Here is a 139,681-nt window from a genome sequence, read left to right as displayed (position 1 = left end):
TCACACCTGCACCACAGAGCAGAGGATAGTTAATGCAGTCCAGAGGTAGTGGTGTGTGTGTGTGTGTGTGTGTGTGTGCGTGTGTGTGCACACTACATGACTGTAGCAGAAAGCCGTTGTTAAGCAATGACAAAAATTGCAATGGGTGTTTTATTACAATTGAAGGAATGTAATTTCATGTCATATGTTGAACCATCCTAGGATATGACTGTTGCTGAAACTGACACTAATGAACTGATCCTCTCTCAACAAGCTAAGAACGTACACAAGCTTTACACAGACTGCACAGATGCCATGTCAGAAACACTGGCACTGGCAATTCAGCTATCAAAGCTTTGGGGGTTTTTTTCTTTCTTTCTTTCCCTGAGATGGACTGGCGTGCGGTGAATTCCTGCCTCGCACCCAGTGTTCCCAGGGTGGGCTCTGAATCCACCATAATCCTGACCAGATTAAAGTGATTACTGAGGATGAAGGAATGTATTTTTCAATCTCTTGAGCCCAGCATTAAAGCTTTAAAACTTACCTGTTCGTTACAGACAGACTATATCACCACAGGACCCTTCCCATCTCTTTAAAATGCAAATTCCAGACTCTTTGAGGACACTTCTACTTAAGGCCCTTGTGTAGTCAGTTCCACTACTATTCTCAGTGACGTGGATTTTTGCACTTCTGAACGTGAGGTTGAATCCTGTTCATGCCATAGCCATCCATGGTCAGGAGTCCAAGAAAGCAAAATAGGCTGTGTTGTCTGGGGGGAGGGATAATCTTACTCTCTCTGCTGTCAATTAAATCTACACTCGCCAATCATAGGCATCTGTGAGCTCACGTATGTGGAAGAGAGCAGTTTCCTCCAAATGTTTTATGTCACTCTGTGACCACTGTTCCTTCTAAGCTGCATTTGTGTGGGGTTGTGCACTTCTGATGATGCTCCCATGCAGAAAAAACTAAAACCCACACAAAGCGCAGACACAAATACTTTTTTTTTTTTTTTTTTTTTAAAGTCCAGCAATTGGAGTAACTGACAAATGAATGCAGTTTGGACCGCAAGTACACTTGATTCTTATAATAGCACTGCATGTCAAAACAGCAACAGTCCCACTGCCACCAAAATTCAATACCAACCACAAACGACACTAGCTAGCTACATTAACTTTGAGCATTGCAAACCATGTATATAATGATCAACACCTCTGACGATCAACAATTAAATCTTAACATAGTGATGCTACCATGAGTTCCCAGACTAGACAGATAATATTAACCCGGGGCAAAGCAGCTTCAATCTGTGTGGCTCATGGGGTATTTCTGCTCAAATGACAGAAGGGTCTGCCTAATAGAAATTGCTCATCTAGGGGGAAAATTTTGAAGGAACATCAGATTAAGTATAAGCAGTCAAAAAGAGATGGTTGGATTAACATTTCTTGGAGAAAGCACTGCTGTTTCACCTCCAAGCAGTCATGTGATAGTGGAGAGCTGGCTGATGGGGATTATCAAGGAGAAAATGTGGTAAAATCCAAAAAACAAACAAATAAAAGGCTAAAATGAAAGATGGAACCAGTCCACACTGACAAACCAGGACTCACTGGTAAACCTCTGCCTTTTCAGAAAAAGTAACATCTAGCACCTAAAGAACTCTTTCATCATTGCTTGGGTTGAACCCTTAAAGGTCAATGAAATAACAATACAAAGAGGACTTCAATCAAGGGGCCCCTTTGTAAAATTAGAACCAATAACCATCCAAACTTAATTTCTAAGTGTGTATAGTTATACAGGAAACAAACTGTTTCTCTCTTAACTTAAACAGACTTGAAGCAGCAATAGTTGGAATGAACATGTGATGCATCACTCAATTTGTCCCCAGGCTGAAATGGGGTGTCCATTTCTTTAATAGTATTTTCATATTGCATTGAATATCGTCTTTGTCTTCAGTTGAAATTCAGCTCACTATCTGAGAAACATTCAAATGATTCAACCATATTTATTGTTAATTATTTATTGGTTTCTGAACTTGGGTACTGTCTGTGTGGAGTTTTGCATGTTCTTCCCATGTCTGTGAGAGTTTCCTCTAGGTTCTCTGGTTTACTCCCATGTCCCAAAAACATGCCAGTAGGTGGATTGGCCACTGTAAATTGCCCCTAGGTGTAAATGAGTGTGTCAATGTGTGCGTGGTGACCTGGGTTGGACTGGCATCCAATTCAAATTGTATTCCTTCCTCATGCCCTGTTTTCCTGGGATAGGCTCTGGATCCAACAACCCTGGATCACAACCCTTTCCAGGATGAAGTGATTACAGCAGGAAGAATGAACTGCTAGAATTACATCAAGGATGTTTCATAAGATGAGGAAGCAACTGGTTATGTGTGTATGACTTGTTCCTTCTTGTAGACTCTGTCTACTGTATGCCATGTATACATCGACTAACTCAGTATGTTTTAATTAAATTGTTCTTTATTTCTTAAAATAAATGAAAAAGGATGCACCTGAAAAACAGCATCTGAGTGTATCCTTCTCTCTCCCTTCTGTGTTTTATCTGTCTGATGAAAGATTCTGTCTTTATCTCTGTTTCTTTTTCTCTCACCTAGGCAGATGAATTATTCTTCAAAGAAAGGAAATAACTATAGACCATAGACAGACAGAACAAAAAGAACCAGTGGCACGCCTTTGACTATTCAGTGAGTAGGTGTACATTGTGTGTACTTTAGTATGAGTGTGTGTTTTCTGCCTTTGCACCAGTCTGTATATGAATGAGTGTTGTTACTTCTCTATCTGAGCAGAAAGTAGTGAGGAGAAGTAGGTGGACCTCTGCTTTTCATTTGATATACAATGAAGTTTCATCTTGAAAAAGAATGAGCAGTGGCTGCAGATGAAAAGAGATGCAGGGGAACAGAGTGGCCTTCCTGCTCCTACATAGCATATTAAGTGCTGTGGAAGCTTTTAAAGCTACCTGCACTTTACCTGTCATTGTAAAGCTTTCTGCCATTTCCACAATCAAACCTGCAGCATCTTCAGAGGCTTAGATAGAGAATCTTAGAATACTAAAATATTAGAAGTGAGAAGCCACTTAAATGTATTTCCAACAATAAAAGTTATGGTGTTTTATTTAAACTGTTGTCCATGTCAGAAAATACACGGACTATAATTTAGATGTCCTTAAAATCTATCTACATTCCTGTTACCATTGTACATAACCATGGGAGTTTTTAGTAAATCTCTATGAAGACAGCCCAAGCCAGCCATGAATTCAGTGTACCTATTACCTAACCCTAACCACTTTAGGTTCAGTAGGGTCATGTTTTATCTGTTACATCTGTCTTTTAAGAAGAACCCATGTAAAATACATGCTTTTTTCTTCTTTCTCTCTTTCTCACAGCAGTGTTGTGTAGTACCACTTCAAGCGCTTACATTCTGCTATACTCTCTATGATATTTTTTAATATGTATTATTCAACACCTCTGACTTAAAGAAATACACCAGAATTTTTAAGCTAATCTCCATTTTATTGCATCTGGAGTGTATTATTACCACTGACAATATATTTGACACCTATTGAGAAATACAGTTGCAATCAAAATGATTCAACCCCCATTGCAAATCAGGTTTATTGTCAAAATTTACAGACTTTAAGCTATTTGCAATGAACAAATCAAACAAAAGCAATTGAAATAGTTCAACACAATGAATGCTTCAAGTGTTTTCCACAAATTCAACTGAAAATGCTTATAATGACTTCTCCAGTTTGAAAATTATTCAGCCCCCTGAATAGAATCCCTCACAATAGGACAAATATGCAAAACAGGTGTTGTCTCAAGCACACCTGATGCAAATAATCAAGGGCTTCATTAGTTGCACCAGGTGTGCTTGAGCTGAAACACATGAAATCCCTGAACTGGTTAGGGGTAGAAAATTTATGAAATACCTGGATGGGGCAGAAAAAGGAAGATATCAATGGCTGCAACCAGATTTCTGAGAAGGCAGGTTGTGAAAAACCCTCGAGTGACTCCAAAAGACCTGCAGCAAGACTTGGTGGCAACAGGCACTGAGGTTTCAGTGAGCACAGTATGTCATGTACTAAACACAGAAGTTTTGGGATTCTGTTCTGTGGAGCGATGAAACAAAACTGGAACTTTTCGGCATGATGGATCAGCGGTATGTCTGGAGGAAGAAGAATGAAGAAAGAACACTCTGTCCACAGTCAAGCATGGTGTTGGCTTGGTGATGCTCTGGGGCTGCTTTGCATCCTCTGGCACTGGAAACTTGCAGCGTGTGGAAGGCAAGATGGATTCATTGAAGTATCAAGAAGTCCTAGGAGAAAACTTCATGCCGTCTGTGAGGAAGCTGAAGCTTGGGCATCATTGGACCTTCCAACAGGACAATGATCCCAAGCATACCTCAAATTCCACCAAGGCTTGTTTGCAGAAGAAGTCCTGGAAGATTCTACAGTCAACTGACGTGAACCCCATAGAAAATCTCTGGTGGGATTTCAAGAAGGCGGTTTCAGCACACAAACCCAAGAATATTACTGAACTGGCAGTCATTGCTCATGAGGAATAGGCTAAGATTCGTCAGGAGCGCTACCAGAAGCTGGTGTCTGGCTCTGCATCTCATTTGCAGCAGGTTAGAACAGCAAAAAGGTGCTCTACTAAGTACTAAAGATGCTTGCCAAGAAGGAGTTGAATAATTTTGAGACTGGAGAAGTCATTAGAAGTAGCATTTTCAGTTGAATTTGGGGAAACCACTTGAAGCATTCATTTTGTTGAACTATTTCAGTTGCTTTTGTTTGATTTGTTCATTGCAAACAGCTGAAAGTCTGTAAATTGTGACAGTCAATCTGATTTGCAATGGAGGTTGAATAATTTTGATTGCAACTGTACATTTCAAATACGTGTCAAAAACTTAGTTAAGGGCAGCTGTCAAGGCAGTCTGTAAAGATTTATGTGATACGTAATTTTGTAGTGTGCTTTCTTAAAAGGGTCAAAAATTTGACAAAATAAGCAAATTTGTGAGATGTACTGCTTTTCAGAGACTCAAAATTGTGGTTATTCATTAACAATGCAGTTATGTGGATCTGATTGCACCTCCATTTGTGTTATTTAATTGCCTATTTTTTTTAATGTTTATTCAGTTTAACAATTGCCTTTAGAAATTCAACTTAAGCACTTGTGCAGAACAAGTCCAAATTTTTAGAATTCTTTAGGGAACTATTAAGGGGGCACGGTGGCTTAGTGGTTAGAATGTTTGCCTCACACCTCATGGGTTGGGAGTTCAATTCCCACCTCCGCCCTGCATGTGTGGAGCTTGCCTGATTTTTTGAGCCGGATTGTCTTGTTTACTGTTAACAAATGGCTGATTTTTTTTTTATTTTTGTAAGTAACAATACACAGAATGGTGTGAAGTAGAGGCTGGGGCTGATTTCTTTCTAACTCAAACTGTTTATTCAATGCAACCTATCCTATCAAGTGATTACACTTGGTGAAACACCCTTAGATTTTATGTGAACCGGGTATAATTTATTTAAGCTTGCTTTGCTCTCACATCCATAGCACGCCAGCAGTGATTGAGAAGGTGCACTTGACATACAATAGTGGGTGTAATAAATAGGAATGAGGTGGATTACTTTCTCTATCGCTAATTTTTCATATGCGAAAATATGAAGGAGGCGAAACTAGAAGAAAATACACTAAGCAAACATTGTCTAATCAAAGTGCAAAGGGACAAACTATAGGCTTTGTATGGTGTGAATGAAAGATAATGTTTAGCACAGATTTTCTGTTTGCCATGCTTGCTAGTTGGCACTGGACTTGAACACTTGACTTAAAATATAGCAATCATAAATGGACTTGATTATGGACTTGAACACTTTAGTTAAAATACAGCAACCATAAATGGTGTTGCTGATTTCTGTTTCAATGAGTGTGTTCTGTGTTCCTGTGTGTGAGCAATAGTTGCATATGTATGATGAAAGCCCATGCTCTAAGGCTTAACCTTAATGCTTTCATAATAGTAACCCAAGGTACTGATAGGTCATAGTAGGTAGGTAATTTTAGCCACCTCATTCAATATCATGAACAGCCGTCAATGACTAGCCAACTCTGAATATGGCTGATATATATATATATATATATATATATATATATATATATATATATATATATATATATATATATATATATAAATATATATATACTCAGCAAAAAATGAAACTACCTCTTGCATTCAACTGCTTTTATTTCCAGCAAATTTCTTAAAATGTGCAAATATTTGTATTACCATAAAAATATTCAACAACTGTGACATAAACTTAACAAGAGTAATGGAATAATTGAAATAATGAGTCCCTGAACAAAGGGGGGGTCAATATCAAAAGTAACAGTTAGTATGTGGTGGCCACCAGCTGCTTTAAGAACTACAGTGCATCTCATCCTCATGGACTGCACCAGATTCGTCAGTTCTGTGCAATAATTGTTTATGGTTCATTGAACAAGCATGAAAAACATTATTTAAACCCTTTCCAATAAAGATTTGTAAAGCTTATTTGGATTTTACAAAATTATCTTTAAAAAATGGGTATAAATATGAGGTAACACATAGGCCAAATTTCCTTAGCCATTCATAACAATGGGTAAAAGCAAGGAATATAGCTGTGATTTGCGGCAAAAGGTTGTTGACCTTCACAAAATGTGAAGTGGCTATAAGAAAATATCAAAAGCATTGAAAATGCCCATTTCCACCATCAGGCAATAATTAAGAAATTCCAGTCAACTGGAAATGTTGTGAATCTATGGTTCAAGTGGCCAAAAAATCTCCAAGGATCACAGCTGGTGAATTGCAGAAATTAGTTGCGTCTTGGGGTCAGAAAGTCTCCAAAAATACAATCCGAAGTCAGCCTCTACTTTCATCCAGAAACAAACTTAAGCCTCTTCAGTTTGCCAGACACCACTGGAACTTCAAATGGGATTGGGTTCTATGGTCAGATGAAACCAAAATATAGCTTTCTGGCAAGAAACACTAGAGGTGGTTTTGGCACACAGAGAGGTAACCATATGAAAAGATACCTCATGACCACGGTTAAATATGGTGGTGGCTGTTTAATGTCAAAATTTTCAACAGAAAAATGGTTTACTGACCACAAAATCAAGGTCCTGCCGTGACCATCCCCGTACCCTGACTTGAAACCCATAGAAAACCTGTGGGGTGAATTGAAGAGGAGAGTCCACCAGCGTTTGAAGGATCTGGAGAGATCCCTTGCCATGTATTCTCCAACCTCATCAGGCATTATAGGAGAAGACTCAGAACTGTTATCTTGGCAAAGGTGCCAATAATTGTAGCACACCTATACTTAACAAAGATATTTTTTTATATAAACCTGTGTTTTGTTTTCAGTTGTTTGATATTCACGAAAGCAGAGTATTTTTGTGAATTTTTGTGAAACAATAAAGACAATTTTCAAAGTCTTCTTTGCTCATATTTTTTATTTATTTATTTTTTTTTTACCAAGGGTAAAATATTAGTGGAGGGCACTGTATGTCTTTTAAGCAGACATACCAAAGTTATGAATATAAATTAAGCACTAAATTTGTCTTTTTAGAAATGGGACAATTTCTGTGCATTAACAACTAAAGTATTCCTTTAAGTCACAGGTGTGGTAAAAAAAAAAAAAAAAAAAAAAATTACATTAGAGTAGGTTTAGTAAGACAGTCTCTCATTTCTGACTCATCCTTAGTTTTGTAAATGTTAATGTTCTGTAAAAGTAAATATTTATTGACAGAGTTCAGCAACTGCCCTTAGACTTTTAATTTTGGAGAATTTTGAATGAACAGGCTTTTTTTGTTGTTTGCTTAATACAGAAAAGCATCACAAGTACAGTGCTGTGAAAAAGTATTTGATTTCTTCTGGTTTTGTGTATCTCTCACTAAGTAGTTTTAGACCTTCAAACAAAATACAACATAAAACAAAGGCAACCTGAGTAAACATGCAATGCAGTTTTTTATTTAAGCAAAAAAAGTTATCCAACACCTATCACCCATGTGAAAAACGTATTGCCCCCTTAAACTTTAAATCTGGTTTTGCCACCTTTAGCAGCAATAACTGCAACCAAACACTTCAGATAACTGGAGATCAGTCTTTCACAGCACTGTGGTGGAGTTATGGCCCATTGTTCTTTGCAGAACTGCTTGAATTCCCTCAACACTGGAAGGTTTTCAAGCATGTCCTGCCACAGCATCATAGATTTGGGGAATTAGTAACTATGGGGCAAATACATTGTCACACAAGCCCATTTGGTATTGGATAACTACTTTGCATCAATAAATAACTTTTAAAAACTGTATTTTGTGTTTACTCAAGTTGCCTTTGTTTTATCTTAGATGTTGTTATCATTTCTGAAACAATTTAGTATGTGAGATACACAAAAACAGCACTGTATTATCCATGCTAAATGCCCATGTGCTACAAATGGATAGCGATCTGCTAGATTGTCATGAGACCGTGTCCCACATTTTTTTCATTTCCAATTTTTGACATTACAAGCTGTTACTATTCAAGTTGTTCCTTCACTGAAGTTCATTCAACTGCACTGGTTCCCAAATCACATAGGAAATTTCAGAGCAGTAGAGGTTTAGATGCACACCAAGCAAAGAAATTTCCCTCTTAGTACTGCTGCAACTGCTTTCATTCAGCTTAACAGGCAACAGTATAAGGAGCCCTCTGTTAGGTAGGTGTCAGAGCTGGGAATGACATTTGTTAGCAGTTCAGTGATGGTGTGCAATTGGGGTACTTAGCCTCCAGGGATGACTGCTACATTACTATTTTTTTTATTTTTTCTGTTTCAAACTCGCTCCCTCTCTATCCTCAAATCAATCTGTAGACCCCTGTAAAATGTTGATTACTGGCATCTAGCCAGTAATCACAACACCTGGTGTATCCTGTATTAATGGTGTGCATGGAATTACAGTTGATTACCCTTAAACAGACACAGGGACTGAGAGATGATGCTCATGTCCCTCTGCCATACCTCTGCCTTTTGCATGTTTCTTAACACATTATGAGTTCATTTCTAACACCTCATTCAGTCAGTTTAGTGATGGTAATTTAGCATTTTAGATTGAACCTGTATTGAAAAACTCTAAGACATGGAGCATGGAGATTTCATACCTGCATGAAAAATCACCTTAACAGTTATAAGCTGATGAAGAGGAGACTTCATTCTGAGACTGTTCCAGGCATCTTTTTATGAAAGTGTATTTCTGAACTTTCTTTTTTTCTTTCTTTTTTGTATGACTGAACTTTGCCAAACATACACGTTAACTGTTACACTAACAATTAACGGTTAATCAAGAAACCATAAATATGTCACACCAGCCCTGGACAGTTCACTGCCACACCACTAGAGGGCACCCTCCCCCAAATACTAGTGACACGTCCTATTTGGTCATGCTCATGTCCTGTTCTCAGACTATTTAAAGCATGTGGTTAATTGGTATCATTTTGAAGCCTTACCGATTGTTCACATTAAAGTAAGTTCTGAGCTGTTGTGTAGTATTTGCCTTATCGCGTTTGACCCTTGCTTTGCCTTCTGATTACCCTATGAATTTGTATTCTCGTTTGAGAAATGCCTTGTTCTCTGACCACTCTTTGGATTTGCACCTTTGCTCTGGAAAGTATTGTGATTTCTGTGCGTCACCCTGGCATGTTTATTCACTATATTCACAGTCCTGGACTGTTTATATCACTGTGAATAAACATCTTGAAGTTACTGAAGGTTGCTTACCTTCACTGACATACTTAAACTGAACACATGCAGTCATGTCTTTGTGTTGGGGTAAAGTGACCTATTAAACAAAACTAGCGTAGTTATATCATGAAACACATCCTACCTGACAAACTAACTCGAAGCACAAATCTAACTACAAATCAAATCGCAAAATTAATCTTCCTGAACTTTACATGATGTACCAAATATTAAGAACATTAGCTAAGAACTGAGAGTGAGTTTAAACAGTAAACTCTCATTAACCTCCTACCTTAACTCCTTAAAGTGTCTCATTACATAAAGACACACTCTCTGAATCTTCTCCTGTGAAAACTAATTCCTTGTTTGTTTGGGGTTTTTTTTGTTTTGTTTTTTTTGTTTGTTTGTTTTTTTTGTGTTTTTTTTTTGCTTTTGCTTTAAGGTGTCAATTCAGTTTGTGTGTGTGTGTGTGAGTGAGAGAGAGAGAGAGAGAGAATATATATAAATAAAACTACCATTTGGCATTTCCAATACCCCAAACCAAATAACAGGGTTAACCATTTTATTAGTTCTATTCATTTAAACAATCCTTTCACTCACTTGCTGTTAACTTAAGAATCCTAGTCCCTTGAGAAAAAGAGAAATCTCATGGACACACTGTTTGCACATAAGAACCAGAAGTGATTAACCCATGCACTGCCAAAGTTTCAGAATTCTTCCACAGACCTTCACGATAAACAAATTGCCCATGCCACTGGTAAGTTCATTTTTAATTTATGTTATGCCTCAGTGCCTGACAACACTTAGATTTATTCACATCATAACCCCTGAGTATGCATGCATAAGTCATGAGCAGGGGCATATTTGGAGAAGTGAACAGTCATTTACTGATAAGACTGAGGTTCTGGCGAGAATAACACTGGTGTGAGAAACAGAGAGGGAAATGTGAATACAGTTAGATAATGCATTTTCCTTTGTTACAAGAGCTGTCCTCACAGAACAAAAACATACTATTAAATGCTATGTGTGTGTGTGTGTGTGTGTGTGTGTGTGTGTGTGTGTGTGTGTGTAAAATGTCAGACTGAAAAGGAGTATTTGAATCATTTTGAATATTCTCAGTCCCCTCGATAAGGGAAGATGGCTCTAACCTTTTTAATAGGACTGTTTGACAGGTGATTATTCACATGCAAAACAGATGCATTTAGTTCCCTGACAATCTATTACACAGAGCCAATCATCCACTTCCCAGCAGGCCATTCATCCCAAAAGAGATCTCTTTGCTCAGCAGAGACCACCAATCAGACCTTAGAGAGAAGGAATTCATGAATTTTCTTTCTGTTTTTCTTTTTTCTTTTTCTTTTTTATTTTTGCTCTTGCTCTGACCTGTCAAATCATGGGTCTGTAGATATCGGTGGTTCAGATTGCTTATGCTGCCTCATTGCACCTGTTGGAAAGTCTATAACTGTGTGAGGGCACTCTGTCATATTCACAGCCCCCCCCCCCCCCCTTCTCTCTCTCTCTCATACATTTGTGACAAAATTGGACCTACTTTTCAGTCCAATTTTGCCATCATCTATATTGTGATAAAATGTGTATTTTATAATCAAAATTGCTTGCCCTGAATTGCCTCATGCCATCATCTAAAAGAAAAGCTCCATTACACAAATCTTCTTTTCTTACAGTTTTTAGTTTATAATGTTACGTTATGGATTATTTATTTATTATTAGTCATTCTGGTAGGTGGATTGGTGACTAAATTATCACTAGGTGTGAATGAATGTGTGTTTGTGTGTGTGTGTGTGTGTGTGTGTGTGTGTGTGTGTGTGTGTGTGTGATGATATCTTGATATTCAAGTTTCATGATTAGCTGTAAAGGGAAAATTAATGATAGAACTAATGTCCAGTAATGTATGTCACAATGTGCCCTATAAAGCAAAAAAGAGACTACATCTATTTAGACATTGCATGTCTTTAATACTGTATGCAATAACATTTATGTGGCCTAATATTTACATCAGCAGACGCTTTTATCCAAAGCGACTTACAAACAAGGAAATACAAGCAAAGCATGATATCAAGTGGAGAACAATACAAGTAGTGCTACTATACAAGATTTCAAGTTGAGTTCTAGAGAAGCAAAGTGCACAGAGTAGCAGTGTAACAGTAGCTGTTTACTTATTTACTTAATTATTTATTTAAATACGGCGGGGGGGGGGGGGGGGGGCGAGTTAGGGGTAGTTAAGTGTTCATGGATAGTGACAGTTTCTGCTGTCCAGATTGTGGTTGGAAGTTCATTCCACCACATTTTTTTCATATTTGATCCCCTGAACATAAAACCCATAGGTGGGCCTTCCCCAAATTGTTACCACAAAAAAAAGTCTACACTGTTTGTTTGCTATAACTTTAGTAATTCCCTTAACTGGAATTAAAAGGCCTAGCTCTAACACCTAACTAACTAAAACTAGGTTCTACATGTGAACAAGTCATCATTCATGCATCATCCACAGTAACCACTTTATCGTGGATCTGGAGCCTATTCTGGGAACAGTAGGCAAAACATACATTCCGAGTAATGTAGAGTAGCAAATCCACCTACCAACATGTTTTTGGGAGGTGGAAGGAAACTGGAGAACCCAGAGGAAACCTATGCATGGGGGTATATGCAAAACTCACACACAAGAACCTGAGCTCAGGATCAAATCAAAGGACCCTGAAGCAAGGATCATACAAGGATTAACAGTGTCATGATGTCTATACATTTATGAGAGAGAGAGAGAGAGAGAGAGAGAGAGAGAGAGAGAATGAACCTAATTACATTTTTCAATCAAGTGACCCTTGCCATGCAATCTCATAGCGGTATAGTCACTAACGAAACGTTGGTTAGGTTTTATTCTAAATAAATAGAGATATTGAACACTGTGTAAATGTGTGCACGTACACACACACACACACACACACACACACACACACACACACACACACACACACACACACACACATTCTGCTTTCCTTTGTCAAGCAGAGATTAATAATTGAACATATTCACTCTCGGTGAAGACTGTGATAACCCCTGTCACTCCTGGTGGGCCATGAGTCAGTACAGAGGCCAAGCAGAAAGAAGATTTCCAAGAGTAAGTAGGATCTAAAGAGCGCATTTGTCATTATGACTCTTTTTCACATAATCATAATGGATTAAAGGCCAACCTTTGGTTCAGGACATCAAAAGAACTCCTCCAAGAGTTCTCCATATGCTGAGGTTTGTGCACTTTGTTCATTCTGAAATGAAGCTCAGTGTGGGCATCACTGATACAGTGGGTGGACAAGAGAGAATTGTGATTGATTTTCCTGCAACTAAGATGCTGAGTTATGTTCATATTCACATTTATATTCATTTTGTGCTGCTTAATTGCATTAGGATGCATAATTTTTTTCTGAGGTTTCTCATATTTGTTTTCCCAGATACTCTTCAGAGAGCCTCAAAATGCAGCCTGTGCCATCTGAGATGAGAGCTACAGGTGCTGCTCACATAAATAAATGCTGTTTGTTCTTTCACTCTCTATTTCAAGTTGTCCTGGAAGAAAAAAATGACTTTATTTATATGCCAGTAAATGATGTTCCTTATAAACTGAAATCTGAGGTTCTGGTGTCATTTTAAATAGAAGTGCAGTCATAAATGATATCAGTGTGTGTCAACTATGCAAGATGTATTACTTTATACATAAAAATTGAAGAGTGTACATGTTTTACATCTGACTTTTATAGTCTCTTTCTTTTAAGACCTCTCTGATATGACACTTAGTGAAAGAAAAACCCTGGTGTAATGTCAGTTTTACTCAGTTTTGTCATTAATGTTTCACTCTTCTTAATTGAAAGACATCAGTGTTTTTTTTGTTTGTTTGTTTGTTTGTTTGTTTTGTTTTTGCTTAGAGGAAAAACGAGATATTTTTAGCATGTTGCCACCCACAGAATATATCTGTAGCATGTATGTACACTATTTGCCAAATGTATATGCAATATTACAAAGATTTGACCTTAGGTGTGAGTTCCAGCTTGCTGCTGAGTTTGTATTTACATTAATGTTACACTCCTGCTGCAGCTATTTAAGTATTCCTGTCTGCTAAGATTAAAAAACGTCCGTCCAAATATTTTTTCAAAGCATAGCATTGTCTTGGTTAAACAATTTAGTCTTTAAAAGAACAAATTACTTTGAGTATTTTAATTATTTAAAATAATGGTGAAGATAATGAAGGGGTAGGATAGCGATCATCATCATGTCATGGATGTTTTTGTATACCTTTGTTGGCTGTAACCTTTAGTATTAGTTGGTATTCAAAAGCAAAATGCCAGGAGGCCAGTCTTTAGTGCAGCTGAATACATAAACAGGTATGTGTGTGTTCATGAAAGCCACATTTGTGCATATTTTGGTGTGACTTTATCACTGATCTATAAAATCTCTGCAACAGAAAGCCATTTATTTTATATTCTTCTCTGCAGTGATTTTGCGTGAGTAAATTGCTTATTGCCCTACAGCTTGAAAATTTTTGTTATCTTTTCATAAATCAGCATAAAAAGGCTGCCTGCTTTAAAGTCCATCTGATCTAAACCATGATTTCCTTCCTTTGTTCTCTATACAATGTTTATCCATTAGAGGCCATTGGCTTAAATAGTGCCTGAAATGAATGTGGAAGGTTAGGAAATTTCCAAGAATTTAGGATTAGTGACTGGATTTATGCTGAATGAATGCAGTGTGAAGAGCAAAACATTACATAAAAATTAATTAGGCACAGATATTTAGAGAGACAGGTATGAAGCCGATCTCAGCATGCAGCCAACAAAAATGAGTTACACACACTCCCATCTACTGAAACTACACACTAGTGCTGTCATGTAGTAGAGTGCAGATTTAATCACCCATGATGAAACTCCCTTGAAGATGAGTCTGCTGTTTCAAATTATGCAATCCATTGTGAATGGTTGCAGGTCTTCTAAAATTTGGTGGAGCACAAATGTCATCAGTATTTTAAAAAAATATACGTATTGATTTGGTCAAAATGGGTTCAAATTTAATATCTACCTGTCATCATTAAAGCTTAAATGACCTCCAAAGCTGATTAACTGCTGAAAACAAAGCTAAAGTCTCCACCTTCTCCCTTCAGACCTCATTGAAAGTCCACTGTCCAAACTTATACACAAAAGCTCCCAAGCTGGTGTGTGTACATGAATGAGTATAAAGGAAACTCTTTTTTACTTATTTAAATTTCTTGTTTAACAAACCTAACACTGGTGTACTGGTGCCTCGTCGCTGTTGCTTAACCTTTTTTCTTTGTTTAACATGTAAAGATGTCTCTCTTATACCCCATCACCCTGGAGTTCTTTTGGCTGAAAGGGACAGTGATGATGGCTTATGACTCAATTATGAGTATCTAGCGAAGGAGAAAAACCTGAACACAGTGTGTGATGTTGTTGAGATCTCTTCTGAAACATAAGTGGAGATAGATGTGAGAGTGTTAGAGTATTTTTCTCAGGAGAAACATTTGAGAAGCAGGAGAATTAAGCAAATGTCTCCATCTGATGTTCATGTAACCCCATTTCTGGTTAGGAGACATATTTGAGATGTTAAAGAGAACTAATGTTTTTTCTTTCCTTTTGGTAGTCATTCATATAACCAGCAAATTTACAGAGATTGAATGTTGTTTTCTGGCAAAACATGATATTTTCTTATAACAGTTTTATATAAATAAATAAATAAATAAATAAATAAATAAATGTCATCAGTTTTTTTTTTAAAATTACTTTCTCCTTTTTAATGCAGTGGTGCTTGAAAATTTGAGGAAATTTGAGGAAACCCCCCAACGTCCCAGAGTTGAAGCTGTTCTGTACTTAGGAATGGGCTAAAGTTCCTCCAAGCCAGTGTGCAGGACTGATCAACAAAACATTTGGTTTCAGTTATTGCTGCACATTGTTGGTTCACATACTTTTGCCACTAACAAATATGTAATATTGGATCATTTTCCTAAATAAATTAATGACCAAGTATAATACATCCATCCATCCATCTTCTATACTGCTTAAAAATTTTCAGGGTCATGCGGAAACCTGGAGCCTATCCCAGGGAGCAACCAAGTATAATATTGTTCCCTATTTTGTTTAATTGGGATCTCTTTGCCTACTTTTAGGTGAAAATCTGATGATGTTTTAGGTCATATTCATGCAGATATATGGAAAATTCTAAAGGGTTCACAAACTTTCGACCACTGCAATTGGGTACATTTAAAAGTAGCATCTTTTTTTACTTTCACTTGAGACCTTTTTTTGGCTTGATACTTCCACTTTTAATTGAGTAAGATTTTTATACATTATCTATACTTTCTATTATTTAGCATGTATCAGTACTCTTTCCACCCCTGCATTTAACTATCCTGGCATACTGTTGTGGATGATAAATGCAACCAGAAATAACATTATTTTGAAGCATATCTAGTGCCACATCACTTTTCAAGATTTCATTTTTCTTTAGTGGCAAAATGCCTCAGGGAAAGTATCTACGAAGCTTCTCACAGTAGAATTTTGGCCTTAACTATTTAAAAAATGAAAGTAATCAAGAAAATTACTCTTGGGCATAAGCCTTAAGAAGGGGAGCCATGTCCAAAATTATTTAGCCTTAAGTGTACTCTTAAATGCACACATTCTTTCTATTTATCTTTTTTTTTTGGGGGGGGGGGGGTGTTAGTCATACACATCTATCTACTTAATAAACTAACTAAGCAGTGTATGCACTTGCCATCCACTTTAATAGGAACAACTGTACACCTGCTCATGTATGCAGTTATCCACTCAGCCAATCATGTGACAGCAGCACAATTCATAAAATCATGCAGATACAGGTCAAGAGCTTCAGTTATTGTTCATATCATTCTGCATCATTCTGTGAAAACTCTAGAGACAGTTGTGTGTGAAACTCCCAGGAGATCAGCAGTTTATGAAATTCTCAAACCAGCCCATCTGGCATCCACAGTTAAAGTCACAGAGATCACACTTTTTCTCCATTCTGATGTTTGATTTGAACATTAACCGATGCGCTTGACCTGTATCTGCATGAGTTTAGGCATTGTGTTGCTTCCACATGATTGTCGGATAACTTCATAAATGAGCAGGTGTACAGGTGTTCCTATTAAAGTGGACAGTGAGTGAACATCCTTGGTAGTGTTGTACACTGTTCTCAAAATAGTTTATATTTATTATAAGTGCAGGCATGAATATTATAAATATTGTATCATCATGCATACAGTACATATGCTTTGAGATCTGGTTTGAGTGGAGGCCTTGGAGCTTGTGTATCAGAGCACTTTCAATGTCACCTCAGCCTTTGAATGGCCGACCCAAGCTTTGAGATTCAAGTCGTTTGAAGGCTTTTGCATTAATATGTGTCATGTCTGCAGTAAACAAAGTGCGGGAGTTATTTACCAACTTTCAACAGCTGGATAACTTTCAGTAGTCTGCATAAGCGTACATGTATCTCTGATTGAAATTGTTGATGGTATATAAAGTACAAGCTTTTTATAGATTTTTATTTTATGACTACTACATTTTTGAGTCACTACAAAAACATTTTAGATTTCCTAACACTAGTTTTCCAGCACAAAATTAAATGTTACAGAAAAATTTTGTATGTCAGTAAAGAAAGCAGCATATTATGTAAGAGACCACTTTTCAGAGGAAAAACACACACACACACACACACACACACACACACACAATGATGGCTGCTGGGTTTTGCTGCAAAAATAAGAAGCAAGTGTGACAGTCAAAGTCTCCAGAAGAACTGTGGCTGGTTGTGCAAGATGCTCAATACAACTTACAGCTCATTTCCTTATAAAACTGCACAAATTAGTACCTGAGACTACAAATTTTTTAAGCAAAGGGTCATCCTACCAAATATTGACTTTGTTTCATTTATTACTGTTTATTGCATTTTATAGTATTTTTTTTTTAAATATAGAAACATTTAATTTAATTATTTTTGAAGGCATCTTTGCCCTACAGCATTTCTTTGTATGTGCCTGCTGCCAACTGTACCTTCACCCACACCGAACCTTTATGTTCACACACAATGTCTTTGTGAAGAATACACTCAGTTGACTAGTTCTATACCAAGCCTTGATATCGGGTTGTTTTTTTCTGGTTTTGACGTTGCTCTCGTTCTTTGACCTTGTCTCTTTGCCTAAGCTTGTTTTGGCTGTTTGGCTGATCGCTTGACCTCTGTTTACATAATAGTTGTGTTTTATATATATATATATATATATATATATATATATATATATATATATATATATATATACAGTATCTCACAAAAGTGAGTACACCCCTCATATTTTTGTAAATATTTGATTAAATCTTTTCATGTGACAACACTGAAGAAATGACACTTTGCTACAATGTAAAGTAGTGAGTGTACAGCTTGTGTAACAGTGTAAATTTGCTGTCCCCTCAAAATAAATCAACATACAGCCACTAATGTCTAAACTGCTGGCAACAAAAGTGAGTACACCCCTAAGTGAAAATGTCCAAATTGGGCCCAATTAGCCATTTTCACTCTCCGGTGTCATGTGACTTGTTACAAGGTCTCAGGTGTGAATGGGTAGCAGGTGTGTTCAATTTGGTGTCATCACTCTCACACTCCCTCATTCTGGTCACTGAAAGTTCAACATGGCACCTCATGGCAAAGAACTCTCTGAGGATCTGAAAAAAGAATTGTTGCTCTACATAAAGATGGCCTAGGATATAAGAAGATTGCCAAGACCCTGACACTGAGCTGCAGCACGTTGGCCAAGACCATACAGTGGTTTAAGAGGACAGGTTCCACTCAGAACAGGCCTTGCCATGGTCAACCAAAGAAGTTGAGTGCCCATGCTCAGCGTCATATCCAGAGGTTGTCTTTGGGAAATAGACATATGAGTGCTGCCAGCATTGCTGCAGAGGTTGAAGGGGAGGGGGGTCAGCCTGTCAGTGCTCAGACCATACGCCACACACTGCATCAAATTGATCTGCATGGCTTTCATCCCAGAAGGAAGCCTCTTCTAAAGATGATGCACAAGAAAGCCCGCAAACAGTTTGCTGAAGACAAGCAGACTAAGGGCATGGGTTACTGGAACCATGTCCTGTTGTCTGATGGGAATAAGATAAACTTATTTGGTTCAGATGGTGTCATGCGTGTGTGGCAGCAACCAGGTGAGAAGTACAAATACAAGTGTGTCTTGCCTACAGTCAAGCATGGTGGTGGGAGTATCATGGTCTGGGGCTGCATGCGTGCTGCCGGCACTGGGGAGCTACAGTTCATTGAGGGAACCATGAATGCCAACATGTACTGTGACATACTGAAGCAGAGCATGATCAGTATGCAGTATTCCAGCATGATAATGACCCCAAACACACCTCCAAGACGACCACTGCCTTGCTAAAGAAGCTGAGGGTGAAGGTGATAGACTGGCCAAGCATGTCTCCAGACCTAAACCATATTGAGCATCTGTGGGGCATCCTCAAACGGAAGGTGGAGAAGCACAAGGTCTCTAACATCCACCAGCTCCGTGATGTCGTCATGGAGGAGTGGAAGAAGACTCCAGTGGCAACCTGTGAAGCTCTGGTGAACTCCATGCCCAAGAGGGTTAAGGCAGTGCTGGAAAATAATAGTGGTCACACTAAATATTGACACTTTGGGCCCAATTTGGACATTTTCACTTAGGGGTGTGTTCACTTTTGTTGCCAGCGGTTTAGACATTAATGGCTGTGTGTTGAGTTATTTTGAGGGTACAGGAATTTTACACTGTTATACAAGCTGTACACTCACTTCTTTACATTGTACCAAAGTGTCATTTCTCCAGTGTTGTCACATGAAAAGATATAATCAAATATTTACAAAAATGTGAGGGGTGTACTCACTTTTGTGAGATACAGTATACATATATATATATATATATATATGTATGTATTGTCACGTCGCAGCAAACTTGCAACTACAGTTCCCAGAATGCAGTGCCAACTGCAAACATGGCCGGTGAGAACTACACTTCCCGGCCACGCACGCGCTCACGTTCGCCAGAGTACTGAGTGCAAACACCTGTACTTCATCATAGGTTATAAAAGGCCTTGTTAACTTCAGAGCCTCGCGAAGTAAACTCAGCAGTCTTACCTCTGTCGTTCACCAAGCCTTTGTCTGTGTTTCGGATTTCTACAGTTTTTGGATTTACCGCCTGTATTTGGATTACGTTTCCTTGCCTAGGCCAGTCTGGATTGTTGGCTCGCTCGCCTGACCTACTGCTGTTTTCCGTGTTTCGTCTTCCGCCTTATCCTCCCAGTCTTGTCCCTTTTGTCCACGCTTGCCTCCAACCAGGTATCGTAACAGATTACTTCACCTACTATGGAGGCAGCGGACACCCCAGAGTGGCAACGCCACATCCTGGAGCAGAATCGAGCAATAGCTGTTCAGCGGGACCAGATATCGCGATTAACCGAGCAAGTGTTGGGCCTGTGCCCTTCCACGCTTCTGGCCACGACACCGCCACCTCCGCCCGTGCCCATCCCACCTCTAGTGCCAGCGTATGCTCAACCAGCACCGGCTGCGCACATTCCAGCCATGCCGCCTGTGCACTTTCCGCCTCTACCTACACTGGAGAGGTATGCTGGAGAGCCGGAACGATGTAAGGGTTTCCTGCTACAGTGCTTGCTGTTTTTTGAGAGCTTCCCTGACATGCCGAAGTCCATAAAGTCACGCACTTCATGGAGCTCCTCACCGGATGCGGCCTGGCATGGGCTACGGCGGAGTGGGAGCGAGGGGGCGGTACCAGACCCTTGCTAGCAGACTTCCTCTCCCACTTCCAGCGTGCCTTTGCGTGATCCAGCCAGGAGCTCATGAAGATCACGCAAGGCTCTCGTGACAAGGTGGAGTATGCCTTGGAGTTCTGCACCAGTGCTGCATGGAGCGGGTGGAATGAGCCGGCTCTCAAGACCGCGATCTGTCAGGGGCTGAATCCTGAGTCGGTGAGAGAGTTGGCATGTCGGGGCGAACAGCTCACCCTCGATGCCCTCATTGACCTTGCAGTATGGCTGGACCATCTGTGCCAAACCAACTGCCCCACGCTGTGGGGTCCCCTGCCACCAGAGCCAGCACCCCCAGCCGAGCCCATGCAGTTCGGCCAGACCCGGATCCGCAAGGAGGAGAGGGAGAGGCAACGTCGTGAGTCTCGCTGCTTTTATAGCGGCGAGGGCACCCACCTCGTCCGTCAGTGCCCCCACAAGATGCCATGACCAGCCGAGGGGGGTGTCGACCGCCGACCTCGTCGCCAAACAGTGAGTTCAATCAGAACACACACTCCACATATATTCATGTTACCCATTAAAATAGAGCATTCAGGGCAGTCTTTTGTGCTTTCAGCGCTAATCGACTTAGGAGCAGCCAGGAACTTCATAGATCAGAAGACGGCGCAGAACCTCAGCCTCCCTGTACATCCCCTGCTCCAGCCACGTCAAATCCAGTCCATTGACGGGTCCCCCATGGGGGGGTATATCCCACTGCACACTGCCACTTAGACTGCAGGTTAGTGCCCTCCAACATGAAACCGTAGTCCTGTACATCATGGTCTCTGCCAGGCACCCCGTCATTCTAGGCCTACCTTGGCTGGAGCTTCACAACCCCCAGGGCTCTTGGACGGACAAGCAGGTTACCCAATGCTCCACATACTGCCTGAGCAACTGCCTAAATGCCCCTGCGGTCCCTTTGGCAGCTACGACATTGGAGAGCCCCATGTCTCGTATTCTAGTCATGGTCCCTCTCAAATATCGGGACCTCAGTGAGGTATTCAGCAAGGAGAAAGCAAGCAGTTTACCACCACACCGACCCTACGACTGCACCATTGACCTCCTTCCCAGAGCCAGTCCACCTCGGGGTCATGTATACCCTCTCTCCCAAGCTAAACACCGAGCCATGGAGGAACACATTCAGGAGGCCCTCCAATAGGGGTACATTAGACCCTCCATGTCCCCCGCGTCCGCCGGATTCTTCTTCGTGAAAAAGAAAGGAAGAGGCCTACGACCATGCATTGACTACCGGGGCATAAACCAAGTGACAGTCGAGTACCGGTATCCCCTGCCACTAGTTCCTGCAGCCCTTGAACAGTTAAGATCCGTGACCATTTTCACAAAGTTGGACTTGCGTAGCGCATACAACCTGGTCCGCATCCGGGAGGGGGATGAGTGGAAGACGCCGTTTAGCACCACCTCCGGGCACTACGAATACTCGGTCATGCCGTATGGTCTCGCTAACACCCCCTCAGTGTTCCAGAGCCTAATTAATGACATTCTGAGAGACATGTTGGGGAGGAGCATCATCACATACATCGATGACATCCTGGTGTATTCGGCGTCCCTGGAGGAGCATATCGGCCATGTCCGGCAGGTGTTGCGCCACCTGTTGCAACATGAGCTTTATGTAAAGGCCGAGAAGTGTGAGTTCCACCAACACACAATCTCCTTCCTAGGATACATCATCAGCCAGAAGGGGGTCACCATGGACCAGCACAAGATCCAAGTGGTGGTGGAATGGCCCATGCCCCGAACCGTCAGGGAGTTGCAACGGTTCCTTGGCTTCACAAACTTTTACCGACGGTTCATTCGAGACTTCAGTAAGATAGCACAACCCCTGACGTCCCTCTTGCATGGCAAGACCAGGTGGCTCCTTTGGACCCCAGCCACCTAGGAGGTGCTGCACAAGCTCCAGCGGGCCTTCACCACGGCCCCCATCCTTAGACACCCGGATCCCTCCAGACCCTTTGTCGTGGAGGTTGATGCCTCTGAGGCAGGGGTAGGGGTCATTCTCTCACAGAGGCTTGGAGATAAGCCCAAGCTGCACCCCCATAGCGTTCTTCTCCTGCAAGTTGTCGCCAGTGGGACGCAATTATGATGTGGGGAACTGAGAACTCCTGGCAGTTAAACTGGTCCTGGAGGAGTGGAGGCTCTGGTTGGAGGGTGCCACCCACCCATTCGTTATCTATACAGACCATAAAAACCTTGAGTACCTGAGGACGGCCAAACGTCTCATGCCCTGCCAGGCCCGCTGGTCCCTGTTCTTCTCCAGGTTCCAGTTTACCTTATCATATTGGCCAGGAGCAAAGAACACTAAGGCCGATGCTCTGTAGCAAATCCACTGCCCTGAGAGCCGAGCCGACCACTGAGATTATATCCTGCCCCCTCCTGTATTGTTACCGTCATAGAGTGGACTCTGCACAGGCCTTAGCACGCTTCCCCAGGTCACGAATTCCGGCAGCATGTCCTCCAGGCAAGCAATTTGTCCTGAAGCGATACCAACTGGAGCTCATCACCTGGGCCCACACGACACTAGCGACGGGCCACCTGGGAATACATCACACCCACCAACTTCTGGCCGAGAAATACTGGTGGCTCCACATGTCTAGGGAAGTAGAGCACGTTGTATTCTCATGCTCCACATGCGCCCAGGCTAAGGTACCGCTACTCTCCCAGCCAGTAAGCTGGTGCCCCTGCCTATCCCCGTACTCCAGTGGTCCCACTTGGCCCTAGACTTCATCACTGACTTGCCGGAGTCACAGGGGAACACTGCGATACTAGTGATCATCGATCGTTTTTCAAAGTCCCTGCGCCTCATTCCACTGCCCGCCATCCGGTCTGCCTTTGCCAGGACCAAACTGCTATTCAATATGTGTTCAGATACTTCTGTATCCCGGAAGAGATCGTGAGTGACACGGGGCCTCAGTTCACGTCTCGAGTCTGGGCCAGCTCCATGGAGAAGATGGATGTCACCGTTAATCTCACCTCCCGTTACCACCCCCACACCAATGGACAGGTAGAACGGGTTAACCAAGAAGTCGCTAGATTCCTCCGAACCTTTTGTGCCACCAACCCGGAGGACTGGAGCCAATTCCTCCTGTGGGCGGAGTACGCACAGAACTCCCTGCGACACTCCGCAGCACAGCTCACCCCCTTTCAGTGTGTCTTTCCTGTCTTTCCCTGGAACGCCAACCCCAGCGACTCACCAGCGGTGGATGAATGGTTCCACCGGAGTGAGCAGGTCTAGGAACACGCACATCAACATTTGATGCAGGCCTCACGCACCGCCAAACAAAAGGCAGACCATCACCGGAGGGATCGTCCCAACTACCAACCTGAGGACAGGGTGTGGCTTTCCATGAGAGACCTAAAACAACCACTCCCGGGCAGGAAACTTACCCCCAGGTATATTGGCCCCTTTCGAATCCAGAAACAAATTAACGAGGTCACGTACCGCCTGGACTTGCCCAAGCATAGCCGCATCGCCCCGTCATTCCATGTCTCTCTCCTTAAGCCAGTGATACCAGGTCCCTTGGCCACGGTGGTGCCAGGTGATTGCCCACTAGAACCGTTAGAGATTGAAGGCTGCCCAGCTTACCGCGTCTGCAACATCCTAAACTCCAGATGTAGGAGAGGTAAACTCGAGTATCTGGTGGACTGAGAGGGGTATGGCCCAGAGGAGCAGTGCTGGATCCCGTCCCAGGACATTCTGGACCCAAACCTGTGCAGGGACTTCCATGCCGCTCACCCAGCTAAACCGAGACCACAGAGGAGAGGGAGGCCTCGGAAGGATTTGGCTCCCGGAGTGAGCCCTTTGGGGGGGCCCTGTCACCTCACGGCAAATTCGCAACTACAGTTCCTAGAATGCAGTGCCAACTACAAACATGGCCGACAAGAACTACACTTCCCGGCCACACATGCGCTCACGTTCACCGGAGTACTGAGTGCGAACACCTGTACTTCATCTTAGGTTATAAAAGGCCTTGTTAACTTCAGAGCCCCGCAAAGTAAACGCTCAGCAGTCTTACCTCTGTTGTTCACCAAGCCTTTGTCTGGGTTTCGGATTTCTACGGTTTTTGGATTTACCGGCTGTATTTGGATTATGTTTCCCTGCCTAGCCCAGTCTGGATTGTTCGCCCAGTCGCCTGACCTACTGCTGTTTACCGTGTTTCGTCTACTGCCTGATCCTCGCAATTTAGTCCCGTTCGTCCACGCTTGCCTCCAACCAGGTATCGTAACATATATATATATATATATATATATATATATATATATATATATATATATATATATATATATATATATATATATATATATATATAGCTTCACAACATCCAGAGGTTAATTTAAAGCGTTTCCTAGCCTAGTGAATAGTCTGGGCCTGAATGCTCCCTGTGCCTCTGTGTCCGTGTTGCTCCACATCTCATTCCCTCTCCTCTCATTCACAATGGTCTGACATACCTGCCTGTTCGATATGCTGTCACCTAGCAACCTATTGTCTGCCCACAGCTGTCTATCATTATCAGGAATTGCTTCTCAACTCAAAGAGCCCAAATCCGACATGAGAATACAGAGACAGGCTTCTCTTCATTTTGCTCCTATGACAGAAACTACAGTCTCTCTGTGATTACAGCCTTGTGCTCATGCCGTCGACATTGTTAGACATTATTTCAGACAGTGAGGGTTACAAAGAGGTTTATAAAGGTTCAGCTGAGACAATCAGTGTCTTGACCAACTTTTTTTTGACATCTTGAAACTTCAAGCCCCCAATTACCTGGAAGTAATTATTTTGTCCAAAGAATGGCAGAGATGTGTTCATCTGCTTTTGATTTCTGAAGTAGAATAGAGTCCAAATGCTGAGGAGATGGCTTATGATATGTGAAAGGGTGTGTATAAGCTGCCAGTTTAAAGTTGTAAAAATGACTAACTGCACAACTAAACTGCATTTCCCTTCTGCATTTCTTGAATGTGTTTTTGTCTCTAACAGCTGAGCCACATAATGCCTTTGTTTACATGATCGTGACAGCTGCATTGCACAACTTGTTCACTTCTGGTAAAGTAACAATGATTTCACAAAAAAAGCCATTGTCAATAGGACTCAGAAACAGAATGTAGTAAATTAAGGTAGCTACAGTGCCCTCCACTAATATTGGCACCCTTGGTAAATATGAGCAAAGAAGGCTGTGAATTGTTTATTGTTTAAACTTTTGATCTTTTGTTTAAAAAAAATTGTTTGATGGCTCTGCTCTCATTAATATCAAAGAATTGCAAATACAACACAGGTTTATCCAAATATATATATCGTTGTTAAATGTATGTGTGCCACAATTATTGGCACCCCTATGAATTCATATGAGAAAAATATATTTGAAGTATATTCCCATTGATATTTGAACTTTTTTTTGTACACCTGGGTGACTAGGAACATCAGGCATTATAGGAGAAGACTCAGATCTTGGCAAAGGGAGGTAGCACAAAGTATTGACTAAAAGGATGCCAATAATTGTTGCACACATACATTTGACAAATTTTTTTTTTTTGATAAACCTGTGTTTTGTTTGCAATTTTTTGATATCCATGAGAGCATTTTTCCATTTATACAAGAGAGTATTTTTGTGAATATTTTTAACAAAAGATCAAAAGTTTATACAATAAAGACAATTTTTCACAGCCTTCTTTGCTCATAATTACCAAGAGTGCCAATATTAGTGGAGGACACTGTATATTTATATGAATAAAAGTTGACTTTTCATGAGAAACAAATAAAACGTATTTCTGTCAGTTAATTTGTCATCACCTGCATTGTTGAGATAATGAGGCAAAGCCAGGTCAATGTTTTGATTGTTGAAATATGGAGCATTTCATGTAAAATGATATTAAGTCATTCATCTTCCATAACCGCTTTCACCTGGTCAGGGTGAGTGGTCAGTCTGTCCTGGGAACACTGGACATGAGGCGAAAATACCCCATGGAAACGATGCCACCAGAGAGCGCAAACACACACACACACACACACACACACACACACACACACTCTCTCTCTCTCTCTCTCTTAAAAGGCGGTTCCACTACACTTTTCGTTCCATTGGCTTCCATTCATACACATGCGAATGCTGGAGATCAGAAACGCAAGCATCGTGCGAAGAATTTTCACATTTCACTGCGTTCCAAAGTTCAAGTTTGTTGAACTCAGAAAGATTATAGTGGTGTTGCACCATCCTGTTTTATGCCATTTTATACAACACAGCTTTAATAGAATATATAATCAACATCAAAAGAGAAATTGCCTAGATTGCTGCATACTGGAACAGATGGTATATTTTAACATTGGCATGTGATGTCATATCTGGTTGCTCATATCTGGATGGTATATTCACGGCAGTGTCCATAGGGGCACAGTGACTTTGTGATTAGCATGTTTGGCGTGCACCTCTGGGGTTGGGGGTTCGAAACCTGCCTCCACTTTGTGTGCACGGAGTTTGCTTCAGGGGTTTCCTCCGGGTACCCCAGTTTCCTCCCCCGGTCCAAAGACATGCATTGTAGGCTGACTGGCATTTCAAATTGTCTGTATTATGTGCAGTTGTGCCCTGTGATTGGTTGGCACCCTGTTCAAGGTGTCCCCCACCTTGTGCCCCAAGCTCCCTGTGATTGGCTCCAGGCTCCCCATGACCTTATGTAGGATAAACAGTATGGAAAATAGATGGATGGCTAATAATAATAATAATAATAATAATAATAATAATAATAATAACACAAAATGTAAGTTTTCTTTTCCTTGACCTATGCTATAATTTCTGCTGCTGAGTCAAAAACTTGTGGAATTTAGACATGTAGTTACACACATGTAAGTACATGTAATTATCATACTTATTAACATTTATTGATAAATTGTTATACCATATTTGTCTTATACTGTGATGAAGCAAAAACAAAGTGTTTCTTGTCAACCTAGATATTCTAATCAAAAATTGAAATGCCTACATTTAACTATGTAAGAATTTTTAATGTCAATTTGAGTACATTACTGTAATGGGTAGCAATGCTTAACATCCACAGTTTGCTTTAGCATGTATTAAAATATTAAAATATTTTGCTTAAATAAATGATATACTTTACTGCCACTTAGCAAAGGTCATGCCGAAACCAAATCAGAATAAATTAAGTCTGTGCTCAATCACAAAATAGATTATTCACAGCAATTGTGAACCAATTCACCTAATGTTCTTTCATAATAAATGACTTAATACCTCATCAAGCCATTGTGCTCTAAGTAAAGTTTATAGCAAAGCTTCTCCCCCTTCATATTTTCTCCCTCTTTCTGCATACTGGCATGTTGTCAGATGATGCAGTTCAGAGAAAATAAGGCTAGCACTGATGACACTGCAGCAGAAAGTTGGCTTTGCTGTTGTGTTGACTAATGACAGCAGCATTTTGATACTACATTGGCTGCCTCAGTTTATCTTCTTTGTTCAGTCCAGCTCAAATCAGTTTTTTTTTTCTTTATTGCTGTTCCAATGGCTTACTCCCATTTGGCAGCTGTTGAACGGCCAATCAGTCGGTACAGAAATATGAATATCATTTGTATAGAGGTAGCATTAGTGTGTAAATACAGCCCAGTAAATGGAGGGGAAGGAAACACAGCATACGCCGATCTGCCATAAAATTAAAACCACCTGCTTAATATTGTGCTGGTCCCCCCTGTGTCACCAAAACAGCTCTGACCCATCAGGACATGAACTTCACAAGACCTCTGAAGATGTGCTGTATCTGGCACCAAGATGTTAGCAGCAGATCCTTTATGTCCTGTAAGTTTCGAGGTGGGGCCTCCATTGATCGGACTTGTTTGTCCTACAGATGTTCGATCAGATTGAGATCTGGGGAATTTGGAGACCAAGTCAACATATTGATCTTTTTGTCATATTCCTCAAACCATTCCTGGACAATTTTTGCAGTGTGGCAAGGCACCATTCAGGAATACCATAGCCATGAAGAGGTGTACTTGGTCTGCAATGTTTAGGTAGGTTGTACGTGTTAAAGTAACAGCCACATAAATGCCAGGACCCAAGGTTTCCCAGCAGAACATTACCCAGAGCATCACACTGCTTCCGCTGACTTGCCTTCTTCTTATAGTGCATCCTGGTGCTATCTCTTCCCAGGCAACTGACACACATGCACTCCCCAAACCCCAAGGGAGAAACTAAAGTCTCAGAAATTAGGAAAATACACTTTTCCTCTAAGAAAACCTCTAAGATTTCCCAGAGAATGCAAAATACTTTTCTATGCTTTTGGCAAGATCATCATCACTCCACAAGGACTTTACTCTACAAGGAGTTTGTTTTCTTAGAGTTCTTAAAGCTCTGGGGTATGTAAAAGTTCCTCAAAGACAATTCTGAAAGCTACAGATTTATGGTTTATTGCTGGGTTTATTTATTGCGTGTGTTTGATAAAGAACCCAATCATCATATTGAGTAAAAATAAAGATAACGTTAAGGGAAATAATTAAAATAAAGGTTAAAGTAGCCATGTTTTCTAGTAGTCATGGAAAATGACTCAAGTAGAAGTACTTGACATTATATACTTAAATACCAAAAGTAGATCCCTGTGTTGTGTGAAATGTTTTATCTAAGGCCAAACAGCTTTCTTACCAAAACTTAACAATACAATACAGCATTCTAAGTCATACCATTTTCTTTTTGCCAAGCACCACTGTATTATATAGTATATAGTAGTCAATTATTAACAATTAAAACAATTACAAAAGCTTGTGGGTGGCACAGTGGCAGAGCTAAGTTACTGGTGGCACAGTGGCAGTTGTGTGTAGTTTAACATTTTCTCCGTGTCCATGTGTCCTCCAGTGTCCGTGTGTCCTCCATGTTTCCTCCAGATTGTCAAGGTTCCTCCCAACTCCCAAAAATATACCAGTAGGTGTGTCTGCTATGCCAAAATTTCCCCTAGGTGTGAATGTCTCTGTGCAAGTGAATGTGCATAGTACCCCACAATGATTAGGCATCCCACTCAGAGTGTATTCCCACATTGTGCCCAGTGATACAGATCTACCACAAGCATGAACAAGATATAATGACTAGTAAATGAATGAACAATATGCACTATATGTATTTGTATATGTATTTATATATAAAGGTTTGCCACAAGAGCATTAGTGAGGTCAGGCACTAATGTCAGACGAGAAGGTCTGGCACGTAGTCACCGTTTCAACCCTAAGGTGTTCAGTGTGGTTGAGGTTCTGTGTAGGCCACTCCAGTTCTTCTACTCCAAACTTGGCAAACCATGTCCTAATGGACCTCGCTTTGTGCACAGGGGCATTGTCATTTTGGAACAGGTTTGGGCCTTCATTGACGAGAAATTGTAATCATAATTGTAAAGTCCAAATACTTTTGTCCATACAATGTATCTGTGGAAGAAAAAAACACTTTGAAGATTTGTGTCTGAGTTCTTGTACTGCACTAGCAGTAGTTTTTTTCCTCAATATAATCTTTTCATATTCTTTTCTTTTTCTTCAAATGACTATGTTGACTTAATATTAGCACATACTGTATATCTATAACAATTGAAGAAAAGGCAACATTTTTCCCAATCTTTAACTGTCCAGATTCCTGTTCTTGGCTGATAGGAGTGGAACCCAAACTGGTGTTCTGCTGCTGTTGAAACCCCTTCTGCCTCAAGGTTCAATGTGTTGTGAGTTCTGAGATGCTTTTCTGCTCACCACGGTTATTTGAATGACTGCAGATAAAAACAGCAATGTCTGGAAAAATACTGTTTTCTTTAAAACAAATATAGTGAAGCTGAGAAGTATTCATACTCAAGTAAAAGAAAAACACACTTCAGTGCAGTAAGAAGCTAGTTCTGTTTTCATTACTATACAAGCATTTAGTTTCATTATCACATTAATGTGGTGTTACATATACTTACTACATGCAAAGAATGCAGTAAGTGCACCATCTTATAGCAACACAACATTAGTTGCTTATGACCAATGCACATTTCAGCTCTCACTTAATAAAATGAGCTCTCCCAAATATTCACTTTGTTCTTATGCAGCAAACGCACTCCTCCTTCTGGAAGCCAAAGAGATGCATTATGGGAATGCATCCATTCTCCTCACCTGCACTCTCATTCTGCTCACAAATTCAATTTTTGCTGGACCATTTCCAACTTATCCAGTGCAGTGGCACACAAATCTCTTTCAAGGGCGCACACACATTCACACTCACATCCCTCTCAGCCTGCCTTCCCGTCAAATGTTTTCATTAACACTTAATTTTATTACGACAACAAGAGGCAAATGAACTGCACAGCCGAACAGTTGACAGCATCCCACACTCATGCTCACACTGAGACATGCATTCACACATATGCTCTTGGGTTTGATGTATTTTTCCTGTTCAGGCACACATATTGTTTAGATTTTGACACATCTGCTTGCTTCCGACAGCTGGATTATTGGTGAAAACACTTCGGTGTGTTTTTTCTTCTGTGAAATAACATCTTCAGCAACAAAATCTTTTCTTCTAAAACCTTCATGCCTTTAGATAAGTAGCCCACTACTCGCGATCACTGAACCTAAATACTCTCCTAGTTAAAAGCAGATCAGGTAGAACTTAACTGCAAGTGTTGGAACTCTGTTTGTCAACATTATTTTCATATTAGTATGCCAGATCTGGCTTTGTGTTCATTAGTAGTATGAGCTTGTGCATATGCCAGCACATCTGCCAAGTTCATATTTTTGCACGGCTCCATCAAACAGTGACACCAAAGGATTTGCCGCAGAGCTGCCCCCAGCACGCCTGCACAACTGTCGGATTGGGCTCAGGAGACAGATAGACTTGCTGTTTGTTGTGGTTGCTTATAAGAAGGACATTACACGTTTCCCTCATTGGCTCTAAAATTACCTGCAAGAAATGTGAAAACACCATCAAGGTCTACAGAGGACCACATCTTTCAAATGAGCTAGACAGCATCCATGTTTCCTTAATGAATATGCAATTTGGTATGTTTCTACTAAAACACAGGACAGTCCTGCACTGTAAATAGACCAATTTAAGACCCACAATGTCATTTCCTGAGTATGCGTAATGGCATGAGTAAATTAACATGACCAAATAGAAGGTATTACATTTGCAGAAACCTGTCTCTGCAAGTTGACGACAAAATTATACTATTTATTAGGTTTTAATATTTAACAAGTTTATTAAGATTATGCCTCAGTGTCTCAAAATGATGAATAGATGAATGATGAAAGGTTAAGGTTGATGTACCTACTTTGCTTGCTATGTAAATCCAAAATCAGAGATTGTCTTTAGACACCTGTCCACAGGACGCATTGCTGCTTGACTCCATCATGGAAAAATGTTGCCAGTGGGGTGTTTTTTCCCCCCTAGTTGTACTGCGTTTTTTGGCTTTTAGTTTTTTCGAAGCACAGTGTGATAAAAAAAATAAAAAATTATAATTTCTGGGCGGTTGTAGATTTTAGACTTAGATGTGGGTGGAGTAAAGAGGCATTAGGGAGTGTCTATATAATGACTGATAAGAGGCCTATCCAAACACAGATACCTAATCTGGACCAAAAGACAGTTTTCCAAATGGGTTTTCTCAGCGATAAATAATAAACCTGTATTGAGGGCATGTCTTAAACCATTATTTTTCTTATCCTCTACATATATTCCTGGTTATTTATACTAGTAAGAAATTAAAACATTTTTGACTATTGCACCTTGCCAACAGCATTTATACTTGTGAAAAGGTTTTTATTCACAGATACCTTGTGGACAAAACACACACTACTTTATTTTGTGTGCATAATGTATTTTGAAGTTTTTTGAAGCATCTCACAGCCTTTAACTGGCATTATACTGGACACACAATTATGCAAGTATTGCACGGCTTACATTTAGTTTGACTCTTCCAGAAGTCACCTAAAGATCTGAAATAATCAGTGGTATTAAGATCAAATAGCACATGCAAAAGTCTTTTCAAGTATTGTTTTCACATTTGCACGTGACATAATTCACATAATTATTCTTTGTCGGTTATTCACAAGACACTAACTGCTCACACAATTAATACTCTTGCACATGCAAATTAGTATTTTTGATACTTCAGCAGTGAGCTGACAATACATATATGTAACACATAAGATCAATACATCAGAAATATTTGACAAATATTAATCCTTAAGAAAGATGACATAGATATTTCAGAGAGGGATTAAAACTTATGTTGCTGATTATCCATTATCCACAAGTCTAATAAATGGGATTGTATTCTTTTGGGAGATAAGGTATATATATGCTCCAGAATTGTTTTCTGCTCAAGGTAATTGTCTCAGAGTCAGTCTTCTATATGAAGTTATTTGCCTGAAGTCTTTATTGATGATGTTGTTGTTTACTGAGCAAGATTAATTCCATTAGGTTGAGATGGTGGGATGTCTCAGAGGCATGGTTTCATTATTAGGCCACTTTATCACTTCATCTTATGGTACCTGTTCAAATTGTATTTAAGCCAACCTTTTTCTGTACTGCTTATCCTCCACAGGGTTGTAGGGTAGTCTGGAGCCTATCCAAGGGGACTCAGGGCACAAGGTAGCGGACACCCTGAATGGGGTGCAGGGCACCATTGCACACACATTCATATGCTACAGACAATTTAGAGATGCCAAATCAGCCTACAATGCATGTCTTTGGACTGGGGGAGGACACTGGAGCACCTGGAGGAAACTCCCTAAGCAGGGGGAGAACATGCAAACTCCACGCACACAGGGAGGAGGCGGGACTCAAACCCCCAACGCTGGAGGTGTGAGGCAAACATGCTAAACTCTAAACCACCATGCCCCCCTTAAAAGGAATTACATACAATAAACATTACACACAGTAATTAACATTTTCCACTCAAACAGTTGGGAGAAACTACCTACCATTCCAGTAACAAAAAAAATTCTTTATTAAATAATACAGATTCATTGAAGATGATTAAAGGGGAGAAGAAATGTAAAGACAGAAACACTGGAGTATTTTTGTATATAAGTAGTCAACTTATTTTATATGTATCTTTATTGTTGCAAACAAAAAGCATGACATGCAATTTACAATCTTATAGTCATATTTATTTTTGATGTCCCATCTATGAGAACGGAAATCTGTAAGACAGCTTTTAGTCATTGCACCCCATCACCATTCAGACTTGCAGAAACATCTGAAATGAGTGAAATGGATCTCATTATCTGACTGTAAGCTGTTTATAAGGGAACTGTTTCATTATGAATGCCATTTCTCTCTCTAAAAAAAAAATGTGCCAAAACATATTAATATGAAGATTGACCAAATATAAGGTTGCACATGTAAAATCCATTTTGTCATCCAACACCACGGGTAAAAATAGATACATTTACAGATGGTTCTTCTTCTGCACAAATCAGGTAATGGTATAAAAAAAAAATACACAATCTGGATAGAGTCTGGATAATATCAGTAATCTTTACACAACACAGTGAGAATGAAAGTGAGGAAGAGAAAGTTTAGTGCACAATTTAGTTGATACTTTGGGTTGTCAAGTTTCAAAATTAGCTACATGCAACATCCATAACAACAAGCTGTTTGTACCTGTCACACACACAAAAAAGCTTTTCCTGAAAGCAAACCTAAAAATATAGCACAAGAACTTCACTAAGAGTCAGTAGCACTATAATTGAAATATTCTGTTGTGATCATAAGAGATTAAACTGGGGCTACTGTTTGGTTTTTTGTTTTTTTTAAGGGCCTGTATAGAAGAGTGCCTGATACCCTCACAGTAAATTATGGTGGTGGATCATTGATGCTTTGGGGGTGTTTTGTGGGTGGTGGTTCATGTGATTGAAGTACCAGGATATTTTATCTCCAAAAAACAGTATCCTCTAGCACAACTGGATATTTCAACAAGGTAAATACACTAAATGTATATTCACATCAACATAGAATTGTTTGCAGGAAGCTAAAATTTGGAATGGCCATTTCAGTCTCTGGATTTGATCCTGTGGTCTTAATTGAAGAAGGAGTTCCACATGAACAAACCTGAAAATATAACAGAGCTTAAAATCTTCTGTAGTGAAGAATGTCTAAAAATACCTCTCCAACCTTGTTAAACATCACAGGAAAAATCTCATTGCTGTTATTCTTTCCAGAGAAATTGTAGGGGTGCCTTTAATTTTGAGACCTGTTTTTTTCATAACATTAATTGCAGCTATGATTTTTTAAAATTTGTTTTAAAACAGAAATATGAAGAAAAAAAAACATTTAATAACACTGCAGTGACAGCATAATGATCATTGCACAGCATAATTAAATGAAGAAAAAAAATAATCAGTCACAGAAGGTAGAGGGATGAAGAAATGAGCTTTAGATGAGACCTGAAGGAATCTCAAGGATTCATACTTCAATGATCTGTGATATTATGTTATTAGTTAGCTAATATTCCAAAGCAATAGTTTTGCTTCAACCACAGAGAATAAATTCATTATCTTCATTGTGTGTATATATTTTTTTTCAATTTGCATTGAAAAGCATGACTATATATCGTCTAAGACAGAAATGTCATGGCACATTTTGTGCTGTAGCTGAAAAGCAAACTGTATGCATCTGCATCACAAAGCTCAGTAGATATGCCTTAAAATTTATGTCCAAGGCATTCACCATTATGCATTTTACTGTTTAGGGCTAGAGCCAGAACTATAGTTTTCTCTTTTTGTTATGTTAAACTGTAAATATGTCATATGAATTATCCCATCAATATATTAAAAATAGTATAAGAGTGACACAGAAAACCTCTAAAGAGGTTAGAACATACAGAGCACTATTATTGAGCTTACATACTTTATTCATACATATCTCTGGCATGGATTTGGATGTGTGCTACTTTCTGAAGGATGTTAGTTTAACAAGAATTAATACAGAAGTTTCATTTTTATGAGAAAAATGAGACCTTTCATTTCACTAATGCTGTAAGAAGGATTACAAAGAGAAAATTCTTACAGTATTAGGGAAAATAAATAAGGCATAGCAAAATCACTCAAAACTCAAAAGAACTGTGTCTATAGGATGAAAATGGGAGAGGGAAGTTAGTTTCCTTGTTTTCCATTAGTCCGCAATCTACCGATAGATTTCATGGCCAGAGTCTGTAAACCACTGAGAACACTCGAGCATTAACACATATAGGAAAATCCACACACAACTCTCAATCTTCTGAGTCTTACAAAAATCATGAGCCCTCATGGTGTGCTTTATTCACTGTGCAGTTGACAGATGGAAATTCTCCATGATGCTGTTCTTCTTCTCGTCAGTCTATTAAAGTGACACTAATTATGGTGGATTTGCATAACTGCGGGCCCAGCCATCAGAAGGCTCATAGGTCTGTATCTGTCATACAAGTCATCAGTACATCGAATGAAGTTACAGCACATAGTTCGGAGCTATTTTCTAAAAAATTGAAAGCTGTGCAAGCATTCACTGTGAAATAAGATGCTAGTTTTATGTGTAGTGACATTTACATGAATCATATGATGCAATATAATGAGTGCTTTAAAGGTGGAGTAAAAATGTGTTGTGGAAAATATACTGTTTGCATACTGTATTATCACTCTCTATTATGTTGTCAGTCCTGTTCAAACTGTATATACACTCACATCCACATTTATTGGCATCATTCCGGGTTAATGTGCATAAACTGCTATATAAAGAAAACATTACAGACAGAGAGAGAGATTCTCTCAACCACCTACCTTCCCTCCAACTACCTACCTTAAAATAATACCACTTTCTCTCGTTAAAAAATATGTGGCAAAGTATTAACACTCCTGAAGAACATTATTCAGAACATAAATGCAGACCGACATGCTTAAAAATATGATTAAAAGAAATGTCCTCAGGCTCCAGTCTGCTGCCTTTGACCAAGTATAAGGCTGCGCACATAAAATCCTTTTGTCATCCAGCACAAACGCAATCAATATTTAAAAATGATATTTAAAAGTGTTATTTAAAGTGATATTTAAAAGTGACACTACGAGTAGTCCACAGAGAGGAGGTAAGAATATTAGTACATCAACTGAAGTTGCAGCACAGCTATAATCTAAAATTTAAAGCTGTGCAAGCATTCACTGTAAAATAAGATGCTACTTTTAGATCTGGTGACATTTACTTTAACTATAATGCAACTTAATGATTATGTGCTTTAAAGGTAGAGAAAGGATGCTTAGCCATATGCAAAATATTACATTTTATGAAAAATCATACACTGGTCTTTGCATACTACATTTTAAGCTCAAGTATATACACAAGAGATGCATATTATGAGGAATTTAATAAAATATTAGGAATGAGCAAAATCCACACATTCAGATAAACAGTTACTTTAGTCCGAGCAGTTTGTGTTCAGTCTTAGTGATGGGAAAACTCAAATGAGGTTAGTCCAAATGATTTTTGGCTGTAGTCTGGAACACTGTATCTATATTTTACCCGATTGACCATTTTAACCAGCTCTCTACTTTTAAACCCTATCAGAACTGTATAGCAGAACTGTTAAATTTCCAACTGATAAATAAGCTATATTTGCTGTTTAACATATTTTCCTATAAGATATGTTTCTGCAAATCAAAGGGTGCATAATTATGACTTCAAAAGTTGATTCAACTCAATGTTTTAAATCCTTTAAATATTCCTGCATTATCACATAGAAAACATCGCATTGGTTTTCTTGTATGGGTGAATAACTTTGTTCTGATTGTGTGGCATTGTATAATGTTGGTGTCGACTACAGAAGCCTCAAAGTACAGTAGATCCTCTTTCTGAGAAGGGCCTAGTGTCATCTCTAATGGTTTAGGAAGTCTACAGTGAACGAACAATCAATTCTTCCTCTACTGAAGATGTGGTTTGTCGTTAATGTCTGGACTTTTTCCAGAAGCATCTTCTACCTGGCCATTCCACCAAGACAAATGGATCTGTACATAATGAGGAGCTTTTAGCAGAGATCAATTTGTGCTTTCCATCATGTTTTGGCCATATTTTTAAAGCTTGAGACAGGATGTATCTTTGCCCAGAGGAGAGAGAAAAGAAAGACTGTGTAGCATACAGACGCTGCATTGTGCTTTGTAAGCACTTAGTCATGATTGCTCACCAGGTCTCATGAATTAGTGTCCATTCTTAAAAGTGTGGGCAGCAGGCCCATGATCAGGTTACACTAGATCCTCTCATGTAATATAATCACTTAAAAGGCCAATACAGTATAGATGTTCTTGTCAAAATGATAGAAACCAAGGGCCATTATACCCTCAGGGACTTGAGAATATTCTTTATTACTTAATCATCTGATCAGCCATAAAAGAAAGCTTAACTGTTCCTGCCACATCAATTGATTTTTTCCCTGTCAGCATTATGAATGACATTAACGGGGTGATTATGAAGACTTGTCACTGTAAAACTGGGCAATCTCTCACACATTACACCTTCTCCTCTCTCAGACACTTTATCTATTTTCTCCCATCTAATTAAAGTTCTTTTAAGTTTGCCACAATATCAAACTTTCCAATTAACTTTTAATTTATATTCATCTCACTTAATTTCTTTCAGCTAATTTGTATAGTTCTGCTTGAAACAGTCCTGTCCTCCTCTCCTTATTTCATCTTTGGGTTCACAATTAACAAAAGTCCTGAAAAGAAATGTAGAGACTCCAGCTAGCATTGGACTCATCTGTGCAGTCTGTTCAGAAGAAGAGCATCTTCAAATTAAGAAAACCAACCATAGATAAAATGTTCCTGAGGAGCAACTTCAGGGTTTTATCACTATACAGAAAGACAGTGTTTTTCTCTCGCTCTCTCTCTCTCTCTCTCTCTCTCTCTCTCTCTGTGTGTGTGTGTCTTTGTACTTGAACTTCAACTAATCTGCAAGTTCAATGCATGACTTGACACGAGCATTCTTTCTTATATGTGCAACAATACACCTATATGCTCACTGTTTTAGAATCTTGGAAGAATATTTGGGATTGTTAGCTGCTGGTCCTTCAAATCCAATGGATCTAAAAGAGACACATACTTCCCATAAATCAAAGATGAAAACTGAAAAATGTCTAGATATACAAAATTGAATACTGCTCCTTTAGTAGATATTTATAGATGAATATGAAATGAGGTTTTCATACATGAATACTTCTTCAAAATACAGAAGGCAATTGCTTTACTGTCCTTTGGTAATTTTACAGTTTTTCCCATTTTTACAAGAATAAAAGCATATTCAGTAATACAAAATTCATTTATCACAATGGAAATATCATTCTCACTGTTCTTCAATGTCACATGATCAAAATGTCTAAGTTCTAAATTTAAACCTTTTGTCAGGCGAATGCCCAAAACAACAGTGAAGTTCCATGAAATCTGAAATATCTTCTTTTATTTTCATAAAAATATCCTACTACACATTCTGTTGTACATTAGCATATATTTATGTTGTTTAAACCATGCAACCTTTTTTAAGGTTAAACTATTTACTATTTTAAACAAATAATAATACACATAATATGCCACAGTAATATTATACCATTATTTAATTTAAAACCAGACCACAGATGGGTGAAAAACTAAAGGAAAAAACAACTGTCTTATGACATACTGTAAACTGTCAAGAGCCACCAGAAAAGATTTAATTCACCATGGCATTTATTCTGGAACTGTCTCTGGAAGTGTCTAGAACTGTACATTAACCTCATTTGGTTGATGTTCTTTGTCCAAAGAGATCCTCCTTCCTGTGGAGGCTGAAGAGAGCCATTATCTGCCCTCCCATCCTCACCACCTTCTACAGAGGAACAACAAACAGCATCCTGACCAGCTGTCTCACCGTACTGTAAGCGAACTGCACAGTCTCTGAGCACAAAACCCTACAGCAGATTGTAAGAACAGCTGAAAAGATCATTGAGGTCTCTCTACCAACAATCATTTCCTCATACGATAACCGCTACATCCGCAAAGCCACCAGCATTGCGGACGACCCTTCTCACCCATCTCATGTACTCTTCACCCTCCTGCCATCTGGCAGAAGGTACGGGAGCATCCTGCCACCATCAGCAGACTCCGCAACAGTGGGCTAGTCAAACACCTAACCCAGTAGGACTCAATATCACTGAACACCTGCATTTTACAAATCTGCAACAGACACTTGCCACACTGCTCAATAGTTTACAGTCCATGTTCTGTGTATTTATTGTTCTGTGCATTTATTGTCCTGCACTTATCTCACACTGTTGTGTGTTTGCACTTTATGTAGTCTTGTGTACTGCTATGTGTTGCACCATGGTCCTGGAGAAACATTTCGTTCTAACGTACACTCACTGTCCACTTTATTTGGAACATAAAGATACTACTGTACTGTATTTGTACTCCTGTACAAATGCTCATTTATGCAGTTACGTATCCAATCAGCCAATCATGTGACAACAGCAGAATGCAAAAATCATGCAGACACAGGTCAAGAGCTTCAGTTAATGGTCACATCAAACATCAGCATGGGGAAAAATGTGATCTCTGTGATTTTAATCATGGCATGGTTGTTGGTGCCAGATGGGATGGTTTGAGTTGAAGACTTTTTATCTTCAACTGTCTAGTTTGGGTGAGCCTGTGCCCATGATAGCCTCAGATTCTTGCTCTTGGCTGACAGAGGTGGAACCCCAATGTGACCTTCTGCTGTTGTAACCCATCCACCTCAAGGTTGAATGTTTTGTACATGCTGAGATGCTTTTCTGCTCACCACAGTTGTAAAGCGTGATTATATGAGTTACTATGTCCTTCCTGGCAGTTCAAACCAATCGACCCATTTTCCTTTGATCTCTCTTATCAAAAGGCAATTCTACTGACAGAACTGTCACTCTCTCAGTGTTTTTTGTTTTTTGTACTGTTCTCTGTAAACTCTAGAGATGGTGTGTGTGACAATACCAGGAGATCGGCAGTTTATGAAATACTCAAACCAGCTTATCTTGCTCCAACACAAGACAATAATTCCACAGTTAAAATCACAGAGATGATATTTTCCCCATTGTGATGTTTGATGTGACCATTAACTGAAGCTCTTGACCTGTATCTGCATGATGTTATGCCTTGTGCTGCTGCCACATGATTGGCTGATTGGATAACTGGATAAATGAGCAAGTGTACAGGTATTCTTATTAAAGTGGATGGTGAGTGTATATAAGCTATAGAGGAATAACAATAAAAACACACTTGATTTGACTTACAGTTGAGACAGGAAACAATGGAGCAGTTGAGGGTTAAAAGCTTTGCTCAATGGTTGGCGATGATGGGATGTGAACTCATTACCTTCCAATCAACTAGCCCAGTCACCCAATGCCTTAACTACAGGGGTAATACTGGCCAGCATTGGAGGAATGAATATGATTTTTCCTAAGCATATTCCCTCCGTCCCTCCCTCGCCCTCTCTTTAGATTAACTGTTCTATTGGGTTAAGAATGGTGATTGTGATGGGCAAAGTTACATGCTTTCTTCATAAACATACAGTGAACCCTTGTGCCCTGTGGATACAGTGTTGTCATCCTGGAAGAGACCACTATCATCAGGATAGAAATGTTTCATCATAGAAAAAAGATAGTCATTTAGAAGAATTTTGTGTTTGAAATTAACTTTTCCCTCCATGGACCAAGTGGACCTTCACTATGCCAGCAAAATCCCACAGCATAACAGAGCCACCAGTTTTTCCTTTAATTTGTCATGCATCTGTAGCTTTAAAAGCCCTCCTCACTGGAGCGGGACCACTGGAGAGAGACCAAACAAATGATAATGGAATGAAATGAAGCATGGAAAAGCTTATTTATAGGGTTTGGACGAGAAGAGTAATCACTTCATAAGGCCCAGCACTAAATCACCCACACATAATTGAATTGCAGAGGAACACCAAAGTCATAAAACTAAATTGAGCAAACATGTTTCATTAAAGCACTGATGGGAGCTAAATGAATTGAATCTCTTGGAATAAAAAAACACCTTCTCAATGTTGCCTCTGATAAGGAACCCAATCACAATGAAAGGCAAATACATTTTTTTCAACTGCTGCTGGTTTTCAGTATTTTACTTCATGACTCTGTGTGGTTTTTCAAGACAGCTCCTGAATTGTGTTACGTTAAAGAATTCGTAAACTTTATACTCTTTTTCCAGCTTTTCCAGCCCACATAAGCCACGCTCATTGCAGCCCCCACTAATGGATGCAATTTATTTCTTATTTTCTACCTCATTCCTTGCCAGAATTTCTCACTTTCTGCTTCTCCCTAGCTCTCTCAAGCCATCTCTTCAATGTTTCTCTGTGTCAGGTGACAGAATGCAGTAATCACAGTAGTAGAGTCGAGACCTTGGACAGCATCCAGGACTGTCTGTATCACGTTAGGTTCCATAGCAGAAAACCCCTCTGTCTGGCCTGGATTACAATCACACTCCTACAGACAACAAATAATGTGTCTCGTACCACTCTGAGAGGTAAAATCTAGAAAAAAAAATTGTTTGTGGGGATTTGGCTACTTCGTCATATGTACCTCAATAATAAAGCATTTCATACATGTAAATGGGTACCATCATGCACCAGAATACAGAGACAATATACAAGGAATTATATAAAATAACATTTAAGTACCCGCTTTGTCACAAAATGCAATCACATTAATGTGTGAGTATTTATTTATAAAATGATATATGTTTTATAACAGATGCCTGATCTCTGATGATACAGCAGTTGTTTCTAAAGTTATCAAATGTGGACTCTTGTAGTGAAAATATGCAAATGAAGAGACAAGCAAATTCATCTCAGGGTTTGACAGTGATATATTTAGGCCAATTAGCTACTTCCTGCAATTGGTGAGGTTATTTTGCTCATTAAAAGTATAATGAATTCGACTCAGTGATCTGCATGTTAGGTCTAACAAAGTAATCTCTTTGACATTTATTAAGCTGCTGAAAGCATGACTCTGAACCCCTATATGACTGTTACAGTGCAAAATATGTGACTGAATCATCTTCCATATGTTTGTTATAGTGGGAGACTTCATAGATCAACACCTATGGTTTTTCTAAATGAATAACTACATTCAACAACATTAACATTGGTATTTACAGGTGCAATCAAAATTATTCAACCCCCATTGCAAATCAGGTTTACTGTCAAGATTTACAGACTTTCAGCTGTTTGCAATGAACAAATCAAACAAAAGCAACTGAAATAATTCAACACAACGAATGCTTCAATAATTTTGAAACTGGAGAAGTCATTATAAGTTGCATTTTCAGTTGAATTTGGGGAAACCACTCGAAGCATTTGTTGTGTTCAACTATTTCAATTGCTTTTGTTTGATTTGTTCATTGCAAACAGTTGAAAGTCTGTAAATTTTGACAATAAACCTGATTTGCAATGGGGGTTGAATAATTTTGATTGCAACTGTAATTATATGAGCAAAAAAATCCCCAGGCATATACACACCAACAATAAAATCAAGCAAGCATTGTAAATTTCTGTCCTGCTGTCTTCTATAATAGATAATAGAAAACAGGAAGATAATTATAATAATGGCAACTGTATTCAATTTTGTTCAGATCCATTAGCTAAATTAAACCATTTTAAGAACATGCCATAAATGATTAGAAAGTCAACAAGACAGTCTTCTATTACACTTTCAGGAACATAGGCACATTCCAACATAGGCTCATTCACTTAGCTTACACGTGGCTTGTAACATTTAATCACTTTTGTCTAACCATCTACTACTCTGCGATGTTTAAATGTTTTACAGTTATCCACACATATAAAATAGAGTGGCTGCAATCACAGATTTCATTTACTGAATATTCAATGTTCAGAAACAGGTATTTTTTAAATAGTTCTCACAAAACCTCTAAGAAGTAGTTGTCAGTAGTTTTTGCTCTTTGGCCTTCACCCTCTAAGTTAACATTTTACTGTCAATAGGAAACTATTGGCACTAGAAGCCAAATGCCACACTACAATGCCTCTGCAATCCAAATTACACATGATAATGTGTCACTAAACAACATGATGAATTATATGTAGGTGAAGCTACTATCAAAATGCCACGATGTAGACAGCCAGTAATCCATCATACCTTGCTATGTATAATGCATGGAAACTTCAAGCTTGATCTTTGTCAATGACTTGAGCACATAAATTCAGTTTGGCAGCACTGATCTATTAACTTTTTTTTATTTGACCATTATTTTGCTCATATAATAATTGGTAGGCTATTTGCCCTTGCTGCAGCTGTTAATAGGTTTTTATTCATCCTTCAACTATCAGTGCCAATAGGAAAATGTGAATCAATATTAATTGCACTTCTAAGGTGTATTAAAACTGATGCAGGATGCTATTGTTTTCCATCCCTCCTGTTCTTCCCAAGCTCATCAGCACGCTTTTATACCCGCTGTTTATATAACCATTGAGGACTTGAAAGCAAGGTGATTTTGCATTTCAGTGTTTACAGAGAGAAGCACAACATACAGGTGTATAATAATATTATTCTATTTTAGAACTGCTGCAGCTTTCATTAGCCTTAATGTAGGCTGTAATTGCATCAAAGTATTGCATCGTGTTTTTCACTCTGTTCTGTGTCTCCAGTCTGCTTAGATACAAAAAAGAAACCCAGGTGCATTTCAAAGACCTGTTTGCTACTAGCCTATCACTCTAAAAAATGCTGGGTTGGGGCCATGTTTCTTCATGTATTTGGTGAATGTTTATGCTGGTTAAGTAGTGAAGACAGTCAGTGGCTAACAGAACTTAGCTAGCTCAGTAATGTCGAGGCCAAAAGTTCTTCACAAGGTTAAAGTGACTAAAAGAGTGGATGGGATTTAGGTTGTAATGCTTTCCACTATCTCTGTAATGTTAGTTGGCTTAATTAGGTTGTGCAAAAAAAAAAATGGCAGTGAGGTGGTAAAGGCTGGAAGATAAATATTTAGATAGCTTTTCCTGGTGAGTCTACAGCGCCACTTTGTTCATTAGGAGAGTGGAGGTCACATTTCCAAAATTACACAATTTAGGATTCTGTAACGCAATTTCTCAGTTAAAGCCCAATGGCATTTGTCCATATTTTACAGCTGCTCAAATGGAAGAGAGTGAGGACTCGCGTCTTCCTAGATGGCAGGGAGATTTGTAAGATGTGTCAATGCCAATTCTTACATCTGTCAAATGTTTTAATGATTTTAATAAATGTCAACTGAATTTCATGCAATTGTTTGTTTATTTTGTGCGCATTTTAGTAGAATGTTAGCATACAAACAAATTGCATTTTAGGATAATTGTTGGGGGAAAAGTATAAACAACAAATCTCTGTGTTTTTTGTGTGGAAATGTTTAACACACAGCATGTGTTAAATGTACTAACACTGTGTTAAAAGCAACACAAAATGTGCTGTCCTTAACTAGACACGCAGGTGAGTTAAAAACATAATGAGTTAAACACATTATGGAGTGAAGGTTCGTATCAATATATTTATCCATAAAACTATTACTGTACACTAGGAAAAGCAAAAATTTGCAATAACAGACCAGTTTACGTGACATTAAATGCACTGCTATCTTCGTTGACTTTGGCTTACTTGTTTGTAATGCCCACTGGATCGTAAGTTGGTTACTCAGTTTTTTGGATGTTTTAAACGTCTCCTTTGATCAAAATCTGACGTTTTCGTCTTAAATATTTGACTTATTTGAGTCATTTACATCAAAGTCTATATATAAACACCACTTTAACAGCTCTAGTAATACATTTCTGAACACCTTCTTGTGTATAAATAAAGGAGATACCATGTTGACATATTTGTTTATAATGTGCTATATTTGACATTTTCAAAGGGTAAAAATAACCCTGAAAATATTAACCCATTTATGAAATAAAATGAACCCAGCGTTTTTGTAAAAATGAAACCGTCCTTTGGGTTGAAACACAACACATTTGCTGGGTCAAAATTAACAACCCAACTTGATGGGTTAGTTTAACTCAAAATGTGTTCTGTCCTATATTTACCCAGATGTTGGGCTGCAAATAACCCAATGTGGGTTGTTTTTAACCTAGTGTTTTTTATAGTGTCATTACCTGTTAAAACAGTAGGCCAAAGAACCACAGAGGCACGCAGGCTACCATCTTTATATGATTCATTCCCAAAATAAGAGGTTTTTTTTGTTTGTTTGTTTGGCTTGATATCATTTGCATTAAATATCTACGACATAGAAATGTGAATACACTTTTTTATTCATGAGCCAAACGGAGGAAATATGACAACAAAACAACGGAATGACATCAACCAACTTACATGGGCATAAGATGTGCACAATCAGAGGTTTAAAACAAACGCCGTGTTGAAAAGTCATTAGGCCTTTAGATTTATGATCTGAATATATCTCTTACCATTTCAGTTCAGTTTTCCTTACAGCAGTTCACTGAGTGTATATAGCATGTACTTCCTTTCCCACTTCCCACGGAAAAAAGGGGAGCAATGCGTTAACACAATCAGCTTATTACTGTATTTAGCCGAGAAAAGACAGACGCTGACACGCGTGCGTCTGATGTCCAGGGCCAAATCGCCAGTGATTGTCACTGCATGTCAGAGAGGTGGGTTTGTAACTTTCTTTCTGTTTTAACACTCTAACGCTTTATTCCTCCTTTCTCCGGGAAATATGTCCTCGTAGGCCGGCGGTGAGTCGTTAGCGGGCGGGTAGGAGAAACCGTACACGTGCTGGAGCTCTTTTTGTTCAGGCGCGTAGCCCGGTAGTTCTATAGACGGATGGCCGCTTTTCCGCGCCTCCGCGCCGTCATCCCGCGCCTGGGAGCTGCACATCCCTAGACTAATATAAGAGACCGACCGGAAGTCAGCGGCCACGGTGAGCTCGCGCTCTTCGGCAAGCAAGACGGCGCGCGCGCTGCGCCTGTGCGCTCGGCGCCTCCGGTAAAACTGCGCCGCCTGGTAGCGCTTGATGACCACCAGGTTTACAAGCCCAATGAGGCACTCGAGCGCGTTAAGCACGGTGGATGCTACCAGGCCGCGCTGGTAATCCTTGAGACGACCGCACGCCGCAGGTACATCCACTGTGTCCAAGCAGTAGCGCGAGTACTTCCGCTCCACGAGCGACACGGCGTCGCCGTCCACCACTGCGCCCGAGAACGCCGTGAGCACGCCGAGTAGAAATACAAGAAGCCCGAAGAGGAATAAATTGCGACACGCCGATTTGCCCCTGCAGCAGATCAACGCCATGGCCAGTAGTGCCTGTCCAAGTCCGAGCAGGATCCCCGAGTAAAACGCGCCAGCAGCCGCGCTCAGTTGAAAGTGCGCCTTCACTTTGGCTCCCAGTGAGAGACACTCGAACCCGACCACCGCCGTGCTCACGGCGCACGCGAACAGCAGGCTGCTGGAGACCACGGCGCACGCTCCTTTCCCACTCAACTTCATTATAATCCTCCTCTGCCTCGTCCGGCCCGTCACCCTCCTTCATCCTCCTTGGTCCTCCTCGCCAGATCTTCTTGAAGTGCCCTCACACTGGGACATGACTCGCCGATGGCTGCTCGGAGAACGGAGGATGTGCGGAGCCACGTGCCGTGCCGCCGTTTCCCACCGCTTCCCCAACGGATGAATAATTGATGGGCAGGGCGCGCTCCTTCTGCGGTAACAGCCGCCCAAATCCAGCTTAAAGGTAGCGATTACCTTCATGACCTTCTCCCGCCATCCACTTCCGCAGGGCTTAGTCTTGAAGACCGAGAGGAAAGACGCTCCCTCCCCCTCTTACAGCCCTCCAGCGCGCGCCGCCGTCAGCGAGCGCACATCAGTGAGACTGGCTTTCAGTCTGAGCTTTAAACTCGCTCCACTCCGACTGGCTGCAAACTCGAGAACGCGACACATAGTGATGCTTTCTTTCACTGCTTCCTCATTCTCAAACAGAATCTTGCTACAGATGCTATTACATGCAGGTTGCTTTCTCACTGTAAGCGAGAAAATTTATATACGTATAGCAATGCTTTTAGTAGAAATAATGTTCATAAAACGTGATTTAGGCTATTGTAGAGAAAGAAAGTGACTTAAGCCCTACTACTATTGTGTGAACACTTGCAAGGGTGGCAAGTGAAGATAAAGTCTATATTATTGTATGTGCATTATAAGACCATGTCAGGGCTTCGCAGAGCTGTATGAGCTGTCCATGGTACTGAAACACTGCCTAGTGTGTTTTGGGCGGGGCTCAGATTGGCTTTTTAGGGAGTGACTAATGTTACTTCTGTTTTGCTGACATGATTACTAAGTTCACAAGCCTTTTGAAACATGAGTGATGGGGTCCCGGTAAATTTATGATGATCAATAACATTTTGTGAACGAAAACTCTCTGTATCCAACTACATTATTTGGCCGGCCAAGTTTTTTGTTGACAGCTCCTAAGTTTCAAAAAAAAAAAAAAGTAGTCTTTTTCTTTTGAATGGGCCGCTGTGGTCTTCCACCACATCAGGGTGGAGGAAAGACATTTTAGAAAAGGTGGAAGATGGAAGAACAATTTATGCCATAAAGGCACTTTTGAGAAGAAAAAAAACATGGCTTGAATGTTTCATAGTTTATTATCCTGTGTTAAATGTCAAAAAGAGTGTAATTGTAAAAAGTTTCACATTTCTCCAGGGCACAGTGTAAATCGTTTTTGCATACCTACAGTACAGTATGTACATAGAACAGCATATACACTTTATTATGTACATCTACCATATGTGTGTGCACATAGGAGAGGCTTGGATAGGAATGTCTGATTATTTTTGACCTTGTAAGGACATTTAGTTGGTTCCCACTGTTTTTTCGGCTGTTTTATTTATTTATTTATTTATTTATTTATTTTTACTAAAATAAAAAAAGGCAAAACGTTGGTTAATGAAGTTAAGGTTAGGGTTTGATTTACGTGTAGGCATAGAATTAATTAGCCACATTAATAAATATTAATTAATATTGAAAAGAATTATAATCAGTGGAAGTCCTGCAAGGATAGTAAGATACACACCCACACACACAAGTATAAAAATCCCACATAAAGTCTCAAATTAAAATTATGATAATTCCTTCAGCCTTTCTGCTTCAGCTTTCTGCGAAGTGCAAGATTGTTTATATTCCTTCTGATGAACTGTTTTTATTTATCAACCTAATACATTCTCATTAAAACTGTTTAAATTATACAGAGAAGCTCTAATTTCAGCTATAGCAACCAACAATTATTCCCACGAGGGAGCTAATCACAGCAATTAAGCCAAGCTGCAGGTGTCAGCATGTCTCTGGCTTTCCTTAGGTTCAGGCTTCTTAACATGCAGCAACTGTACAGCGCTCACAAAAATGTTCCAGCTACACGCTTATACACTCTTATAAGATGGCACGCTTTAGGGTAATTATAGTACAGATGTTTTGTTGGCACAATTAATTTTTTTGTATAATGGTACAGGAAAGCTCCAGAGTAAACACAATCACCCCCCCGCCCCACAAGATATAGAGGGTAAAACAAACCGAGTAAAAACTAGGCCTATGGTGCTAACTGACAGTGAATCATTTATTTAATCATCCCTGCTAACTAGTGATTAACATATATAGACACAAAAATATACCCAGCACTTTTATTATTAAATTGATAATTGATCATTTACTCACAGTAACAAGAAACAGATATTATATTCTCACTATATTGTCCAGACCTAAAATTAAGTTCCGCAGGGATTCAACTGCAGTTACATTTACATGGATTAGGCAGACTGACCATTTAAAGGACTGTGCATCATGTGGGACATTTAACAGGATATTAGATAGATATCAAACTTGGCAGTTTGAGAAGATGGCAAGCTTAGAACAAATAAAAAAAGGTTTTAGAGTTTGTGTAGCAGTTGGTGTTTTGTGAGTCTGATGACAAATACTAGTAAGTAGTAAGTAATTAAGGGCAGATGTGGTAAACTATTTATTAAAACTGTGGAATTTAATGTCAGCATACAGAAAAAGCTCTTCTTGGCAGCAGAAATGGTGAATGGTACATGCAAATGGCTTCAAAATAATCTTTAAAATAATTCTTAGAGAGCGGGATGAACCAGTGAAGGGTCTTGGTCCTGTAATGGCAACATATGACGTAATAGGAGCAAGCATTTAGCTTGATAAATGGATTGTTACTCGTGTTTGCTGCGCCAAACAGCAGGTACACATATGGTGATTATAATGAGAGTAGATACGCTCACCTAACTGTATCAAATAGAAAAGACTTTAAAACACTAATTAGCTTAGGTAATGGATGTCACGAATCAAACATAATGGCAGCAAACATACGCCAAGCAAAGCTGGAAATCTCAAATAAAATGCTTAATCTTCTGACTTTGTAAACTATATGGCCCCAACATTTGTGGACACCTGACCATCACACCGCTTTGTGCAGCTTTTTGAGCATCCCATATTAGATTAGTATTCCCTTTGCTGTTATAATAACCTACACTCTACTGGGAAGGCTTTCCACTAGATTTTGGAGCATGGCTGTGGGAGCTTGTGAGAATTAATAAGGCCAGTAACTTAAGTCAAGTCAAGTGACTTTTATTGTCATTTTAACCATATAGAGCTGGTACAGTACACAGTGAAATGAAACAACGTTCCTCCAGGATCATGGTGCTACATAAAACAACACACTAAACACATGAGATGACACAGAACTAAATAAGATCTGCACATTTCTACATAAAGTGCATGTGCAAACAACACAAGTCAGTACAATAACTACTAAAACAGGACAATAGGCACAGTAGTGACAGGAACTTGTGTTTAGTGAGGAGGTCTGGAGTACAGTCAGAGTTTCAGTTCATCCCAAAGGTGTTCAGTGACGTTGAAGTCAGGGCTCTGTGCAAGCCACTTACGTTCATGTCATCATGGACCTTGCTTTGTGCACTGGGGTACTGCCATGCTGGTTCATGTTTGGGCCTCTTAGTTTCAGTGAAGAGAAACTGCAATTTTACAGCATACAAAGACATCCTGTACAATTGTATGTTTCAAAGTTTGTGGCGACAGTTTGGGGAAGACCCCCATATGGGTTTAATGGTCAGGTGTCCACAAACTTTTGTCCATTTAGTGGATCATATTTGACTTTTAGAAACCAATAAGTGTTTCAAGCTTTTCTGAAAGAGAAACCGTCTACTGTTTGATGCTACAAAACCTTTATATAAGGATTCCTCCTGGGGCACAAAGCAAAGAACATTTGATTGAGCCCTTTTCCCTAAGAGTGTAGAGTGCTGACATTCTCCGACATTCATGCAGTAGTCTTCAGGTCTCTGGAGGAAACATAGAAGATCTGATAACCAGGAGAGAGAGAGAGAGAGAGAGAGAGAGAGAGAGAGATCTAAAATAAAAATATAAAATAATTTCCATTTGTATGTGCAAATTCTATATTTAGAGCTTTTTGTGCTGAACTCTGATTTTACAGGTTCTTAAGCTGGAGGGTTTCCTTTTGTAAGTAAAGTATTTTCAAGTAAAACCTCTCAGTAAGCAAAGGACCATTAACTATCCAAAGAGAACCAGAAAACATCTTGTGAATTTGGTAGTTTTTGACTTACTTTCATCCATCCATCCATCCATCCATCTTCTATACCGCTTATCCTTCCTTCAGGGTCACGAGGAAACCTGGAGCCGATCCCAGGGAGCATCGGGTACAAGGCGGGGTACACCCTGGAGAGGGTGCCAATCCATCTTACTTTCAGTAATCGTTATATCCTGGTCAGGATCCTGATGGGTCTGGGGCCTATCCCTGAAACACTGGCTGTGAGTTGGGAATACACCATGAATGGGATGCCAGTCCATCTCAGGGAAGCATGAACACACACATTCGCACACACTTTCATGCCTGGGGGCAATTTATCTTAGCCAATCCACCTACTAGTAGGAAACCAGACAAGCCAGAGGAAACCCACATGAACACAGAGAGAACAAGCACAGAATCTCCACACAGACATAAACCCAAGCTCAGGATCGAACAGGGACCCTGTGATGCTCCACAGCACAATCCCTCCTCACTTTTCTGTAGCTGTAAATAAAATATCTGCTCAAAGGATAAACAGTTATTTTTATGTCACCCCAGGTTCTGTAAATCAGGGAGGGAGAGAGAGAGAGAGAGAGAGAGAGAGAGAGAGAGAGAGAGAGAGAAACGGAAACAAATGAACAAATGAACTACTAACATCCAACCAACCAACTTGCTGGTCAGTTTGGAAAACACCCTCACATACAGTGTCTCACAAAAGTGAGTACACCCCTCACATTTTTGTAAATATTTGATTATATCTTTTCATGTGACAACACTGAAGAAATGACACTTTGCTACAATGTAAAGTAGTGAGTGTACAGCTTGTGTAACAGTGTAAATTTGCTGTCCCCTCAAAATAACTCAACACACAGCCATTAATGTCTAAACCGTTGGCAACAAAAGTGAGTACACCCCTACTGGGTACTGGAATGGTAAGGCCAATTTTTTTTGTTTTTGTTATACAATGAAGACATTTGGGTTTGAGATCAAAAGATGAATATGAGACGAAAGATCAGAATTTCAGATTTAATTTCCTGATATTTACATCTAGATGTATTAACTTAAAACATAATACCTTCAATGGCTGACCACCCAATTTTTAGGTGGGCAAACGTATAGGAACAAATAAATTGGGGCCATAGCCATACTGAAGATTTTGCTATTATAGTTAATAAAAAAATAACCAGTGGTTGTTGACAAAAGAGATAAGAGCGTAAGAAAGTGAGGCTGCTATTTGCTGAACGTCCGTCAGTCAGTCAGTCAGTCAGTCAGTCAGTCACTCACTCACTCAGCATCAGGTTGCTATGGTGGGAAATGTTAGAGAAGTGAAGGCAGAGAGAGACTATAATAGTCTCGAGTACATACACGTCAGTGTACATCTAATGCTGCTCTGATAGATTCCTGGGAGAATCACACAGGAAGCAGGAGAAGCAAATTAGCTTACTTATTTTCCCTTTGTTCTCAATATCAGAATATGCAGTGAGGCTAGACATTCATGTGGTAATGATATTACATTAACAAATGCAACAACTGACATGCAGGTGACAAATTTAATACCCATAAAGTCATTACATTGTCCATATAGAGGAAAAATAGAGCTTAAAATAGGTCCCTTTTCCTTCTTAAATTACAACTCTCTCTTGCATAATGCAAAAAAAAAAAACTATTAAAGATTTATTGTGTTTGAAAGCAGGGCTCAGAGTCTCATCTCAGGTAGATCACACAATGCAATCTAACTTGAACCACTCTGGAAATTTAAGAACAACATGTGTGACTTTGCTTTCTAACATATAAAATGCACTATTATAAAAAAATATTTAAAAAATACATTTCCACTGCACTTGATCGGCGCATGTAGCACATAGCATGCATATTCATCCCAATCTGATTGCTCCCTATTTTTATTTCCTTGCTTCTAAGTACATATTTACTATCATAGTCATACTCATGGACACACACCTGAGTGATAGTCACATTAGTTTGACACTAAACATGAACACTAAAACTTGAAATACAGAAGGGAACCAGAAATGTGCAGGATTTAATAAGGTTCTGAAATGAGCATCAGTGAACTCATTGGTATTCCCTCCCTGTGCTTGACAATAGATAAGGGCTTACCTGTCCTGCGTTGTGAAGAGCTACATTTGTCTCACACACACACACACACACACACACACACGCACACACACACAAAGATAATCAGGGCCTAGAGACACAAGTGTGGCCTAGCAACCATTTTTTCAAATATCTAACGATTTGAAATGCACTTAATATGTTAACACAGACATTTTCTCAGTAATTTAAAACAAACCCATCATTGCCCACGCATGGATGATTGTGCTCTAGGTTAATTTTAAACCATGAAAGACCTCTGTGACTTGTCACGTTGTAGTTTGAGTTGGGTGATTGGGTTCTTGGCACACCCTGAAATTAATCATGGATTGGTATCATTTAGAGACAGCACATCAGAAATCATTTCTTACAGACATTCTCTGATGAGTTTCTACCTCATTTACTTTCATGCACCTGGCATTTCCCTTAGCGGCTATAAAAAGCTTACTAAGATCTTCCTCACTCGTTTCTACATAGAAAAACTGGGTGCAGGTTCTTTATTTTTGGAAGCAGATTGAGCCTTGTGAGGTCTGTGAATCCAGATAAGAGTAATAAAACTAAACACTTCGATTCAATTCTATTTGTATAGCACTGTGAACAATAGAGATCGACACAAAGGAGCTATATGGGAAAAAATAATAATAAAAAGTCAGAGGTGTAGCAGATGAGTAGAAAGGAAGACCTCCCTGAGACGACACCCTTGAGAGGAACCAGAGTCAAAAGGGAACTCGTCCTCTTCTGGGTGACACCAGATAGTGGGAATATAAAATCTTTACTATTATACAGCTCTATACTATAACCACAAATAATACTAAGTATGTTGAATAAGTGTAAATGATATTTCCAGAACTGTCATGTACGATTACTGCAGCGGTTCTTTTGTACAAATCTACAGTGTCCAGGTGTATTGTCTACAGAAACAAGGAGGAATATTGGGCATACATTGTTTTTGGGAAGTGCAAATCTTTAGGGCATCCATGTGTGAACATCCACCACAACAGAAAATCAGTCTTAAGTGCAGAAGTAAGGTTGAATCAGGCAGGTCTGCAGGGTGACAGGAAATTAGCTAACTATTAAGGGCACCAGAAGCTATAGTTAGCCAGGGCACCAGACAGTGGAGGTAATCATAGTGTGCTAGGCAAACACAGGGTTCCTAATGTAGCTATCCATGGAGGCGCTAATGATATAAGCCTTTATCATTCAGAGTTAACAAAGGGTAACAGGTGAGGTCTGAAAAATTGTGAAGATGATGTTTAGCACTGCAGTTCCAAAAACAATGTGGGCGTTATCTACTATATAATTGGACTATTTTGAGGGCAAGTATGTCCTTTTAGGGTGGGAAACTATAAGGAAGGTGCTCTCCCTTCCTATAACATAGCTCAGGCTTAGGACAGGACTAGTTATTCGTTGACAACTGATCTATAACTCTCCAGTTACAGCACTATGTAAGACTAAATATACTACAGTACTAGAGCTAGTTGTTCCTGCAATTGAAGCAGGCCTGGAGAATGAGTTTCAAATGATAACACTCAACTACAACCTATCGAAAACCAGCGTACAGTCCTACCATCAGCTTAGTGAGGCTGCAGATTAGCTGAAATCAACTACTCCATATTTACTGACAATTTTCTAAGAACAGAACTTACAGGGAAGATCAGTTACAGGAACAAATAACAGTGTCTGAGGAAGCAGGAGAATGAAACAGAGAGAGTGAGAGAAATGAGTAGCCCACATCCATTTTGTTGTGTTCCTGAGGTATCACACTAGTAATGGAGCAGTCAGTTCCAAAAGGACACGGCCTGCAATTACTCACCAGCCCTGGACACAGTCCCCGACATCACTTCTCTTCCCTGACACCGTCTCAAACAGAGGGCCCTGGTGAAAATTAACAGAGGACTTCTTACAATGCTGCCTGTTAAGCTGGGTGAATGGGGTTGCAGAAGAATTAAAAGGGAAATGTCTTTGCTTGGTTTACATCCAGACAGACTGCTCTGAATTCTTTTCTTCTCTCTTGCATGACCTGGGAGGCACTGGCTTGCTCCAATATAGCAGTCAATATTCCGAGCCTGTTTACAACTGAACATGAAATGCTCTCTTTCATACACTTGTGAATCTCAGGTGAAGCCATGACCACAGGACACGATGTGCTAAAAGCAGGCAAAGCTAGAATACTGCAACAAGGTTTTAAATAGTCTCAAACAAAGCAGGGAGTCTAGACTGTTTCTCACTCAACACAGCCAAAGATCATGTACAGTAGTACTTGAAAGTTTATAGAGCCTTTAGAATTTTCTGCATAAATATGAGCTAAATCATCATCAGATTTTCACACACACATCACAAAGGAGCCCAGGGTAACTTCAAAGCAACTAAAAGCCTATGTCACATTGGATAATGTTAATGTTCATGAGTCCACCATCAGAACACTGAACGACAATGGTGTGCATGGCAGGGTTGCAAGGATTAAGCCACTGCTCTCCAATAAGAACATTGCTAAGAAGCACATGGACAAGGCAGAAAGCTAATGGAAAAAGGTTTTGTGGACAGACAAGACCAAAATAGAATTTTTGGTTTAGATGTGAAGCATTACAGTATGTTTGGAGAAAGAAAACACTGAATTCCAGCATAAAAACCTTATCCCATCTGTGAAACATGGTGGTGGTAGTATCGTGGCTTGGGGCTGTTTTGCTACAGCTGGGCCAGGACAGCTTCCCATCATTGACGGAACAATGACTTCTGAATTATACCGGCACATTCTACAGGAAAATGTCAGGACATCTGTCTTGGAGTTAAAGCTGTTCTATATCCTGAGGAATGGGCTAAAATTCCTCCAAGCCAACGTGCAGGAAATGTTTAGTTGCAGTTATTTGCTGCACAAGTGTCAAAGAGAGGTGTCCGAACGTCACAGCCTTGCAGAGATTTGTGTCGTCTCTTCTGATAAATTAAATGAAAAGCATGGTAATAAGCTGAACTGAATTACTTCAGAAAGTGAGGTAGGATGCTGAACTATGCAGTGCAATGGTCCTCCAGCAGTACTAATCTGACACTCCTGTCATAATTAAAGCCATAATTAAGCTTCATCCATATGGTTTCAGCAATAAAGTATTTCAACATGAATAAAAGTCGGTGCATTTCCTTATTTTAGATGAGAAATACACATCTTCCACTCCCTTTTCCAGTTTTGTCTTTGTTGGTGTTAAATCCTATAGTTAAACTGTGCAGCCTTCCAAGAATTATTTTTTTTGTATAAACCCTGCTAATGAACTCCATATATACCCCCTCAGTGGTGTAGGCTCCATTAGAACACATCCCTAATTTATGGGAACAGATTATGAAAATTGAGTACAAACAACATAAATCAGAGCAACTTTAGGAATTTATTAGCTGCAGGCCTTCGTGAAGACATAATGTGGGAAAATTGGACTAAATCAAATATATTGCAGACTCAGGGGTACCAAAAAGACAAAAATAAAACCATGAATGAATGCTGGTTGAATTCATTTAGAAGGGATCTGCTCAGCAGTAGTGGCAAAACCCCCTTTCACACAGGGAAATGCGCATCTGTTCTAAATCAAATTAGTTTCTCTGCACCAATTTAGCCTTTAAGTCACCGACTTTAAAATATGCAGAGAAGAAGAGACTGGGTCTGCTCTCTTCAAAGCAAAAGTATTGACAGAATGAGTATTCTTCAGAGTGATCACCACATAGCCTGATGAGAAGTCTTCCCCTCATCTTGCAACTTTCTAAGATTTACCCACAGGAGAGCATACCTGCAATCTCTATACATCAAGAACAAACATTGTGTTAACCTTTCTGTTTTATTGTAAGCATACAAAAACAATCATACACACAGGAACAGGAACTTTACAGAGTTTGCTAGGGAATATTTTGGCAAGTGTTTTGTATACATTTTGCAGTTTGGGCATATATTTGTGTAGTCCTTTATTATTCATGCTAAATTTCTTTTCCCTATTCAGAGTCTGAATTCCAAACTTCTTGTCAACTTGCTAGCAAACTATGACTGACTCACTGTAGCCTTCGAGTCTCGTCACATGACTACACAAAGCTTTCATATTCTTCCTATACTTGACTTGCAACAACTACATAATGGGTTTTACCAATATGGTAAAACTAAAATACAGAAACACACAGTTCAACGAGAGTATTGTAAGCTTTTAAGTAAGAGTCTTATTACTCCCTCGAACCAGTTACACAGATCTGTGGTTCGCTCGCTTTCTTTTTCTCTCTCAGTTATTGCTGGGGATCTCCTGCTCCTCGGTGGAGGTAGACTGGATGTCTTCTGAACCGTACTTGCTCTGAAGCGAGCGGGCCACGTAGCGCCAGTATTCCCGCCGGACAGTATCCTTCTCCTGGGCAAGCAGCTCACAGATCTAAAAAAGAGACGGGGTGCATAAGGGGAGAAGGGGAGAGCTAATTAAGACCAATTACTACAGATTATCAAATATACAATGACACTGTAAAACACTGGAAATTTCCCCAGAAGGCACAGACAACCTGACCAGCACTTTCTGTAGAGCTGACCTTTTTTCACACAGGAAGAGGGATCGGTTTACAGTATTCCTTAGGGAACAATACACCTCACTGTGAGACACTAAAAGCCTTTCAGCTCAAGGAAAAGTGATCCTACTGTTAACGATTCTCAATATTCAGCACTTCTTGCTCTATCTGAAAAGGTCACTTGTATGGGTTTGTTTCTTTAACACTTAAATATGTGTGCGTTGCCATTCCTTATTCATTCTGCTGGGGGGCGGGGATGAGGGAAACACCTCGGGGTTAGGTTTTAATTAAAGTATCTTTGTGAAATGACTTTGTTGATGCCTTCTCAAAAATACTATGCTCATTTCACAGTAAGTGACTGCACAGAAATCGTTCAATCACAGACAATGTAATTAAGTAATAAAAAAGATTGTTAAATAAAACATCTCAGTATATGTGAATTGTAATCTGACTTGGAATTGTTATTGATTCAAAATTGTAATTTGATGACTGCCAAAATATACTGGATTGCGTGTGTATACGTACACATACTCACCAGCCACTTTATTAAGAACACCTGTACACTTGCTCATTCATGCAAATATCCAATCAGCCAATTATCTGCATCAATCAATGCATAAAGTCATTAAGACTGTTGAGAGAAGTTTGAGGAACTCAAATAATCCCTATTTTCAACCGTAGTGAGCTGAAAAGCATGCACAACAAATTAGACCTTGAGGTGGATGAGCTACAACTCCAGAAAACCACACTGTGTTTCATGCCTGTGAGCCAAGAACAGGAATTTTAAATTAGATAGCTGAAGATTAGAAATCTTGATTCTTGATTTCTGCTGCAGCATGCAGACGGAAGGGTCAAAATTTGACATCAAATTCATGAATCCATGGAGCCAAATTGCCTTGTGTCAACAGGTTAGGCTGGTGGTGGTGTAATGGTGTGGGGAATGTTCTCTTGGCACACATTGGGCCGTTTAATACCAATCAAGCATTGTTTGATTGCCATGGGAGAATCGCAGCATGAATGTGCAGCAATTATGTGATGCAATCAACATGAATCAGAATCTGAAAGCAACGTTTCAAACAGCTTATAGAATCTATGCCATGAAGAACCGAGGCTGTTCACAGAGCAAAGCAGGTCTTTCCCAGTATTACTATAGTGTTCCTAATAAAGTGACTGGTGAGTGCATGTATGTGCAGTGCCACATGTAGTAAACGGGCCTACCTTGCTCAAAACACCAATCATCCACATTATCATAACATTATCCCAGCAGCTGCACATTTATCAAATACACACCTTTCCATAGACAATAATGGATTAAACAAGTCCAGGAATGGCTGAGATGGACAACTAATCACACCTGGTATTCTGCTCTATCTCGAATGGGTCTCTACTATATTTCATCAGTAGCAGCGTGTCCAAAAGTCACCCAGTGTCACACCTCAAAGCTCGAAATACTAGTCAATACTAAAAATCTCAAAAGCAAAGTTGGACTGCATTTCAATAATGAACTGGTTCCCAGTGATTCCCACTGGTTCTTCTTTCCTTACTGCTGTACACTCCCTGTTTAATGTTCCTGATCAATCATTCAGATTGATGCACGCAAACCACATCGCAAATTCTAATCCCCTTTGACTAAAATGGAAATTTTACCACAGTCTTGTACATGGATTGTAGAATTCGAAAACATCTAATAGCCTAATGAAATGTGTCCGGTAAATTTTAAATGCATAAGCATAGACACCTCAATCAAACCAAGTAAATTCATTGGTTTTTTTTTTTGTTTGTTTGTTTGTTTTACTTTACCTTTAACTCTACACATGCACTTCTTTAATTAATGTAATTTTAGTAATTCTACCGATATTAATTTTTTATGGTCGTTAGCTTAGGAACAAATTACGACAGCTCTCTATAGCAGTGATTAAATTCTCTTTTACAGTTTTGTATCTAGTTACACAGAGGTGTTCTTTAATTTTTTTTTTTTTTTTTTTTTTTTTTTTTTTACACGATTAAACAGAGCATCTGCTGATTTTAATATCTTACGGGTCTGAATCTATAATTTACCTTAACGCTACTGTTACAAAGCATTTCAACCGTTGCTGCACACCTATTCATTTTGAAGAATAACCCTTGCTATGTTCACCCAGTTTGTGGGAGTAGAACATGACAGCCTTATTCATATCTGAATGTGGTTTTAAAGGAATGTGGCAGCCCTAGCCTAGTGTTTATTTTCCCATTAAACAGATGTACTTTTGAAATGTTTAATATACATGAGGCTTGGTAAAATTCCAGTTGTTCAAGAATCGTTCAAGACAATCGCTGTGCATTCAAGAATCATTTTCCCCATTCCTATAGATCAATTCGGCATAATAATTTCTATATCTGTATTAGTCCAACAAGTATAATATTTGGGCAGTGTTTTTACTTTTTTAAATATTATTATTATTTATTTACCTTTAAGGTCTTGCTGAGTGTGTCGATCTTGTTGTTACTGTTGTTGGTTTCGAGTGCGTCCTCGTAGAAATCCACTAGGAAGCCAAGCAGATGTGGTGAGCAGCATGTCTCCTGCAGTTCCTGAACTTGCTGCAGCACCCCAGGATGCGCCGACAGTCCTGTCGCCTGCAGAATCCTACCTCAAATCAATCAAATCACACACACACACACACACACACACACACACACACACACACACACACACACACACACGAGCGACAGTTTTTAGTTCAAAACTCACAAACCTCCGTGTGGCAAATTCAAAGTGTTCAAACAAGTCATAAATGTTGTCCTGAGATTACAAAACAAGGCAAGTTAAACGTCTATTTTGTGGTTTGTGAATGATTCCCGGTTTTCACTATGATCGCCAAGAATGAGTCAAAATCTTCTATATTGAGAAATGGTGCCATCTACTGTTCATATGCAGTCCATCAACAGACAAAATTAGAAACAAGCAATCAATATATTTTCATGGATAAGAACAAAGTACAACTCTTACTCACCCTTTCAGATAGTTCCATGCACTTTCGTTGTGAGGTGCTTTCTTGATTTGTTTTATGGTGTACCTTTTTTGCCAAAAAAAAAAAAAAAAAAAAAGGGAAGAGAACCAAACTGTTATGCTGTTCTAATCAGTGACTAAAATGATATAAATGGTAACAAGCTCCTAGAAGGAAATAACCATGTATCATGTAAGAAGAAAGAAGAAATAATGACTGATTTAGCCTGGTCTATTTGCAGCACTCACTGCACTTCTCGCTCTAGCACTTCTGCAGGAGAGTAAGTGGTGGTATGACTGATGACAAAATGACGCTGGTTCCACGCCGAGTTATTCCTCACATCCTCCTCCAGCAGCTCCTCCACATATTCCAGCTCCCCGTCCCACATTTTATATTCCTGTGCACCACAGAGACACACACAGACACAGAGAAAAAGAGAGAGAGTTTCGATACTTTCTGCTCGACATTTACATTTATTCACATGCCAGATGCTTTGACCCAAATCAAATTGCAACTTATATAATCCACGCACAAAGCTGAATAGTTGACAGGTAAAGGAATATGTCAGCATTTTACTGCGTCTGTAGCCTGGGTGAGATTACCGCAATCATTTTAAAATAACTCCCTCCACTGAGAAAAGAACAGAAAACCCAGTTATTCAGAAATTACTCGCACTGGAAGTCTAGTTTCCTGTCATTCAATTAAAAAAAAAAATGTGATCCACTTCTGCAACTCATGAATTCTTCAGTAAAAGTCAGCTTTATAATAAACCTCCATACATGTCTCTATAATTAGGCCAATTTCAGAAAATGGGAATGACTTTTTGTGCACTTATACATTATCAAATGTATATACTGAGGTGTCTCAGTGCCTATGATCACACATGGATTAAAAAATTTTAAAAAATAAATAAAAAACCTGTTTAACTATATTAATAATGCGCAAGCACCCAACAATAGCAGATTAGAAAGCACAACCAGGGTTTTCCCTACCACAGAAAGGCTAAGTCTTTTTGCAGAGCACCTTAAAGCTGCAGTACAGAACTTTTTTGGTTAAAAATGAACAAAAATCAATTATTGCACAAGAACATTTAAAAAATAATTTAAAAAAAAAAAAAAAAAAAAAAAAAAAGTGTTCAAACCGGTCTCCTTACCTTTCCCTGATTCGCAACGGTAAGCTTATAATGATGATTTATAATTTGAGCTGTCTGGTCGGATTTCGTGGAAAATGTCAGTTTGAGGTCATTCGTCTATGCATGGTTACGTCACTTCCGTAAACAGAAAGAAGAAGAGCCGGCTACTACATCACGTGCGTGGGGGTGGAGGATGGTGGAGTGTTTGTAGCTTTGTGTTCTTACAACAGTTGCTTAGAATATAAACTTGTCATCTAGATGGCTGTTTTTAATCTGGATCATTCTAAAAGCAATCATCGTTGACATCTGGGGAATCAACTATTGTCAAAACCAAGAAGTCTCAAACTGCGGAGAGCCTGTGGTGAAAAAGGGAATGCGACAGAGCCCATGCTAAAACCAGAATAAAAATACAACTCCGAGGTCTGAAGGGATTGAAGACTGATGCAGAGATGGCTTTTTCTGTTGAACAGATAAGACATTTCAGTGGCTCAATAGGTAGCTAGCTAACATTAGCACACTTGTTCACTTGATTCAGCTAGGTATCAAGTCTCCAATGTTATTGTTTGTTTGTTTTGCTATTGTCAGTGTGGTAAATTACATTTATTTTCTGCTAGCTATGAGAGAGAGCAACTCACCTCTACTCCAAGAAAACCATATTCACTGCCACCTCCGTTGTTAAGTATCAGAGGTAATATACAACCTATATGTATACCTCAAACCATCAGGTTCATCCACACACCCACATATCCCACGGTAACGGAGCAACCCACAACCCACGTTTAAAAAAATAAAATAAAATAAATAAATACAAAAACTCTGCAAGTAACTTGCAATTTTATATTAGATAACGACCGATAATCGATTTTACTGATATTTTTCCCAATATTTAAGCATTTTTCTATAATTGGATATAGGTGTTGTAATATCGGCTCCACCGATAAATGGCGCCATCTTGTGTGCGTTTTGAGAATTGCGTGCCATTGCAGCACTGCATCTGTTTTTTGTTAGAATTATTTTTGTACTTTAGTTTACCTCATCGGAGGTTTTATTTTTAAAAAAATAATAAAACAAAAAAATAGTGCCTTTATTTATTTAATTTTTTTGCACACTTTCAGACCCCTCTATTTATTCATGTATAAATAATAGTTTTGTTTTGTATGTAAGGAGGAAGTGAAATTGACAACTGTTATAAATAAAACAGCTTGCTCAGTTCAGTGGTGTTATCACTCTGCCAAAAACAATTAAAACAATACATAAATAAATATCGGTTCTGTATATCGGTTATCGGGCACATAAACATGCAAATAATCGGTATCAGTTATAAAAAAATCGATATCGGTCTGTCTCTATTTTAAAGTTCAAACAGAGATGGCGATAGACAGGCAAAAGATCAGTACTGCAGCTTTAAGTCAAATGAATGTAAAAAAAGCATTTGGGCGACCTGTCAGAATGAACGTAAAAAACAACAGTGGGGGTTCTATGCGGTGACAAAAACAAAACAAAACGGTGAGGTGGCTTGATCTCAAACGGAAAGGTAATCTGGCAACATGAATGACCTGCCAATCAACAATCAGTGTTTGTGGGTCATTCCATCTTAAGTGGTGCAATAATTGCTTGACCGTTTTTACTTTTCCCAAATTTATTTGGTGTGATTACCTCTATGTATTGGCATTGCAAAAACCACATGTTATTTGTTGAAATTAATTGACTTTTGACTATAAGTGCAATAAGTGTTGCCAGCTTTCTTGGTAAGGAGGACCTGCATGAAACGCATGAAAAACAACGTGGAAAAAAAACAAACTTAAAATAACTATTATTATTTTCTATGTATAAATAAACCACCACCACCCCCAGAAACCCAGACAGCACCCAAGTCCTCTGAAAACCTAGGGAAAACACTGACAACCTTCTGGTCACTAAGACAAAACTATTACAGCACATGATTTTTATCTTCCCAAAGTTATAGTGGCACTCTTAAGAGCTTACTCTCATAAAAGCCCACATGCTGACATACTGTACTAAAATATCCACAAGCTTTTGTCTCCTCAAATTACAGCAATACACCTACTGTATATACTGTAACTCAACTTAAAATTCCAGTAACCAGACATGGGTGCTCTTCCCTCCATAGCTACGCGTGTAAACGACAGCTACCAGTTAAGGTTGTATTAAAGGTTGCTGAAATAATTTAAATCTGCAACTGTAGTAGTCTGTTCAGTTTGCTATCTCTAAACCATCCCAGGAATTTAGCATCCTTTAACATCCTTGGTGAAGTCATACTTTGCAGGAGGAGTGGGCAAATCACCATCCTGGTTGCCAAAGAGAAACAGGTTTTGTTCCAAATCCTGCCGCCAGCTGCTTCTGAGATTCACCCTCACAAAGTTCACATCTAATCTCCTGTTAAGTAACGCTTTCAGAAAAAGAAAAAGAGAGAGAGAGGAAAAAAAAAAGAAAAGAAAGGAAAAAAAACACCTTGTTTTTAAGGGAAAAGCATGAGCTCGTTTAGATATTACCTGAATGACCCACTGTCTGTGCTGCCACGCGTGGTAGTTCTTGGCATCCTGAACGAGGATCTCAGATGTGAACTGCAGCTCTTCAGATGGATCATTAAGCCACTCAACCACCATGCGCCTGTGATGCCTTTAACCAAGCACAAAGAGCAAAGTCAAGGGGACTGGACTGTAACAACACTAAGCTTTACAAGTGGACAACATTCAAGAGAAAGAGTTTATCAAGAGGAAGATCTTAACTGCAATAACTACACATATTATAGCATAAAAGGCAAAGGAAGTGAAGAATATAGCTTGTCCTTGGCTGTTAAGAACGACAATACACTGAGAAATCTAATTATAAACATGTGGTAATTAAAAATCTAACTGTAAATGTAACAGTAAAATCATTAATCTGGGATAGAGGTTTTTTTTTTTTTTTTGTGATTCCAGGTTAATTGATAATAAAGTGAGGGTGGTATTACCAGACTTGATAGTTCTTGGGTTGGTCTTCAATAATCGCAGTGATATATTTCATCTCCTTTCGCAGATCCTTCTCCAAAGCCTGCAGCAGTACTCTCCTGTAGTGCCTGTGCAGAGGATTCCAGCAAGCAAAGCATGTGGAAACCATATTACCATTAACCTTTAAATGGAGCTAGAGCTGGGTGATAAGACAGTATAATTTCAAAACTGACTGTGTGATTGGTAAGGTGTCCAAATACTTTTGGTAGCCCAGGTAACTTACTACTGATCAAGCTCAACACACTCCCTATAACAAACACTTGTCCTTATAACACAAAGGCAAAAGAAATTAGCTCACATTAAAGATATGCACTTGTGTAGATTACAGTATGGCTTATAAATGTGGTACTTAGCCAGAAAAAAAAGCCACATTCTTCTAGTTCATAACAACCCTAGATAGAGATTTTTTTGTGACGCTGGTCACATGATCACATTCTGTCTTGGAGAGCCTACAGAATTACCAGAAATTTACTGTAGATTTCTGCAGATTGTGACCGTCTGGATCACAATAACCGGCACACATTACAGGTATACACAACTAAGTTATAACGCTTAAAAAGAGCTCTTCGGTAGCTTTCAGATGACAAGCCCTGCACCACTGCAACCTACAGTGCATGAGAAAAAGTCGCAGAAGTCGGGCACTTTTATCCGACTTTGGAGCTCTATTTTCAGTTAAACTGACACATTAGTGCAGATAATGGGGTCAGCTTCGTGCAGTGACCTCCAGCGTGCTCTGGGACGGTTTGCATTCAAGTGTGAAGCGGCCGGGATGAGGGTCAGCACTTCCAAATCTGAGGCCATGAATCTCATCCAGAATACCCTAACCCTAAATGTTCCCTTCAGGCTGGGAATGAGATACTGCCTCAAGAAGAGGAGTTTAAGTATCTCAGGATCTTATTAGCGAATGAGGGTAGAGCGGAGCGAGAGACTGATAAACAGATCAGTGCAGCATCAGCAGTCACATGGACACTGTACAGGTCTGTCCTGGTGAAGGGAGAGTTGAGCCGAAATGTGACGCTATCAATTTACTGGTCAATCTACATCCCAGCCCTCAACTCTGGCCACGAGCTCTGGGTAGTGACCAAACGAACAAGGTCTCTGATACAAGTGGCAGAAATTAGCTTCCTTTGACAGGGTGGCTGGGCTCGGCCTTAGAGATATGGTGAGGAGATCGGACATTTGGAGGAACATTCAGGCATCTGTCTAGGATGCCTACTGTAGAGATGGGGAGGTGTTTCAGGAATGTCCAACAGGGAGAAGACCCCAGGGCAGACCAAGGACTAGATGGAGAGATTATATCTCTCGTCTGGCCTGGGAGTGCCTTGGTAACCCTGTGGAGGAGCTGGTTGGAGAGAGGGAGGTCTGGGCATCTCTACTTAGACTGATGCCCCCCGACCCTGATAAGCAGAAGAAAATGGATGGGATGGGATGGATGGATGGATGACACCACAGATGCAGCTACTCAACTCATTATGTTTCAGTCAATCACTGAAACAGGTCCACAGGTCAATTTATTAATTCAATGTTTATGTATTTTTAGGACATGATAAACCGGTAGTACTTTTTTACCTCTGTTTCTAGCCAATTTTATGCATTTAGTTTTATATAGGAAAAAAAGCACACTGTTTTTCATTGTTTATGATTCAGAAATAATTTCTTTTCAGTCAGAATTTTTCCTTCATTAAAATTTGGCTCAAAATCTGAATCGAATAGTGACGCCAGTATCGTGACTGGAGTGCATCTGTATCGTTACACCCCTATATCTCAACATCTCAATGTACTCCAACAAGGTGCACCTACACAGTATGCGTGTCCAAAAAAGGGTGTTCAAAGTAGTGTGAGAATACTTCTCCTGTCCTCTACCAAACTCACCATACTGTATAATTTGCGGCATTAAGGTCAATGGCCTCAGCGGTGAGCGCGAACGCCCTCTCGCTCTTCTCATCATTCTTCAGCAAGGCTCTGAAGTAATCAAACACATCTGTGACTGTAAAGACACAAAGCCACCACATTTACATACTTCATTTATTTAAAGTATATGCGTGTGTATGTGTGTGTGTAAACTGAACAAGCGAAATTCCTTCACTCACATCTGTCCGAATATGCGATTTTTACCACAGGGTTGGGCCCATCATCCTGAGGAACAGGCTCCAGATCTGCCCAATCTTTCCTGTCCCTTTTCAAAAAGAAAGAAAATAAAAGTTATGCTTGGTTAAAAGGCTTACACTTTAAACGTGTACACATTACTACCCATATGAACATCCAGCTTGTTTTGCTGAGCTACAAGACACCAAAACACAAGCTGAACTGGTACTTTTACTGGTGGTCAAAGCTGGCAGAAAGGAAAGTGCATTACTAATACAACTGCTAGACAGACAAGACATTTTAAAGAAGATATCACAAGAGTAAGGCAATTGTAAAATAATTAACACAATAGGGGACAGTGGTGGCTTGGTGGTTATGGCTCTGGGTTACTGATCGGAAGGTCGGGGGTTGAAGCCCCAGTTCTGCCAAGCTGCCACTGTTGGGCCCATGAGCAAGGCCCTTAACCCTCTCTACTCCAGGGGGCGCTGTATCATGGCTGACCCTGCACTCTGACCCAGCTTCCTGACAGGCTGGGGTATGCGAAGAAAACTATTTCACTGTGCTCTACTGTATATGTGACCAATAAAGACTCATTTATTTATAGTCAAGTAATAAGGAAGCTGTGAACATATCAAACTAGCTGACAAAGAGAACCACAAAGTGGGAGCTGGTCAGAACAAGCATCACAGTGCTCAATGAGACTGGATGTAAACAACCGGAAGTTAGCTTTGCGCGTTTCAGAAACCGCTCTTTAGTTAAAAAAAAAAAACAAACTAATATTTTCTCAGATAATATAGTAACCAGTGAATTATCCACAGTAAAGTAGTTTAACTTTCTAAAGCCGTGAGTGAGAATAGGAACTGCAGCAGCCGGCTATGCTAACTAACTAACTAGCAAACTAGCCACACAGCTGCAGTATTTACCTGTAAAACAGATACCCGCCGCTCAGAGACTCTTCCAGGTCCATATTTAGTTCTTCTTCCACATGGTCATAATTTATATTGACCTCCTGGACCGCATCGGACACAGCGTTAGATATTTCCTCAGCTGATGCCATTTTGAATGAAAGTGAACTAGCTAGCTCGTCTAAATGGATGAGAGGCCAGGCAAGCTGAGTCTGACAGTCGTGTGAAGTCAGACACGACTCTAAAGGACGAGGACGAATCAAAATAAAAGCGTCCGGCTCTGATTATGAAGTCGGATTCTCTTTCATAAATTGAGACTAAGTTTTAATAGAAACATATTAACCCGATGTCACGAATAAAGTTGTTATTGTTACTGTATCAGTAAGTAGTAACTCAATAACAAGATCAACCTAATGAAATATTACAATATACAAATAGTACTTTTCTTATTTGTTAGACAAAATGACTGGACTATAGACATTAATCTTAACACATGTGCAATGGTCAATACATATTCCAATATTATATAAACACCAAGCATGTCTGTGAAGTAATGTTAACATGTCTAGATTGCTGATGATAAAGAAGTCTTGATAAAATTAGTATACAGGGATTAGAAAGTTTATTTTTCATTCATGGTTTGTTCTGAAAGGAAACAATATCCTTGCTCCAGCATTTCTTGCCCCCTCTTTAGTTGGAAACCAGTTAGAACAAAAAAAAGAATGGTTAATAATAATGATTAACTATATATATATATATATATATATATATATATATATATATATATATATATATATATATATAACATATTCTTTATGTATTATAGTCCATGTACTTATTTTGTTCACTTGAGCATCCCTTTTCTTTGCAGTGTGATTGTTGCTTGTAGAAAAAATGTTTTCTACACAGATTTTCCTGCCATCATCCCATCTATGAAACCCTGCTATAGTGTTTATGTCTTTATGTAGTCATGTGTGAACTAAGTGACAAATTATTTTAGCCCTATTGCGAAAATATTTAGGATATACTTTCTTCAAATCAGACTGGTATTGAAAGCTAAAGTTATTAACGCTTTAAGCACTTTGAAAATAACACGTTAACTGTGGAACAATTTAGAGTGATTTTGTCTGCATTTTCAATTAAACAATTAAAAATGTAGTCCGTTTTCATTTTCATTCCCTGTAACGCTTCTCATCCTTGTTAGTATATTGACATACAGTGATGTGGCAGTGTGAGATCAGTGAATCATTCCCACCTTTAGAGTCGGTGATGAAGCAGCAACAGGAGCAACAAGGAGTGGTGGAGGTTAAAGGTCGTGATAGGCCTGATGGTGAAGCTTCTGCAGGTAATAGTTGTATCTACACAGTTTGTTGCACTAAATGGACATAAGAGACCATCATGCAAGAGAAAACATGAATTCTTATTAAAATGCACAACGAAAAATGTATAAACCATAAATATAATATAATTAAACCGTAAATTAGTGATCCATAGAGTGGATTATAGCTTTTTGTTGGGATTAGTGCAGCTATTTGACTGCTGTTGTGAAGAATACTAAAGGTGTCTTACACAGATCTATAGTGATAACACTCAGGGGGACATCTGGTAGCACTTCCTTCACCTGATGTGCCATCCACACCACTCTAGGATCCTCTGCTCCAGCGCTCGAGCCCAGAAAACCCTGTACCACAAGGAAATGAACATGTAAATATAAAGTGACAAACAGTAAGAAATGTTTTGGGGAAGAAAAACAAAAAACTTCCAATACCCAGCTTGCATAATGTGCACACCCTTTTATAAATGTGAATGTGGATATGCTCAGAATCAACCAATCACATTCAGAATCATGTTAAATACTAATTAGTATACACCTTCCAGCAGTTAAAGTGACTGATTACACCCAAATAAAGTACCACTGCTCCAATAAGATTTTGGTAACATCCACCTGGAAAAGCCATGGACCGCAAAGAGCTTGCAAAGCAGGTACAGGATCTCATTGTTGAAAAATATCAATCAGGAGAGTTACAAAAAATGTCCAAGGCATCGGAACACTGTAAAGACAATAATCAACAAGTGGAGAAAATATGGCACGACAGTGACACTACTAAGAACAGGTCCTTACTCTAAAATTAATGAGAAGATCAGGAGAAAACTGGTCAGGGAGGCTGCCAAGAGGCCTAGAGCAACATTAAAATAATTGCAGCAACTTCTGGCAAGTACTGGTTGCTCCCTACACATGACAACAATCTCCCAAATTAATTATTCATATCTCTGGGCTATGGGGTAGGGTGGCAAGATGGAAGCCTTTGTTAACCAAAAATAAATAAATAAAAATACATCCAATCTCCCAAAACTATGTGGAATAACGTGTTATGGTCTGATGAGACCAACGTTGAACTTTTTGGCTATAACACCAAAATATTTGTTTTGTGTTGCCCAAAAACAAAGCACATCACCAAAAGAACACCAACCCCATGGGGAAGCATGGTGGTGGCAGCATCATACTTTTGGGACTGTTTTCTTCAGATGGAACTGGGGCTTTAATCAGGGTGAAGGAAATAATGAATAGATCCAAATACCAGTCAATTGTGCAAAACCTTAAGGCTTCTTCTAAAACACTTACAAAGAAAAGGAATTTCACCTTTCATCTTGACAATGACCCAAAGCAACCCTCCAGATCAACAAAGAAATTATCAAAATGAAAAAAGGAATAAGAAACTGAGGGCAGGCTTTGAGGGGAGGAGAAAAAAAAGACAAAGCGAAACTTCACCAAAATGAGATCAAGGTCTTGGAATGGCTGAGCCAGAGTCCAGACCTCAATACAATCAAAAATCTGTGGGGTGACCTGAAGAGGGCTGCACAGGAGATGCCCAGCCAAACAGAGTTAAGGTGCTTTTGCAAGGAAGAATGGCAAAATATTGCTACATCAAGCTGTACCAAACTGATTGACTCTTACCCAAAAGACTGGATGTTGTGATAAAATCTATAGGTGCTTCAACTATGTACAACCCCAATTCCAAGAAAGTTGGGACAGTATGGAAAATGCAAAAAAAAAAACCAAACAAACAAAAAAGTCATTAAAAAAATTCAGTTCACCCTGTACTATATTGAAAACACATTATTAACACATTATTTGATGGTTTATTGTGTGCATTTAATTTATTTTTTAAAATGATAATTTATCATGTCAAATCTGATGACTGCATCACACACCAAAAAGAGTATAGAATATCATTATCAGAATATCATAGAAAAGTCATTTTTTTCCCATAAATTAATACAAAAAGTGGAACTTACATATATTCTAGATTTATTACACAAAAGGTGAAATATTTCAAGCCTTTTTTTTTGTTTTAATCTGGATTATGGTTTACAGCTCATGGAAATCAAAAATCCAGTATCTCAAAATATTACACGATGGCTGTTTTGTCCAGAAACTATTTGAAATGTTGACTTGTCGGACCACAAAACATGATTCCACTTTGCTAATGTCCATCTGATGAGACCAATTCCAGAGAAGTGGGCTGCACTTCTGGACAGTGTTGATGTACGGCTTATGCTTTGCATAGTAAAGCATTAACTTGTATCTGTGGGTGCAGCGGCGAATGGTGTTGACTGACAAAGGTTTACCAAAGTATTCCCGAGCCCATGTCAGGATATCTATTACAGACTCATGACGGTTTTTAAGACAGTGATGTTTGAGGGATCAGAGATCACACGCATTCAAAAGTGGTTTTCGGCCTTGCCCTTTACGCACTGAGATTTGACTGTATTCCTTAATATAATCTTTTAAATAATCTTTTAAATTATATTGTGCACTGTAGAAGGTGAAATGCCCAAAACTCTACCGATTTGTCTTTGGGGAATGTTATTCTCAAAGTGTTGGATTATCCTCTGATGTATATGTTGGTAGATTGGTGAGCCTCAATCCATCCTTGCTATTGAAGGACTAGGCCTTTTTTGGAGGCTCCTTATATACTATGATTAGACGATTGCCTCACTACACTTTTATCTTCAAAAAACTATGCAGTTGATAAGATAAAACATCAAATGCCAGGTCTTTATACATTTTTTTTTTCTTTAAATACAAGTCAAAGTACATTTACAAATCACTCCTCTTTGTTTTTTAAAGCATTTTCCATACTGTCCCAACTTTTTTTCTGTATTGGTTGTATGTATGTATGTATGTATGTATGTATGTATGTATGTATGTATGAATGAATGAATGAATGAATGAATGAGTGAATGAATGAGTGAATGAATTAATTTTTCCTTTTTCATTTAAATATTGTGAGGATGTAGGTCAATATAAACATGATGAAATATGAGAGGTAAAAGAAAACTGTGTGCTGTGTGTCTCACTGAACCTGCACAAAAGCTGCAAAAACAGGTCTTGAATAGGTTATGAATGATAAGCACTTGAATATAACATTACACCAGCATGTACCTGCTCTATTCAGCACTTCATACTTGTTACTCAACTCTGCTTTAACTGCATACTATGCTAAGTACCTCTACTGTGGAGAAAACAATACACTAAAGTGTGCTGCACAGACATAGATGGTAGGCTAAGGCAAGGTAATAGCTTCAGTACTGTGTGAACATCTGTGCAAAAAATACCACCTTTTTAAACCCAGATTTCAATATCCATCCATCCATCTTCTATACCGCTTATCCTTCTTCAGGGTCACGGGGAAACCTGGAGCCTATCCCAGGGAGCATCGGGCACAAGGCGGGGTACACCCTGGACAGGGTGCCAATCCATCACAGGGCACAATCACCCACACACTCTCACACCCATTCATACACTACGGACACGTTGGACATGCCAATCAGCCTACCATGCATGTCTATGGACTGGTGGAGGAAACCGGAGAACCCAGAGGAAACCCCCGCAGCATGGGGAGAACATGCAAACTCCGTACATGTGGGAATCGAACCCCCAACCCTGGAGGTGTGAGGCAAACGTGCTAACAACTAAGCCACCATGCGCCCTAGATTTCAATATGTACAGAAGAATTAATAATACAAATTACAAAATAAAAATATAAATGGCAAAATGAATTACACAACAATACTAAACGCTAAACTTTTAGTTTATTTTTGCTTTTGCTCGGGTGCTCAACACCGTAGGATTTTAATATTGCGCAGCTTTAACATTCATTTTGTTATTCCGCCATCTAGTGGATAAATACAGTACATTACACATTTCCGAGAAGCCATTATAAAAAAGAAGACAAGGGCTGCCACCAGGACAGCAACACTATTGAGCAATAGCTCATCAATCTGTCCTATACTGCTCACAGATTAGTTTGCGTTGCCGTCAATCATGAAGCAAGGCGTTACTTCCAAGTCGTTTGAGGTGCAAACTTGGCAGAGAACCTTAAAGACCTAAACAGACCCCAAATGTTTTTATTTGGTGAATAAAATCAATCTTCAATAAAATGTCCTGTTGCATAACCGTTTTAGTTTGCAAAATATTCATTTTCAACGAGCATGCAACCTGGTAAAAATATGAAGCCTACAAAAGTGATGGAAAGGCCAAAGTGTCTGCTCATGATTCAAAACATACAAGCTCATCTAAGAAACATGGTGGAGGTAGTGTCATGGCTTGGGCTTGCATGGCTGCTTCTAGAACAGGCTCACTAATCTTTATTGATGGTGTAACTTATGGGAACATTTTGTCTGCCAATTTACAGAGAAATGCATCCAAATTAATCAGGAACTTTATCAATGTGGCAATGATCCAAAACACACTGCCAATTCAGCAAAGGACTTTATCGGGGGGAAAAGTGGAATGTTTTAGACTGGCCAAGTCAATCACCAGACCTAAACCCAATTGAGCCCATTTCACCTCCTGAAGAGGAGATTGAAGGGAGAACCCCCCTGATACAAACATCAACTGAAAAACAACTGCTTTTCCAGGTAAAAGCCTGGAAAAGCATCACAAAAGAAGAAAGCAACAATTTTGTGATGTCAAGGAGTCTCAGGCTTGATGCAGTTATTGCACTTGATGCACTTGATGCAAGATACATGCAACCAAATATTAAGTGTTTTTTACTTTACTTCAAGACTTATCTGTTCCTATACTTTTGCTCACCTGCAAATTGAGTGGTCTGATACAAAAGGTTCTATATTTTATGTTGTTTAACACATAGATGTAAATAACAGGAAATAAAAGCTGAAATCCTAAACCCTCATATTCATCTTTTGATCTCAAACCCAAATGTCTTGAAAAAACAAATGAACTGGCCTTGCTGTTCCAATAGTTTCAGAGGTGACTGTATATTCACTACAGTGTATACAAATGTGTTTGATAATTTAAGCCCTTGATGCCACAGGCTTGAATGAATTAATGTAGATACAAGGCCAAATTATGTGAGAATTACCTGAGAAAAAAATAAAGCAAGATAGGCACAATGGATAGAGGTTAGACAGAATGATTTCTCTCTATAGAAGGAGCAAAAATATATTTGTGAAAAGGGCTGAAAAAGTGACTGAATAAGAGAGGAAGAGAGAGACAGTGATGTTAGACAGAAGGATTTCTCTGTTACTTACTAAAAAAAAAATTCCTCAGTGTAGTCACTCCAAATCTTATTGTCTCTGTATAGTGGTTAACAAAGACAGATGTCCCTGTGGAATTGGCAAGCCACCATGTGAAATCTGGCCTCAGTCACTCTGTCAAAGCCTGAGTCTAGGTAGGTGAACTTCAGGTAGAGGTGCTTTACTCAGCAAGAAGTGTACTTCGTGAGAGGCCGGTCTAGCTTATGGCTCTTGTTCAGACACTCACCGAATACCTTTTTGGTCAGGAGGATGTGTCCACGCTCCATGATCCTTGCCAAACACTGAACTTGGCATCTACTTGTTTATCCCTCACTGTGGTATACGGTAGCCAAGGGTGATGAACCCTGACCTCTTTTCCAGGTTTGGGGTGCGTTTAGGCAGCTTGCTGTTCTGAGAGTTCTCCTCAATGTCACTGTGGCAGCACTCAGCATTGAGCAAGCTGGGCAATACGTGGTGGCCCCAGAAGCCTCACAACAGCTCATTCAAACTGTGTTTGAATGTGCTATGTATCCCAGTGTCTCACATTTTTATTCAGGTCTATGCCCATCAACGAACTTTAGTATCTGCTTTTGGAGCCTCTGCTTATTACATTATCCAGCCAAATCTTACCTGCAGAGACTATGATGCGGAGCACAATTAATGAACATGCTAGTACTGCAAGCCAAGTGGAAACAGGGACAGGGCAGGTCAGATTCAAGAATTCAACAATGATGTGCTATAAATCAATTTATCCAAGATTACAAAAAATACTGGTTCAAGCTATTTTTTTAAAATTATTATAAAGCTCTATTTTTGTCATGCTCCATTTTTTTTTTAACACACTAGGTATATTTCTTTACACTTAAAAATAGAATTATGCAATACTCTTACTGTGTCCTCATTTCAAAATCACAAAGGAAAACATCTGATACACCAACCTGTGCCCAATCCATCCATGGCACTATTTGATCAACTGTTAGTATTCACAAATCCTAGATGGCGACAGAGCACATGGGCATTAGTCAGAGTGAAGTCATCATCACAGATTGTGCCCCACTCGTTGTTATAGAAGATCTTCACTCGGTCCTCGTTGTGTTTGCGTGGGTAAGCTTTAGTTTTCCAGATTGAGGAGAGACAGACTGACACAAGCAGGTGGGGAGCCACATACAGCCCAGTATCAGCACTATATCCCAAGCACTCACCATGGTCTAAAGTTGGAAAGAGAAACAAGGACAGAAACATTTTGGCATGAACTGAGTGTCCCTTGCACATGAATACGCCTTCTGCACTGATGATGCAAACAAGAAATTACCTTCGAGGGACGTGGAATCCACATTTCTTACCTTTGATATAAAGATGTTTCTTGTGGAGACACTTGCTTGACATGGTTTCCATGAGTTTGCATGGATGGTGAGTAGATCAGGATATCATCGTTAAGAAGACACTGGACGACAGAAGACACACAGGTGAGCCCATATGGCATTATGCACTACTCAGAGTGACAGAACGTGTTGCTAAACATTGTTTTTCATTCCTTGCCTTTCTTGATGCGCACGAGATTGTATGCACTGTGCAAGTACAACTTGGTGAATATTTGGGCCTTTCTGAGCTGTTCAAGGACTGATGGGATTAGTGGTAGAGGGAAGCTATACTTAATTGTGATCTGGTTCAACCCTTGATAGTATATACAGGGCCTGAGACTATCTTCTGTTTTTCCACAGAGAAGAATCCAGCTGATGTTGGGGAAGTGGCGGCTCGGATGTACCCCTGCATGAGGGCTTTGTCGATGTACTGCCTCATAGCTTGTTAGCGGGTAGATTCTGGGAGCAGTGGTTCCAGGCTTGAGGACCTTGATGTATTCATGACATTCTTGGAAGTACTTGGAAGTTACGGTCACTAGGAATGACTTGAGGTGGGAGGAGTCTGGTACAATGGATCCTCCTCCTATGTGTCCTCTATGGTGGCCTTGGTGAGAATGCACATCTGCATTCTTTTCCTAATATGTGCAACACTGATTGCCTGAATAGAGATACAGATGTAGTATGTTCATTGTAATCTAATCAGAGTTTAACTTACAAGCGAATGTTGATTTGAATGATGTGGAACTTTTGCCTTTAAAAACACATTTTATGTGTTTTAGCTTTAACATTAAAGATATACCCTAGATACCGTGTGGTTTTTTTGTGTCCTGTATTTTGGTGTTATGAATGTGTTCAACTAAGTTCTTGCATGTAACGTCAATATTTGAAAAGATGCTGACAAGTTTTACCCAAATTTTTATTTCCAGCTCATACATAACACGCAGAGACAGTATGTGCTGAATTGATTTGTATCAGCAATAAAATGGGTCAGAGGCAAGGTGGTCCCCTGCTAAAAGTTAACCTCCATTATAACCTTGTTGAATGTTTTCCCATTTGTGTCTGTCCAGAATGCTAAACCCAGCCATGCTCATGTCCTTCTTTCTCCCCCTCATTGCTCCCAGTGTGGGAATGATATAACGACACGGGACGTGCCCCTTTCCAGGCCAACATGCCTCGTGAACAGAGGATCTCCAATCTCAGCTTTCTTCATTCTCATCTCCCTGCTGAGGGCAATGCACTGGCCATACTCCATTACCCCACTAAGCAGGAAGTTTGCCTCATGAGCACTGCTTCCAGCGGGCAGGTTAATGTCAATGATTTGGTCCCAGACTCATAAAAGCACTAATGCATACTTCCTTAGAGCTTGAGACCTGTGAGAGGGTCAGCCCCATGCTTTAACTTCAAATGTAAACAGCGGTGAGAGTGTGGCACACACAATGGAGTGGGAGAACGTTGATTGAATGAGATTGGATGTGTGAAAGGAGGATAATCATCTGGCATAGAAGCGTTGATCATATATGATCACACAGAGAGCTGGAACTGGGTTGCTTATCTCTCTCCTTTTGCTGGCAGGATTACATGTTCACATGAAGCTTCAGGTCAAATTTCATGCTAGCTGTCTTTGTCTATAGATTGAGTCAACATGCTGGTTATGTTCCAGCAGGAGCCCTACGGGAATCATTACACCTGATCAGTCAACATATTCTCAATTCCAAAGCAGTTACTGACCATTTGTGTTACTGCTAATAACCATGCCAACGGTGCATTGAGCATTGCAGTTGACTTGGTATAATTACCACTCTGTGAATGAACACAGCCAGAGGAAATGAGGTAGTGATTAGCACTGTAAAAGCCAACCTGCTTGTTATCAGACAGGGTAGAATTCCTAATGTGACTCTGATAAATGACACTGACGTTATCAGTTTGGCCAAGTAGCTGATGAGTAGTAATAAACCTATTACAAGAAAGCTCTTACAGAGTTCGTAGCTGAATTTCACTCCATATGGGATTGTTTAAGTCTCTGTTATGGATTATCTGTGATACACTGATTCTCCTACGTGGCAGGGGTTGCCGCTAAATAAGTACACTGAAACATGTAAGTTGTTTTCAACCCTTTTAACTCTATGACAATTGAACATAAAGCATATTACTTAGTAACTACTAAGAATAATTCAGTAATGATGGTGAAACTGATGGGAAAGGTTATGACTGTTCTGATTGTCATATCAGTGGAATCGGTGCCACACTCACAGAATACAACTTGGCCTCCAAACATGGCCACCGCAAACACAATGTCCACTAACTCTGTCACGTTCAAGCTCACCATCATTCTGATCACACACATACCTGTACAATCAATCAACAATCAAGCCTCCGACATTTCCAATAACAACAGAAGCTTGCAGAAATTCAGCTACTGTTATCCGCATTAGATCAATATGTAGTATTGCTGATAATCAGATATGTATTATAATTCATACAGTACATGAAGTTTGATAGGTGTTAGTCTCAACCCACCGATTGCTTGTGGAAGTTTAAGGAGTTAGAAAGTTGTGGAACTGAGGAAACCAGCATGAATTGGTGAGAAATTGCTAGAGAATATGAGTGTGCTGATCTCTCTGGGAGTCATTAGTGAGATGTTGCAATGTTTACTGTGTTACCTGGTTACAAGGCTCAGGTAGGGGACTGGTTCATGTTATGATTGTTGCTTACTTCTCTTACAAGTTAACTGTAAGCGATCTTGGCAGTTTTTACTGACATGGAAGCTCGGACATTGATTTAATTGTTTGTATAACATAAGTGTTTTTTCACCTTAGATTCAGGTCCAAACCTGGTTCAGTCTAATACTAACTGTAATCAGTGTGGAATAGATGGAGCTGTGGTATATTAGGGGTGTGTGTTGTAATGGATTGACAGAGACAATGTGAGAAGCACAGCTAATTTGTCTTTATTCTCCAGAGGATATCAAATTGCATGCCTGTTTTTATCAATCCTGTGTGAGAACATGAATAGGAACCTGACAACACACCAGTTTTGTGGCACAGGCTGTAATTTTACCTGACTCCTACAAACAAACTTTAATGTACTGAAATCTACTATATTAATCGGGAATTTCCTGATTTATATTAGTGTTTTTTCTGAGGCTTTGTTATTGCACTGATGTACCTCTAGTCCTTTAAAAGGCAGAGCCATTTGGTTGCTCCTCCCCCTGAACTGTGAATGATGTCATTGTGGCTTCCCTAGACCATGGACAAATGATGTGAAGCCTCTCAGTGAGGCTTTACTCTCTCACTCTCCCTCTCCTTGTGCCTCTTCCTGTGCCTCTCTTCCTCTCTGGTTCTCACTCCTTTGCTTTCTATCTTGAGTTGCTGCAGCTGACGTGAACTTGACTGCTCTCCATCAAGCTCTCTTTCTGTCTCTCTCTGAGACTTTCTGACCCCAAGACACAACTTGGATCCTTGGAGATTTTTTTGGCCATTCAAACCATTCTCTTCACAGTGCGTTGAGACAATATAGACACACATCCAATTCCAGGTTGATTCATAACATTTCCAGTTGACTGGAACTTCTTAATTATTGCCCTGATGGTGGAAATGGGCATTTTTAATGCTTGTGCTATTTTCTTAAAGCCACTTCCTCTTTTGAGAAGCTCAACAACCTTTTGCCACCCATGACAGCTATATTCCTTGGTCTTACCCATTGCTATGAATGACTAAGGGAATTTGGCCTATGTGTTTCCTCATATATATACACCTGTGAAACAGGAAATTACGGTTGAAAACTTTCCTGTTCCTAGTCACCCAGGTGTATTAAAATATCAGTGGGAACATACTCCAAATATTCAACCCCAATTCCAAAAAAAGTTGGGACAATATGGAAAATGCAAAAAAAAAAAAAACCAAGCAAAAAGAGTCACTTGAAATTTCAATTCACCATGTACTATATTGAAAACACATTATTTGATGTTTTACATTGTTAACTTAATTTATTTTTAAATAAAACTACACTCAATTCAACTTTGATAACTGCAACACACTCCAAAAAAGTTGGGACAGTTGACGGTTTACCAATGTGTAATATCACCTTTTCTTTTAATTACACTAATTAAGCGAATGGGCGCTGAAGGAAGACACCAGTTGGTTAAGTTTAGCAAGCAGAATTTTCCCCCATTCATACATTATGCATTTCTTCAGCTGGGCAACTATATGGGGCCTTCGTTGCCTTATTGTGTGCTTCATAATGCACCACACATCCTCAATCAGAGACTGGTCAGGACTGCAGCAGGCCATGCTCACACCCACACTCTCTGCTTATGCAACCATGTGCTTGTAATGCAGGCAGAATGTGGTTTGGCATTGTCCTGCTCTGGATGGCAGCATATGTTGCTCCAAAATGTGTACATACCTTTCTGCATTAATGATGCCCTCACAGCTGTGCAAGTTACCCAGGCACTGACACACCCCCATACCATGGCAGATTATTTTGACTATTAACTATTTTAAATGTTAACTCCTCGGACCACAAAACACGATTCCACTGTGCTACTGTCCATCTCAGATGAGACAGAGCCCAGAGAAGTGGGCTCCTCCGGGCTGTCTGGTTTCTTTTCATTTCCCAAAAAACGTACTGGAAGGTGGATTGATATGACTGAGTGTGTGAATGTGTGAGCATAATGCCTTATGATGAACTGGTATGTAATCCAGGGTGTATTCCTGCCTCATGCCCTGTATAGGCTCGAGATCCACCTCAACCTTTACCAAGATGAAGGGATTACTAAAGATGAATGATTGAAAATATGTCTTATTTCCTAAGTTTTTATGACTTATTTTTTTTCCATTTCCAGATTTGTCCAAACTTAGTACTGCATAGAACAAAAAAATTTTATCTTAGTCATTGAGTGTTGAATGCTTATCTTAATTTAGTGCACTGCTCAAAGAACACATCTTATGTCATTGAAATAATCTCTTCTACAATGGAAAAAAATCTGTCATGTTTTATAATGAAGTGGGGGGGGGGGGCTGACCAAAAAAGAGGCTGATTGAGTCTTTGAAAGGATAAGCTCACTGAGAAAGGTACTGTTAAAGGTATTAGCAAAAAAGCATGATTTAGAAAAATACATTTGCTGTTAAATTAATCATTATGACAAATTAAGGGCCATATTCAGAATTGAGATACACTCTCCGAAATAATAGTACTAAACTGTACCTATCCTTGTTGCAAGGGTAGTGCTCTCAATCAAGGATACATCTTTTATACCTTTTAATATGCATCTTTCATCTGGAAACATGAATACAGTGCATCCGGAAAGTATTTACAGCACTTCACTTTTTCCACATTTTGTTATGTTTCACCCTTATTCCAAAATGTAAATTCATTATTTTCCTCAAAATTCTACAAACAATACCCCATAATGACAATGTGAAAGAAGTTTGTTTGAAATCTTTGCAAATTTAAAAAAAATAAATAAAAAATAAAAAAGCACATGTACATAAGTATACACAGCCTTTGCCATGACACTCAAAATTGAGTTGAGGTGCATCCTGATTCCACTGATCATCCTTGAGATGTTTCTACAACTTGATTGGAGTCCACCTGTGGTAAATTCAGTTGATTGGACATGATTTGGAAAGGCACACACCTGTCTATATAAAGGTCCCACAGTTAACAATGCATGTCAGAGCACAAACCAAGCCATGAAGTCCAAGGAATTGTCTGTAGACCTCCGAGACAGGATTGTATCGAGGCACAGATCTGGGGAAGGGTACAGAAACATTTCTGCAGCATTGAAGGCCCCAATGAGCACAGTGGCCTCCATCATCCGTAAATGGAAGAAGTTTGGAACCATCAGGACTCTTCCTAGAGCTGGCCGCCCGGCCAAACTGAGCGATCGGGGGAGAAGGGCTTTAGTCGAGGAGGTGACCAAAAACCCGATGGTCACTCTGACAGAGCTCCAGCGTGTCTCTGTGGAGAGAGGAGAACTTTCCAGAAGAACAACCATCTCTGCAGCACTCCACCAATCAGGCCTGTATGGTAGAGTGGCCAGACGGAAGCCAGTCCTCAGTAAAAGGCACATGACAGCCCGCCTGGAGTTTGCCAAAAGGCACCTGAAGGACTTTCAGACCATGATGAAACAAAGATTGAACTCTTTGGCCTGAATGGCAAGCGTCATGTCTGGAGGAAACCAGGCACCAGTCATCACCTGGACAATACCATCCCTACAGTGAAGCATGGTGGTGGCAGCATCATGCTGCGGGGATGTTTTTCAGCGGCAAGAACTGGGAGACTAGTCAGGATCGAGGGAAAGATGAATGCAGCAATGTACAGAGACATCCTTGATGAAAACCTGCTCCAGAGCACTCTGGACCTCAGACTGGGGCGAAGGTTCATCTTCCAACAGGATAACGACCCTAAGCACACATTGTTGCCTCTTGAAGGAATAGTGCGCACTGTAGGAAGTAATTTTACTAGCAGCTTCTCTCAAAGCTCTGAAAATGTATGGAATGGGTTTGTGCTGAAAGCTTACTATAGTGTAAGAGCATTTATTGAAAATCTCAAATTGTGTAATGTTGTTGACTTTGAAAAAAATACTCCATACAAACTTTCTCTTTCTCTGCTTTCTCTTTAGCAGTAAACCATCACTTTAGAATAAGGACTAGATTTCAGTCATTAGTTAGAATAGGGACTATTTAAAATCATAACAGTAACAAAGGTAGTTCTTTGTCTCTGACCCAGTCTAAGGTGCATCTTAAGGGTGGTGCAAGGACAGGGGAAGGCCTGGTGGAGGTCCTGAAGGGCTCTGTGTGGGTGATGACCACTGGAGCTTGCAGTTGGCTAGTGTGGTATGCAGAGAATTGGGCTTCGGTATTGCTAAAGAGGCTCTGACTGATGCACGCATGATCCAAGGTGGATTACACTGAGCAATGAGCACCTAACTTTTAGCTTGAAAAGAAAGTGTTTAGCCATTATAGGCTGATATAATGAAATACTGATAATGTCTTTGTAAGATTTCTGAACAGCGCATGCCTGCATGTGAAACCATTATAAGCCATTTTTGTGCAAACTTATTATTGTGCATCGTGATCTTTATTTTGCTCATATTAATGAGAAAATGCAATATTGTGTAATGGTAACCTGACCATAGGCACGGGACACATCTACACGAATGAGGTACGGTGCCGTGGGAATGAGAAGAGATTGTGGGCTTGCCCTCATAACAACATCACTGCTAAGAAGTGCAAACACACGAGGATGCTGCAGTGAAGTGCAACACCCCTTACATGGGCTTTGAAAAAGGGTCAGAATCTCTACTTCTAGATGCATAGGATTAGTTTAGCTTAATAGTTCGAATTACAACACATGTTTTTTTTCTGATGGGTCTGATATCTTTTATAAACTTATTGTCAACTCAGAGGTCAACTAAGTTACACTTGTTTTGTTACATTTTAACCAATCAATTATTTATATAGTTCTTTATGAATATTTGATGGCATACATTTTGTTCATCACTGAGTTGACAAAGAAATCAATCAAAGATACTTTTTCCTGAAAGTATCTAAAATTTCATTTTCGATTATGTATTAAAAAAAAAAAAAAAAAAAGACCTTTCAGTACAAAGCACAATGGTTTTTTCAACTTTATGACTGATGTTTAGTGTACCCTTAATTGTAGAATCACCCCATGATCTTTCATGGATGCACTACCTAGTGACTTTAACTGAGTCACTGGTTTGAACAGAATTTTACTTTTCTTTGCTGTTTGTTGCTTGTCTCTAAACTCATCGCAGATCCGTATAACTGGAGGCCGTACACAACTGGAGGGTTGGGTGGAGATTCTGGCCACTAATGCTGATGCTTTAGTGCTGCCTGATCTGTGGGGATGACTGGACTTCTCGAGAGGCCATGGTGGCATGCAGGCAGCTGGGACTGGGACATGCTAGCAGCGGCCTCAGAGTAAAAATTCCCAGAATTTCAAGAGCATGTGTATTATATCAGAGGTACCCAGTCAGTTACCAGAGACTTATTTGCTCAATCTAACATGCCTGGCTTTAATATTCAGACCTTGGAATTATTTTTGGCAAAAGTGAGAAGTTTTGCATCAAGATGTATCTGCTTTGACCTTACTGAAGATTAACAATGTATCGCTGTGTATCTAAAAACATAGAATTGTCAGATAGAGCCATATATGTACTGTGCAGGGAGGTAGTTGCCAAAAGTATGGATCTGCCTCAGTGCCTTAAAGAAGCAGAGTATTAAACAGGAGTAGATCTCTATAACAACATGCTGAGATTGTAGCATAAGTTATCTCAGGACAAGAAACAAAACACACAGAGACTATTGTCGAAGCGAAGCGGGTTGCATTTGTAGATTCAAGATGTGGACTGACAGATTCCAGATTCTGGAACCCACAGAAGTACACAGAAGGTTGTCATTTTCATAACTATAAAGCTTAAGCACTTGCTGTACTGTAGTATAATATTCTCCTTAATCAGCGATGCGTTGTTCATGGAAAAAAGTCAGCGGCTCAAGTCGGCTCTTTAGTTGAGAATGGTTGGTAAATGAAGACTAGATCATATGACCTTTTATTACTATTAAAAGTATTTTGGGAAATGCAGAACCATGTTATAATACCAAGGATTGGCATTTGGCAAATGAGTTAAATATTTTGCATCAGGCACTTCTGTGGCAGACAACAAAGTAAATTAACAACATAGGGAATAAAATTGGTTTATTCCATTGATAATAGACCACAAACTGGTCAGGACTCGACACCGAAACTTCTGTGTTGTAAAATTTACTTCCAGTGTAAAATTTTAGCAGTGCAGAACTCAGAGAGCTTACAAACTGCAGTTTTGTCATCATTCCAAACAAGAGACATCTTTACACACAGCACGAAATCGATGTGTTTTCCCACCCTCTTTTTATTGACAGGATATAATCGGCCCTGGTCATCGGATGTTTTTAAACTATCAGCCGATAGCCGGAAAAATAGCCTTTATCGGCCAATACATTGGTGCATCTCTAATTTCAATCAAATACAGCTGGTACAGTACACTGTGAAATGAAACAACGTTCCTCTAGGACCATGGTGCTACTTAAAACAACATAATAATCACATGAGACGACACAGAACTAAATAAGATCTACACATTCTACACAAAGTGCAGATGCGAACATGAGCTGACAACACATGACAATACAATACTACTAAAACAGGACAATAGGCACAGTGAAGCGCTGAACAGTACACAGTTTTAGTGCTGAAGATAGGTACCAAGGAGTAACAATATAATTTAAAAATGGTATAATTGTAAACAGAACATGCTATGACTTAGTATTCAGCAAATTAGCTTATACCAAATATGGACATAGCAGTTATTGAGGTAGCAGCCAGGTAAAGTGTAAATTCCTCAACTTAAAGTTAAGCACTGATACAAAAGAACAATAATATGAATGAATGAATGAATGAATACCTTGCATAATAGAATTGCAGTCCTGTTTATATTCACTGGATTGTCATCACGTAACTCAGTGAATAGACCTTGCAGAGATCCAGGATCCATGTAGAGATCCGTATGGTCAGGGGCAGTACAGACCACGAGGGCAGAGCAGCTGTACAGGTTGGCCCCAGGTGGCACACTAAGAAGGCCATGGAGGATGACGGCCTCGGTTATATTCTGCAAGCAAACACAATAACAAAGGACTGCTGTATGAATCAGCATTTTCATTCCTGAATTTAGATTTGTAAAAACACAACAAATACTCATGCTATGATTTTGTAGATGCAAACGTGTATAGTATATCATGGATCTGTACTCCAGTAATACATGACAGAAACATCTAAACACAATCTATCTGGTTTAATCTACCAGTATTATCAGAGTGCTTGTGCACCCTCATTATTATGAGAGATAAGGTCAATAGATGTAGATGTAGGGCAGCTGGATTTGAATCATCAGCAAAATGTACCATTTTAAGGAAAAAGTAAGGTTTCAATTCCAGCTTGCACATCTGGATATAAAGGTATATACAGGTTTTAGAGCAACATATGCTTCCAACCAGATTCCATCCCATCTTTACTTCTGAGAGACTCTCCAAGATACTCTTTTTATACCCAGTCATGTTACTGACCTGTTGCCAATTAACCTAATTAGTTGCTAAATGTTCCTCCAGCTGTTTCTTTTTAGTGACACATACTTTTCCAGCCTTTTGTTGCCCCGTCCCAACTTTTCTGAGACGTGGTGCGACCATCAAATTAAAAATGACCATATATTTTTCTTAAAACGGTACATTTCCTCAGTTTAAACATTTTAAATGTTTTCTATGTTCTATTGTGAATAACATATGGGTTTATGAGTTTTGCAAATCATTGTATTCTGTTTTTATTTACATTTACAGGGCATCATGGCTGGCTTCTGGGACACAGACATGATATAGACTGCCAGTGGATTGATATCACTGATGTTAAACCCGGAAACTACATACTGCAGGTAAACAATAAGAACCTTATTCGTAAAAAATAAATAAATAAATTATTGTCATACAAACACAATCCACAACAGATACCTATATTTTTTTGGAAATGCAGAACAACACTATAATGGCAAAGAAATGTAAATATGGTGTTCACAGTCTGCACTCTTGTGGCAGACATATGATACTGCAACAGCACAGCAAATTAATAATACTTAAGCATACACTCACCATCCACTTTAATAGGAACACTTGTACGCCTGCTCATTTATGCCGTTATCTAATCATTCAATCAATCCCAGGAGATCAGCAGTTTCTGAAATACTCAAACCAGCCCATCTGGCACCAACAACTATGCCACATTTAGTCACAGAGATCACATTTATCCCCCCATTCTAATGTTTGATGTGAAGCTCTGGACCTGTATCTGTATGATTTTATGTATTGTGTGCTGATATTTGATTGAATGATTAGATAACTGCATAAATGAGCAGGTATACAAGTGTTCCTATTAAAGTGGACAGTGACTGTAGCTTTGATTTTAGGAGGATGAGGCATGTAAAAAAAAAAAAAAAAGGTTTATTAAACTGACATAGCACACAATGCTATACTGAACGAGGGAAGATACACCTGTAGGATTCATTAGTTAATATTAACATAAACTGGTCAGTCATTTGTTTATTTAGCACTTTCTTCCTCCAAAATATGTAACGCATTTTGCTGGTTCTGTCTCTCACAGGTTATACTAAACCCCAACTTTGAGGTAGCAGAAAGTGACTTCACCAATAACGCCAAACGCTGCAATTGCAAATACGATGGTCATCGAATCTGGCTGCATCCGTGCCACTTAGGTAACTACTAACCCTATTTGTATAGATCTGCAGTGTTTAGACTTTTCACTTTTCAAGACATCCCACCATTAATTAGCTCATTATTTATTATCTACCTTATATGTTTCTTCTTAGCAATACAATCATTTTATTTAATATTTTGTTCTTAGGTGATTCATACAGCGAAGAAGCAGAGAAGGAGTTTGAACTTTATCCTGGTCAGCTGAATAATCAGATCTTATAACACCAATCACCATCACCAGGAACTGCTTTAAGCCACAATGAGGATAGCTTTATAATATACCTAACTATTTATTCTTACTGAATAGTTTTAATATAGCATCCACCAAGTCCAAATCAGAGATATCGCTTTACCAACATCTGAGGAGTTCTGTGGAATACCATGGACAACAGCTAGCATTTTTGCGTACAGTCAGCTCAGGAGCAGTTGAACAGAGGACCTTAAATTAGCCCTTTATCTAAAAAAAAAAAAGAAAGAAAGAAAAAGGAAATAGCTGAAGGGAGCAGCCCAATTTTGTACTTCCTCATTAACGAACCAGTCCATGTTCATCCTTCTTCTAGTCCCTACATTAGATAAATAAGCTTTTAGAAAACTTAAAGCATTTTAAAGGGAATGTTCATAATGGATGCATTTATAAAATGTTGAGCATATTTTTCAACAAAATGTTTGAACTATATGTATTTATCCCTGGTGATTTTAGTTTATATAAACTTTAAGAAAGTGGATTTTCAGCATATATATATATATATATATATATATATATATATATATATATGTGTGTGTGTGTATATATATATATGTGTGTATATATATATATATATATATGTATATATGTATATGTGTGTGTGTGTGTGTGTGTGTGTGTGTGTGTGTGTGTGTGCACTTTATCCTTGTTTGTTACATTTCATATGGCATGAAGTTGAATTCCAAAACTCCATCTATATTTTATGGAAGCCCTAAGCGGCCATGCATTATTACTTTTTGTATTTTTGTTTCTGCTGTTTTCCCACGATGTAATTTTATTGTGAGAAAATCTCGTACTTTGTGAATGGGACTGGTGTTACATCAAGGGCGTAGGTTTGGTCTCAATATTGGTAAGGACACCCACCCACCCCGGGAAAAAAAACAAAACAAAAGGACTGCTTTTAATGTTGACAACCAACTGGTTTATTAAAATATAACATCTATATTTACATTAAGATCTGTTTTTAAATTTAAATACAAATTATACAAAGCAACAGATCAAAGACTAAAAGAAAGTAAACTATGAAATTACTTGTTAACGGAAAAGAGAAAAAAACAAACAAAAAAATGTTTTGCATCCAACATCAACATTCTTTATGATAGTCCTTGGTGTCTATTTAAACAATCCAAACAGCGACTAAAGCTATCTGTGACATTCTTCCAGTTATTGAAACCCTTTGTGCAGAAGGCAGGGTCATTCTTTTTTCCAAAGTGGTCTTTTTTATGGTGTATGCTTTGACACACTCAAAACAAAGAACCTTTTTCAGTGTTGGACTGTAGTGAAGCCATGAATACTGACTGTACCAGTTCGCCTGAAACCGCAAAATCTTGTTTGGAAGTTGCTGTACTTCGATGAATTTTGGATCAGGCTGGTATGGCTTACTCCCCATGTCCATGACACTGCTACACACTGACCTGCTTCAGGATCATCCTCACTCACACTGACTGTCTCCTAAAGAGAAAACTAAACTTAACCTGGTCTGTATCAACATATACAAATTATTCTTTTGCATCCTGTGTTATAATAACTTGCAACTAGGTTAACATTAAAATAGGTAGACTATGTTACTTACAATACATGTTAATTGGTCATTTACAATTAATCCATAATAGCATATGAAGAGTTCATTTGCAAAAACAGATATCCACCATTTTAATTCATTTTCATAAATCATTTTTTAAATTGTGCATTCCAGGTAATACAAATCAAGCTGCAATTGGGTTGTTTTGATTACATTTATTTTTACTTAATTAAAACAACCCAACTGCAGTTTGATTGATATTACCTGGAATGCCCAATAAAAAAAAAACAAAAAAAAACATGATTTTTAAATATTCATAAGAATGGAGATATCTGTTTTTGCAAATGAACTCTTCATATAGGTCTATGTTTAATTGCAGTATCATTTTAAGACCTCACCTGAAGCCCTGAAGGTCCAGCTGCTTCTCCCTCAACCTGCCCTAGCGCATCTTTAGGCCTACTTGATTTCTGAGTTTTCTATTGTAATAAAATTATGCATTGGTGAAGATACATAAACATATAGTTAAACTTTGGATCCCATTTATTTTTGAGGGAAATGTTAATATTGAGTGAATAGGATCTTATGTTGTTTTGATGTAAGATTTTTTTTCAAAACAAACTCATGACCAATATGTTGCCTTTCAAAGGTTATACTGTATATTTGCTGAACAACCTAAAGACTGACTTTAATGCTGATGCCTCCCTACAATTCCCAAATATAATTCATAACTAGGACCCCATCTGAAACCCTGAAGACGCAGCTGTTTCATCCTGCTGCTGTGTTTCCTGCATACAAACTAATTCATTAAATGATGACATTTTCATGGGATTTCTAGACTAAAATTCAACTCCACATAATTTCATATACACACCTATTTTATGTTCCAGCTAGCAACCTGACTGCTAGCCTGCAGATGACAGAAGGCAGGGTCAGCTTGCTAGTTAACGCTAGCTAACACGGTTAACTAACATCAGGTGACATTACTTTCCGCAGTGCAAGGCTGGTGACGTTTGGTCGCTGACAGGTTTTCATTTAAAATCAATGTGGCTACTGGACAGTTAGTTTACTACCTATTACTTACGCTTTGTGTGGGGAAAAAGCTCCTGATGTCTCGTAGATTTTTTTTTTGGTGGCATGATATCTACAAAGTACAAAACGTGTTGGCATGGGGAAAATACTTTGTGTGTGCTGTGCCGTGCAGGCAATAGAGGAAAGGGAGTCATCTGAAAGACAAAATTTTTCGCCCATGCTTGAGGTATGGACTGACAGCCTTGATAACCTCGCCTCCGTGTCTGTACTCTACACTGGCAGCTCGACATTTGTACGTAAGGTGAGGCTTCAGATAGCCCCCCTTTCAGCCAATCAAATGCTAGCATACCTAAATCCTGGAGCTTCTGGGAGAGTATGCTATGGAATTTACATGACTTCACTCCAAAGATAATGCGAACGAGTTCGCACAAATATTGGTAGGGAGAACTCTGCCCTCCCAAAATATTGGTAGGGACATGTCCCTACCGTCCATATGCAAATCTACGCCCTTGTGTTACATGCACGTTGGCCTCTTCACCATCATAAATGTAGTAATTGCCCGCTGTAGAGATGGACTTGATCTCCATATTAAGAGAGAGGGTGTCCCCTTTCTCAAGTGTTGGACACTAATGTGTAAATGGTCAATCCTGCAGCGATGAGGTATTTTATTAGGCCACCCCAGAAGTTAGGATCACCCTGGTTCCTTAAACAAAAAGCCAATAGAATTTTTCCATTGGCTTTTGGATTGTTGCAGAAAATAAATCTGTGACCAACAAAAGTTTATGATTCTCACATGTTTTGTTCATTAAGATAAGATTTTTGAAGTCTATACACTCACCAGAAGTAAAAAGCTAATGTTAAACTATAAACGAACTACACCCCGGTCGCATGACTTCAACGTCACCACCGCTACGCTTCCGGCGACTCTTTCAATCTTTATTTACAAAAAACAATACAATTACAATTACAATTACTACAAGTTGAGTTGCAAGAGTGCAAGTATAAACACAACGAGGCTGTAATAGAAGAGTTTTCCTGTTCGGCGTGATGACGTTTAATGTCCCTGACAACCTCTGTAGTCCCATTTAGCCACTTGTTAGCAACCGTCTTTTTCAAGACACGTAAAAGCTTTAAAAAAACAATCTTGATTGGGGTAAACGGGAACATATATTGAGCTTGTGTTAACCACAGATCTTATTTCAGGCATTTAGCCAAAAAACCCATTTAAAACCCCATCCCAATCGGGATGATTGATGTCCGGTGCACAGGAAAATTAAGTCTTGATCACAAGAAAACAGAAAAAAAGCAATAATGCATGGCCACTTAAGGCTTCCGTAGTATTTAAACCCAAGTCCAAAACTCTGAAAGAAAAGTGAGTCCATGTAAGTAATCTTGTGCAATTCAAGGCATACTACACAAAGCCAGACAATTCTTAACTCTTCACCAAACAACCCATAATCCACTTTGGGCACCCGAACCCATGACTGCACAACTGAAGGCAGTTTTCTTAAAACCTGCTGTTTCTGGCTTGTTCTTGGTAGTTGTCCAGTTTTTAATATGCATCATCTGGAAGAAACCTCAAACTTTAGCACACAATGGACTCTAGTTCTTTCTGGATAAACAGAAAGGCAGAATTAAGCCCTTAAAACCACTTTGGTGCAACACAAGTAGCTAAACAGTGCTATAGCTAACAGTAGTTAAGTCTTTTCAAAATTGTGCAGTGAGATTACTGCAGTTTGTCACATTAAAATACTCAACTGAATACTGTATTTGGTGGTACACCAAAATTATAAGTGAGAAAGACCTTCACTTCTTAAAATAGTTAGCAAAGGCCAAGTCAACAAACCTACCCTTATAACAGAACCATATTGGTTTTAATAGGAAAATAAGAATTTTATTAAGATTCACTGCAAGAAATACCCTGAGACCATGATTATTAATCGCATGTTTTAATTGTATTGAACAAAGTTGGAAGGAACAAAATGAGGAACAAAATCTGAGAAACAACTTGACAAACAACTCAAACAGGGAAGAAAGGAACAGAAGAACATGGAAAAACAAACAAACGTGAACAGAAAAAAGTAAACATGTGAACAGAACATGGAAAAAATGACTGACAATATATTTAAGGCAGCTCCTCCTCTCCCTCCTCCTCTTCCTCCTCCTCAAACTCTCCTTCATCGTCACCAGTTGCATCCTGGTATGCCTGATACTCTGATACTAGGTCGGCCATGTTGCTCTCAGCCTCTGTGAACTCCATTTCATCCATACCCTCAGCTGTGTACCAGTGCAGGAATCTCCTGCCTCTGAACATGGCCATGAACTGTGTAGAGAGGCGAATGAACAGCTCCTGGATAGCGGTGTTGTTCGCAGTGAAGGTGGCGGCCATCTTCACGCCATGGGGAGGGATGTCACACACAGCTGTCATCATGTTGTTGGGGATCCAGTCACCGAAGTTTCTGCTATATCTGTTCTGCACATCGAACATCCCCATTTCCACATCACTTGTGGACACGCTGCCACGGAAAATGGCAGCCGCCGTGAGGTACCGGCCGTGGCGTGGGTCGCAAGCAACCATCATGTTCTTGGCATCGAACATCTGCCGGATTAATTCAGGCACAGTGAGAGCACGGTATGGCTGGCTATCCGTGCTAGTCAGTGGAGCAAGACCAGGAATGAAGAAGTGCATACGGGCAAATGGCACCATGTTGACAGCCAGTTTGCGCAGGTCAGCATTGAGCTGCCCAGGGAACCTCAGACATGTTGTGACTCCACTCATGGTGTGAGAGACCAAGTTGTTCAGGTCACTGTAGTTTGGTGTTCTGAGCTTGAGGGTGTGGGAACAGATGTTAAACAGGGCTTTGTTGTCTACGCAGAACGTCTCGTCCGTGTTCTGTACCAGCTGGTGGACCGACAGTGTGGCATTATAAGGCTCCACCGCTACATCTGAGACTTTGGGTGAGGGGACAACGCTGAAGGTATTTATAATGCGGTCAGGGTACCCCTCACGGATTTTGCTGATGAGCAGGGTGCCCATGCCTGAGCCAGTACCACCACCCAGTGAGTGGGTGAGCTGGAAGCCCTGGAGGCAGTCGCAGCTCTCTGCCTCCCTCCGCACCACATCCAGGACAGAGTCCACCAGCTCAGCACCTTCTGTGTAGTGGCCCTTGGCCCAGTAATTGCTAGCACTACTCAGGCCTGTGGAGAAGTGTTGATTATTACATGCAGAGTTACAGCTAGCAGGAAATAGCAGGGAAATCAAAATGAGGCACAAGACAGATATGACTGTATTTGATTTACTGCTTTGCATCTGTATCCAGTTATAGAGTGCTGTGTAATAATTACCGAAAACAAGGTTGTCAGGCCTGAAAATTTGCCCAAAAGGTCCAGACCTCACGGAGTCCATGGTACCCGACTCCAAATCCACTAATACAGTACGGTGGACATATCTGCCACCTGAAAGGATCAAAAAATGAATAAAAATGACAGAATATGTATTATATGTATTAAAAGGTTATTTTTCAAAACTTTTTTTTTAAAAAGGTGCATAACCTTGAAATAGCTCACCTGTAGCTTCATTGTAATATACATTAATTCTGTGTAGTTGAAGATCACTGTTGCCATTGTAATTGCCTGTAGGATCAATCCCATGCTCGTCACTGAAGACAGTCCAGAACTGAGAACACACAAAAATGTGTGGTTTTGTAAACAATGACAAATAACTAGTTTTACTTCAAAAGCTTAAACACAAAAGAAAGCAGACTGACAGGAAAACAGAACAAGCTTCACTCAAGTCACAACTTGAGACATCAATCTGACATGCTGCTCCACCAGAGAGCGAGAGAGACAGACAAGTATATAAAGCCAGGCTGGCTGGTCAAAGCCTTTATGCTGACTGAAAAATTAAAAACAATAATATATAGGCAATAAAGTTTAACCCTTTGTTATTTGGACAGTGAACGAGTGGAGTTTTTGGCCGCTGAGAGAGCTTTCCAACCTGCGTGAAGTTGGCCCCCCCACCAACGCAAAACGTCAGCAAAATAGTCTCAATCGTTTGTGCTTCGTTTGTGCTAGTTTGTGCCGATGAACGCTTCGTTTGTGCTGCTTCTGATTTGGAGATATTAAAAGAATATTTATAGGTCATTCTGGGGTCACCCCCCCATGCTCCAAGTTCATTCAAAATAGTCTCAATCGTTTGTGCTTTGTTTGTGCCGGTTTGTGCCGATAAAAGTTTTGTTTGTGCTGCTTCTGTTTATAAAATATTAGGCATTAAGTTCTATGAGATTACGTCACCAGCCCCGCACATGCTCCAAATTAACCCGAAATAGTCTCAATCGTTTGTGCCGACTTTTTTTAACAATACAGTTGAAGTAACACAGTAAAATCCAAATGACAAATCACATTAAATAGTCGCATTCCTGTAATTGTTACCTATCCACTGTGCATTTTCAACTTTTAAGGGACACCGCGGATCACAGGATGTGTGAAATGTAACGAACTCCAAGGTAAGTGTTTTTACTTGTTACTGTATATGTTGTTATGAGAATAACAGACGTAATATTAACATTGTCATAAATAAATACACGCACCATAATCTGTTTGCTGTAGCTCTGTTTATACATTCATAGGCCGTGTGTGTGTGTGTGTGTGTGTGTGTGTGGAAACTTAACGACTTAAATGACTCAATAAATTAAGATTTAAGCCAAAATGATTTTACTTGTGAAAGTGAATTACTTTGAACTATCAAACATCCTTTGACGCAAATAATGGACCTTAAAAACACTTAGAACAAAAATACTTGAATTTGTGAAAGTATTTAAATTTAAACAATGCAATCAGTCTGTCACATTTTATGTGAATGTGGCCATGACATTCCTTACAATTGCCTCTGATTTCTAGGAATTTCTCTGTTACTGATGGATAGACAGTGGCTCTTTTAAAGACAAATGTGCAGGGGCTTTTAGCTTCTTCCCAAATGTGTCCAGATGCCAGGCTTCAAAATTGTGTATTCCCTTTTTTTGTGTTTTGGAGAACTTGTTTTTATATTTAACTATTTCGGGCATGAATTCAATCCATTTCTGAAATGGAACTTGAAGATCAAAAGTCCAGCAATTTTTTGGTGTTGGGGAAAGTGACCCTGGCTCAAAATCAGTGTCATCACTACTGCCACTTGTTTCATGATCACTTCCATAAATAAACCCTAAAGCAGTCCAGATGTTGTGTCTGTTCAACTTAACAAAAGTATATAGAGCCTTTGCAGTGATCTTGTTTTCTAGCTGCTCACTAAGCTCTGTCCAGATGCTAATATCTTAAAGATGTCTAATATTTTAAAAACGAAAGCAGCACAAACGAAGCACAAACGATTGAGACTATTTCGGGCTAATCTGGAGCATGTGGGGGGTGGGTTAGGGTGACCCCAGAATGACCTATAAATATTCTTTTAACATCTCCAGAACCGAAGCAGCACAAACGAATTTTTTTTACGGCACAAATGAAGCACAAACGATTGAGACTATTTTGAATGAACTTGGAGCATGTGTGGGGCTGGTGACGTCACCGCACCACAATTCAATGTCTAATATTTTAAAAACGAAAGCAGAACAAACGAAACTTTTATCAGCACAAACCACCACAAACGATTGAGACTGTTTTGCTGACGTTTTGCGTTGGTGGGGGGGCCAACTTCACGCAGGTAGCTTTCCATGATCCTAACCAGATGCAACCAGCCATGTTAGCTGCAGGGCGCGCGCGCGCGACCTACACCCTTCAGCAGCGGAATTGATTAGCCGTTAGCTCATTTACAGAAACTCGCTCGTAGCGGAAAAGGTCGAAAATATTAATGGCTCACAGACATTTGGGCTTCACATCAACATTTACCAAATGTGGTTTGCTAAGCCCGATAGTTAACAGTATGGTTGCTGCATTTATTTATTTAAATATATATATATATAAGTTAACTGAGCCTGTGATACAAAAATATGAAATTATTATATAAACTAATAAAAAAAACTTTTAAAACGAACGGGACTATTAAACAATCACCAGGAGCTCAAAAAGCCTGAGGCCTTGACACACTGAGAGAGGCCATGTGACCTGTGAATGTGATAATCTTTCACTTATTACATGTGAATGTGTGTTGAAAAGACAATCTTTCAGGTCTTACCATTTCACCAATTTGGTTTCCGCATTGTCCTATTTGCAAACTGACAATCTCCCTCATTATTCACTCTGTAGAACATATAACTAAACTGAAAACTACACTACGACAATGAAACCGTAATTTGCGAAGCACTACTATTTATTCAATCTGCTGAAATAGCCAAAGCATTCCCATTGGTGGAGGCTTGTTGCTAGGCCACCTAGAAGTCTATGACTATTGGCTTATGCAGCGTACACTCAATTGTGATTGGCAGATATTGTTGCAACAATTTTTTTTTTTAATGCGTCTTTATTTTACTGGTCAGTTTGAGTTTATAACGGTTCTCCTCAGGTAAAAGAAAAAAAAATAGTAATAATAATAATAATAATAAACATTCAGAGGGTCCCTGACACATAGCCAGGGGGTCCCTGTATTTTTTTACATTTATTTACAGCGCTGCACATCACCATCCATTATTATCAAAGTTATTACATTTATTATTGAGTTCTTCTGTCATGTTTGACTGGTCACTTGTATTAGGTTTATTCCAAAGTCAAAAAAATATGTAGCCTGTAAATAATGTCAGCTTTGACCTAATGTGTTCTGCAGCAAAAAAACTGAAGAATAGAAGACTCCGGCTCCAAGAAATATAATTTTTTTAAAATACATTTAAACAATTATCAATGTTCAAGATTAAAAAATACTTAAAATATCTCCATGTCTCCACACTATTCAAAACATAATGTTTAACATGTTTAACATGGACACTCCTGAGACAAAATAAAACAAGATTTTTCATGTATAAATGATCTTTAATGTGAATGGAGTAGGACGTGAAGTTGGAGGCTCCTGCTGATTTCAATTAAAATTGTAATTAATTTGCGCTTTTCGGTGATACAACAGATTTTGACTTATTCTACCCCGTTTCTTTGTTTACACTTTTAATTTTGTGGCACGTTAAAATGTCTGGAAAGAACATGAAAACCCATGGTAGCATACAGACACAACTGAGGCCAAGTGTGCATGCCGCGAGCGAGTCCCCTTCTGTCGTGAATAAAATCAACCTTTTAGCCTAGGTCAAAAACTTCAGAGATAGAGAGTTTAGTAGATGTCAAAAAGTAAATAAACTTTATTGAAAATCAATAAAGTGTGACAGTCTGCAGAGTGTCCGAATTATGCATACGCAAACATGTCTTTATATACCTATCTCCAAAGCATAGTCTTTGTAGGTGGGGTTTTGCTTTTCCTCGTTGAAATAGACCAACCTTCTTTTGCCACAATTAAATATTCATGTTTATGAGTTATCTTAAATTCGTGGAACATGCGCAGTTAGTTGTTTTTCTTGAAAAGGTTTCATGAGGACAAGGTTTCTTTTCTTGACCATGGCTCCCTTCTTAGGCCTCAGTGAGCATCTGTCTGTCTCTATCGGTTGTCCCCGCTGATATCTACCTCCCCTCCTAACTCCCTAATTTGTATCTGCCTCAAAGTTATTTACTCACGCATGCGAATATCTACTGCCAATTTTTATTGCTGTGGAGACAGGTGCCAGCTAATACAGAACAACAATTGTTGTACACTGAAACACAGTTCATTCAGCTCAAATCCACTCAGAATATAACTTGATCAAACATTGTTCTATGGATTTAGATTATGCTTCTAACTGTTGATTATACATATAGATTATGTTTTTTTAACCAATATTGATTATACGATTATGCTCAAATAATAATTCTAAATGTTGGTTACATATTGAATTCACTCCATTAACATATCCAAATGTCAGTTACACATATTGTTTGCACTTCATATATATTTTCCATATATTCTCCCCGTCTGGGGGCTTACTAAGCCCCACCTAGCTAGAGAGAGTAATCTCACAATCCAGTCCCTTCATTTACACTAACTAGTGATCAATGTATGACCACGTCAGCCATCCACCAATGACCAAATCCTGAAACCACTCTCTCTGGAGATCAGAACCAAACATCTCCTCTCCCATTGGCTAGAAAGGAGTAAAAGATTCTGTCTCCCTTTCCCTAACCACAAAAATCAAAACAGTGTTTGTAAGCATGAGCATGCGTTTGGTTCTGCACTTGCCCGTGGTTGTCATCGTTATGTAGAATACACAGTTGCTTAAGCACATATAGCTGATACAAGTATAGACTAATAAACATGAATACAAAACAGTTTTCTCAGTTTGATTAATCATAACAGTGATCACCCTGTCTCTTAATCACACTTGATTATATTGTAATAGAAAATGTAAAAATTAAAAAACAGAAAAATGGAAAAAGCAAAAACTAAAAACTCCATCACATCCTTTCTCAGAGGATGTATCAACAATGTTTGTCTTCGACCCAGATACTTTGCGTATCGCAGGGGGCCCACCCTTGGGGAGAGGTCAAGCTAGTACTTACACCCAGGGCATGGTTCATCATACTACTTCTTCATCCTCACTTGAGGAACTGGAATCTGTTCCACCCTGTTGCAGCCGATCAGAGATCCAATCTGGCTCACTGATTGTCTCATTCAGTTCTAGTTCAGTACTGTTTTGGAGACTAGTCAAGGGCTGAAAAGTCAATTATGGAAAAGTTGTCCTGGAAGGGACGTCTGCTTGGGCCTCTTTCTCCTTCAGCAGGTGTATCAGGCTCGTCAGAACCACTCTCAACAGCAGGAGCCCTTCTTTCCTCCTGCTCTGTTGGTACGACCCCTGACAGACCTTCTTCTTTGCCATCGCCTGAGACTGCCATTCTCCCGTATCTTCATTTAGACCCTCTCTCACTTCTTGTCTTGTTCTTTCTTCTGCAATGTCAACCACTGGATCGTCACCTTCGATCAGCTGATCCTCCTTTCTCCTAGGTCTTAATCTAGGTGCTCACTTTGTACGGCCTTTCCCTTCTGGGCTGGAACACCCCTAGGTACACCTGTTCTCCAGGAGTCACAGGACAAGGAACTTCTGTCTCCTCTCAGTCCCCAGCTCTGGTCCTGTGAATAGATAGCTTCATACATAGCAGTTAGTTATCGCATATATGCTCTTAGTTCCATCTGTAATTACTTCAGTGGCAGTTCTTCATAAGGACCTCTCAGATATGACACAGACATGGGTCAACCCGTAAGCATTTCATGCGGTGTTAGATGCATATTTCTGTTAGTCTGCATGCGATAGGTCATTAGTGCAAGAGGTAGAGCATCTACCGAAAAGAGTTCAGAGTCAGCACAGATTGCGTTAAGCTTAGCCTTAAAGGTACCACTTACCTTTTCCACTATTCCCTGTGACTGAGGGTGATAAACACATCAAAATTTTTATTTATTCACAGTTACTGTAACACTGTTTTTTAAACGAACGCTGAGCCATTGTCAGAGCTAATCTGAGATGGTATGCCATCTCTAGGAATTACCTCTCTGGTTAAAAATTGAATCACTGTTCCAGCAGTTTAGTCTGCTGATGGCATTGCCTCCCTCCATCTGCTAAACCTGTCTATCACCAAGTGCTTAAACGGCCCTTCTGGCATTGATATGAGCCCTATCGATACTGATTTTCCCTTTCTGACATTGTTTTGAGCATAAATTTCATAGTAGTGATAGCTTTTAATTGGGCAGAGCAGGGTGCTCACAAAATCTTCCAGGTGGAACGTCTAAAAAGTTCAAACTTCGGCTCGAGGAAATATGAATTTCGGCTAGGCAATTGTGAGTGTTCTCAGTGACTGGCTCCACAGAATTCATTAGGCAATACAACACTACAGTTGGTGTATTAGACTCACTAATAGGTTTAATATTTAAATTTTGGGTGGCACAAAGAATAACTTCATATCCTGTTCTTTGATGAGCTGTCATGTGTTGCATGTGGATCTAATTCAAAATAGAAGTGACCTGGTGTGATGAATGTAAGATCAATGCGTGAGAGAGCTATTTTCCCAGTGATCTGCACTAAGAGAGCAGCTCGAGCCATGGCACACAAACGTGCTGGCAATCCTTGTGCCACCGAATCCAAGGTTTTCGATAAATAAACTAAAGACCTGCAAGCGCCCCCATACTCCTGAGCCGGGACCCCCGCAGCGGCACCCCCTCTCTCAGTCACATATAAGAGAAAGTCTTTGTTGTAGTTTGCCAGCCATAGTACAGGTGCAGAGCATAAATCCATTCAGTGTCAGTTTTTCCTTAGAACACCCAGCTCTCAGGATTTTGTCATGAAGAGAGCAATCAGTGATCCACTGAAGACCATACTTGATAACGTCCAGGAAGCTTAACATTTGTTGTGCTTTATGGGGCGGAGGATGACCCCAATCATGTCCTGTCGGCCTTGGGAGCGTGCGAGGGAGTCTCTGACCACAGAGGAGTAGACCGCAGGGAGTCTGCAGCCCCTGAGGGAGATGCACCCAGGTGTATTACTGATCTTGGAATGTTAAGGGGAGTAACGGCCTTGAGAGCTCTCACATGCAGGCACACTGGAAAAAGAGCTGAACACAGGACAACAACAGAGAAATAATAATTATCATGTGGAATGGAAGAGGTTACAGTAGGGACGTCGGGCACTAATGGAGTTACTGGGATTACTAGTTCGTTGATTTTGCAAATTTTGTGTAAAATGCCATCCTCTTCCAGCCTTAAACATTGGTTACTGGGTGTGTTGTATTGCAGAACTTATCACAGTTGTTATCACAGCTTGCTGTAATAATGCTAGAATAATTGGGCATGTCCCTTCATCCTTTTCTGAGGACAGAAGGTATTGTTTTACAGGACACAGGATGACTATACTTCACTTTAGCTTAATACAGTGTACATGTTACTCGTCGTGCTTCAACCTTATGTAGCCCATAATGTGCCAGGTATGTTAGCGAGTTCAGGATGAGGGATGCCGCCATCACTGTCCGATTTGGAAACTGGAGACAGACAACTGGGAACACACAACTGCAAAACCCATCATTAAATGTTTAATTTATGCATCAGATCAAGGCCTAGTAAATTAAAAGGTGAATAATTATCATTTGATTTACTGTATGCTGATTTTAATAATGCAGAAAGCCATTCAAAATGAGGAGTTCAGTTTTTAACACATTAAGAGTTCTAATGTTTATAGAGCACTCAAATTTCTCGATATAAACAAATCACAAGGCCCTGATTGTGTGGAATCTGTGTTTTTGAAATTATCAGCTGATATTATTTCATCTCCTTTAACTTATCTTTTTAATCTTTCATTAGACACTGGTGTTATACCAGAAATTTGTGAATCGGCTTTTGTTGTTCCTTTATTAAAAGAGGGAAATCCCACTATATTAGATAATTACAGTCCAATTCCAAAGCTTTGTGTCCTATCAAAAATTTTAGAAATCCTTATCAGTGAACCGTTGACATGTTGTCAGATTGCAAAAAAATATTTTCTAGTAATTAAAGTTTCATAAAAAAACATATCACCACAACAGCCATTTTGAAAGTCTTAAACAATATTGTGTACTCTCTAGATAAAGGTAATTACTGCACTTCCCTTTTTATCGATTTATCAAAGGCTTTCGACACAGTGGATCATGAAATATTGCTGCAGAGAATAAATAATGTTGGTCTATCAAATCATTTAAAAATTATTGAAGTAATCTCTAATTCTCTAATCAAAGAAATAATTCCTCTCATAAAGGGGTCTTCTACTCTCATGTTTAGTTAATCTGTCAAAGAGTTCTAGTCTGTTGTCTTTAAAAAATACAACCCCAAGTGGCAAAGATTCATTCTTATCCCTTCCTGAATTCCTTTCTTAATATCCTTCTGGTGAGTGAAAAAAAAAATCCTTTAGTCTAGGACTATTTGTGATGTACACTAACCTAACATGTTAATATCCCATCTGTGCTAACGAGTAATAATCCCAATAATACAGAACTAAAAAATAGAGTAAATGAGGTTGAGATCTAGACATGTATTTACATTTCTCTAGTCTCTTTTATCCCACTAATTTTTATTCAAAACAACCTATTGAATTTGTTTTTCACTGTGTACAACAATAGTGTTTAGTTTAAGAGGGTAGACGTGCATGCACCCCTTTGTCCCTTATTAACTTCTAACTGTACCACACTCAAAATATCACTCAGACCCTTCATACATGACACATTAAGTTTTGTTAATTTTATTTAAATATATCTAATTAGGAGTAATGCGTATATGTATTTAGCTTAGTCTAACATAAAATTTATCATCTATGAGCTTTGTTTCAATTTAACACAAATTTGTTTCCTTTGCTGAGCGCCATTTGTGAAAGGCATTAAAAATTCCCTTTATAAATGTATCCATTTCGTTTAAACCGTATTTGATCATATTAAGTTGGTGTTAAGTCTACTCATGTCACGAACTACATTTCCCATCCTGCACTGCGGCCTACAAACATGGCAGCCATGTACTGCAATTCCCAGATCACACACACACCTGCATTAAATTCACAGCACAATCACAGCTACAGTATAAAGACTTTCAATTCACTCACAGATTGTGCAGTATACGCTCCATTCCTCGTGTTTGTGACCATTGCACTGTATTATTTAAATATTGAGACTTGTGTTTCGTATACACTGTATTACATATCCATAGCACACCATATATATTTGTATATTCACACTATTTTGTTCTATTCTACTCAACAGTCTACGGTTCAGAAAATATACAAATCACTCAAACTACAATGCTGCAAAGAGACTGTAATTGAACTAAACTAACAAACATGTCACTGTAGTGAGACCCACATCAGCACAACATGTCACATCAACAGCAAAAGAAACCACCACGCAACGCTGCCTAATCCAGACACATGTAATCCATGCAAATCCTAATTCAACATTAACTATTCACCATCTTATTCTAATGTGAAGGACTAACACATCTGTAATAGACATAAAATACGTTACAGAAAGTTTGAAAATACGTGCAGACTAATATTACCATATTAATAATATTATTCATCACTGGACATAAGCAGCATTTAAAGAGAAATATGCAGCAAATTGTTCATCATTGTGCAACACGAATACCACACGCCAAAAGAACTTACACTTACACTGTTCGACTTAATAAAACAATAATTACATTATTTTCACTATTATTATTATTTTATTATTTATTTATTTTCTGCTTTGAGTTCATCGCGATCGTGATGTGAGTGACCAATTGGCATGGCAACATCAGGGCATGTAAAGATTTATAAACACGTACACGTAAAAGAATCAAAGATACATAAATTAGTTAGAGTTATTCCAGCTCTTTTTTAGTAAGTCAGTTCATTTGACTCAGTTCAACAATAAGCTCCCAAACGGGTCTTCATTCAGTACGACTAATGGCTTTTATAATTCAGCCAAAGTTAGCAATATTTGGACCCATGATTAGTATGTGTGCACATATATCACTTAAATTTTTCAGAGTAGGCTAATTATACTAAACCTTTAATTGTTCATAACTTTGGATTATGTTTAGCATAAAACCTTAAATAATATAAAAACAAACATAATTACACATGTGTATTGAGCATTTTATTTAGCTTGATCTATCCAAAACTCAAACCATTCCAAACAAATCACATTCACTACACTGCTGGACTACAGATCTAATACGATCTGTAGTCCAGATCTACAGATCTAATTCAATTAAAACTTATTTAATAATTTGTATAATAAACACGAGTTTTTAAATTGATTACTCATAAAAATCAAGTTGTTCCAACTAGTTTTTTCACATTATTTAAAGGAATTTAAGTGTTATGTACCTAATTACCATAATTATGAACACAAGTTGACAATCGTTTTTTTTTTTTTTTTTTTTTTAATTACGTTGCTCCAATTTGATTTTCTCCAGTAGAATACAGCCTTTTAAACCAGGAGAAATTACTAACTTCAAGTTGTATAACAATAGTAACTAAAATCCGGTGTAATTTACAGTACAAATATCATATCTAGCCTCTCTGCGGGTTTTACAGATATAAAAGCACTGAATGAAATGAGCAATATAGACAAAGAAGGAACAGTTTGCGTCTACGACTTTTTATCCCTCTCATAGAACTATCCACAGTCCAAAGGTTGCTAATTCTGCTGAAAGAGCAAACTGACTACAACTGAGCTAGAAGGCTATATGTGTGAATGACAAAATATATATTTTTTAATGTGTCAGTACAAGAAATTAGATTAAACAATGTGGCTGACGTTTACACGAATAAGCAGAAATGTAATCATGCTTTTCTTTCCTATAACACAAATGAGCATGTGGGGGGCTGGTAACATAATCTCATAGAACTTAATGCCTAATATTTTAAAAACGAAAGCAGCACAAACAAAACTTCTATCAGCACAGACGATTGAAACTATTTTGAATGAACTTGGAGCATGTGTGGGGCTGGTGACATCACCGCACCAAAATTAAATGCCTAATAGGGCTGCACAATTAATCGAATATCGATCGCGATTACGATTTTGACTGCCCACGATTAAACGAACATGACCGATTGCGATATTGATGTTTAAAGTTCGTCCTCCACTCATAGAAAACGCCGCTGTTTTCTCCACACAAATCAAGCGCTTCCTACACTACAGCCAATCACTTAGGGCGGCGCAGGGACGACGTCATTTTGTAGTGCCAAAACCCCGAAACGGAGTTAGGATTTTAGCCCTCGAGCTGCCAGCTTCGCTTCGAGCTCCAGCGCTTTGCGCGAGGGGAAATCATGACACTAGCATGATGCTAAATGTCACTACAGAGGTTGTCGGGGACAGTAAACCTAATCACGCAGAACAGGAAAAACCTTTGCAGATAAACTCAGGGCTCTACAGTGCGACCATTTCACTCGCATTTGTGACTGAAAAGTATTTTGTGCGACTGAATAAATATTTATTCGCACCGGTGCGAGTGACCTGTACGGAGTTGTACAATACAATCGGGATAAAAACTACAGGAAGTCCAAAATGCATCTTCATCGCGCAACAGTTACTTTCACACTGCTTTTCATCTCCTCAGTCAACCAAACAAGTGTGGAAATACTGCAGAGAAGCCATTATGATGACGAGTAACTCTACATCATCGGTTTCCCTCAACTCTCCGAGCTCACAACCGCCATCTTCTATTGATCCCGCAAAATGGCCTGAACTTTCACCTGCTCGTGTAGACACAGCAGCTTCGGGCAGAGTAAATTAATAATAATGCTACAAGGTGGGTTTAATTCAAACTTCTTTATTAAATAATTCCTCACAAATCATTATCAAGAGTAGCAACTGTTCAGTCTGTAAACATACAGTACACTGCCACTCTCCTTCGCTAACTCTAATTCACCTCATTTAAACTCACGGTTGCCAGATATCACTAGAAAAGTCAGTTTCCATGTTTTGATTTATCCCCCCGAAAACACAATATTACACAGCAGACATGGACATTGTACTGGGGGAACCGATCTAAAACTGATAAACAAACAAAAATAAAACTACTAAAATTTAAAGACAGAAAATGTGCTTAGTTATGAATAAATAATTTTATATAAAAATGGATATTATAATAACTTCATAAAATATAAATAAAATGAGAAATGAAATGTTTAATTACTATGGGTTGCATTTAATATCAATTTGACATTAAGCTTAGTTCGCTATTTCCTTCCTATTAGCCTTTTTCCTAATATGGATCATTTTTGTGTTAGTCTACTTTTAATTAGGACTCTTCATTGTTTTTAAGATATTTCAAAATAAATATTTTATGCTTGTTTATCAATTAACCAACAGTATTTCTCATTGCTATTATTTTAACTCAGTTAACAGTGACCACGAGCAGAGAGCTTACATTTAACTGTTTATGACCTCCTGATTAAAGCTTGAGACCTGTGAGAGGGTCAGCCCCATGCTTTAACTTCAAATGTAAACAGCGGTGAGTGTGGCACGCACAATGGAGTTGGAGAACGTTGATTGAATGAGATTGGATGTGTGAAAGGATGATAATCATCTGGTATAGAAGCGGTGATCCCATTCGGTCATATGATCACACAGAGAGCCGGAACTGGGTTGCTTTTCTCTCTCCTTTTGCAGGATTACGCCATCTTCTGCATATAAACCTGTGACTTATTACAACGAACTTACACCTCCTCCACCTGATTAAAAGGTTTGAAAATTAGTGCATCAGTTGAATTAAGTATGTAAGGGGGGAGTATGCACAGTGCAGGGGGAAGAATGCCTAGTTAAAATCACTACAGTGGCAGAAGGAGAACAAGACAGAAAATATATTAGCGATACATTCAAATCCGTTTAATTTCACAACAACAATACCTTTCTGATGCCAAGGACAAACTGGCTATTAAGGAGATGTCAGGCCATAAGTCAATAACTCATACCAAGAAACCCTTTTAACTCTATGACAATTGAACATAAAGCATATTATTTAGTAACTACTAAGAATAATTCAGTAATGATTGTGAAACTGATGGGAAAGGTTATGACTGTTCTGATTGTCATATCAGTGGAATCGGTGCCACACTCACAGAACACAACTTGGCCTCCAAACATGGCCACCGCAAACACAACGTCCACTAACTGTCATGTTCAAACTCACCATCATTCTGATCACACACATACAGTATCTCCCAAAAGTGAGTACACCCCTCACATTTTTGTAAATATTTGATTAAATCTTTCCATGTGACAACACTGAAGAAATGACACTTTGCTACAATGTAAAGTAGTGAGTGTACAGCTTGTGTAACAGTGTACATTTGCTGTCCCCTCAAAATAACTCAACACACAGCCATTAATGTCTAAACCACTGGCAACAAAAGTGAGTACACCCCTAAGTGAAAATGTCCAAATTGGGCCCAAAGTGTCAATATTTTGTGTGGCCACCATTATTTTCCAGCACTTCATTGACCCTCTTGGGCATGGAGTTCACCAGAGCTTCACAGGTTGCCACTGGAGTCCTCTTCCACTCCTTCATGACGACATCACGGAGCTGGTGGATGTTAGAGACCTTGTGCTCCTCCGTCTTCCATTTGAGGATGCCCCACAGATGCTCAAAACGGTTTAGGTCTGGAGACATGCCTGGCCAGTCCATCACCTTCACCCTCAGCTTCTTTAGCAAGGCAGTGGTCGTCTTGGAGGTGTGTTTGGGGTCGTTATCATGCTGAAATACTGCATACTGATCATGCTCTGCTTCAGTACGTCACAGTACATGTTGGCATTCATGGTTCCCTCAATGAACTGTAGCTCCCCAGTGCCGGCAGCACTCATGCAGCCCCAGACCATGACACTCCCACCACCATGCTTGACTGTAGGCAAGACACTTGTCTTTGTACTCCTCACCTGGTTGCCGCCACACATACTTGACACCATCTGAACCAAATAAGTTTATCTTGGTCTCATCAGACCACTGGACATGGTTCCAATGATCCATGTCCTTAGTCTGCTAGTCTTAAGCAAACTGTTTGCGGCTTTCTTGTGCATCATCTTTAGAAAAGACTTCCTTCTGGGACAACAGCCATGCAGACCAATTTGATGCAGTGTGCGGCGTATGGTCTGAGCACTGACAGGCTGCCCCCACCCCCCCCTCCCACCCCTTCAACCTCTGCAGCAATGCTAGCAGCACTCATACGTTTATTTCCCAAACACAACCTCTGGATATGACGCTGAGCATGGGCACTCAACTTCTTTGGTCGACCATGGCGAGGCCTGTTCTGAGTGGAACCTGTCCTCTTAAACCGCTGTATGGTCTTGGCCACCGTGCTGCAGCTCGGTGTCAGGGTCTTGGCAATCTTCTTATAGCCTAGGTCATCTTTATGTAGAGCAACAATTCTTTTTTTCAGATCCTCAGAGAGTTCTTTTCCATGAGGTGCCATGTTTAACTTCCAGTGACCAGTATGAGGGAGTGTGAGAGCGATGACACCAAATTTAACACACCTGCTCCCCATTCACACCTGAGACCTTGTAACACTAACAAGTCACATGACAACAGGGAGGGAAAAAGGCTAATTGGGCCCAATTTAGACATTTTCACTTTTGTTGCCAGCGGTTTAGAAATTAATGGCTGTGTATTGAGTTATTTTGAGGGGACAGCAAATTTACACTGTTACACAAGCTGTACACTCACTACTTTATATCTTTTCATGTGACAACACTGAAGAAATGACACTCTGCTACAATGTAATCAAATATTTACAAAAATGTGAGGGGTGTACTCACTCTTGTGAGATACCGATATAGATAGATCATTATATATATATATATATATATATATATATATATATATATATATATATTCATTTTCAGAAATATTATTCGAAATGCCACTCTTTCCCTACAGTTAGCACTCAATTACAACATGTGCTCAGCATAACTGATAACATTTTCAAAATTCACCAATCCATCTACCAGCATGTTTTTTGGAGGTGGAAGGAAAATGCAGTAGCCACAGGAAACAACACACTCTTGGGGAGAACACATGAAACTCCACACAGACAGTAACCCATGTTCTGGATTGAATCAGGGACCCTAGACTTGTAAAGTAGCAGAGCTACCCATTGTGCCATTATGCCATAGTTTCCATTAGAAGAAATAGATATTTATAGTCTGAGAATGATTTCTGCTATGCAGTTTATGCAGAGCTGTTGATGAAAATAATCCTTCACCTTTTGTGTCATACCAGATTTTCCATAGTTATGCAATCTCTCATGCTAGTAGCTGAGATTTGATCTTAACCAAAAAACCCTGGGGAAATGCCTGAGCATGTCAAGAGCATATATTACCATGTGTGTTGTACACCCAGTAGATGGAGACAGACACACTGCATAGTTTAACTTTAAAAATGCATCAAATGAAATGCTACACTTACAGTATTTTGGTACATGTAAACTGTCTCAAATGATAATTGTATGATCTGTATTCCTATAGATATTATACACTTATATTTTAACATCAGCTCAATTTGAATGGTCTCTCCCTAGAAAATGCAGTGAGAGTTACACTGGATTCTCGTTAGTAAGCTGCCAAAAAGTTAGAAATTCGTCAGTTGTGTCAAATGGTCTGAGGTGGCAACCCCAGGTTGCTCACATTGACCTGGAAAGGTACAGCAGCCTATTAGACTAATGTAAAGTAATTTATAATGTAACATCTACTTTAATGTAACATCTACTGGTATGCTTATTCCACTCTAGCTGTGTCTCATTCCATATGACTTTTTTATTTAACTTTCAACAGCTTTATTATTTCCTGTTGGTTGTTGATTTGTTTACTAATCCTTTTATGTAATTACTGTCCCTAGTCATAATAGTGTGTATAGGATTCACTCTGTGGCCTGCAGTGGGAATGAAGCACGTCTCTCTGCCTGTACCATGGTGTTCAGTAAGAACACTAGCATCCCCTGTCCTGCTGGAGGTCCTGCTGCAGTCAGTTGTGTGCCTGGACCCCAGTTCACTCAAGGTCACAAACACAAGAGCAAGCAAAACCGTACAGTAAGCTCAAACTTGTTGCCTCTTGAAGGAATAGTGCACACTGTAGGAAGTAATTTTATTAGCAGCTTCTCTCAAAGCTCTGAAAATGTACGGAATGGGTTTGTGCTGAAAGCTTACTACAGTGTAAGAGCATTTATTGAAAATCTCAAATTGTGTAATGTTGCTGACTTTGAAAAATACTCCATACAAACTTTCTTTTTCTCTGCTTTCTCTTTAGCAGTAAACCATCACTTTAGAATAAGGACTAGATTTCAGTCATTAGTTGAAATAAGGACTATTTAAAGTTATAACAGTAACAAAGGTAGCTCTTTGTCTCTGACCCAGTCTAAGGTGCGTCTAAAGGGTGGTGCGAGGACAGGGGAAGGCCGGGTGGAGGTGCTGAAGGGCTCTGTGTGGGGTACAGTGTGTGATGACCATTGGAGCTTGCAGTCGGCTAGCGTGGTTGCAGAGAATTGGGCTTCGGTATTGCTAAAGAGGCGCTGACTGATGCACGCATGGGCCAAGGTGGATTACACTGAGCAACGAGCACCTAACTTTTTAGCTTGAACAGAAAGTGTTTAGCCATTATAGGCTGATATAATGAAATACTGATAATGTCCTTGTAAGCTTTCTGAACAGCGCATGCCTGCATGTGAAACCATTATAAGCCATTTTTGTGCAAACTTATTATTGTGCATCGTGATCTTTATTTTGCTCATATTAATGAGAAAATGCAATATTGTGTAATGGTAACCTGACCATAGGCACGGGACACATCTACACGAATGAGGTACGGTGCTGTGGGAATGAGAAGAGATTGTGGGCTTGCCCTCATAACAACATCACTGCTAAGAAGTGCAAACACACGAGGATGCTGCAGTGAAGTGCAACGCCCCTTACATGGGCTTTGAAAAAAGGGTCAGAATCTCTACTTCTAGATGCAAAGGATTAGTTTAGCTTAATAGTTCGAGTTACAACACGTTTTTTTCTGATGGGTCTGATATCTTTTATAAACTTATTGTCAACTCAGAGGTCAACTAAGTTACACTTGTTTTGTTACATTTTAATCAATTATTTATATAGTCTATTTTGCATATTTGATGGCATACATTTTGTTCATCACCGAGTTGACAAAGAAATCAAAGATACTTTTTCCTGAAAGTATCTAAAATTTCATTTTAGATTATGTATTTAAAAAAACCTTTCAGTAAAAAGCACAATGGTTTTTTCCACTTTAAGACTGATGTTTAGCGTACCCTTAGGGAAGTCACGATACCAAAAATCTAGTAGTCGGTACCGATACCACCAAAAGTACACGATACTCGATAGCAAAGTCGATACCATTGTGTGGTATAAAAATAAAATTTAAAAACTCTTCTGGAGGACATCCTCCTCTGGCTGATACTGGCAAAGAGAGAGGGAGAGGGTGAGAGAGAGAGTGAGAGAGAAAGAGAGGGGGGAGAGAGAGGGAGAGGGCGAGAGAGAGAGTGAGAGAGAAAGAGAGGGGGGAAGAGAGAGAGAGAAAGAGAGGGGGAGAGAGAGAGAGGGGGGGTATATTAGTTATCAAACACTGTCTGACAATGAGTCTCCAGAGGTGCACTCCTAAACGCGCGCGCACATTATACTCTGAATGCAAGCATTAGTATAAATACACTGATATGGTGGCAGGCCAAAAAGATTTATTAAAAAGCATGAACATGTGAATAATTATTAGTGATATTAGGCTACATGTTGCTGACAGGACACGGGCTGAATGGCGATGCATGGTGGCCCATTCAGAGGTAGTTTATAACAGTGCAATGTGTTAGCATCTTTAACAAACAACAGGCTATCGCTAACATTACATGGAGCATAACATTAGCTGGTTTCACGGCCACAATGCCAGCTGCCTCAAACAAATATAATATAGGTCCGTCTTTCAGTTGCTTCGCCAAATTCCAGGTGTTTCCTCGCTTTGTTTGAAATGAACGATAGTATCAGTTGCACACCGGAAACCGATACTAGCTTTCCTCTCTTTTCCTCTCAACGAGTCAGGGCGGAAATAAACTTGTTAAGCTAAGCTAAACTTCTGTAGTTTTTCCCGTGTGCTTGTAGGCGTTCATCTTCACCACTTGTGGACCGACTAAAACACTTGCGCGTATTTGCTACCCCCTTCAGTTCCGGAAGAATCGCAACCTCGGTACTTTCGTTACAAAAGGTGCTACCGCTACTGCAGAAAAACAAGTACCGTCACGTTTTAAGAATGTTGGTACCGAAGGATCGGTTCTCGTGACATCCCTAACCCTTAATTGTAGAATCACCCCATGATCTTTCATGGATGCACTACCTAGTGAGTTTAAATGAGTCACTGGATTGAACAGCCTTTTACTTTTCTTTGCTGTTTGTTGCTTGTCTCTAAACTCATCGCAGATCCGTATAACTGGAGGCCGTACACAACCGGAGGGCCGGGTGGAGATTCTGGCCACTAATGCTGATGCTTTAGGGAAGTGGGGCCTGATCTGTGGGGATGACTGGACTTCTTGAGAGGCCATGGTGGCATGCAGGCAGCTGGGACATGCTAGCAGCGGCCTCAGAGTAAGAATTCCCAGAATTTCAAGAGCATGTTTGTTATATCAGAGGTACCCAGCTCAGTTACCAGAGACTTATTTGCTCAATCTAACATACCTGGCTTTAACATTCAGACCTTGGAATTATTTTTGGCAAAAGTGAAAAGTTGTGCATCAAGATGCATCTGCTTTGACCTTACTGAAGATTAACAATGTATAGCTGTGTATCTTAAAAACATAGAATTGTCAGATAGAGCCATATATGTACTGTGCAGGAAGGTAGTTGCCAAAAGTATGGATCTGCTCCAGTGCCTTAAATAAGCAGAGTATTAAACAGGAGTAGATCTCTATAACAACATGCTGAGATTGTAGCATAAGTTATCTCAGGACAAGAAACAAAACACACAGACTATTGTCGAAAACTTTATACAGCAGGTTTTTGCATGTTTGGCAGTTTTTTCTGATCGCTAGTTTTCCACTGGTTTTCGCTCAGCGTGCGATTTATCGGCGTCGTATAGCGGTGGCGTGCTCCAAAAAAGCCTGAATGCGTCACAGCTTCTGGAGCAGTTATTTCCGAGTTCATGTTCCGGGGGGCGGCCGGCCTCTATCTACCCCCGGAGAAGTCAGAGCAGAGGGGTCACTCGTGTGTCCATCATTTGAGCCATTTGGAGAGCAAGTGCTCCTTCACCTGGGGCTCTGGCAATATTTTTAATAAACATTATATTTTATAAGTATGTTTCAGACTTGTTTTGTGTGTGTGAAATTACACATTGTGTAACAGAGTTCATGCTACTGCCATTTGTTTTCATTTTGTGCCATTTGGAGAGGTTATTTTGTGCCTTTTTTTTTAATTTTTTTTTTTTTTATAAATGTTTGCTATTTCTAGAAGTCTTTCTAGAAGCCATTCTTAAAGGCTTTGTGCCATTTAGAGAGGTTTTATGTCATTTAGAGATGTTTGGTGCCATTTGGAGAGGTTTTGTGCCATTTTGGAGAGGTTTTTACCTGTGTTTGGATAACATTACACACAATTTTAGTGGTTAGAGATAACCTCCTCATATTTTGGGTGTTCCTGGACAAGTACTTGGGGCATCTTTGAGATGAGGAATGGGGTTGATATCAACATTTGCTGTGAAGATTAACATTTGTGTTAAAAATAAATATTTTTTTATAATTAAAAATAAAAATTCTGAATATATTGCCCCAGGTAGGCTAGGTAAAATAAGAAATACTTGAAATAACTGCTAATTCTTAAAGTCTTAAGTGTCTACTTTCATATGAGCCATTTGTAGCGTGGTACCTTACTTACGGGGTTTGGGTGCCAGACAGTTCAAATTAACCGTCACTTATAATTTGGACATCACTCGGAAGGGAAAAAAAAAATCAGTAGGCTATTCAATTCTTACAAAATAAGATTATAATTTATGCAATAAACGTAAAAAAAAAAAAAAAATACAGATCGTTTCAGTCACAGAAACCGAAATAATGAAAACCAAAAAGTTCCCATACGTGGGACTAATAGACGAACCCATAAGGAAACAAGACTCTATTCATAAAAGAAAATTTGCGCACACTAAAGACAGAAAAAAAACATTTAACCCCAAAATAGTTCTTTTGTGAGATCACAAAACACATCAATGCTGAACACAGGTAGCCCCAAAACATTTTTGGCTACCGGCAAAAGGAGTTAATATGCAAGTCATTCAGGGTGGATTTATCTTTAATTTACAGAACTGAGCTCTAGAGTTTATACCATGTGTTGAGTCCCCACCTGTTGAGTTTGTCAATATTTCAATTTGCTTCTGGAACACACATAAAGCTTAGTACTACATAATGTGCTAGTCACATTTTAGTTTTACATTTTATGTATTGTGAGCAGGCATTAAAGTGAATTAGTCAAGTTTTGTATTTGGAAATGGTTGTAAGAGCAGTAATAAATCCTGCTGTAATTTTTCCTACAGCACTCACTACCTGTGTGTTACCCCTACCAGGCACTATCACAGCATGGATATCTTTACCAACTACGACCTGCTGGATCTCAATGGCACAAAAGTGGCAGATGGTCACAAAGCCAGCTTCTGCCTCGAGGACACAGACTGCAATGAAGGTACGGCAGGTGTTATGATTATGGTGCTGATATGCAGAGGCCTGGGCTGCACATATGGGTCTGATTTTGCATTTTATCTGTGAAATGCAGATGTAGGACAGCTGGATTTGAATCATTAGCAAAATGTACCATTTTAAGGAAAAAGTAAGGTTTGAATTCCAGCTTGCACATCTGGATATAAAGGTATATACAGGTTTTAGAGCAACATGTGCTTCCAACCAGAATCCATCCCATCTTTATTTCTGACAGACTCTCTAAGATACTCTTTTATACCCAGTCATGTTACTGATCTGTTGCCAATTAACCTAATTAGTTGCAAAATGTTCCTCCAATGTTTCTTTTTAGTGACACTTACTTTTCCAGCCTTTTGTTGCCCCGTCCCAACTTTTTTGAGACGTTGTGTGACCATCAAATTAAAAATTACCATATATTTTTCTTAAAATGGTACGTTTCCTCAGTTGAAACATTTGAAATGTTTTCTATGTTCTATTGTGAATGACATATGGGTTTATGAGTTTTGCAAATCATTGCATTCTGTTTTTATTTACATTTTACCCAGCGTCCCAACTTTTTTGGACTTGGGGTTGGATTTGTCTTAATGGTTGGATCGTTTTTAGGTTACATGTTCACAGAAAATGAGAAGCATATGATTTGTTAACTTCATTGCTACAGGTGTTTCAAAACAATACGAGTGTGCCAACTTTGGTGAGCAGGGCATCACGGTTGGCTTCTGGGACACAGACATGATATAGACTGCCAGTGGATTGATATCACTGATGTTAAACCCGGAAACTACATACTGCAGGTAAACAATAAGAACCTTATTCGTAAAAAATAAATAAATAAATTATTGTCATACAAACACAATCCACAACAGATACCTATATTTTTTTGGAAATGCAGAACAACACTATAATGGCAAAGAAATGTAAATATGGTGTTCACAGTCTGCACTCTTGTGGCAGACATATGATACTGCAACAGCACAGCAAATTAATAATACTTAAGCATACACTCACCATCCACTTTAATAGGAACACTTGTACGCCTGCTCATTTATGCCGTTATCTAATCATTCAATCAATCCCAGGAGATCAGCAGTTTCTGAAATACTCAAACCAGCCCATCTGGCACCAACAACTATGCCACATTTAGTCACAGAGATCACATTTATCCCCCCATTCTAATGTTTGATGTGAAGCTCTGGACCTGTATCTGTATGATTTTATGTATTGTGTGCTGATATTTGATTGAATGATTAGATAACTGCATAAATGAGCAGGTATACAAGTGTTCCTATTAAAGTGGACAGTGACTGTAGCTTTGATTTTAGGAGGATGAGGCATGTAAAAAAAAAAAAAAAAGGTTTATTAAACTGACATAGCACACAATGCTATACTGAACGAGGGAAGATACACCTGTAGGATTCATTAGTTAATATTAACATAAACTGGTCAGTCATTTGTTTATTTAGCACTTTCTTCCTCCAAAATATGTAACGCATTTTGCTGGTTCTGTCTCTCACAGGTTATACTAAACCCCAACTTTGAGGTAGCAGAAAGTGACTTCACCAATAACGCCAAACGCTGCAATTGCAAATACGATGGTCATCGAATCTGGCTGCATCCGTGCCACTTAGGTAACTACTAACCCTATTTGTATAGATCTGCAGTGTTTAGACTTTTCACTTTTCAAGACATCCCACCATTAATTAGCTCATTATTTATTATCTACCTTATATGTTTCTTCTTAGCAATACAATCATTTTATTTAATATTTTGTTCTTAGGTGATTCATACAGCGAAGAAGCAGAGAAGGAGTTTGAAATTTATCCTGGTCAGCTGAATAATCAGATCTTATAACACCAATCACCATCACCAGGAACTTCTTTAAGCCACAATGAGAATAGCTTTATAATATACCTAACTATTTATTCTTACTTGTTTGGAAGTTGCTGTACTTCGATGAATTTTGGATCAGGCTGGTATGGCTTACTCCCCATGTCCATGACACTGCTACACACTGACCTGCTTCAGGATCATCCTCACTCACACTGACTGTCTCTAAAAAGAAAACTAAACTTAACCTGGTCTGTACCAACATTTGAAAATTATTCTTTTGCATCCTGTGTTATAATAACTTGCAACTAAGTTAACATTAAAATAGGTAGACTGTGTTACTTACAATACATGTAAATTGGTCATTTACAATTAATCCATAATAGCATATGAAGAGTTCATTTGCAAAAACAGATATCCACCATTTTAATTCATTTTCATAAATCATTTTTTAAATTGTGCATTCCAGGTAATACAAATCAAGCTGCAGTTAGGTTGTTTTGATTACATTTATTTTCACTTAATTAAAACAACCCAACTGCAGTTTGATTGATATTACCTGGAATGCCCAATAAAAAATAAAAAAAAACATGATTTTTAAATATTCATAAGAATGGAGATATCTGTTTTTGCAAATGAACTCTTCATATAGGTCTATGTTTAATTGCAGTATCATTTTAAGACCTCACCTGAAGCCCTGAAGGTCCAGCTGCTTCTCCCTCAACCTGCCCTAGCGCATCTTTAGGCCTACTTGATTTCTGAGTTTTCTATTGTAATAAAATTATGCATTGGTGAAGATACATAAACATATAGTTAAACTTTGGATCCCATTTATTTTTGAGGGAAATGTTAATATTGAGTGAATAGGATCTTATGTTGTTTTGATGTAAGATTTTTTTTCAAAACAAACTCATGACCAATATGTTGCCTTTCAAAGGTTATACTGTATATTTGCTGAACAACCTAAAGACTGACTTTAATGCTGATGCCTCCCTACAATTCCCAAATATAATTCATAACTAGGACCTCACCTGAAACCCTGAAGACGCAGCTGTTTCATCCTGCTGCTGTGTTTCCTGCATACAAACTAATTCATTAAATGATGACATTTTCATGGGATTTCTAGACTAAAATTCAACTCCACATAATTTCATATACACACCTATTTTATGTTCCAGCTAGCAACCTGACTGCTAGCCTGCAGATGACAGAAGGCAGGGTCAGCTTGCTAGTTAACGCTAGCTAACTCGGTTAACTAGCATCAGGTGACATTACTTTCCGCAGTGCAAGGCTGGTGACGTTTGGTCGCTGATAGGTTTTCATTTAAAATCAATGTGGCTACTGGACAGTTAGTTTACTACCTATTACTTACACTTTGTGTGGGGAAAAAGCTCCTGATGTCTCGTAGATTTTTTTTTGATGGCATGATACTTTGTGTGTGCTGTGCCGTGCAGGCAATAGAGGAAAGGGAGTAAAGTCATCTGAAAGACAAAATTTTCGCCCATGCTTGAGGTATGGACTGACAGTCTTGATAACCTCGCCTCCGTGTCTGTACTCTACACTGGCAGCTCGATATTTGTACGTAAGGTGAGCCTTCAGATAGCCCCCCTTTCAGCCAATCAAATGCTAGCATACCTAAATCCTGGAGCTTCTGGGAGAGTATGCTATGGAATTTACATGACTTCACTCCAAAGATAATGCGAACAAGTTCGCACAAATATTGGTAGGGAGAACTCTGCCCTCCCAAAATATTGGTAGGGACATGTCCCTACCGTCCATATGCAAATCTACGCCCTTGTGTTACATGCACGTTGGCCTCTTCACATATTCATAAATGTAATAATTGCCCGCTGTAGAGATGGACTTTATCTCCATGTTAAGAGAGAGGGGTGTCCCCTTTCTCAAGTGTCGGACACTAATGTGTAAATGGTCAATCCTGCAGCGATGAGGTATTTTATTAGGTCACCCCAGAAGTTAGGATCACCCTGGTTCCTTAAACAAAAAGCCAATAGAATTTTTCCATTGGCTTTTGGATTGTTGCAGAAAATAATCTGTGACCAACAAAAGTTTATGATTCTCACATGTTTTGTTCATTAAGATAAGATTTTTGAAGTCTATACACTCACCAGAAGTAAAAAGCTAATGTTAAGCTATAAACGAACTACAACCCGGTCGCATGACTTCAATGTCACCACCGCTACGCTTCCGGCGACTCTTTCAATCTTTATTTACAAAAAACAATACAATTACAATTACAATTACTACAAGTTGAGTTGCAAGAGTGCAAGTATAAACACAACGAGGCTGTAATAGAAGAGTTTTCCTGTTCGGCGTGATGACGTTTAATGTCCCTGACAACCTCTGTAGTCCCATTTAGCCACTTGTTGGCAACCGTCTTTTTCAAGACACGTAAAAGCTTTAAAAAAACAATCTTGAGTGGGGTAAACGGGAACATATATTGAGCTTGTGTTAACCACAGATCTTATTTCAGGCATTTAGCCAAAAAACCCATTCAAAACCCCCTCCCAATCGGGATGATTGATGTCCAGTGCACAGGAAAATTAAGTCTTGATCACAAGAAAACTGAAAAAAAGCAATAATGCATGGCCACTTAAGGCTTCCGTAGTATTTAAACCCAAGTCCAAAACTCTGAAAGAAAAGTGAGTCCATGTAAGTAATCTTGTGCAATTCAAGGTATACTACACAAAGCCAGACAATTCTTAACTCTTCACCAAACAACCCTTAATCCACTTTGGGCACCCGAGCCCATGACTGCACAACTGAAGGCAGTTTTCTTAAAACCTGCTGTTTCTGGCTTGTTCTTGGTAGTTGTCCAGTTTTTAATATGCATCGTCTGGAAGAAACCTCAAACTTCAGCACACAATGGACTCTAGTTCTTTCTGGATAAACAGAAAGGCAGAATTAAGCCCTTAAAACCACTTTGGTGCAACACAAGTAGCTAAACAGTGCTATAGCTAACAGTAGTTAAGTCTTTTCAAAATTGTGCAATGAGATTACTGCAGTTTGTCACATTAAAATACTCAACTGAATACTGTATTTGGTGGTAAACCAAAATTATAAGTGAGAAAGACCTTCACTTCTTAAAATGGTTAGCAAAGGCCAATTCAACAAACCTACCCTTATAACAGAACCATATTGGTTTTAATAGGAAAATATTAATTTTATTAAGATTCACTGCAAGAAATACCCTGAGACCATGATTATTAATTGCATGTTTTACTTGTATTGAACAAAGTTGGAAGGAACAAAATGAGGAACAAAATCTGAGAAACAACTTGACAAACAACTCAAACAGGGAAGAAAGGAACAGAAGAACATGGAAAAGCAAACAAACGTGAACAGAAAAAAGTAAACATGTGAACAGAACATGGAAAAAATGACTGACAATATATTTAAGGCAGATCCTCCTCTCCCTCCTCCTCAAACTCTCCTTCATCGTCACCAGTTGCATCCTGGTATGCTTGATACTCTGATACTAGGTCGGCCATGTTGCTCTCAGCCTCTGTGAACTCCATTTCATCCATACCCTCAGCTGTGTACCAGTGCAGGAATCTCCTGCCTCTGAACATGGCCATGAACTGTGTAGAGAGGCGAATGAACAGCTCCTGGATAGCGGTGCTGTTCGCAATGAAGGTGGCGGCCATCTTCACGCCATGGGGTAGGATGTCACACACAGCTGTCATCATGTTGTTGGGGATCCAGTCAACGAAGTTTCTGCTATATCTGTTCTGCACATCGAACATCCCCATTTCCACATCACTTGTGGACACGCTGCCATGGAAAATGGCAGCCGCCGTGAGGTACCGGCCGTGGCGTGGGTCGCAAGCAACCATCATGTTCTTGGCATCGAACATCTGCCGGATTAATTCAGGCACAGTGAGAGCACGGAATGGCTGGCTGTCCGTGCTAGTCAGTGGAGCAAGACCAGGAATGAAGAAGTGCATACGGGCAAATGGCACCATGTTGACAGCCAGTTTGCGCAGGTCAGCATTGAGCTGCCCAGGGAACCTCAGACATGTTGTGACTCCACTCATGGTGTGAGAGACCAAGTTGTTCAGGTCACCGTAGTTTGGTGTTCTGAGCTTGAGGGTGTGGGAACAGATGTTAAACAGGGCTTTGTTGTCTACGCAGAACGTCTCGTCCGTGTTCTGTACCAGCTGGTGGACCGACACTGTGGCATTATAAGGCTCCACCGCTACATCTGAGACTTTGGGTGAGGGAACAACGCTGAAGGTATTCATAATGCGGTCAGGGTACTCCTCACGGATTTTGCTGATGAGCAGGGTGCCCATGCCTGAGCCAGTACCACCACCCAGTGAGTGGGTGAGCTGGAAGCCCTGGAGGCAGTCGCAGCTCTCTGCCTCCCTCCGCACCACATCCAGGACAGAGTCCACCAGCTCAGCACCTTCTGTGTAGTGGCCCTTGGCCCAGTAATTGCTAGCACTACTCAGGCCTGTGGAGAAGTGTTGATTATTACATGCAGAGTTACAGCTAGCAGGAAATAGCAGGGAAATCAAAATGAGGCACAAGACAGATATGACTGTATTTGATTTACTGCTTTGCATCTGTATCCAGTTATAGAGTGCTGTGTAATAATTACCGAAAACAAGGTTGTCAGGCCTGAAAATTTGCCCAAAAGGTCCAGACCTCACGGAGTCCATGGTACCCGACTCCAAATCCACTAATACAGTACGGTGGACATATCTGCCACCTGAAAGGATCAAAAAATGAATAAAAATGACAGAATATGTATTATATGTATTAAAAGGTTATTTTTCAAAACTTTTTTTTTTTTTAAAAAAGGTGCATAACCTTGAAATAGCTCACCTGTAGCTTCGTTGTAATATACATTAATTCTGTGTAGTTGAAGATCACTGTTGCCATTGTAATTGCCTGTAGGATCAATCCCATGCTCGTCACTGAAGACAGTCCAGAACTGAGAACACACAAAAATGTGTGGTTTTGTAAACAATGACAAATAACTAGTTTTACTTCAAAAGCTTAAACACAAAAGAAAGCAGACTGACAGGAAAACAGAACAAGCTTCACTCAAGTCACAACTTGAGACATCAATCTGACACGCTGCTCCACCAGAGAGCGAGAGAGACAGACAAGTATATAAAGCCAGGCTGGCTGGTCAAAGCCTTTACGCTGACTGAGAAATTAAAAACAATAATATATAGGCAATAAAGTTTAACCCTTTGTTATTTGGACAGTGAACGAGTGGAGTTTTTGGCCGCTGAGAGAGCTTTCCAACCTGCGTGAAGTTGGCCCCCCCACCAACGCAAAACGTCAGCAAAATAGTCTCAATCGTTTGTGCTTTGTTTGTGCTGGTTTGTGCCGATGAACGCTTTGTTTGTGCTGCTTCTGATTTGGAGATATTAAAAGAATATTTATAGGTCATTCTGGGGTCACCCCCCCATGCTCCAAGTTCATTCAAAATAGTCTCAATCGTTTGTGCTTTGTTTGTGCCGATAAAAGTTTTGTTTGTGCTGCTTCCATTTATAAAATATTAGGCATTAAGTTCTATGAGATTACGTCACCAGCCCCGCACATGCTCCAAATTACATTTACATTACATTACATTTATTCACTTAGCAGACGCTTTTATCCAAAGTGACTTACAAATGAGAAAGATACAAGCAAAGCGATATATCAAGCAGAGAACAATACAAGAAGTGCTACCATACAAGATCTATTAATTGAATTCCAGAAGAAGCAAAGTGCAGAGTAGAGGTGTAAGTGCAATTTTTTTATTTATTTATTTTTATTATTATTATTATGAGTTGGTTAGGTGTTCATGGAAGAGGTGGGTCTTTAGCTGTTTTTTGAAGATGGTGAGAGATTCTGCGGTCCGGATTGAGATTGGAAGTGCATTCCACCACTGAGGAACAGTTAGTGTGAAGGTTCTGGAAAGGGACCTTGCGCCACGCTGAGTTGGAACTGCTAAACATCGGTCGCTAATCGATCGCAGATTGCGAGAGGGAACGTAGGCCTTCAGGAGAGAGTTGAGGTAGGAGGGTGCTGTTCCTGACAAGGTCTTGTATGTGAGCATCAAGGCCTCGAACTTGATGCAGGCAGCTACAGGAAGCCAGTGGAGGGAAATGAAGAGGGGTGTGACATGGGTTCTCTTGGACTGGTTGAAGACGAGGCGCTCTGCAGCATTCTGAATCATCTCAAGGGGTTTGATGGAGCTGGCTGGGAGGCCTGAAAGCAGTGAGTTGCAGTAGTCCAGTTTAGAGATAACAAGAGCCTGGACTAGTATCTGTGTAGCCTGTTTGGTGATGTAGGGTCGGATTTTCTTGATGTTGTAAAGGATGAACCTACAGGTCCTTGCAGTTGCTGAGATATGGTCTGTAAAGGTCAAGCCGTCATCAAGAATCACCCCAAGGTTACTGGCCGTCCTGGTTGGCATGAGTGTGAGTGAGCCGAGCTGTACAGTGAGGTTGTGGTTGATTGAGGGACAGGCCGGGATCACGAGAAGCTCAGATTTTGCCAGGTTAAGCTTAAGATGGTTTTCCTTCATCCAGACCGAGATGTCCGAAAGGCAAGCAGAGATGCGTGCAGAGACTGATGGATCGTCAGGCTGGAAGGACAAATGGAGCTGGGTGTCATCAGCATAGCAATGATATGACAAGCCATGAGACTGAATCACCTGCCCTAGAGATGTAGTGTAGATAGAAAAGAGGAGTGGACCCAGAACTGACCCCTGTGGAACGCCAGTTGTGAGTTGCTGAGTTTCAGAAATACCTCCCCTCCATGATACCTTGAAGGATCTGTCAGAGAGATAGGATTCCACCCAGCGCAGAACCGTTCCAGTGATGCCCAGGCTGGAGAGAGTTGACAGAAGGATCTGATGGTTCACAGTGTCGAAAGCAGCAGAGAGGTCAAGTAGGATGAGGACAGATGATCTAGAGGTTGCTCTTGCTAGTTGTAAGGCTGCAGTGACGGAAAGCAGAGCAGTCTCCGTGGAGTGGTTGCTCTTGAAGCCAGACTGCTTGGTGTCTAGGAGGTTGTTCTGTGTGAGAAAATTTGAGAGTTGATTAAAAACGGCTCTTTCAAGAGTTTTCGAAAGAAAAGGGAGTAGGGAAACGGGTCTGTAGTTGTCAACTATAGCAGGGTTAGCAAATTAACCCGAAATAGTCTCAATCGTTTGTGCCGACTGTCTTTTTTTTTTTTTTTTAAACAATACAGTTGAAGTAACACGGTAAAATCCAAACGACAAATCACATTAAATAGTCGCATTCCTGTAATTGTTACCTATCCACTGTGCGTTTTCAACTTTTAAGGGACACCGCGGATCACAGGATGTGTGAAATGTAACGAACTCCAAGAAAGTGTTTTTACTTGTTACTGTATATGTTTTTATGAGAATAACAGACGTAATATTAACATTGTCATAAATAAATACACGCACCATAATCTGTTTGCTGTAGCTCTGTTTATACATACATAGGCCGTGTGTGTGTGTGTGGAAACTTAATGACTTAAATGAATCAATAAATTAAGATTTAAGCCAAAATGATTTTACTTGTGAAATTGAATTACTGTGAACTATCAAACATCCTTTGACGCAAATAATGGACCTTAAAAACACTTAGAACAAAAATACCATTTGTGAAAGTATTTAAATTTAAACAATGCAATCAGTCTGTCACATTTTATGTGAATGTGGCCATGACATTCCTTACAATTGCCTCTGATTTCTAGGAATTTCTCTGTTACTGATGGATAGACAGTGGCTCTTTTAAAGACAAATGTGCAAGGGCTTTTGGCTTCTTCCCAAATGTGTCCAGATGCCAGGCTTCAAAATTGTGTATTCCCTTTTTTGTGTGTTTTGGAGAACTTGTTTTTATATTGAACTATTTCGGGCATGAATTCAATCCGTTTCTGAAATGGAACTTGAAGATCAAAAGTCCAGCAATTTTTTGGTGTTGGGGAAAGTGACCCTGGCTCAAAATCAGTGTCATCACTACTGCCACTTGTTTCATGATCACTTCCATAAATAAACCCTAAAGCAGTCCAGATGTTGTGTCTGTTCAACTTAACAAAAGTATATAGAGCCTTTGCAGTGATCTTGTTTTCTAGCTGCTCACTAAGCTCTGTCCAGATGCTAATATCTTAAAGATGTCTAATATTTTAAAAACGAAAGCAGCACAAACGAAGCACAAACGATTGAGACTATTTCGGGCTAATCTGGAGCATGTGGGGGGTGGGTTAGGGTGACCCCAGAATCACCTATAAATATTCTTTTAACATCTCCAGAACCGAAGCAGCACAAACGAATTTTTTTTATGGCACAAACGAAGCACAAACGATTGAGACTATTTTGAATGAACTTGGAGCATGTGTGGGGCTGGTGACGTCACCGCACCATAATTCAATGTCTAATGTTTTAAAAACGAAAGCAGAACAAACGAAACTTTTATCAGCACAAACCACCACAAACGATTGAGACTGTTTTGCTGACGTTTTGCGTTGGTGGGGGGGCCAACTTCACGCAGGTAGCTTTCCATGATCCTAACCAGATGCAACCAGCCATGTTAGCTGCAGGGCGCGCGCGCGCGACCTACACCCTTCAGCAGCGGAATTTATTAGCCGTTAGCTCATTTACAGAAACTCGCTCGTAGCGGAAAAGGTCGAAAATATTAATGGCTCACAGACATTTGGGCTTCACATCAACATTTACCAAATGTGGTTTGCTAAGCCCAATAGTTAACAGTGTTAACAGTATGGCTGCTGCATTTATTTATTTAAATATATATATAAGTTAACTGAGCCTGTGATACAAAAATATGAACTTATTATACAAACTAATAAAAAACAACTTTTAAAACGAACGGGACTATTAAACAATCACCAGGAGCTCAAAAAGCCTGAGGCCTTCACACACTGAGAGAGGCCAAGAAAACCTGTGAATGTGATAATCTTTCACTTATTACATGTGAATGTGTGTCGAAAAGACAATCTTTCACTTATTACATGTGAATGTGTGTTGAAAAGACAATCTTTCAGGTCTTACCATTTCACCAATTTGGTTTCCGCATTGTCCTATTTGCAAACTGACAATCTCCCTCATTATTCACTCTGTAGAACATATAACTAAACTGAAAACTACACTACGACAATGAAACCGTAATTTGCGAAGCACTACTATTTATTCAATCTGCTGAAATAGCCAAAGCATTCCCATTGGTGGAGGCTTGTTGCTAGGCCACCTAGAAGTCTATGACTATTGGCTTATGCAGCGTACACTCAATTGTGATTGGCAGATATTGTTGCAACAATTTTTTTTTTTTAATGCGTCTTTATTTTACTGGTCAGTTTGAGTTTATAACGGTTCTCCTCAGGTAAAAGAAAAAAAATAGTAATAATAATAATAATAATAAACATTCAGAGGGTCCCTGACACATAGCCAGGGGGTCCCTGTATTTTTTTACATTTATTTACAGCGCTGCACATCACCATCCATTATTATCAAAGTTATTACATTTATTATTGAGTTCTTCTGTCATGTTTGACTGGTCACTTGTATTAGGTTTATTCCAAAGTCAAAAAAATATGTAGCCTGTAAATAATGTCAGCTTTGACCTAATGTGTTCTGCAGCAAAAAAACTGAAGAATAGAAGACTCCGGCTCCAAGAAATATAATTTTTTAAAAATACATTTAAACAATTATCAATGTTCAAGATTAAAAAATACTTAAAATATCTCCATGTCTCCACACTATTCAAAACATAATGTTTAACATGTTTAACATGGACACTTCTGAGACAAAATAAAACAAGATTTTTCATGTATAAATGATCTTTAATGTGAATGGAGTAGGACGTGAAGTTGGAGGCTCCTGCTGATTTCGATTAAAATTGTAATTAATTTGCGCTTTTCGGTCATACAATAGATTTTGACTTATTCTACCCCGTTTCTTTGTTTACACTTTTAATTTTGTGGCACCTTAAAATGTCTGGAAAGAACATGAAAACCCATGGTAGCATTCAGACACAACTGAGGCCAAGTGTGCGTGCCGCGAGCGAGTCCCCTTCTGTCGTGAATAAAATCAACCCTTTAGCCTAGGTCAAAAACTTCAGAGACAGAGAGTTTAGTAGATGTCAAAAAGTAAATAAACTTTATTGAAAATCAATAAAGTGTGACAGTCTGCAGAGTGTCCGAATTATGCATACGCAAACATGTCTTTATATACCTATCTCCAAAGCATAGTCTTTGTAGGTGGGGTTTTGCTTTTCCTCGTTGAAATAGACCAACCTTCTTTTGCCACAATTAAATATTCATGTTTATGAGTTATCTTAAATTCGTGGAACATGCGCAGTTAGTTGTTTTTCTTGAAAAGGTTTCATGAGGACAAGGTTTCTTTTCTTGACCATGGCTCCCTTCTTAGGCCTCAGTGAGCATCTGTCTGTCTCTATCGGTTGTCCCCGCTGATATCTACCTCCTCTCCTAACTCCCTAATTTGTATCTGCCTCAAAGTTATTTACTCACGCATGCGAATATCTACTGCCAATTTTTATTGCTGTGGAGACAGGTGCCAGCTAATACAGAACAACAATTGTTGTACACTGAAACACAGTTCATTCAGCTCAAATCCACTCAGAATATCACTTGATCAAACATTGTTCTATGGATTTAGATTATGCTTCTAACTGTTGATTATACATATAGATTATGTTTTTTTAACCAATATTGATTATACGATTATGCTCAAATAATAATTCTAAATGTTGGTTACATATTGAATTCACTCCATTAACATATCCAAATGTCAGTTACACATATTGTTTGCACTTCATATATATTTTCCATATATTCTCCCCGTCTGGGGGCTTACTAAGCCCCACCTAGCTAGAGAGAGTAATCTCACAATCCAGTCCCTTCATTTACACTAACTAGTGATCAATGTATGACCACGTCAGCCATCTACCAATGACCAAATCCTGAAACCACTCTCTCTGGAGATCAGAACCAAACATCTCCTCTCCCATTGGCTAGAAAGGAGTAAAAGATTCTGTCTCCCTTTCCCTAACCACAAAAATCAAAACAGTGTTTGTAAGCATGAGCATGCGTTTGGTTCTGCACTTGCCCGTGGTTGTCATCGTTATGTAGAATACACAGTTGCTTAAGCACATATAGCTGATACAAGTATAGACTAATAAACATGAATACAAAACAGTTTTCTCAGTTTGATTAATCATAACAGTGATCACCCTGTCTCTTAATCACACTTGATTATATTGTAATAGAAAATGTAAAAATTAAAAAATAGAAAAATGGAAAAAGCAAAAACTAAAAACTCCATCACATCCTTTCTCAGAGGATGTATCAACAATGTTTGTCTTCGACCCAGATACTTTGCGTATCGCAGGGGGCCCACCCTTGGGGAGAGGTCAAGCTAGTACTTACACCCAGGGCATGGTTCATCATACTACTTCTTCATCCTCACTTGAGGAACTGGAATCTGTTCCATCCTGTTGCAGCCGATCAGAGATCCAATCTGGCTCACTGATTGTCTCATTCAGTTCTAGTTCAGTACTGTTTTGGAGACTAGTCAAGGGCTGAAAAGTCAATTATGGAAAAGTTGTCCTGGAAGGGACGTCTGCTTGGGCCTCTTTCTCCTTCAGCAGGTGTATCAGGCTCGTCAGAACCACTCTCAACAGCAGGAGCCCTTCTTTCCTCCTGCTCTGTTGGTACGACCCCTGACAGACCTTCTTCTTTGCCATCGCCTGAGACTGCCATTCTCCCGTATCTTCATTTAGACCCTCTCTCACTTCTTGTCTTGTTCTTTCTTCTGCAATGTCAACCACTGGATCGTCACCTTCGATCAGCTGATCCTGCTTTCTCCTAGGTCTTAATCTAGGTGCTCACTTTGTACGGCCTTTCCCTTCTGGGCTGGAACACCCCTAGGTACACCTGTTCTCCAGGAGTCACAGGACAAGGAAATTCTGTCTCCTCTCAGTCCCCAGCTCTGGTCCTGTGAATAGATAGCTTCATACATAGCAGTTAGTTATCGCATATATGCTCTTAGTTCCATCTGTAATTACTTCAGTGGCAGTTCTTCATAAGGACCTCTCAGATATGACACAGACATGGGTCAACCCGTAAGCATTTCATGCGGTGTTAGATGCATATTTCTGTTAGTCTGCATGCGATAGGTCATTAGTGCAAGAGGTAGAGCATCTACCGAAAAGAGTTCAGAGTCAGCACAGATTGCGTTAAGCTTAGCCTTAAAGGTACCACTAACCTTTTCCACTATTCCCTGTGACTGAGGGTGATAAACACATCAAAATTTTTATTTATTCACAGTTACTGTAACACTGTTTTTTAAACGAACGCTGAGCCATTGTCAGAGCTAATCTGAGATGGTATGCCATCTCTAGGAATTACCTCTCTGGTTAAAAATTTAATCACTGTTCCAGCAGTTTAGTCTGCTGATGGCATTGCCTCCCTCCATCTGCTAAACCTGTCTATCACCAAGTGTTTAAACGGCCCTTCTGGCATTGATATGAGCCCTATCGATACTGATTTTCCCTTTCTGACATTGTTTTGAGCATAAATTTCATAGTAGTGATAGCTTTTAATTGGGCAGAGCAGGGTGCTCACAAAATCTTCCAGGTGGAACGTCTAAAAAGTTCAAACTTCGGCTCGAGGAAATATGAATTTCGGCTAGGCAATTGTGAGTGTTCTCAGTGACTGGCTCCACAGAATTCATTAGGCAATACAATACTACAGTTGGTGTATTAGACACACTAATAGGTTTAATATTTAAATTTTGGGTGGCACAAAGAATAACTTCATATCCTGTTCTTTGATGAGCTGTCATGTGTTGCATGTGGATCTAATTCAAAATAGAAGTGACCTGGTGTGATGAATGTAAGATCAATGCGTGAGAGAGCTATTTTCCCAGTGATCTGCACTAAGAGAGCAGCTCGAGCCATGGCACACAAACGTGCTGGCAATCCTTGTGCCACCAAATCCAAGGTTTTCGATAAATAAACTAAAGACCTGCAAGCGCCCCCATACTCCTGAGCCGGGACCCCCGCAGCGGCACCCCCTCTCTCAGTCACATATAAGAGAAAGTCTTTGTTGTAGTTTGCCAGCCATAGTACAGGTGCAGAGCATAAATCCATTCAGTGTCAGTTTTTCCTTAGAACACCCAGCTCTCAGGATTTTGTCATGAAGAGAGCAATCAGTGATCCACTGAAGACCATACTTGATAACGTCCAGGAAGCTTAACATTTGTTGTGCTTTATGGGGCGGAGGATGACCCCAATCATGTCCTGTCGGCCTTGGGAGCGTGCGAGGGAGTCTCTGACCACAGAGGAGTAGACCGCAGGGAGTCTGCAGCCCCTGAGGGAGATGCACCCAGGTGTATTACTGATCTTGGAATGTTAAGGGGAGTAACGGCCTTGAGAGCTCTCACATGCAGGCACACTGGAAAAAGAGCTGAACACAGGACAACAACAGAGAAATAATAATTATCATGTGGAATGGAAGAGGTTACAGTAGGGACATCGGGCACTAATGGAGTTACTGGGATTACTAGTTCGTTGATTTTGCAAATTTTGTGTAAAATGCCATCCTCTTCCAGCCTTAAACATTGGTTACTGGGTGTGTTGTATTGCAGAACTTATCACAGTTGTTATCACAGCTTGCTGTAATAATGCTAGAATAATTGGGCATGTCCCTTCATCCTTTTCTGAGGACAGAAGGTATTGTTTTACAGGACACAGGATGACTATACTTCACTTTAGCTTAATACAGTGTACATGTTACTCGTCGTGCTTCAACCTTATGTAGCCCATAATGTGCCAGGTATGTTAGCGAGTTCAGGATGAGGGATGCCGCCATCACTGTCCGATTTGGAAACTGGAGACAGACAATTGGGAACACACAACTGCAAAACCCATCATTAAATGTTTAATTTATGCATCAGATCAAGGCCTAGTAAATTAAAAGGTGAATAATTATCATTTGATTTACTGTACGCTGATTTTAATAATGCAGAAAGCCATTCAAAATGAGGAGTTCAGTTTTTAACACATTAAGAGTTCTAATGTTTATAGAGCACTCAAATTTCTCGATATAAACAAATCACAAGGCCCTGATTGTGTGGAATCTGTGTTTTTGAAATTATCAGCTGATATTATTTCATCTCCTTTAACTTATCTTTTTAATCTTTCATTAGACACTGGTGTTATACCAGAAATTTGTGAATCGGCTTTTGTTGTTCCTTTATTAAAAGAGGGAAATCCCACTATTAGATAATTACAGTCCAATTCCAAAGCTGTGTGTCCTATCAAAATCCACAAAGCTGTGTGTCCTTTTAGAAATCCTTATCAGTGAACCGCTGACATGTTATCAGATTGCAAAAAAATATTTTCTATATATAAAATATATAAAAAAAAATTTTGTTTATATAAAAAAAAACATATCACCACAACAGCCATTTTGAAAGTCTTAAACAATATTGTGTAATCTCTAGATAAAGGTAATTACTGCACTTCCCTTTTTATCGATTTATCAAAGGCTTTCGACACAGTGGATCATGAAATATTGCTGCAGAGAATAAATAATGTTGGTCTATCAAATCATTTAAAAATTATTGAAGTAATCTCTAATTCTCTAATCAAAGGAATAATTCCGCTCATAAAGGGGTCTTCTACTCTCATGTTTAGTTAATCTGTCAAAGAGTTCTAGTCTGATGTCTTTAAAAAATACAACCCCAAGTGGCAAAGATTCATTCTTATTCAATTCAATTTTATTTGTATAGCGCTTTTTACAATAGACATTGTCTCAAAGCAGCTTTACAGAAATATCAACATGGTATACAGATATTAAAGGTGCGAATTTATCCCAACTGAGCAAGCCACTGAGTGGCAACGGTGGCAAGGAAAAACTCCCTAAGATGTTTTAAGAGGAAGAAACCTTGAGAGGAACCCGACTCAGAAGGGAACCCATCCTCATCTGGGTAACAACAGATAGTGTGAAAAAGTTCATTATGGATTTATGTGAAGTCTGTATGACCTTAGGAGCAGCCGTAGTCCCAGCAGTCTGGAATTAGAGAAGATTTGAGCTCCATCCAGAGGCAGAAAGGATCTGGATCTCTAGTATCTCCATAAATTCATGTGGGGCTCGGCGAAAGGAGAGAGGGAGAAAAAAGATTATTATGACTGCGAAGTAGTAGAACAGAATCTAGTCAGGGTAGGCTTGAGTAAACAAATATGTTTTAAGCCTAGACTTAGACACCGAGACTGTGTCTGAGTCCCGAACACTAATAGGAAGACTGTTCCATAACTGTGGGGCTCTATAAGAGAAAGCTCTTCCCCCTGCTGTAGCCTTCACTATTCGAGGTACCGTCAAATAGCCTGCATCTTTTGATCTAAGTAGGCGTGGCGGATTATATAAAACCAAAAGGTCGCTTAGATATTGTGGCGCGAGACCATTTAGTGCTTTATAGGTTAATAAAAGTATTTTATAGTTAATGCGAGATTTTACTGGGAGCCAATGCAGTATTGATAATATCGGTGTGATATGGTCGTACCTTCTAGTTCTAGTTAGGACTCTAGCAGCTGCATTCTGGACTAACTGGAGCTTATTTATATTCCTACTGGAACATCCAGACAGTAAGGCATTACAGTAATCTAATCTAGAGGTGACGAATGCATGAACTAGTATTTCCGCATCATGTAGTGACAATATGTTTCTTATTTTAGAAATATTTCTGAGATGAAAGAAGGCTATCCTAGTAATATTATCTACATGAGCATCAAATGATAGGCTGGAGTCAATAATCACTCCAAGGTCTTTAACTGCTGCACATGATGAAACAGAAAGACCATCCAGAGTAGCCATGTGATCAGAAAGATTACTTCTAGCTACACGTGGGCCTAATAAAAGTATTTCTGTTTTATCAGAATTAAGTAGAAGGAAGTTAGTTAACATCCAATGTCTAATGTCCTTTACACAATCCTCAGCTTTACTAAGCTTCTGTCTGTCCTCTGGCTTCGCTGAAACATACAACTGTGTATCATCAGCATAACAGTGGAAGCTAATTCCATATTTACGAATAATTTGACCTAGGGGTAGCATATATAAAGTAAAGAGCAGTGGGCCTAAAACAGAACCCTGTGGAACTCCAAAAGTAACCTCAGTGCGCATGGAGAATTCACCATTTACATCTACGAACTGATAACGATCGGTCAGATAAGACCTGAGCCAGGAGAGGACTGTTCCCTTAATACCAACAACATTTTCTAATCTATCAAGGAGAATAGTGTGATCTATAGTATCAAAAGCTGCACTAAGGTCGAGTAACACAAGCAGAGAGACACAACCCTGATCGTAGGTCAGTAGAAGGTCATTTACTACTTTAACTAATGCTGTCTCTGTGCTATGATGAGGTCTAAACCCTGACTGATACATTTCATGAATGTTATTCCTATCTAAGTACGAGCATAACTGCTTTGCTACAACCTTTTCTAAAATCTTAGAGATGAAGGGGAGATTTGATATTGGTCTATAGCTGGACAATTGAGACGGGTCAAGATCAGGTTTTTTAATCAAGGGTTTAATAACTGCTAATTTAAGTGATTTAGGTACATAGCCAGTGCTTAGGGAAGAACTGATTATATTTAGAAGTGGTTCAATTACTCCTGGACAAATCTGTTTAAACAAACATGTAGGTACGGGATCTAGTATGCAAGTTGATGAATTGGCTGAAGAGATTAATGTAGCTAGTTCGGTCTCTCTAAGCGAAGCAAAATACTCTAAACATTGATCTGATATTGCTACATTGTCATGTAATGGGTTTGTTACAGTACTGTCCGGTTTTAATTTAATGGCCTGTATTTCACGTCTAATATTTTCAACCTTATCGATGAAAAATTTCATGAAATCTTCACTGCTATGTAATGATTGAGTGTTTCTCTCTGTAGTGGTTTTATTCCTAGTTAATTTTGCTACTGTGTTGAAAAGGAATCTAGAATTGTTTTTGTTGTCTCCTATTAAGGTGGAGAAATAGATTTTTCTAGCATCGCCAAGAGATTTCCTATATTTCAGTAGGCTCTCCTTCCATGCTGTTTGAAATATCACCAGTTTGGTTTGACGCCATTTACGTTCTAATTGTCGAGTTGTCTGTTTTAAGGTTCGCGTTTGATCGTTATACCAGGGTGCTAATTTTTTTTTCTCTAATTATTTTCCTTTTGAGTGGAGCCACTCTATCTAGCGTGTAGCGGAGTGTTGACTCCAAGCTTTCAGTCGCCTGATCGAGTTCTATGTGATCTGACGGTGATCCAAATCTAATTGATGTTTCTGCGAGGTTATTTATGAAGCTCGGTGCAGTAGCTGATGTGTAGGTACGTTTTACGCGGTAGCGAGGCGAGGTGGAAATATTATGATCAATTCGTATTATGAACGAGATAAGATAACGGTCTGAGACAACTTCAGACTGCGGAAGAATGATAATATTTTCTATACTTAGTCCGTATGTTAGTATGAGGTCAAGAGTGTGACCACCATTATGAGTAGGCCCGATTACGTTCTGATTAATCCCTACTGAATCTAAGATGGACACAACCGCTAATCTTAGAGGGTCTTCCAGGTTATCAAAATGAATATTAAAGTCTCTGACGATTAATGCTTTATCTACAGACACAACCAGGTTTGAGACAAAGTCTGCAAATTCACTAAGAAAGTCATATAGGACAAAATCTGACATGTTATAGATCAGAGTGTGGTCTTATATTTAATAGAATATAATTGTTGTGAAGAAGGCTTTAGGTCAGGTGGGAAGACACTCCTACTGCTGAAGGAAGACCCGCTCTTTCACAGCGTGGAGACATTGTGTTGGACTGAGACGTTTTAACCCCTTAAACCGTGCTCTGGACTTTAATTTCTAGAAGAAAATGAGACATTTTATACAACAGAATATGATCTTTCCAGAGTACAAAGAACAAAACCCCCACATTGCTTTGACTACTACACGGTTAAACAAATCAAGTGTAAAATATAAATTAATGTATATACTACATGATACAAACGTTGTACTATTTGACCAGTTTTAACGTTTTATTGCATTTTGTTCCTGCTGGGATCAGGATAATCCCATCCATCCATCCATCCATCCATCTTCTACCGCTTACTCCTTTTCAGGGTCACGGGGAACCTGGAGCCTATCCCAGGAGACATCGGGCACAAGGCAGGGTACACCCTGGACATGGTACCAGTCCATCGCAGGGCACAATCATATACACACTCACACACCCATTCATACACTACGGACACTTTAGACATGCCAATCAGTCTACCATGCATGTCTTTGGACTGGGAGAGGAAACAGGAGTACCCGGAGGAAACCCCCGCAGCAGGGGGAGAACATGCAAACTCCGCACACACATGGCCCCGGTGGGACAGGATAATCCCAATCCTACTAAAAAGTTTTTAACAAACTCATACTGAAGGTTTGATCCAGATCAAACGCAAGATCTGATTACATGATCTAATCTGATTTCAGACTCCTTTTTTTCTTTCCTTCTTTTGAACAAACTGGTTTGAAGATTAGATCCAATCCGATAGCCAAAATCCCGACCTGATTACTTATGAACTTATGGGCCTTAGTTACAACAGAGACTCCGGAGAGGAGGGTCTGTTCTCCATGTGCTGGATCAAAGACAGTATCCAATGCTAATCAGAGAGTCATAGAGCTGAGAATCCATGACAGAATCAAACACCAGGGCAAATCCAAAGAGTAATCAAGAGTCTCAGAACTAATAATAAAGATCAGCCAGACCTCACAACTACAAGGTGTATGCAGTATAGCTAACGTGTGATCAAAAAGTCATTGGAGGACATCAATTACCCATTTTTTCTAAATTCATTAATGTTTCATGATGTTTTCATGTAGCTTTGGCCATGGCACCACAAACACCCCGTCACTCAGCAGTGGTTTATTCCTTACGTATACCTCAGATCTGGGTTTAGTAGAGAAATACAGAAAACAGTGGGCGGAGTCAAGAGCTGTATTAAGTACATTTATTACATCAGCCAAATATTCCTCATCACTTAGACATTTCATAAGCAAAAAGCAGACAGTACGAGTACAGAACCCCCAAACTGTATGTGTGTGTGTGTGTGTGTGTGTGAACATGATGCCAGATCTCCACCTCCATCCTCTTACCCTGAAAATAAGGTGCCTCCATGTTTAATTCAGACCAGATTGATTAAATCAGACAAATCTGAAGGTTCCACATCAGTTTACTGTGTTACCTGCTTTCACACACTATACATGCTGTTCCATTACCATATTAGCATGAACATACTCTGCTAAGCAAGCATCAGAGGAATATTTATCATCCTAGGCCCAATAAACAATTCGGTTTTTCTCCAGGATGACTCATGCTCTGCTAGCATGTCAAAAAAAAAAATGTATACCAGATGCTCTGCTAGCATGTTAGCAGAGAGCGTGCAAGCTACTTAGCTAAGCGATTCCCGAGATGAGGAAATGAACGATGCTCGGCTAGCAAGTATAGGTGAGATAAAGGACCCTACATGAACAGGAAGTAGTAATGGACAAAATTTCCATCAATCATGTGCGCACATTTTGTCTTGCAGTTCTCCTCGAACACTTTCAGCTGAGCACAAAATAAAACATCACGATTCCTGCCTGTCCTTGAGGGAGCCACACATTCTCACACTCTCTCTCACATACACACTCACCTGTGACCACTGACTTGGCAGAGCGGTTGTGTCCCACAAACTCACACTTGTGTCCTTTTTTAATCACTCATCTCTCCAGAGTTCCAGTCACCAATGTACCCCAGCCTGTGCGCACACACACATTGTGTTACACACACACACTCCATATACACGGCATCTCACACACACACACACACACACACACACACACACACACACACACAGTGCAACACCATCCTTAACCGTTCACATCATTTCATCTACTGTAAAGCAACGGAAACAACAGACTCTGCATATATTATGAAGTAATAACGTCTCAGCCAATCAGAGACGGTCTGGGATGGAACGTCCATGATCGAGTTTCACAAGAGTCTAGGTCATGAATCAAATCAACGGATCGACTTCATAAATCTCTTTTATTTGATTATAACCAGTTGAATTAAGTGACATATCGCTCTGATTCATTTAAAATAATTAATCAAAACGATTCTCTGAATCTGTAAACTGATTCGCTGCTTTATGAATCAGTCTAAAGAATCATGTTACCGAGTCAGTTGTGTTCGGAGTGTTGCGCAATCGATTTTGAAAACTGATGGTACCCATACACACACCTGGTATGGAGTAGACTCCCTCAATGGGCAGCAGGAAGGGTCGATCCAGATCTCTCCTGGGTAGAGGGATGTACTCATCCACCACCTCCAAGACTGAGCTCCCAGCTCAGGCTGCCGGTTACTTACACACACACACACACACACACACACACACACACACACACACACACACACACACACACACACACACACACACACACACACACACACACACACACACACACACACACACACACACACACACACACACACACACACACACACACTGAGCTCTGAGTGTTACAGGATCACACACTCTCTCCACGTCCCCAGTCTCTCTTCGTCAGTACCTCCAGGGCGCAGAGGGCGGAGCCACAGATAACGGGTGTGTTGTCTCCGTCGTAGCCGAACTTGCTGAGCAGCTCTCGGATCTCAAGCTCGACCAGCTGCAGGAGTTCGGAGTCGTCCACGGTGTCTGCTTTGTTCGCGTACACCACCACATGCTGCACACTGATCTGCCGAGCCAGCAGCAGGTGCTCACTCGTCCACCACCAGGATACAGCTGAGCCGTGCCCGTGATCATGTTATACACACACACACAGTCTGGGTTATACTACATGTTTTGTGCAGAAACGCAGACAGAAAGCAGTTCAGTTCTGTAAATATAACATGTTCCTTGATCAACATTTATTTTTGTAAATACTTTTCTAACTCTCATTAAAGACAATACTAAAATAAATTACCAATGGTCTCAGGGGCATTTTTATTTATTTATTTATTTACTTTTTTACACTACAGTCCTCTTCCATATGAATTTTAAAGCTCTGTAGCTGACCACAGAGACTTTTACAGATGAACAATAATCGGAGAGCAACTGTGTGTGTTGTCTCGCAATCACACTGAATAAAGAAATTCAATTGTATCTGGTATGTGTCACAGCTCAGTCAGATCAGAACTCAATTTCCCAAGATGCAACACTCACTTCTCATGCACACATGTGCTCACCATCCCCGGAGTTCTGATCAGACACACCTAGCACCAATCACACACAAACACTCTCACTGCTAGTACTTAGGGATGTCATTCACCTAGAGTCAATGCGAAGTATACGTTCAGTCAACTCGTTTCTCTGCGTTACCAAGTCGTTCTAGTTAGTTAGTCTTCTCATTATCCTCGACCCTTGTTTCCGGTTTCGACTACACTCTCTGCCTGACCCCGTTTGTGTTGTTCGTCCGATTGCTTGACCATTGCCTGTCTTATGACTACGTTTCTTGAACTTCCCGAAACCACGCTCTACACCTGCTGCCCGCTTCTGCTTCCGTGCCGATTCGAGGTTCGTGACAGAATACTTCGCCTTCCAATGGAAGCAGCGGGAGATCCCCGTTGGCCGCAAGCCATCGAGGGACATTGCCGGATGATTAGTGACCATGATCACCGTCTCGCAAGCCTGACTGAGCAGGTAGCTCGGCTAAACCAAACTGCGCAGTTTTCTACAGCACCGACCACACGCTTACCTCCCAGTCCAGCGCCGGAGAAGTATGACGGAGATCCAACATGCTGCCGAGGTTTTTTACTCCAGTGCTCCCTGTTTTTTTCAACATACCCAGACATGACGGAATGACGGAGAATCGGAAAATAATCCACTTCATGGAACTCTTAACCGGGAGAGCTCTCCTCTGGGCCACAGCGGAATGGGAACAGGAAGGGAACGTCATCAGTACATATGATTAGCTGACATCACGTTTCCGCACTGTATTCGATCATTCTCCAGACAACCGGGAGACTGGGGAGGAATTATTATCCTTGACGCAGGGATCACGTTGTGTGGTGGATTACGCTCTTGAATTTCGTATGGTGGCCGTTAGGAGTGGACGGAATCAACCCGCTCTAAAGACTATGTTTCGCCGGGGATTAAATGCTGACATCATAACGGAGCTGGCATGTCACGATGATCAGCTGACTCTCGACTCACTCATTAACTTAGCAATATGCCTGGATCGTCTACTATGGAGCTGTCGCTCCGTACGCAGCGAGGCGGATGTACCAGTGTCTGAGAGCCCTGGTGAACCCATGCAGCTGGGACAGACTCGGGTGAACATGCAGGAGAGAGAAAGATGGCGCCGTGAACATTGTTGTTTCTACTGCGGCAAGAAGAGCCACTTCGTGCAACAATGCCCTCTCAAACAGTGCTCTACCCGAGGGGAAACCAAAACTCCCAAACAACCTCAGTCGGGGCAAGTTTAGAACCCATTTCCCAGTACTCAGTTCAGTCGGCATTTGTATTACCAGTTATATTAGAATACTCAGGTGTTTACTGTATTTTAGAGGCACTGATCGACTCTGGAGCGGCGGGGAATTTCATCAACCAAGAGACCATACACCAATACAACATCCCTGTTCGTCCTCTCAACACCCCCCGCCGTGTCCAAGCCATTGATGGAGCCCCCATTGGAGATGGTTTAGTCACCCACTGTACCGAACCTATTAACCTCTGCACCAGCGCTCTTCATCAGGAAAAAATCACGTTCCATGTCATTGTGACGGCCCGGCATCCAGTGGTTCTCTGTCTTCCTTGGCTCGAACATCACAACCCACAAATTTCATGGAATCAAAGGGAGATCACTCACTGGTCAGCTCACTGCATCAATCACTGTCTCCAAGTCCCTGTGATCACCTTAGCGTCCACATCCATTGAGAGCCCTGACAAGGCGGACAACGTTCGATCCCCAGTGTTTACCACGACCTCATTGAAGTATTCAGTAAAAAGAAGGCTAGTGGACTATCTCCTCATCGAGATTACGACTGCGCAATCGATTTGCTTCCAGGCACTACACCACCGCGAGGGAGAGTCTATTCGTTAACAGTAACTGAACAAAAAGCCATGGAGGAGTACATTCAGGAAGCATTGCACCAAGGTTATATGCGACCATCTACTTCTCCAGCATCAGCGGGGCTTTTCTTCGTAGAGAAGGGAGGAGGTTTACAACCATGCATCGATTACCGAGGATTAAACCGGTGTTGCGTCAAGTACCGTTACCCACTACCTCTAGTACCAGCCGCTCTGGAACAACTACGCACTGCCACCATCTTCATGAAACTGGACTTACGCAGTGCATACAACTTGGTCCGGATTCGAGAAGGAGATAAATGGAAGACTGGGTTCAGCACAACTTCAGGTCACTATGAGTATCAGGTCATGCCGTATGGGCTTTCTAACGCTCCCTTGGTCTTCCAATGTCTAATTAACGACGCGTTACGTAACATGCTGGGACGCCATGTGATCACCTACATAGATGACATTCTGATATATTCTAACTCCCGGGAGGAACATGTTCACCACGTCCGCCAAGTTCTACAATGACTGCTCCATCATGAGTTATATGTTAAAGCTGAGAAATGCGAATTTCATAGAAC

The 139,681-nt window shown here is 39.7% G+C and overlaps 6 protein-coding genes and 1 pseudogene across 17 annotated transcripts; 2 read left to right on the top strand and 5 right to left on the bottom strand.

The window, feature by feature from the left end:
* Positions 1-46,238: 46,238 nt before the first annotated feature.
* Positions 46,239-47,189, bottom strand: LOC128611180 (transmembrane protein 271-like). The gene has a single exon (XM_053630518.1). The coding sequence runs from the start codon at positions 47,046-47,048 to the stop codon at positions 46,239-46,241; it is 810 nt and encodes a 269-aa protein (XP_053486493.1). The 5' UTR covers positions 47,049-47,189.
* Positions 47,190-56,617: 9,428 nt separating this feature from the next.
* On the bottom strand, positions 56,618-68,114 carry fnta (farnesyltransferase, CAAX box, alpha). The gene is made up of 9 exons (XM_053631472.1): positions 67,913-68,114; positions 66,995-67,080; positions 66,777-66,891; positions 64,868-64,972; positions 64,407-64,533; positions 61,010-61,158; positions 60,768-60,830; positions 60,226-60,400; positions 56,618-57,650 (listed from the first exon to the last, which is right to left on the bottom strand). The coding sequence occupies exons 1-9, from the start codon at positions 68,044-68,046 to the stop codon at positions 57,507-57,509; spliced, it is 1,098 nt and encodes a 365-aa protein (XP_053487447.1). The 5' UTR covers positions 68,047-68,114; the 3' UTR covers positions 56,618-57,506.
* A 17,255-nt stretch (positions 68,115-85,369) lies between these two features.
* On the top strand, positions 85,370-87,657 carry LOC128611272 (lysyl oxidase homolog 3A-like). Its single transcript, XM_053630651.1, has 4 exons — positions 85,370-85,477; positions 86,171-86,284; positions 87,007-87,118; positions 87,268-87,657. The coding sequence occupies exons 1-4, from the start codon at positions 85,370-85,372 to the stop codon at positions 87,339-87,341; spliced, it is 408 nt and encodes a 135-aa protein (XP_053486626.1). The 3' UTR covers positions 87,342-87,657.
* Positions 87,658-91,734: 4,077 nt separating this feature from the next.
* On the bottom strand, positions 91,735-96,146 carry LOC128611235 (tubulin beta chain-like). 12 transcript variants are annotated; one of them, XM_053630607.1, is made up of 6 exons: positions 96,078-96,134; positions 93,482-93,590; positions 93,260-93,370; positions 92,886-93,112; positions 92,432-92,741; positions 91,735-92,335 (listed from the first exon to the last, which is right to left on the bottom strand). In XM_053630607.1, exons 1-6 carry the CDS (start codon positions 96,132-96,134, stop codon positions 92,040-92,042), a joined length of 1,110 nt encoding a protein of 369 aa, XP_053486582.1. In that variant the 3' UTR covers positions 91,735-92,039. The 12 variants fall into 12 exon arrangements, with proteins under 12 accessions (XP_053486582.1, XP_053486583.1, XP_053486584.1 ...); XM_053630608.1 differs by lacking the exon at positions 92,432-92,741 and having other exon boundaries at positions 91,735-92,286; positions 92,761-93,112; XM_053630609.1 differs by lacking the exon at positions 92,432-92,741 and having other exon boundaries at positions 91,735-92,303; positions 92,787-93,112.
* A 15,685-nt stretch (positions 96,147-111,831) lies between these two features.
* On the top strand, positions 111,832-116,194 carry LOC128611283 (lysyl oxidase homolog 3A-like; annotated as a pseudogene).
* A 3,171-nt stretch (positions 116,195-119,365) lies between these two features.
* On the bottom strand, positions 119,366-125,052 carry LOC128611230 (tubulin beta-4B chain-like). Its single transcript, XM_053630592.1, has 4 exons — positions 124,996-125,052; positions 120,801-120,909; positions 120,574-120,684; positions 119,366-120,426 (listed from the first exon to the last, which is right to left on the bottom strand). Exons 1-4 carry the CDS (start codon positions 125,050-125,052, stop codon positions 119,366-119,368), a joined length of 1,338 nt encoding a protein of 445 aa, XP_053486567.1.
* A 5,687-nt stretch (positions 125,053-130,739) lies between these two features.
* LOC128611271 (elongation factor Tu-A-like) lies at positions 130,740-137,878 on the bottom strand. The gene is made up of 5 exons (XM_053630650.1): positions 137,782-137,878; positions 136,618-136,829; positions 136,289-136,399; positions 135,699-135,803; positions 130,740-131,116 (listed from the first exon to the last, which is right to left on the bottom strand). Exons 1-4 carry the CDS (start codon positions 137,876-137,878, stop codon positions 135,786-135,788), a joined length of 438 nt encoding a protein of 145 aa, XP_053486625.1. The 3' UTR covers positions 130,740-131,116; positions 135,699-135,785.
* Between the last annotated feature and the right edge of the window lie 1,803 nt (positions 137,879-139,681).

The sequence above is a fragment of the Ictalurus furcatus genome, chromosome 8, assembly GCF_023375685.1.
Source record: "Ictalurus furcatus strain D&B chromosome 8, Billie_1.0, whole genome shotgun sequence".
Lineage (NCBI taxonomy): Eukaryota > Metazoa > Chordata > Actinopteri > Siluriformes > Ictaluridae > Ictalurus > Ictalurus furcatus.
The sequence above is the reverse complement of the archived record's forward strand: the minus strand, read 5'-3'. Positions and strand labels throughout refer to the sequence as shown.

Bases quoted from the DNA above. Each gene is read 5' to 3' on its own strand.
- LOC128611180 (XM_053630518.1), bottom strand. From the start codon at position 47,048: ATGAAGTTGAGTGGGAAAGGAGCGTGCGCCGTGGTCTCCAGCAGCCTG.
- LOC128611235 (XM_053630602.1), bottom strand. From the start codon at position 96,134: ATGAGGGAGATTGTCAGTTTGCAAATAGGACAATGCGGAAACCAAATT. The intron at 93,591-96,077 runs GTAAGACCTGAA...GTGTGTTCTCAG, and splicing joins GAAACCAAATTGGTGAAATG to TTCTGGACTGTCTTCAGTGA. The intron at 93,371-93,466 runs GTTATGCACCTT...TGATCCTTTCAG, and splicing joins TACAGGTGAGCTATTTCAAG to GTGGCAGATATGTCCACCGT.
- LOC128611230 (XM_053630592.1), bottom strand. From the start codon at position 125,052: ATGAGGGAGATTGTCAGTTTGCAAATAGGACAATGCGGAAACCAAATT. The intron at 120,910-124,995 runs GTAAGACCTGAA...GTGTGTTCTCAG, and splicing joins GAAACCAAATTGGTGAAATG to TTCTGGACTGTCTTCAGTGA. The intron at 120,427-120,573 runs GTAATTATTACA...ACTTCTCCACAG, and splicing joins GCCTGACAACCTTGTTTTCG to GCCTGAGTAGTGCTAGCAAT.
- fnta (XM_053631472.1), bottom strand. From the start codon at position 68,046: ATGGCATCAGCTGAGGAAATATCTAACGCTGTGTCCGATGCGGTCCAG. The intron at 61,159-64,406 runs GTAATATCTAAA...TGTGGTGCACAG, and splicing joins ACAGACAGTGGGTCATTCAG to GAATATAAAATGTGGGACGG. The intron at 60,401-60,767 runs GTGAGTAAGAGT...GATTTGAGGTAG, and splicing joins GCATGGAACTATCTGAAAGG to GATTCTGCAGGCGACAGGAC.
- LOC128611272 (XM_053630651.1), top strand. From the start codon at position 85,370: ATGGTCAGGGGCAGTACAGACCACGAGGGCAGAGCAGCTGTACAGGTT. The intron at 86,285-87,006 runs GTAAACAATAAG...TGTCTCTCACAG, and splicing joins CCGGAAACTACATACTGCAG to GTTATACTAAACCCCAACTT. The intron at 87,119-87,267 runs GTAACTACTAAC...TTTTGTTCTTAG, and splicing joins GCTGCATCCGTGCCACTTAG to GTGATTCATACAGCGAAGAA.
- LOC128611271 (XM_053630650.1), bottom strand. From the start codon at position 137,878: ATGTCTGGGTATGTTGAAAAAAACAGGGAGCACTGGAGTAAAAAACCT. The intron at 136,830-137,781 runs GTAAGCGTGTGG...GGCACGGCTCAG, and splicing joins CTCCGGCGCTGGACTGGGAG to CTGTATCCTGGTGGTGGACG. The intron at 136,400-136,617 runs GTACTGACGAAG...AGTAACCGGCAG, and splicing joins CCGCCCTCTGCGCCCTGGAG to CCTGAGCTGGGAGCTCAGTC.